The 144,179-nt window shown below is 45.9% G+C and overlaps 1 protein-coding gene across 2 annotated transcripts; it reads right to left on the minus strand.

Moving 5' to 3' along the window:
- Positions 1-3,623: 3,623 nt before the first annotated feature.
- Positions 3,624-79,470, minus strand: SPAST (spastin). 2 transcript variants are annotated; one of them, XM_073672790.1, is made up of 17 exons: positions 78,976-79,470; positions 70,028-70,111; positions 50,764-50,847; positions 42,375-42,470; positions 35,633-35,808; positions 35,218-35,354; positions 34,237-34,330; positions 30,294-30,368; positions 30,139-30,210; positions 29,440-29,515; positions 25,680-25,771; positions 21,345-21,424; positions 20,664-20,706; positions 10,565-10,644; positions 10,367-10,437; positions 8,212-8,252; positions 3,624-5,895 (listed from the first exon to the last, which is right to left on the minus strand). In XM_073672790.1, the coding sequence occupies exons 1-17, from the start codon at positions 79,355-79,357 to the stop codon at positions 5,773-5,775; spliced, it is 1,806 nt and encodes a 601-aa protein (XP_073528891.1). In that variant the 5' UTR covers positions 79,358-79,470; the 3' UTR covers positions 3,624-5,772. The 2 variants fall into 2 exon arrangements, with proteins under 2 accessions (XP_073528891.1, XP_073528892.1); XM_073672791.1 differs by lacking the exon at positions 42,375-42,470.
- Between the last annotated feature and the right edge of the window lie 64,709 nt (positions 79,471-144,179).

A 144,179-nucleotide genomic window follows, 5' to 3' on the forward strand; every position in this document is an offset into this window, starting at 1 on the left:
TGCCTCTGCCTCCTTTGGGGTAACTCCATCTACAAGATTTTCCCCTCCCTTTATAATCTGGTTTGCGGGAGGGACGGTCTCTACAAAAGGGCTGATATTTATGAGGCCTACCCTCCGGGACCCCCTTCTTTTTATCCGAAGCTTTTTCTAGAATATCATCTAACACAGGCCTGCACACTCTAGCTCCTGAGAAGAGAATGGAACAGAGCTTATTTTTTGATTATCTGTCCCCGGACCATGTCTTTAACCAGATAGCACGCCTAGTTGCATTAGACAGACCACTATTCCTGGCTGCGCATATGCCATGAATCCAGTCACCATTTTGAGAAGGGGAAGGGCCCTGAGAATAGAATAGATTCCCTAGGAGTCTTTGTTCTCAATTGTTCCTCGAGATCCTTGATCCATAAGTGCATTGACCTAGCGACCGAGCAATGTTAGTTGTAATAATGGCTGCTGACGTCTCCCAGGTTCTTTTTAGAAGGCCATAAGTCTTCCCATCCATGGGATCCTTTATGCTGGATGAATCCTCAAAAGGGATCAAAGTCTTCTTGACTACCTTTGCCACGGGGATATCAATCTTCGGAACCTCCTCCAAGGGTTTAATGTCCTCTGGTTCAAAGAGCAGACTGAGCCTAAATTTTCGTGGTATCACCAGCCTTTTCTCGGCCTCCTCCCACTCTTCAAGGATCATGGCTCGGATGTGGTGGTTTACAGGCAAAATTCTACACCTCAGATCTTAGGCTCCCGAACATCTCATCCAGTATGGAACGAGATTTCTGGGCCTCCTCCACCTGCATGGTGTTCCTGACTGATCTTAAGAGGTCATCTGTATCCGCTGATGAGAAGACATATCTTTTCCCTTCCTCTGGCAGATCCAAAAATACCTCTTCCTCATCTTCTTCAGATCTGAAGGACTGTAGCTTTTCCTCTGAAGACAGCTCCATTTCCCACCTTGGCCTCTTCGCCCAGGGCCCTGGCTGAGATGTCTGGGGGGAAATTAGACCAGAGATGGAAGCCTGGACTTCTTCCCTAATAATGGATCTCGTGTCCATGAGAATAGTAGGCTGCTCATTCCTGATTATTTTGGAAATACAGCCTTCGCACAACTGCTTCCCCCATGCTTTGGGTAGCTTGTTGTCGCATATGGGACATCTTTTCGTTTTTCCCGCAGCTTTCTTGTTATACTTTTTAATGACGGTTGGTGGGTTAGTGGGGCCCCTGTCCTATAAAACAACCCTCACCGGGGTGTACCATGGGTGACTCTGATGGGGTCTCTGCCTTCCCAGATTTCTCCATCCAAAGCAGTCTCCAGCACAGCAGGGGAATCAGACACAGGTAATGATTTTATACTTACCTGTCAGACACCTTCCTTGCTTCCTGCAATCCATCCTGGAACGCATCATGGACTGCCCCGTTAAGGTTTCAAATAGCGTGTGTGCTGAGCTGGGCTCCCTAATCCCCTGAGTCCGCCAACAGGTACGGATCCTTCTTTTCTGTTCCTATCCTCACAGACAGGAAAAACACTGAAGGGTTTTTAACACATCTGTTTTCCTGTCCCTGAAAGGATAAGGACATCCTCCATGGTGCTGTCAGGGAGACCTCCTTGAAAATTGCATTTTTTTTTATTTATTTATTTTTTTTACACGGTGATGGGTAGGAGCCCTAAAGAGTCCAATTCTCAAGAGTCCCTTAATGTGGCTTCTCAGCCACTCAATATTTTTCTTCACTCATTGTAAGACTTTGTTAAAGATCTACAGATCAGAGCATTTGTGCAGTAGGATCTCCTCATTGGATTTATTTTTTGTTACATGATCTGTTATGCTACTATAAAAGGACATAAGGTAAGTGATGGTTTAGGAAGCTAAATCTGTTTTCAGTTAGTCCCATCAGCAGCACAATGCTCCCTCCGTATCATATTCAGTCTGCTAATAAAAGCTTAAAGTGCACAAAGGGGCAGAGTTTGAGGAACGTTACACCAACACTATATTAAAATATCCACACATTAGATGACAGGGTAGAGATTCTCCATAGGTTGTGCTTCCGACAGCTATAGGAAAGCAGATTTACATTCTAAATAACATTTAAGAAAAAACAAAACAAAATCATTAAATGATGGTTACATCCTCTAACTATCCCAGAAGAAACAAAATGTATATGCAGTCATGGTTCTATTCAGCAATATTTGCTGCCTCTGTAATATATATATATGTAGATTGACTATAGAAACTAAAAAATATGAATAGGTGACCAGTGTGAACAGACCTTTCTATACAGGTTTAGTTCACACGCAACAGATATGTACTGCATTATATCTAAAGGAGACATGCAAAAATTCATGCTACAAAAATAACCTCATTCAGAACAGATTTCCAACTACAGCACTAATCAAGACCTTTCTTAGGATTATAATCTGCACTTTCCTTGACCGAAACGATGTTAACTGCAACTAACATGCACGTTCTGCAACTGAATTATCAGTTCAATTCATCCTTTGTGATTTTGCAGCTTGACATTTATTTCTTAAAACACCATTCAGATGACTGGTGTAGTAACACAAATTTTTTCTATCAAAAACAGATCTTTATTCTAAAGAGAAAGAAATATCTTCCAGATTGCAAATGAGAAGTCTGAATCAAAATCAGATTGACTCCTTGTATTTATGACCGATTCCCCATAATCTAGCACGTACAGAATGCTGTAGTATATATTTTAAAGCCGATCTGTCACCATATGTCACAATACAGACGGCATACATAGTTAAATAAATCTGATACTTTCTCTAAAAAATGGCTGTATAATACGGCCTCCAAATGTTCCAGCCTGATATTAAAATGTGCATCTATGAGTTCATACAATGCTCTATTAATTTGAGGATAATGCAGCCATGTTATATGAATGTACAGATTAAACACCAGCCTCATTAGCTCTAAGAAATCTTTCTGAGGTTTGGAGTCTACTTAGAGATCAGGCGACAGGTCCAGTTGAAACTCAATGATTAAACTATCAAATTTTTAGTGGGCTCCATGGCGTGAATTGCTCTTACAAGAAAACAACCTCTTCAATAATGGGGAATTTTCTTTACTTCGTTGCACTGGCTGCTACCTCAGTATAATATAAGGACTGATATAAAATGACCATTAAACAGATCTGGTTATCAAATGGAAGGATTTTAGTAAGTGCTTTACTTTAAATTCATGCATGCAATAGTGAACGGTTACCAAAAGTGCACAAGGGGTTTTCCCACTAGAACGCTGTTGGGGACCTATTAGAATAGGTCATGAATATCAGATAATTGGGAGTTGGTCACCCAGCACTCCCACTAAGCAGCTGTTACCAGCTCCAGCCGGATGTAAACAGTGAACAGAGTAGGACATCATTGTTCCATCCCCGTAGTGGTCGCTCTGGAGTGCTGCAGATCAGCTCCTAGTCAAATTAATATCTGTGGTGTTCCGCTACCCCACAAGGTTTACATCCAGCCATTTCCCGAGCCATTTTCAAGCTCATCAGTGGGGATGAAAAGTGTCATACACTCAACGTTCCGATATTGGTGACATATCCCAAGGATAGCTCATCAATATAATAGTGTACAATCCCTTAAATACAACAGAAATACTCTGTGAATGCACAGTTAATTAAACATTCTTTATTGCCAATTAAGAATTTGTATTTATACTAGGTTTGTGTCTCCAAGTAGGACGTTGCTTTTCTTATTGGGTATATAAACATGCAACATTTTGTTGAAAAAGTTGTTCAAAGTCATAGTAAAAATTGCTACTGAATGGCAAATAAAAAAACACAATTAAAAATATGCAGACTTGTGGCTTTTTGGGAGGCTGTTGGGGGGGGGGGGGGTGCACATTTCCTGTCTAAGCAGCTGCTCAGCATTTGAGGGAACACACTAGTAAAGATATTGGGGTACTTTCACATGTTTTGGGGGGCTGCCACAATAATTTAAAATGAGAAAGTATTCATGCTGCTCAAACTATGACTAGCATGAATTAGACAGTCTCCGCCATTTCAGCCAGGTATGTTTTATTCTGAAAAAACTCACATTAGCCAACCAAGAATCATGCCGCTCGAGTGACTCGTCCAAGAGACTAATTCCCACCGGCTTCTCCCCGCTCCGCACCCTTCCTAAACACACATGTAGGGAGACACCTTTCAGTGGGGAAGGGTAGGACGTCTGGAGAACAGCCTCTTTGATAAGTTACCCAAGCAGCATGATTGCCAACAATCTTTTAAATGTTTTTTCCAATTTATGCTGGCTGTGCATTTCCCTTTCATGTAGTTATCTGGTATTATTGATGCTCCAATACTGGTACAAATCAAGGTAATGTCAAGGTAGAGTTCCCAGAACCCTTTGCTGAAAAAAGGCGCTTTACATAACAACAGTGGCAAAAAAAAAATAGTGCAAGGGAAAAGGTTTGCGTACACTTCTGCAGTCTAGTGGAATACAGAAAACACAAAATTGGCCCATCTGTTTTATTGGGAATCCTCTAAATATAACATTCAAACTCCTGAGCAGATCACTGAGCACAATAGACAAACATTAGTTTTTACCATAGTTTCCATATATTAATTTAAACAGACAAGAAAAACCCTCAAGGCAAAAACAAAACAAAAAAAAGAACAAATAAAAATAATCTAAATGGATTCCAATGGCGCGAAAGGGAAGGGGGGGCCCATTGTGTTTGTCCTTCTTGAACATGGCTGGATGTCAATAGGGATATGAAAGAAAAATATTTCTAAGTACTTTTGCAATTCAATATACACAATCTGAAAACACAAAATCATTTGCATCAGCCATTATAAGCCAGCCGTTTAGAGCATTGCTTTCTAATACACATTTTAAGACTTAGACATTAAATAGAAGTATATTGCAAATGGAAAAAAATAGTCTTGGCATCCTCCTGCTGCTTAAAGTTAAAATTGTAGAAGATCCTGCAGGGTAGATACAAGGCTTCATGGGAAGCATTTGGGAACCAGAAGAAATAAAGGTTAAGAGAGAGGTTTGTGGAACTGATCTACCGCCATGTTTCAAATATTGGTGGAAACATTCTCAAAATAGGTTTTGGAGATGCTAGAGCAACTGCCGCACTTTACCAAATTATTTTTTTTAATACATTACAAAAGAGGACTACACCGCCTAGTGATGTTAAAGCAAGCCAGCTGCTTCAGATATTTTTTTTCATGTGCTTTTAATCATCTTTGTATGTTGTGTCACCAAAAATGTTCCTTTTGGCACATGAAAGAACCCAGTGCTACTGTTGTAATCCAAAGCTTGACCCAGTGTCTTTTCTGCCCCAACAGAATCTAATGTACATTTACAAAAAAAAGTCAGTTAGTAAACAACTAGGAGTGTATAAGGAGTCAGAATATTAAAAAGAAGGGCAGGCACAGAAGAACATGAACTCAAGGCACAGGTCTTCCTTGATGTAGCTCCTCTGCGCACAGAGGCTCATCATTTCACTGGAAGTTTGCCATTACCCAACTTAAATATCACTTTTGAGCACATGGAGATTTCTTCTTTCAGCTCAACTTGTCCAACAAGAAATACCAAAGAGTTAACTGCAATCTACAGGTAAAAATGTTTTGTTAAGATTCCCATTCACAAAGAGATCGGTTTCATCGTTAGACTTCTAGAGACTTAGTGCACGCGTTTCAGGGTTTACTTTTTTTAATTCTTCGCTTTAAGTTTCCTTTTGGAAATGTACAGACTTGTCATAGGCTTGCAGTCTGGAGCTTGACAAACCAGCACAGTAGTTCTGCCTTTCATACAGTGGTATCACCAAATTCTTTGTTCCATCGGATGTAAGACTCCAGTGTTGCAGCACTCACACTGCACTTTATCTTCTTTAAAGAATTCTGAAAGTCAGAAAATTTGATGTTCCGCATCTGGAAAATGCAAAAAGAAATATTTATTAGTATACTCCATGGCAAGACATGACAGGTAACTAGTGTTCAAGGGAATCTGTCACCAGGTTTTTGCTACGTAACCTTAAAGCACCATGAAGTAAGGGCAGAGATCCTGATTATAGCAATATGTCACTTAATGGGCTACATTTTGCCATTTCAATAAAAATCAATGTTTTATCAGAAGGAGATTATCACTGCAGGACAAGCTGCCTCGTGCCTGCTAGTCCAACAATGCCCCCAGCACGGATTAGCAGCTGTCACTATAGAATGTACACAGAAAGCTGTGGTGTGGACGGGGTTATACACCGCTCAACAACTGAGCTCTGATATCTGCAGCAGAGAAAACTGTGCCCATCCTAATTGCTGCACCCAGTAAAATAAGTGATACATCGTTGGAATCGGTCTCCATCCCTACCTCATTCGGCTATCAGATTGCATAGCAAAAAACCTGCTGACAGTTTCTCTTTAAAGGGAATATGTCAGCATGTTTTGCTACATCATTTGAGAGCAGCATAATGTAAGAAAAAGACCCCGATTCCAGCGATGTAGCGCTTCGTTTACTGGGTGCAGCAGTTGTGACACAATCAGAGCTCTTCGATGTAGACTGCAGCAGAGCTGAAAAAGCTAACCCAGTTCACTTCACAGCTCTGTGTACATGGTCTACTAACAGTAAGCTGCTTATCAGAGGAGGGATGTGGTCGGACTTGACATGAAGCAGCTAGACCCACCAATGATAATGTCCTAGTGATAAAACCTTCATTGTAAGTAAACAGCACACAGCCTAATAAGTGACATCATTTAATTCAGTGATTAAACCCCTATCTCATGCTGTCCTCAGATTACATAAAAACAGTCTGACTGATTCACTTTAAAACATCCTTGACTTGTTTTAAATTTTTAATCCAGGAATAACCAAGTTACATAGACTGTGTATTGCTCGCATTTAATGTCTATTATATGTCTTGTAGAGGACAATCAGAACTCTATTATGTACAAACTTTAGAGCTAATTTAATTATGTTTCACATAGATCAATTGGTAGAAAGAAACCCAAAAGTATTGGGACACACACGGGAGCTTTTAGGACATCCCACTCAATCCTAAATCAATAGACATCAACATGAAATTGGCCCCACTTTACAGCTTCCACTCTTCTGGGAATTCTTTCTACAAGATTTTGGAGTGCGTCTGTGGGAATTTTTTCCCATTAGTCCAGAAGAGCATTTGTGAGATGAGCCACTGATGTTAGACAAGAAAGCTTTATTCTAGCTTGGCCCAAAAGATACTCGATGGCTCGGCAGGCCAGTAAAGTTCTTCCACACCCAAGTCCTCCAAGCATGCCTTTATGGGCCTCACTTTGTAGGAACAGTTAAAAAGGCCTCTTATGTTCTAGGAGGACTGTGCCTTATTGCACAAAGTTCGAAGAAAACAATTGTCCAAAATGTCTGGGTATGCTGAAGCATTAAGATATCCCTTCACTGGTACTAAGGGGCCTAGGTCAACACCCGATAAACAACCCCATAGAAATATTTCAGGCCACCAAACTTTACAGTTGGCACAATGCAATCAGGCAGGTAACGCTTCCTGGCATTTGCCAAACACAGCCTCATTTATGAGACTGCCATATAGAGAAGCATGATCTGTCAGTTCTCAAAATACGTTTTCACTGCTTGAGAGTCCACCGGAGGCGTGCACCCAAGCCGGCACCACTCCGATGCTGCACATTTGCTTGGTGATTTAAGCTCAGCCAAGGAAACCTATGCTATGAAGCTGCAAGAGCACAGTTTTTACGCTTGCTTTTGATAGAGGAGGTTTGATACTCTGCAGTTATTGAGTAAGCAGAGCATTTACGACATGCACCAAGCACCTCAGTGACCTCAATCTTTATGTGGTCTAACACGTTGTAGCCGAGTAGCTATGGTGCTTAAACAATTCCACTTTTGAATAATCCTAGTCTGAGGTTTGCATAATTTTTTTTTAGAGAGTGCATGCGTGCGTGCATGTGTATGGTGGGGGTGATTGGGGGGAATGTGGGAGAAATTTCAGGAACTGAATAGTTTTAACAGTGGCATCCTATTAGAGTACCACATATGGATTCCATGAGCTCTTCAGAAAAAGCCATTCTTTTTGTCAGGGCAGACCTCAAGGGTAGGTGCTGGAATTTATACAACTTTGGTCTTCATTGAGCCCCGTTGTCATTATCAATGACTGAGATGTGTGAACCAATACTTTTGTCCACAAAAACGGTTGATAAATAGATCAGATAAAAGATCTGCTACACATAAGGTTGCCTTACCTCACTTGCTGACATATTTTTCACTTCCTCAGGTTTTAGCTCTATCATCAAAACAAAAAAAAAAAATTAGCCTGAAACTACTGCAGAAAACAAATGAATACGTTAACAAGTTCTCGCTCTACAATAAGAAATGACTCTTTGCACATATATCACTGATGCACAAAATCATAGTGCAAAATTCTTTTGTTATAGCTACAGTGTCCCCATAATTATGCAACATTAATAGTATAGGAGTTCCTTACACAAAATGCAAACATTGCAGTGTAAGTAGAGAAGTAACTGTGGGATATTTTCTTCTTTATGCTATAAAATTTGTTATTTCTAATACTCTACCAAAAGCTGCGGACCTACAGTACAGACCAAAAGTTTGGACATACCCTCTCATTTAAAGATTTTTCTGTATTTTCATGATTTTGAAAATTGTACATTCACACTGAAGGCATCAAAACTATGAATTAACACATGTGGAATTATATACTTAACAAAAAAGTGTGAAACAACTGAAAATATGTCTTATATTCTGGGTTCTTCAAAGTAGCCACCTTTTGCTTTGATGACTGCTTTGCACACTCTTGGCATTCTCTTGATGAGCTTCAAGAGGTAGTCACCGGAAATGGTTTTCACTTCACAGGTGTGCCCTGTCAGGTTTAATAAGTGGGATTTCTTGCCTTATAAATGGGGTTGGGACCATCAGTTGTGTTGTGCAGAAGTCTGGTGGATACACAGCTGATAGTCCTACTGAATAGACTGTTAGAATTTGTATTATGGCAAGAAAAAAGCAGTTAAGTAAAGAAAAACAAGTGGCCATCATTACTTTAAGAAATGAAGGTCAGTCAGTGCGAAAAATTGGGAAAACTTTGAATGTGTCCCCAAGTGTAGTTGCAAAAACCATCAAGCGCTACAAAAAAACTGGCTCACATGAGGACCGCCCCAGGAAAGGAAGACCAAGAGTCACCTCTGCTTCTGAGGATAAGTTTATCCGAGTCACCAGCCTCAGAAATCGCAGGCTAACAGCAGCTCAGATTAGAGACCAGGTCAATGCCACACAGAGTTCTAGCAGCAGACACATCTCTACAACAACTGTTAAGAGGAGACTTTGTGCAGCAGGCCTTCAGGGTAAGATAGCTGCTAGGAAACCACTGCTAAGGACAGGCAACAAACAGAAGAGACTTGTTTGGGCTAAAGAACACAAGGAATGGACATTAGACCAGTGGAAATCTGTGCTTTGGTCTGATGAGTCCAAATTTGAGATCTTTGGTTCCAAGCACCGTGTCTTTGTGCGACGAAGAAAAGGTGAACGGATGGACTCTACATGCCTGGTTCCCACCGTGAAGCATGGAGGAGGAGGTGTGATGGTGTGGGGGTGCTTTGCTGATGACACTGTTGGGGATTTATTCAAAATTGAAGGCATACTGAACCAGCACGGCTACCACAGCATCTTGCAGCGGCATGCTATTCCATCCGGTTTGCATTTAGTTGGACCATCATTTATTTTTCAACAGGACAATGACCCCAAACACACCTCCAGGCTGTGTAAGGGCTATTTGACCAAGAAGGAGAGTGATGGGGTGCTACGCCAGATGACCTGGTCTCCACAGTCACCAGACCTGAACCCAATCGAGATGGTTTGGGGTGAGCTGGACCACAGAGTGAAGGCAAAAGGGCCAACAAGTGCCAAGCATCTCTGGGAACTCCTTCAAGATTGTTGGAAGACCATTTCCGGTGACTACCTCTTGAAGCTCATCAAGAGAATGCCAAGAGTGTGCAAAGCAGTCATCAAAGCAAAAGGTGGCTACTTTGAAGAGCCTAGAATATAAGACATTTTCAGTTGTTTCACACTTTTTTGTTAAGTATATAATTCCACATGTGTTAATTCATAGTTTTGATGCCTTCAGTGTGAATGTACAATTTTCATAGTCATGAAAATACAGAAAAATCTTTAAATGAGAAGGTGTGTCCAAACTTTTGGTCTGTACTGTATATATACACCTTACATAGTCTATATACTAAGGGGCTGTGCACAGTACATCAGTGCCGCTAACAGGCAAAGTGGATACAAGCCAAGATAGAAATGAATCATCCCTTAATAAATGCAATATTTATAGGTCCAAAAGGCAAAACATATATTACACAAAGGGAACATATCCACAATTACCTCTTATTGGCCCAAGAGCTGCATCCTTGGCCAATGCAGTTATATCACTCCCAGAATATCCTTCGGTCAGCCTGTTGGAATAAGGAACCTTTTAACCCTGACATTTCATAGTCTCTCAAGGAGATCACAAATAATAACTAGTGCGAGAAGTTACAGGTATGAGGTGCAAAGAACTAGAAATTCTGGACTAGGACTTACCTTGCCAACTGTGTCAGTTCTTTCTGTGTCAGTGGGTTTCCTTGCTTACTTAAAAGATTTTGCAAAAGCAGTAATCTCGTCTGTGAAATAAAAATTATATCTTCACACAAAAATAAATAAAAAAAACAAACAAAACAAAACAAAAACACAGCAACACATATCCAAGACAATCTGCCACCACAGGCATATAACAACCGAAAGGCTGAAATCCGTGTTTTTATCACTACTTTATACTGCCCTGGGGGCAGATTCACTATAGGAAATAAAAACCACATCAAGGTCACATGAGCGTATGCCTTTTTATGCAGATCTGCACCATATTCATAAACAGTTTCCAGCCATGAAAGAGTGTGGTCTTTATGACCAACCATAAGTGTCCTAGTCATTTTTTGGTGGTACGTGGTCATATGAGAGCTTTTTTTTTTTCATCAGTATGCGTTGTCCATATGGTTTTGCAGTACTTATAACAAACTTATTAACCGTTTATTGGGAGGAATACAAACAAGATAGCAATTATGGCATTTTTAGTTTTAAATTTTAGTCAATTCAGTGTTGCACAAAAAGCGTTCATTTTAGGTTGTACGTCAGTAAGATAACGACAATACCAAATTTCTCTGGCTGCTTTCTCTACAATAGACACTTTGTATTGCTCTTCGAACACGGTGATCCAAAAACAAGCGCTTTTGTGCTCTTCAGTCTTCCGGCAGCAGAGCGGTATCAGCTTATTTCTGAATGACAAGCGGTTTTCGTTGGGGCCATTTTGTAGAACATGCAACCAACTTTTTATCACACACTTTGGGAGGCAGCATGAACCTAAAAACTAGATTCTAGATCTTTTTATATATACACACACATACATACATACATACATATATTTTTTTTTTATCATCATTCACCTTTATGTACAATTGCGGTGTTCTTTATTATGCAGGTCAATGTGATTCATTATATTGTATTCTTAAAGTTTTGCAGTAAAATAAAAAATTATTTTTGTTTACCATAGTGTGATAAACCACTCTTATTTTTCTGTAGATGGAGCAGTGTGGGGGCTCTGCTTTTTTCATAGGAAGCTGTAGTTTTTACGGATACCATTTTTTGGGGATACATATCTTTATGATCACTTTTTAAAGTAATTTCTTTTAGGAGGCATAATAAGAAAAATACATTTTTTTTCACTTTACTTCATATGGAGTAAATCGTGCCCAACAGTTGACATGTTCATTTTATTCTGCAGATTGATACGATTGGGTACTTCCGCAATTTATATTGTGCTTTATGTTTTTTTAATTTGCACAAGGAAATACCTTGGTTGGGTTGTAAAATTGTGAGAGCTTTAACATTTTAATTTTTCTGTTTGCAAAACTGTATGACGGCTATTTTGGGATACAGCGGCTTGCAAAAGTATTCACCCCATTTTGTTACATTACAACCTGTGTTTAAATGTTTTTGAAATCCGATTTGTGTGTGATGCATCAGCACTGAATAGTTTAAGTTGGTGAAGGGAAGTGAGAAAAATATAGGCACAAGTTAAATTTATGGGATCAAATCTAAAAATTGGCATGTACATATGTATTCACACCTTAAGCCCCCCAAAAATTCTGGTGCAATCAATTACCTTCATAAGTCACATGCTCAGTGAAAGTTAGTCCACCTGTGTGAAATCTAAGTGCCACATGGTCTGTCAGTATATACACACCTTTTCTGAAAGGCCACAGAGGCTGCAACAGCATTAAGTAAGAGGCACCACTAACCAAACAACACCATGAAGACCAAGGAGATCTCCAAACAAGTCAGGGACAAAGTTGTTGCGAAGTACAAGGCAGGGTTGGGTTATAAAAAAATTATCCCAATCTCTGATGATCCCCCCGGAGCACCATAAAATCCACCATAATCAAATGGAAAAAACATGGTACCACAACAAACCAGCCAAGAGTGTCGCCCACCAAAAAGCTCAGCCCAGACAAGGAGGACATTAATGAGAGAGGCAGCACAGAGACCAAAGGTAACCTTGAAGGAACTGCAGAATTCCCAAGCAGAGAGTGGAGTATCTGTCCATATGACCATACACTCCAGAGGTGACCTTTATGGAAGAGTGGGCAGAAAGCCTTAGTTACTTACCGGTAACGGGATTTTTCGGAGCCCATGACAGCACCACGTGAGAGAGAGGATCCGCTCATCAAGGACAGGAAACCTACAGGTTAAAAAGGGCGGCCCTCTCCTCCCACCTCAGTTTAGTTAACAGAGCATGAGAGTACCGCCAAGGTTAGTTATGACAAAACATAATCACATTAAATACATTACTTTTCATCAATTTCCCGCAAGGGTGCACAAAAAGAAATCAAATCTACGGGAGTGCACAACACCAGTGAAGGGAGGGAATATAAAGGTGCTGTCATGGGCTTCGAAAAATCCCGTTACCGGTAAGTAACTAAGGCTTTATTCGGTCGCCCATGACAGCACCACGTGAGAGAATTACAGAGACGAAGGAAATTAGGGAGGGACCACAGCTTGAAGCACCCTTCTCCCGAAAGTGAGATCTGCAGAGCCATCCAGATCCAATCTATAGTGCCTATAGAAAGTAGAGGGAGAAGACCAAGTGGCAGCCTTACAAATTTCCTCAATGGAAAGCCCTGTCTTCTCCGTCCAGGAGGTTGATACCGCTCTGGTAGAATGCGCCCTCAATCCCTCCGGTATCTCTTTATCCCCTGAGGAGTATGCGAGGGAAATGGCCTCCTTGATCCATCTAGCGATTGTAGCCTTTGAGGCCTTACAACCCTTTCTAGCCCCCTGATAGCATATAAATAGGGACTTATCTTTTCTAAAGCCACGTGATACTTCTAAGTACTTTAGTACACACCTCCTAACGTCTAAAGTGTGAAGTCTCTCCTCCTTTTAATTTTTGGGAGGAAAGCAAAAAGTCGGGAGAACCATTTCCTGGGTTCTATGGAATAGAGTGGCCACTTTAGGAAGAAAGGCTGGATCAGGTTTTAATATAATTCTATCGTCCAGAATTTGCGTAAAAGGAGGGCATATTGAAAGGGCCTGTAGGTCACTAACTCTCCTGGCTGAAGTTAGGGCTACTAACAGGACCGTCTTTAGGAAAATAATTTTGGGGGAGACTAAATCTAGTGGCTCAAAAGGAGGACTGGTCAAGGCATCTAAGACAAAATTCAAATCCCAGGGAGACATCTTTACTTTGGTAATGGGTCTACACCTAAAGGAAGTTTTTATAAAACGGGCTATTCAATAGTTATCTGCAATATTGGAAGAAAATAAAGCTCCCAACGCCGACACCTGTACTTTCAAGGTACTGGTAGTGAGACCCAATTCTAAGCCCCGCTGCAGAAATTCCAGAATTTTCCCAATAGGGGGCCCCTCCTCCACGTTAACTTCTGCAAAAGACAGAAACTTTCTCCAGGTCCTGGCATAAATACGAGTGGTAACAGGTTTTCTGCTAGCCAGGAGAGTATTCACTACATTTGCGGGGAATCCTTTGTTGGTCAATAACACCCTTTCAAATTCCACGCCGTCAAATGTAGACTCGGGGATGGAGGATGGGAAAGTGGCCCTTGAGTGAGGAGGTCCGGAATCTCCGGAAGAACCCAGGGATCTGATATGGACATCTTCCGGAGACAAGGGAACCACGGTCTTTTGGGCCAAAAGGGGCATATGAGTATCACTCTGGCCTGGTCTGCCCTGATCTTTCTTATCACCGCTGGGAGCAGGATCATGGGAGGGAAGGCATATGCCAGAGGAAATCTCCAGGGAACCATGAAGGCGTCCACTGCCAGGGGTCCTTCTCTGGGGTTTAAGGAACAAAAATTTCCCACTTTCCGATTGGCTCTTGTTGCGAATAAGTCCACAGTCGGAAGACCCCACATTTCTACGATTCTGGAGAATATTTGTGCATTTAGGGACCACTCTCCCTTTTACAGAAGTACGGCTGAGGAAATCCGCTGTGATGTTTTCCTTCCCTTTTAGATGAGTAGCCGAAAGAGAGAGACAGTGATCTTCGGCTTTCAGCAGAAGTGCGTTCGCTACCCTCATCAAGTTTCTTGAGCGGGTTCCCCCTTGGTGGTTTATGTAAGCTACCGTGACTTGATTGTCCGAGAGTACACGGACATGCTGGCCCTGTAAATATATAAGGAACTTGTTGAACGCATGCTGCACTGCCAGAAGCTCCTTAACATTTGATGACAGCTGTCGCTCACTGCTTGACCAGGTTCCCTGCACTAATTTCCATTCAAAGTGAGCTCCCCAACCTGTAGCACTTGCATCAGTGGACAAGACTGCAGTTGGACTACATTCCCAGGGAACCCCTTTAGCAAGATTGTCTTGTCGTAACCACCAAAGAAGGGACCATATGGCACGAGGACCTAGCGTAAACTTACGGTCTAGATGCCCCTCTAAAGCTGCGTTATTGTACAACACATCCCACTGAAAGGCTCTTGAATGCAATTGTGACCAACGAACCGCAGGAAAAGTGGAGGTGAAGGTTCCCAATAGTGACATGGCCTTACGAAGTGACATAGAAGGTTTACGTATACATTGTTCTACCAACTCCCGGATTCTATCAATTTTTTCTTCTGGAAGACAACATAGCTGTTTCCTGGAATCTAATATGACCCCCAGATATTGTTGTACCTTGAGTGGAGATAGTCTAGACTTTTCTAAATTTAGAAACCACCCCAAACTTTTTAAGACCGACATGGTCTCCTGCAGGTGGGTCTCGCACTGAACCAACGAATTCCCCACTATCAGGAGATCATCCAGGTAAGGGATAATTAGAATGTCCCTTTCTCTTATATGGGCCATAACTTCTGCCATGACTTTAGTAAAAACCCGTGGGGCTATAGCTAAACCGAAGAGGAGTGCAGTGTATTGGAAGTGTTTAACCACCCCGTCTATTTCAATGGCCAGCCTCAAGTATTTCTGGTAATCACTATGAATTGGGATATGGTAATACGCATCTTTGAGATCGAGCACTACCATATAGCAGTGGGGAAAAAGTAACTTTATTACAGATTTTAAAGACTCCATTTTAAAGGTGTGTATTTTAAGGAAATTATTCAGGGATTTCAGATTTATAATTGTCCTGAAACTTCCATCCGGTTTTGGAATCAAGAAGAGCGGGGAGTAGAAACCAAGACCCTTTTCAGCCTCCGGAACCTCAATTAGGACGTGCTTTCTTATTAGGGTTTGTACTTCCGAAACGAGGGCAGCCTGGCATTCTGGGGAAGAACTGGAGGGAACAATCATGAACCTTTTGTGAGGCAATTACTATGAGAAATCTGTTCCCAAGCTGGGACAAAAAATGACAATCTCCCTCCCACCTGGGCTGATTGTGTATCCCCTGGCTTCTGCTCTATTTTTGGAGACGGACCAAAGCGTAGACCTCTACCTTTTCGACCTCTTTCATCAGACTTGTCTTGCTCCCTGAAATATCTCCTCTTCCAGAACGATCTCTTAAAGGAGGGTAGAGGTACTGATGGAAACCCCTTCTTAGGGTCCCCCGCTTTCTCCAATAAGTCGTCCATGGTCTGACCAAAGAGGTATTCCCCTTCACACGGAATTGTACACAGTCTGGACTTAGTCTGTAAATCCCCTGGCCAGCTTTTAATCCACAAGGCTCGCCGAGCCGCATTTGATAGTGCTGCTGACTTTGCTGCCAACCTCACCAAGTCCACAGATGCATCAGCAAGAAAAGCTGCCACCCCTTAAACCAGTGGAAGGGAAGAAATAATGTCTTTCCTAGAAGTCCCATCCTTCAACTGACTGTCTAGCTGTTCAAGCCACACCATCAGGGCTCTGGACGTACAGGTAGCTGCTACTGTTGGTCTCAGTGCTCCTGCAGCTGTCTCCCATGCCCCTTTCAGGAAAGTATCAGCCCGTCTGTCTAGGGGATCTCTCAATGCACCCATATCATCGAACGGGAGGGAAGTTCTTTTCGCTGCTTTGGTAACAGCAACATCCAGCTTGGGTTTTTTTAACCAGGAGGAACACATAGCATCCTCAAACGGATATTTCCTTTTAAAGGATGGAGGAACACTACTCTTCTTGTCAGGCTTTCTCCACTCCTTATCAATGAGGTCTTTCACCTTTGAATTTACTGGAAAGATCCTTCTCTTCTTTAGCCCCAGACCACCAAACATAACATCCTCAGCTGACTTCTCTACCCTCGAGTCCACTATCCCAATTGTAGATCGGACGGCTTTTACTAGGGCATCGACCTCCTTCAGGGGGAAGCACTGTCTATCTGGCTCACTATCAGAGGAAGAGAAGGCGGAGGAGGAAGCGACCGATAGCTCAGAGTCTGAACCCAGCTGGGTTTCTTGAGGAATATGCCCAGACTCTGAACCTTGCAATGCTTTGCCTATTTCTTCCCTTATTAAAGTTCTTAGGCCTAGGGAAAAATCTGTGGTCTCCTCCGATATCATTTTGCTGATACAAAGCCGACATAACCTTTTGCTATATGAATCAGGGAGCGGACAGCTGCATAAGGCACACTCTCTGTGCTTGGACTTCGAGGAACATTTCTTGCTCTAAAAGAAAGTCATAGATAGAAAGAAGGAGGAAACATTAGTAGAACTTTCACGAAGATTCCACTCACCCCACAGAACCTTCGGTACCATAGAAGCAGAAGAATCCAGCATGCATGGCGAGGAATCACGCCGCACCGGACCGTCCTTCCTGCTCTTAGTGGTAGCTCTTCTAGCTGTACGACCAAACCCTAGCCGGGAATGGCGCTGCGCCACTAGTTGTGAGGGCTCCCCAGAGGGCTGCTCCTGCAGCAGATGTTGTTGACTAGGTGACAGCTCCTGTGAATCTTCCATAGCTTACAATGTAAGAATTGGCTGGGAAGCACCTCTGTATGTTACCAGACACTTTATATACTGGCCATACCGGTACCATGTGTGGGTGTGTGCTCCTCTCTTTTTTTTTTAACCCAGGAGGGCGTTACCTGCTCCTTGGTCTTCCTCCCCAGGTCCAGGTGGGATCCAGGTGGGCTCCTCGCCGCCAGGTCCTCAATCCCCCGGCGTTCAGCTGCTCGCGCCAAAAATTCAAACGAGCCCCGCCCCTTCCGGTGACGTCACAGGGCTTCCTGCCCGGCGCACCGGAAGTCACGTCAAAAGGTCGCGCCCGTCACGTGCGCCGCCAGCGCGACCTGGATCTCCTGCAAGCTGTAGCGGTGGGGGGGGGAGGAAGCCCGCTAGCGGCCCCACACCTGGCGGACATCTACCTCCCGTGAGGCGATGTCGCGCCTGCCGCAACGCTCACGGAGGCGCCCCCATGAGCCCTGCCGTGGCGTCTCCAGAGGACCGGGACGGGCCGGCTCCAACCACCTGCTGTGGCCCTCTCTGGGACAGGAGTCCATCTTCTGCAGGTAAGCCTGCAAGGTCCCCCATCATGGACAGGAAACCTAAACTGAGGCGGGAGGAGAGGGCCATCCTTTTTAACCTGTAGGTTTCCTGTCCTTGATGGGCGGATCCTCTCTCTCACGTGGTGCTGTCATGGGCGACCGAATAAAAAAAGGCTTTACTTACACACAAACCTTGTAAAGCTCATTTTGAGGTTGCGAAAAAGCATGTGGTAGACTCCCCAAATGTATGGAAGAAGGTGCTGTGGTCAGATGACACCAAAATTTAACTTTTTGGTCACCAAGGTAAACGCTATATCTGGCCCCAAACCAACCCACCTCATCACCCCAAAAATGTGATTCCCACAGTTAAACATGGTGGTGGCAGCATCGTGCTGTGGGGATGTTTTTCAGCAGCAGTTTGTTACACCAAAAATGTGACACCATGAGCGCAAGGTGCACAGTACATGGGGCATGGGTCGGATCCTTTCTTGCTGTCATGGAGTTTGGTGGCCGTGCCAAGCACTCTGGTGCACAGTGAACATGGGCACACGGCTGTGTGGGGAGAGGAGGGGGATAGATTTAAAACTGCTTTTATTGTTCCCTCTTCTTGTGGCAGTAATGGTGGTGTTCCCCATGATGTTGATATGGAGGGTGACAGGAGAGTCAGGAGACAGACAAACGTAAAACAGATGAAACTTTTACTTGTAACAGCCAAAAAGGATCACAGCTATAAATGGTACAACATAACGTGCACATGACAAAGTTCCTCAGACAGGCATTAAGCGACAGATATAGGAAATTGCATATATGAGGTGTGATAACCAGTAAGGATATGTGCACACGATCTGGAGACGCTGCGTGTTATGCAGCGTCAAACACTCAGGGGCCAGATGTTACAGCACAGTGGATGGGATTTGTAGAAATCCCATATCCACTATGCGTCTCCATGCACCTGTGGATCACCCGCGGTCATGCGACGCGTCTTTCCAGACCGCAGCATGTCAATTTCTCTTGCGGAGTCGCTAGTCTCCGCAAGAGAAATTAGATAACTACAATGTATTGAATACAGTGAATCCACATGGTTCAATGAACACATGCGGATCCATCTGCGTTCATATAACGCAGCATAAAGTATACTACGTCCAAAGCGCTGCCTGTCTGGATTGTGTGCATATACCCTTAGTGTAAACAAAGCCTATCCTGTTAGCCACGCTGACTAGAGTCTTCTATCCCACTTGGGTGACATAACCAAGCAGACCCCTATTTCCCGGCTTCCTCTGACCTTCATTATGTTGTAGGATTCCTGTTTTCCCATCTGCATTATGGGGGACAACCCTTCAGACCCATACTCCTCCTGAGTCCACAGCGCAGCACATTCTGGTAGGCTTAGGGTGCTGTGCAGACCAAGGAATGCCATCTGCCTCAAGGGTCCTAGTCTTCAGGTTTCTTCTGGTCAGTCCATCTCTTTTCGGCCCACTGGAAGGGGAAAAAATATTCCCCTCACATGTTTTCTGGCTGCTTCACTAGCTGGTCCCCAACTGTACTCCGAGGTGCTCACTGGAAATCTGACTGGAATAATTGTTACAGCTATTTTTTGTACACCCAGAGGCTCCACCCACCAAACCATTCACCTGCCTCAGTGAGGAGCCCAACTGCTTTCTACCTGGGATGCTGCAACAAGTGCTGACATCCAGTGACTAGAATACAACTTCCTACATGAAATAGCACTAAACTTCAATAATATAAATAATAGTACACAGTTATAGTAATACCTAATTCTGGGGTATTACAAAAGTTCAGAGACTTATCCAAAGCGACCTGCAGCTGTAATTGCCACAAAAGGGAGGCTCTACAAAGTAATGACTTTAGGGGGTGAATAGTTATGCACACTGAACTTTTCAGTTATTTTGTCCTATTTGTTGCGGCTTTACAATAAAAAGACCAAATGTTCACAGTTGTAGGCATGATCTTTGCATGAACTGATGCAAACCCTCAAAAAAAAAAAAAAAAAGTGAAACTCCAGGTTGTGAGGTACCAAAACATGAAAAATGCCAAGGGGGGGTTGAATACTTTAGCAAGCCACTGTACATAGGACATTTTGATTACATTTTATTTTGTTATACTTCTGGCATAGTTTCATATATTTTCCAACAACGTTCACCAAGAGGGATTAATATAATTTTATAGTACGGGTCCTTACGAACACGGAAATACCAAATGTATGTTGTAAAGCTGGGTTCTGGGTTTTTTAAATCCTAAAGACAAAATATAAAATGTTATTTTTTTTTCTTCAATGCTTATTAATCCCACAAGGAGACTTAAACATCTGATCCTTTGATCACATGGCTAATAAGCTGTACTACTTATGTATTGTTGTGAATTATCTAACCTGCTAGTGTTTGACAGAGATAGCCCATTGCACACTGCCTCTGGCTGAATCTGTGGTGTATGACCAACATGGAGGTTAGACTTCCTTATCAGCATGATCGCACTGAGGTGCCAATAGACTAACAGAGGGAACGATCTTGCTGTCACATTCCGGTAAACTACTTGCAATCTGTACATTGTTACATTCATAGACGGGAAGCGGTTAAGGATCACACTGCATCGATTTTTGCATACTCCGATTAGCATAACATTTTTCTGTCTGGCTCAGGGAATCGCACAGTTGCAGCGCATAAAGAATTGGGCACAAAGAAACTAATTCTGACAAGTAAATAGAAAAAGAAAAATTCATACCTCTTCATTTGGTAAGGAGACATAAACTCTTTTAGTAAATCTCCTGCAAACAGAATGATTTAGTAAGAAATATATGCATAGCAGAATAATTATTATAAAACTTATCTGCAGAAGACAAAAAGGAGAGGAAATCATTCATTGGCTGAAGGAGAAATCCCTCCAAGACTGAAGCCATGCACACACGAGCGCTAGTGAAGACTGCAGCATCTGGCCTACAAAACTCACATACAGCATTTATTACTGGAAATGACAACTGAAAGCAGATTGCAAACTTAAGGCCGAATTACAAATGCGGATCCTTGCCAAAAAAGTGTTAATGAGAACTTTAATTCCCAATCATGGGCATTCGCAAACATGCAGCCAATCTGACAAACGAGCAAAACGCTTGATTGGATTGCTGGATTATGGTCAGAAATTGGTTTGTCGGGTCTGAAAATGAATCAAGGCATGAAGATTGCAACCTGAAACTAACTTCACTGTTCACCATATGGGGGAATGTATACCTTCATATCAAGCTTAACAGAGCGACTTAAAAGGCAGCACATTTATGACTTTGTAACAGTAAATATGAGAGCCAGTCTAAACAATCCCTTCTTACCCATTATGACACCCCACTATAGCCACCATGCATATTATACATAGTAGTACTTCCCGTTACAAAAAAATGAGTTTGCATTATACCTGAGAACTGCCTCATCCAGCTCCTGAGGTCTGTTAGTTGCCCCCATAACAAGAACTCTGTCGTCACCTCCAGACTGTACCTGTTAAACAACCAGGACATGTCAGTAATAATAAAAAGTATTGATACTTATGGATTTAAAAGAAAAAAAACAAAAAAAAAAAAACACGCACTCTAAAAATATGGAGGAATTTAACCATTTACAGCAAATGGACACACATATACGTCCTGATGGGGAGTAAGTTTCTACCTCAGGATGTATGTATTCATCCCAGGGGTGGCGAAGACACAGCAGGCATCAACTGTAATATGCAGTAAAGCTCCCACTGCATTGGAATAGATTTTCTTATGCATTTTTTTAGGAATTGTGTATTCTATAATTGAATCTACTTGTACTCTAAAACTATCATTTTTTATTGCCTTTAAAAAAATCCAAGTTTTTTTATTTTTTTATTTAAAGTTTTGGTTTCACATGCAAAGGATGTATTTTAAAAAATAAATACACACACACACGTTTAGACTGGTCATAACCTCACTGGTACTCACAATAAGGTGAACAATGATTAAGTGAATAATAAATAAAAATCCTACCATGCTCATTCTGGTTCCCAAACAAGTGCAAAAACAAGGGATCTAAAAGTTGTATGCGCCACCAATGTAATGTACAGTTTGTCGTAAGAAGAAAAATAAGCATTCAAAGCTCTATAAAATGTATAGCGCCAAAACAACACTGATCCAAACAATAAAGTTTGGACTTTATTTGCAGAGTTTGTAAATAGAGTAAAATTTAAACAAAACAAAAAAACACACAACTTTATTAAAAGTTATAAAACTTAACCTTTAATACCAATTTTGACTATACAATATATACAGACAGTGCACTCACTATTCACACCCTGATGGTTTGTCTCTGTGACAAATAGACAAATGTAGACTTCACACCCATCTCTACATTACTTTAATTATACATTTGATCACAGAGCTCCTAACACCTCACTGAGGGATCACCCCTAGCTCCCAACTAACTAGTGTCCTGTACAAAGAATAAAGTGTTAAAGACAACTCTAGCTATAACAATAATGTGTCTTATACATAGAATGAAGTGTACCTTGGTATGGTGTATCATTGCATTCAATTGTGATATACTCCAGGCCATCCACTAGAATCTCTGTAAAGTGGCCTCATAATTTATACTGGTTTGGGACTATATACAATAAGAAAAATATGAATTTAGTGATATATATGAGAGACAGTTCTCTAATATCTAAAATGGGAATACGTGGAATTATAAAGGATAAGAATATAGGTGATTTTTATGAGAAAGAGGTGTCGAATGAACACATATGTGCAATAATATAATCCTGAGCTGTTGGGCAAGATGATATAAGGAGATCTTTATACAGGAATAAATCGGTTCAGTATTCTTGTGGAAGTATAGGAGTGTCATAGGCATCCTCAATCAACTAATTACACTATAAGAAATAGCTGTCTATGTGAATTGAAGAAGCTGCAATAAACAGTACAGCTAGCGAATACTATTAATTGAAAATCTGACGCGTAAAGATCTGTCCTTTGGACACGCTGTAGATCTTTACGTGGTTGCTCTAATGGTGTAACATACTGCTCAGTGCTAGTATGGGGAGATCGTAGACTTTGGGACATTCTCTAGGTGAGATTCCAAACCACAGTGCATTGTAACGTTAATTTTTATTGTTTTTAGGGGTTCACTGTCTAGTCTTGTTAAGTACAATATAGGTCTTAGTCTCCTGATGAGTCGTTATTTTTGTGGACAAAGAAACTGGAAGAGACAAAGGACTTATGATAATGAAGTGACACTTTGCAGCTCCTCCTATATGTAGGGGCGGGGGGGTTATGTTGGTCTATTTGTCACTCTCTAACTAACCATCAGCCTGTGAATACTGAGTGCACTGTCTGTATACATTTTATAGTCAAAGTTGGTATTAAAAGTCAAGTTTTATCCCTTTGTCAGTGAGCGATCTAATATTGGTAGTATGTGAATGATTTTTTCAGTGATTTGTTTATTAAAAGTTTAGATAGGCGTGTCCCAAAATGGTGCCACCGACAACCCGCAAAAAAAAAAAAAAAAAACCCTTCATACAGCTATGCTGACAAAAAAGCCAACAATAATGTAGCTCCTTGAATGCATAGGTCAAAATATGCCTGGTCTTAAAAAGTGTTAAAGTATTAAATAATTCATAATCGTCTACATTATAGAAAATGATTGTAGAAGAAATTCCAGTATTAAATATTTAGAAATATAATTAAATGGCTTAAATCACATGCATGTTAAAGCAACAGCTCCAAACCCCTACCCCAATTTTCACTTGCCCCAGTATATGTTAAGCAATTACATGCTAATCATCTATTTAGGACTGCTGGTTTAGTAATCTGTACTGTATAATCCATCTGCCCTATAGCAGAAGAATCTGCTCTCCATGCACTGACTTGCTATGCCGGTGATTGGCGGATGGAGAGAGCAATAGCCTGAGCCAAGGAGAAGACAAAAGGCCATGTCTCAGTTCATCATTAGATATTGATGGGGTATCCCAGAGGAAGCCACCTCCTGTGGCGATACATGCGAGGTCCTCATTTGCATATGAGCCAATTTACCTGGGTGACTAGGCACATGGCACTTTATTTGCAGTATTACTGATTACCTCTTTTATATTCTTTTGATATTGCATTATATATAAATTATTGGAGTGTCTTCACCAATAGAGCAATTTATATATAATGGATATCATGCCGGTCATATGGGTTGTATCCCAGTGTCAGATTATGGCCTAGGAAACAGGTTCTGGCACAGTGTGAACAATTTTTTTGTTTTTATTTGTGTTGCATAATAAAGATTTATATTGTACACATTTTGTAAATGCAATGATCTTTTGTACGTGTCTGTTTTTTTTGGAACATCAAAGGGATGGGCCATTAATATTATACACTTGAAAAACTGTAAATAAGTACAGGTGCATATCATAAAAATAAAATATCAAAAAGTTACTTTCAGTTCTTCAATATAAGAAGTAAAACTCATATTATATAGAGTCATTACAAACAGAGTGATCTATTTCAAGTGTTTATTTCTGTTAATGTTGATGATTATGGCTTACAGCCAATGAAAACACAAAAGTCATTATCTCAGTAAATTGAAATTAACAAAAAACACCTGCAAAGGCCTCCTAAGCATTTAAAAAGGTCCATTAGCCTGTTTCAGTAGGCTCCACAGTTATGGGGAAGACTGCTGACTTGACAGATGTCCAGAAGGCAGTCATTGACCCACTCCTCAAGGTCCAAGAGTTCCAATTTTCATTTGGAAATCAAGGTCCCAGAGTCTGGAGGAAGAGTGGAGAGGCCACAATCCAAGCTGCTTGAGGTCTAGTGTGAAGTTTCCACAATCAGTGATGGTTTGGGGAGCCATGTCATCTGGTGGTGTAGGTCCACTGTGTTTTATCAAGACCAAAGTCCGCGCAGCCACCTACCAGGAAATTTTACAGCCCTTCATACTTCCCTCTGCTGACAAGCTTTTTGGAGATGGAAATTTCATTCTCCAGCAGGACTTGGCCCCTGTCCACACTGCCAAAAGTACCAATACCTGGTTTAAAAACAACAGTATCACTGTGCTTGATTGGCAGCAAACTCACCTGACCTTAACCCCATAGAGAATCTATGGGGTATTGTCAAGAGGAAGATGAGAGACATCAGACCCAACAATGTAGACGAGCTGAAGGCTGCTATCAAAGCAACCTGGGCTTCCATAACACCTCAGCAGTGCCACAGGCTGATCGCCTCCATGCCACGCCACATTGATGCAGTAATTGATATCAAAAGGAGCCCCGACCAAGTATTGAGTGAATTTTCTGAACATACATTTCAGTAGGCCAACATTTTGGATTTTAAAAACATTTTTTTTTTCAAGCTGTTATAAAAGTATTCTAATTTACTGAGATAGTGACTTTTGTGTTTTCATTGGCTGTAAGCCATAATCATCAATATTAACAGAAATAAACACTTGAAATAGATTACTCTGTAATGACTCTATATAATATGAGTTTCACTTTTTGAATTGAAGAACTGAAATAAATTAACTTTTTGATGATATTCTAATTTTGTGAGATGCACCTGTATGTCACAGCAAGAGTTATCTTAGGGGTTAGAGTGTTAATGAGTAGAACCTTCTTATGAACGACTAGTGAGGACAATAACAGCTAAATTTTTTTTTTTTTTTTTTTTATATCTGAACAGTAACAATTTCTAGCTCAAATAAGCATATGAACACTTTACACTTCTATTGCCTTACTTCTGTAATCAGTACTTACACCATCAAACTCTATTAAAAATTCTGTTTTTAATCGTCTGCTTGCATCATGCTCTCCTTCTCGCCTTTCACATAGAAGGCTATCCACCTCATCTTTAAAGAAAGGAAAGACAGGCAGAATTGAATATGCACACAAACCGGAAAGTCAGATCTTTATTAACCCTTTCGTGGTCAAGATTTTTTGTTTTTACACTTTGAGTCAAGACAATTTTCAAACTTTTAACGTGTATAGTAGGATAAAGAATAATTATATTTTATGTTACATTTAGTTATATTTAGTTTATAGATAAATATACATCTATATAGATATAAATGACATATATAGCCCCATTCTTATGCATTTTCTGAAAGCAGTCACCTGGTACATAATCAAAATAAAATCAAGCAGCACTTTATACACGGAGGCATCTTCATGCAATCTTGCGTCAGTGAATTTTTTTTTTGTAAAATATATTGCACAAATAAATGGATGTTCTTTGCTAAATTGTGACCCAAAACAGAAAATTAGATCTACCATTCCGCCTTAAAATAAAGGTTTAGCACGAGTCCATACACATCACCTAGGCTTTATCCTTAACCTTATTTTTACATAAATCACCACAACTGAAGAGACCAAAAATCTGGTTTTAGGCTGAAAAATTCAAAGTCGGTACGTAGCACGGTACGTAGAAATTTTGGAATGCATGCAGGTAAACTAGTCATTCAGAATTTGTATTTTTTGCGACACATTTGGGCCTCATTTATGAAAACGGTCTAAAAGAAAAGCTAATCGTTCTAGCTCATAGCAAGTAGAGCTCAGCTTTAATTCTGTAAAGTGCTCTGCCTAAATGAAAGCCACGCTGGGCAAGAACAGACTTTTCATTAAGACCGTTTTAATAAATGAGGCCAGGGCAATATGTTCTGAATTTATTTAACAATTTACAGCCAGAGCCCAGACCTGGATCTAACTGAAAATCTGTAGGTGACCTGAAGAGGGCGCTGTACATAAGGGACTACTGCAAGGAAGAGTGGGCATAGATTGCCATTTCTAGATGTGCAATGCAGATAGACTCCTACCCAAAAAGACTGAATGCTGCCATAAATTCAAAGGCTAATTCAACAAATTATTAGTTTAAGCGTGTGCATATTTATGTAACCACATTATTTTAAATATTTTTTCTTTTTCCACCCAAAAAAGATTTCGGTTTAATTTTCAATAGAATTGCACAGATTATTGGAGACAAAGGTGAAAATACATCAGAAATAATTCTTATTGCTATGCTTTTAACATGACAAAAAGCTGGAATTTTAACAGGGGTGTGTAGGCTTTTTACACCCACTGTATGAGTTATTATACCGTTGTTATTGCACACAGCAGGGTTCAACAGGGAAGGAGCGCCATGTTACTGGATTAGTCTGAAAGAAAGATGCAGAAACTGCCCAGACACTTGAACCCATTTTGGAAACCACAGCACTCAGGGAATTTACCTAGAAGTGTAGCGAGCACTTTACTCTAACAGGTATTCATCGCTTTTAAGAATACAGGGGTGTGAAAATGAAAATATTTTACTTTAGTCATTTATTTAAAATTTTCTGAAGAGGTAATACAAGAAAAGTTACACTGCAATTTGTATGCAATTTCTCCCAAACATGGCAGCTCGTGCATCCTACTGTTTGGGTGCACAGCATGTCTTAGAAGGGAAGGAACACCATTTGGCTTTTAAGTGCAAATTTTGCTAGAATTGTTTTTGGTGGCCACATCGGCTTTGCAGAACCCCCGAGATACCAGTATGGTGGTAGCCAATAAGAAGTGACCAATTTAGTAAACACTCAAGGAATTCAACTGCAGATATAGTTAACATTGTTACCCCACAGGCAGTCACAGATTTATTTACGATTGGACTGTTAAAATTAAAAACTTATGCTGGTTACAGCATTATGTAGATTACATTTTTTTTTTTTTTTTTTTTACTATTTTTGCAAGAGGAATTTTGAAAAAAAAATGTACGCAACTTTTCGGAAGTACAGCAATACCCTCCATGTGGTTGTACACAACTGATTAGGCACATGGCAGGATTCGGAAGGAAAGGAGCTCAATTTGGGGTGCAAATTTTGCTGGAATGTTTTTGCCATACTTCATCTGCAGATCAGAGGTGTTACTACAGTAAAGCCTCCAGAAGTGATCCCATTTTGAAAACTCTTTCAGTCATTAAAGGATATAGAGACCATTTTTGACTCCAAGTGTCAAAGTTTTAAAGAATCACGTCAGCGTTCTGTACCGGTTTAATTTTTTCATCGATCGATCTGTACGGAGTTATTTTTTGGCACTGAACTGTATTTTCTATTGGTACCAATTTACGGTTCAGGAGGAGGACTGCTTTTTATTTATTTATTTTTTTTATAATAGTTTGAGTCATTAGAGGCACGCTGATGCCAAATGTTTATAATTTATTCATACTTTATTTTTTGCTGTCAATAACATATGGTTTAAAAAAAATAAGAATTCAAAAATTGGAGTCACCATATTCTAAGACCCATTACTTTATTTTTTTTAGTGACTGGGATGTATGAGGGATTGTTTTTTGCTTGACGAACTGGAGTTTCAGTTGGTAAGGTTTTGGAGCACTTTTTAGACATTTTTTTTTTAGAATAAGTGACTAAAAATAGTCTTTTTTTACGGCAATCACAAGGCCAGGACACTAGCTAGTTTTATAGTTCGGGTCATAACAGATAAGGCAATGCACAATATCAATCTCTTATGGGGGAGGAGTTGAGGTTCCCACACTAAAGGACTTAGCTGATTGCATGCACAGGATGAGGTTCTATCATACGTCCCCCTTGTGTCCCTGCTGCCTCTCAGTTTCCCCTCTTGTCCTTGGCTACCGAGTTGACACCCTGCAAGGACAAATGAGACATGTCCTTGGCAGGCAAAAGACAAATTATTACGAACTGAAGTATATCCAGCCTTCATCACAAGCTTAATCTTTTATACATATGTTTATCTCAGGCCATTTCCCCAATTTGTTTATCAGCCTAAAAATTATTATTCTATAGTGATAGATCAAGAAGGTTTTCCATGATTTTCAGGTGGGCAAACTAAAGAATGTTCTAAAAGAAACAAACAAGTGTTACTTACCACTTTAATAGCACTATGCCAAATTAGTCCCTACCAGTCCTGATGGACGGCTACCTGGCCAGCACTCATGTGATCGCAGCAGCATCCAGTGGGGAGGTTTGCATTACGGTGTGCTACCACAGAGGCTTCGTTATAGGGGGTAGGAGTGTACAGTTAATAATTCTTAGTTATTATCAGTATATAAAGTCACTTCTATTTGGCAACTTTAGAAAAATCTCTCCATACCCCCCAAAACAAATTACTTTAAAAACACACAATCTACTATGTTTTGCCTACATGAGTGCTGGGATGCCAACATAATACTGATTCCACCTCACTTATTCTTTCATGTCCCATGAATTTTTTTACTCCTCGCAACCTTAAATGTACTTTGCCCGTATTGCCATAATATCACAAATGTATTGCAGAGAATAAGATTTGGAAAGAACACGCTAACAAAATGCAACAGAAAATTGTAAGGTTTTTACAGCATGCGGTAGATTTGTTTTTTTTCCTTGTTTAAGCTGTAATATGTCCAATCATACACACAATTTCCTCAGTTTTATTTTTTTTTCTTACACCGACCATAAAAGTAAAAATGCAAAGAAATTCATGTTTGAAACAGCCATTTCACAGTTCCGAAAAAGAGCAGCCAAATTTTTCCTACCTATAAAAATAATAGATGGTTGTAGTTCTCTAGCCACAGAAAAGAGGGCGCGCACTAATTTTTCACCTTCTCCTACCTAGAAATTAAGGACAAAAAAAAATAAAGTAAAAAATATATGAAGTGTATAGGCAGCATTTGTACATGCGTATACAGCAACAACATAAAAACGCCACACAACACAGTGAGGAGCATATTTTACATCTGTGGATTTGTGTAATGAATTTGTTCTATGTAGGACACACACAGAATGAAGTAAAAAGAATATAGCAAGCGGCAATTTAACATATTTGTCCCTTGTGTGCAAAAGTTTTAGGCAGGTGTAAAAAAATGCAGCACGCTAAAAATGCTTTAGAAAATAGATGTGTTAATAGTTCCTTTTTATCAATGAAAAAAAATGCAAAGTGAATGAACAAAAGAGAAATATAAATCAAATCAATATTGGGTTTGACCACCCTTAGCCTTCGGCCACAGCCACTATCAGTATTTGGTCAGTATTTTTTCTCAGGAGTGGGAGCCAAAACCAGGAGTGGGTGATAAATGCAGAATTGGTGACTTGTTTCTATTATACCTTTTCTCTGATTGTTCTTCACCTGGTTTTGGCTCTCAACTCTTCTAGGTAGCATACTTTCTATACGTGCCTAAAACTTTTGCACAGTACTATACACATCTTCCTTCCATTAGCATGCATATGTGACTTACATATTTAGAGGTGAGACTGGCTGCACTTATATTAAAGAAGGTTGCATTGGATTCAGCTGCTACCGCTTTTGCCTGTGAGGTAAAATAATTGGACAAAACAAATAAGTGCAATCATCAAAATATACAGAAACTAACATTACTGCAGTGAATCTTACCAACATAGTTTTTCCATTTCCTGGAGGACCAAACAGTAGTAGCCCACGAGCAGGCGCTCGAAGCCCAGTGAACAACTGCAAGCAAATAAAGTGCAGCCATAAAGTAATGACATTTAGGACTAAGAACCTGCACGTAACGTATATGTCACACAATTGTTAAAATAGGGTTTTCCGGACCCATTTCTCTTTCCTCAATATTCCTTTAATGCTCCGTAATCTAGCAAGAGCAGCTCAAATCTAGGTCCGTCATCACTGCATTGGGTGGCTTTTCCTATATAAGGGCTCCGTTAATCTATAAAGTGATAAAAATAAATACATTGTTTTCTAGAGATCTCTTTTGATCTCAGGACGAGGAGGGAGATATATTTTGTAATAAAAAATACAGATAAAAAGAATTTAAAAACTATTAATGTAAAAAATATATATTTTTTAATAAAAAAACATGTTAATGTACACACAATGCATTAAGTAAAAATTCAAAGCATTGTTTTTTCTTTATTCTCATGAGCACCACTGTCCGCTGTACATAGTATACGCAGTGAGGGCACTTTAGAGGACAGAAACGTTGACATGAAGAGAGGTTTGGCTGGAGCCGCCTACGGGCGCTCACATACTGCATCGGATGCCGATAGACTAGGAGTGGATTGCCATGTGTAGTGTGATGCAATTTTACCCACAACTCCAAATGGATAAATGTTATTCCCAATGTTATTTTAACCAGGGCTGTGGAGTCGGAGTCGTGGAGTCGGAGTCGTGGAGTCGGAGCCCATTTTGGTGGAGTTGGAGTTGGTATAAAATGGACCAACTCAGACTCCTAAAATATATAATAAATTGGGTACAGTAATTCAATGCAGTTTGTGGGGAATATTTTTTCATAAGAATTTGGGAAAGTTATGAAATGTCCTATAAATGTCTGTCCTATTCCTGATCTAAGGGTCTAGACTTTTAGCTGAGATTAATCTGTGCTACAGTAAATTTATCACTTAAACATGAGCCATGTATGGTGGAGTCGGAGTCATGGAAATTGAAGAGTCGGAGGTTTGGCTTACCAACTCCACAGCCCTGATTTTAACTCATTTAAGTATATATCCAGATCTAAATATGATACTGAATATTGCATATAATTATTAGTCAAGCAACATTTTGGGTAGAAATACTCTCTCAGACTGTCTACAGGCAAAAAAAAAAAAAAAATACACAAGACTGAAAATATAAGTTTAGTATCAAAAGTAAATCTAAGAAATCATTAACATCCAAACACTAGTCAAAACAGGAATAGCGGTACATGAATCCAACATCAAGTGTTCCATGCCGTAAACCGTGCCAATGATTATGTCATTATGCTTCATAGTTTGGATAAAGCAGAGAGGTGTCCTGCAGTTTTAACTTTATTAGGCTGTGTTCCCACGGAGAGTTTTTGAAGTTGCGTACTTGTGTGTTTTTTGGGTTTTTTTAAGCAGCGTAAACTGACCTGCGGTGCACGTTTCTAATCCGCAACATATCAATTTCTCTTGTAACTACATTGACGTTAGTGCAGATTTTCCCCACAGAATTGCATTAGATGCGGAAAATCCAAAGGTAAAAACAAAGCAAGTAATCTGCACACGACTCAAAGTTTTGTCAAAAACAAAGCAGCTTTATTTAAAGCATAACCTACCAACAAGAGACAAACTGCAGTGTCAAAAACGCAGTACCACCACCTGGCACCCAAACAATCAGCTGATAACTGCTTTCACAACAGCCATAACGGAGCAATGTATGGGTGGAACACAGCAGGCCTGCAATGGTTAATGGCCACTGCCGAGTAATATGTTTCATCACCAAACTCATTTCAACCTGCGCAATCAGCAGACAGATCATCAATTAAGTTCTGGACAATTCCTTAAAGGAACTCGTCAGCACAGAATGACTGTTCAAACCAAGTCCAGGAACTTGGTTCATCATGGCAGGACCAATCAATTACATACACCTACCTTCCCGAATGCTTGTTTTCCATCTGTCTCTGCCCTTCTCTGGCCCTATGAAGCCAGAGCTGTCAAAGAAGAGGAGGGTGGAGACAGAGGGAAAGAGAGCAGGTGTGAAGGTGTATATAAATGATTGGCCCCGCCATGAAGCACTGAGCAGCGGGACTTCGCTTGAACAGTCATTCTGTGCTGACAGTCCTTTTAATGAAATAAGGTGTGAGAAATTTGGGTATTAATTTTCTTATGACAAATCTGTAAATAGAATGGATTCATTAACCCTCAATATCCCAGGCTCACAGAGAAAGTCACAAACTGGGAACACTGCTGAGTTGAGAAGAGATTAAGTGAAGCTCAAGACAGATGCAAGTTTGGAAGTAAAAAAAATGTAGTATTAGTACAATATATTTATATTATGAACAACTATAAAAAGATATTTTTTGGAAGTGGACAAATCCTTTAAAAAGGAGTTAATATTAACTTAGAACTGTATCAGGCTAAGTGCCCACGATGCAGAAATGCTCCGAATTTTTCCTGAGCGTTTCTGCATCTCCCTGGCAGAAAAAACGCATGCGGATTGTACATGCGGATTGTACATGCTTTTTTCCTGCCAGGGACATGCGGATGTGAAGCGTTCTTCACATGCATTTCCGCATGGGGGTTGTCAAGCGCTTTCCAAGCGATTTTAGCATCACTTGGAAAGTGCTTGACAACTTGGTCACACTATATGGCATGGATTTATATAGTGTGACCGTAAAAGAATGGTAAAAAATAAATATACTTACCTTCTGATGGCCCCCGGTGTCCTTATCGAATCCATCCGGTGTCCCCGGTCTCTCGCGGTGGTCTAAAAGGACCTGCCATGACGTTATTTAATCATGTGACAGGTCACGCGACCGCCGTCAGCGGTCGCGTGACCCGTCAAATGACGTCATGGCAGGTCCTTTTAGACTATTGCGAGCAAGCCAGGACGGATCGGATAAGGACACCAGGGTCCATCAGAAGGCAAGTATAATGTATATTTATTTATTTTATTCTTTTTTTCTTTTTTTTTACAGGTACCATGGTACCCGGGTCTGGAGGGGAGTCTCGTCTTCTCCAAACCCGGGTACCATCCGCACATTGAACCGCATGATATCCGCATGTGCATATTTAGTGATGCGGATGTCATGCGGTCCAAAGCAAGTCAATGGCGGCAAAAACGCTGCGATTCCGCAAAATAATTGGTAGTGCTGCGGATTTTTCTGCAATGATAATCCGCAGCATGTGCGCAGCACATGCAGATCATCATTGGGGAACATGGCAGAACTTCTACCAAGCGTTTAAGCATTTCTGCAGCAGAATTGCCGCTGCTGAAACGCCTAAAAAACGCATAGTGGGCACACAGCCTCAAAGTCAGTTTCCTCAAAAATATCAAAGGAATATAATACAAAAAAAAAAAAAAAAAACATGTAAAAATATACAAAATTACTCTTTCACAGGGTCTCAATACACTAGCTAATCTCAATAGCAATATTAAGTTTGGTGCTGGAATGCCATAGAGACCTTGCTGAAAACAAGACATGGTACCCCACTAGGTGGCATTAGGAGATTATTCTAGATAATCTTTCAAATTATTCTGCACTGTATCTGTTATTTCTCCTAAAAGTTTATAAAACTTGAGTTATGAATCCTCTTGTCAAAGAGACGCGTCTGTATACAGTCAGCACTGATTGGACAGAGTATGGAGGGACTCACCCCAACTAATAACAGGTGTCAATTTATTCATGAATTTGTGGGAAAAGTTAGGCTCCATTAACACCACAGCCCTATGTTGGCGGCATCAATCAGGAGGATCTTTGCGTCTTCTGTCAGAGCTATGTGTCCACAGTGTGAAACATCACTGACAGGCTAATCGTGTATTATAGACCAATAGGCGTTATCTGAACAGTTTTTTCTTTGATTTTTGATCAGGAATGGTTTATATACATATAAATAAATACCTCTGGACGAATAGAGGGTAGTATAACAATTTCCTGCAAGGCTTGTTTGGCGAGCCCTTGTCCCGCAATGTCAGCAAACTTGACAGATGGCCCACTAAATAAAAACAAAGTGCAATTCTTAGGTTATTATAGGTTACCAAAAAGCTAATTAATATATCTATGTGTAAGGGACAGACCACATACGTACACATTTTCAGTATAAGCAGGATATGGTGAACAGTCTACATTGACTCATAACACGTTCTCTTGTCTCGGACATGTAAAGTAGAATAGTCACTGGGTCACAGCAGTCATGCAGTCAGTTTCTCCCAGAGTCGCCAAAAGGGGGGGGGGCGGAGCTGGAACAGGACAGGGGCATGGTCGCCACCATTTGTCAAATTCATGACAAGCATCTGAGTTTGCTGAGTTTGAATCTTAACCCAGCGGGATCTGGAGTAGGATTTGTGGCAAGGCACACACGAGTACGCGCTTGTCCAACGCTTCTGATTCATGAGCCTGTGACTGTCTGAGCACTACAATGGGATTGATTTCTACCGCCTGCAAATTCCCACCCACTACAATTTCCTCCAACAGTGAGCAATAATGCAAAACAATACCTTCACATGGCAGCAGTCCAGATCTCACAATACTACCACAAGTATGCTTCCAGCTTGATACAGTAAATAGCTCCAAGGTGGGTAGGAGAAATTAAGGCCCCCCATACACATTAGATGGCTGTCAGCCAACAGCCATCTTGGCCATCTCTCCGATAAACTGGAGCACTCCAGTGTCATCTCTGCCGGTGGCTTATCAATGGAAGAACAAAGCAATCAGCATTCCTAAATTGGCTGTCTGAAATCAAACATGCCAGTTCGCAAGCTACCCCAACCCGTCGATATTGGTCGGTGTGGCCAACATTAGACTAATGTGTATAGAAGTGGGAGGCTGTACATGAAACTCGTTCATTCAGTCCACGCATAGTTATCAAAGCACATCACTTACCTGTCTACAACTTCATTCAAAATCAGGTTTGCAAGATTGCTGTCCACATTTTTTAAATTTTTCATATCCTTTTTCCTGAGACCTGTGGTTGGCGTTGTTGGCTTATTGTTCGGTCTAGTGGGTTTCACGCCAGCTCCCTTAAATTAGGGAAAAAAAAAAAAATTTGTATGTATATAAATGCAAGAGTTCAAGTTACAAGAGATTAAATGTGGCAGTTGTGCATTTCTAGACCAAACATCATTATGTGCTTGTCTTAGGTATTTAATATCATAAAATGAAACGACCAGCTACGATGGAAAGTGCTGTCAGATGAATACTATTTCAAAAAGTATTCAAAACTAAAATATACAAAAACATAATATTCACTGACAAATAACACAACATGATACGAGACACAGGCTGGCCTTTGGCATACCCTTGGAGCTGAAGGATTTAAACCAGTTTGTCTATTAAAAGATGAAGTGGTACAATTGGGTATCCTAGGTGCACTGGAAATACCAGGGGACATAGCTTTGGGAGTGACTTTAGCCCGTGGGACAGGGTTGCTGGTAACAGAGACAGGGTCTTTCTTTTTTGGAACCGCACCTTTTTCTGAAAGTAAAAGTTAAAACAAAAATAGTTAAATCTTACATCAGACAATTATCAGAGGAAAATACTGAGGGTACAAATGTGCATTACACAATGCAAATATCCAAGAGAAAGAGGACTAAAACACTAGTGCAATCTATTGGATGTAGCAATCCTAGAAATCAATATCAGCCCTTAAATATATCACTTAGGATAAACAAAAATCAAAACACTCCATTTGCAGACGTGTGTTTCGGTGTGTTGCGAGTGCTTTACACTGAGGGGGGCAAGTTTTTTATTTCAGAGGAGTATTGTATGGCCTATAAGTCTAGTTACACATGCTTTGCAGAAGGAGAAAATCTCCCTTAGGCCTCTAACCATGGATCTGCCACTTAGCCAACTCAAACAACCTGCTTTGCGATAAGGGGCAAACACCTCAAAATAAGTGACTTCAAATGGAGTTTCTGTGGTTTGGCTTTTTACACTATGTCATGTGGCAAGACATGTTAAGGGGCAATATTGACTTTTAGGATTGCTATCTTGATAGGTGGCACTTGAGTTCTAGTCCACCTATTCTCTGAAGAGGATATGTGCATGCATGTTTAATTTCCCAGAACAGTAATAGTTTATAAGACCCCTTACGCTCTCAACAAGGAGAAACCTCTTCCTTACCCTTCAGATCCCCGCTTTAAACAAGAAATTCTCAGTTTTATTTATTTATTTTAAATACACCATAGATAACTACAATACAAAATAGGTGACATTTGTTTATTCTGAAGTTACACATTCTATACAGAAAAATGGATGAAATGATACATAAAGTGAAATAGTGTGACTACTTACAAGTCAAACATAGTATACCCCCTAAGGCTGTGTGCCCACGATGCATTTTTTTAAGCTTTTCCGCAGTGGCAAAAACGCTGCAGAAACACTTAAAAAATGCATGGTAGAAGGCCTGCCATGTTCCCCAATGTTAATCCGCATGTGCTGTGCACATGCTGCGGAAATTTCCGCTGCGGATTATCATTGGGGAAAAAAACGCAGCACTACCAATTATTTTGCGGAAGCGCCGCGTTTTCGCCACCATTGACTTGCATTGGAACGCATGGATTCCGCATCACTGCATCTGTACATGCGGAATCCAAGCGTTTCTATGTGCGGATGGTACCCAGGTCTAGAGGACAGGAGACTCTCCTCCGGACCCGGGTACCATAGAAACTGTAAAAAAAAGAATAAAATAAAAAATAAATGTTATACTTGCCTTCTGATGGCCCCCGGTGTGCTCGTCTTCACTTGCCGGCATATCGCGGTGGACTGAAGGACCTGCGCTGAGGTCAATTAGTCATGTGAAGGGTCACGTGACCGCTGATGTTGGCAGGTCCTTCAGTGTACTGCGAGCTGCCGGCAAGCCAGGACGGAACGAATAAAGACTCCGGGGGCCATCAGAAGGTAAGTATAGATTTATTTATTTTTTTTACCATTCTTTACTGTCACACTATATAAATCCATGACGTTTGCAGGGATTTATATAGTGTGACCAAGTTGTTAAGCACTTTCCAAGTGATGCTAAAATCGCTTGGAAAGCGCTTGACAACCCGCATGCGGAAATGCAAGTGAAGAACGCTTCACATCCGCATGCACAATCCGCATGCACAATCCGCATGCGTTTTTTTCTGCCAGGGAGATGCAGAAACGCTCAGGAAAAAATCCGAAGCATTTCTGCATCGTGGGCACATAGCCTAAATGTTATTAGCCCAGTCTGTACTCTCATGAAGTCTTGTTAATGTACAGTGCACAATTCTGAGGTCAATATTGATTTGAGCAATAATACTTACCTATCAAATGACATATCAGTGACTGCAATCTAACTGCAGCTCCAATAATTAACAGACTTCATATCAAATAGAAACCTCATAACCAGACCTTAAAGAAGCACTCCCAACAAAATTTGTCCTATTGATATATTGCAATCATCATATTATATAGCACTGTGTACTTACAATTGCTCATTTTGTCTTTCTACCCAGCTAATTCTTCTCTTTTCCATTAGGTCTATGACATCACATGATTAAAAACTGACTAGTCGAATCCTTCTATGCTTTATGTAGAAACTGGAGGTCAATTTTCACTGTATGAGTCATAAGTCACAGAAAAAGCCCCTGGCGGGGGAAGACGAGGAGTTACTGGGTCAGGAGTTCAAGAAGGGTCTGATTTCTCCAGGGACAAGATACTTCCTGTTTCTACATAGACCAGAGAAAAGAGAAGAATTATCTGGGTAGAAGGGCAAAATGACCAATTGTAAGTACACCGTGCTATATAATGTGATGACTGCAATATATTAAGAGGGTAAAAACTTATGGGAGTGCGTCTTTAACAATTAAAGAAATTAGTTTTTCAGCTTCTAAGCCGATAAATTGGATTTGGCAGAGAAAAACGAAGCCAGAAAACTGCTTGATAAATCTACTGGAACTAATTTTTTGTGCAAATCCTAATTGTACAGTGTGACTTTTGGTGTTTTTACAAGAGGGTGCATGGCCGAGGGCAGCCAACAAATTCATTAAAAAAAAAAAAAGGTGGCATAAATGACAAAAATGTAATCCAGTCCCTCACCCGAGCACATTTCTTGTAGGGGTGCACAGTAGCTGAAAAATGCACCAAACTCATTAAGAGAAACATGCCTTTTAAAACATTTGGTGCATCTTGTGCTTCAAACATGCCAGTCTGGATGAATTGGGGCCAAAATACTCATTATTTATACAACTGATAAAGGACTACAAGGAGAAACCCCATATTTAAACCTGTGAGTAACAACCTACACCTCATATGTATTCTGTACATTCTTCCATTAAATTGGCCACTTTAGTTCCTATCTCAGCTCATTCCATTCTCTCAAGCCCAAACCAAAAGAAAATTAGCAAGTCCAGTACTAAACCAGCAGTGTACGTACAATAGCCATTCCAGCGCCATTCATAACCGATACATTTGAGAAGAGAGCCGCTCTGCTAATAGAACAGTGAAGTCCACATGAAAAAAATATGCAAAATGTAAAAGATATGGATATGTTCAGGGGCAAACCATTTTTCTCTTTATTAAAAGGTATGCATTTTTGGCTAAAAAAAAAAAAAAAAAAATTTTACACAATTAGGCTTTTACAGGCTTCTTGTCTCAATGCACATTGCTGGTTGATTAATGAGTTAACTGTCAATCTGATGGGAGAGTTTGTAACTATTATAGAAAGTTCCCAAGGTGAGTTTTTGACCTGCATATTTTAGCTGCACAAGAAAAAAACGCAGCCTTTACCGTTCCAGCAAAGTGAAATGGATTCATAGAAATCTCATGCCCACTGAGCATTTTTTTTTGCACAGTAAACTAACCTGAATGGTGTTATTGAAATCTGCAACATGTCAGTTTCTCATGCAGCTACGCTGAATTGCATTAAATGTGAAAAATCTGCAGGTAAAACGCATAGGCAATTTTGCTGCCGAAACACACATGACTATCAAGGTGTCAAAGCCAAATGCCAGTAGGCATCAATAGCAAAGCAGCTTAATTTAAAACATGTAATACTGATAAAGGAGGAACCGCAACATCAAAAATGTAATAAAAATACAAGTAAAAAACTCAAGTAACCCATTTTAGGGAACAGGAACAGAAATGCTTACAGAAAATCTGCAACATCAAACACTCACCAAATACTCATCCTGGGAACCTTTTTCTGAGCTCCTCTGTGCCGACTTATGGCCACAGACATGAAAGCTGAGCTAGACTTTATATTGGTCATAAATCAGCTGAGAGGAGCTCCAAAAAAAGAACAAAAACAGATAAGGGTTACTAACTCACATCAGAACGACCTCACTGTCTGATTCACAGGTAAAACAATGTGATAGTAGGGTTGGGCGATCAATCAAATTTATTTGCCATTGAAAATCAGCACAATTTTTAGTTTTAATAAAATCAAAAAGTTCAATTTTTGCTCCGCCCCCTCTTTTGTCATTGGTGGAGAGGGCACTGTAGGAGGGAGAGCAGAGCTGTTGAGCGCCATGATTAACCATAGAGCAGCAGGAGAGAAGTATCAGGAGGCGAGCAGTGCAGCGGCTGGGATCTGCTGTCCACATCAAACCTCCTCCACCCAACAGTAAGCACACAGCCCAGATGGCAGATTCAATACAGGAAGAAGAGAAAATCAGTATTCTCTGTGTCCATACAATCTTCTCTACAGCATCTCCTCTGCAGCTTAGTGCTACCAGAAACTTATTTTTCTGTGTCAACAGGTTAACCAATTGTGGCCTTCCTGCACAGGCCAGACAAGGGGAGAATGGGATGATCATGGGGGAGGTAAGGGCTAACCTCTGCTCTAAGACTGTTTCTGACCCTTGGCCTGTCACTATCCTGTTTGACCAATCCTATTAACACTTAAAAGTAGAATGATATTGTCAGCATGATCCTAAGCAAACGATTAATCTGATCCCATGTCCCCTGGCTATGAAAGAAATTCTGTCAGCAGGTTTTTGCTACCTCATCTAAGAGCAGCCTGATGTAGGAGAGGCAAAGAGAAGCTGAATCCAATGATGTATCACTTAGATTACTGGGTGCAGCCATTGTCACACAGTCTTTATTCTATTTAGCAATGCAGCAGAGCTGAGGAAGCTAACCAGGACCCCCACACCAGGCTCTGTATACACTGTACAATGTCCATACACAGTAAGCTGCTTATCACTACCAAGCATAGCTGCTGTGTCCCAGTAATGATAAGCTACTGGTGCTAAAACAATCATTGGAAGCAAACAAAACCTGGAGCTTGATAAAAGACATCAAATCTGTGTTTTAACCCCCTACCTCATGGTGTCTTCAGATTACATAGTAAAAACCTGCTGACAGAATAACTTTAAAAGTTGTCCAGTACTTTTTTCAATTGCCTCAATGTATTTGGCATGTGCCCATAAGTGTTTTTGTAATCACCTTTATTTGTATGTATTGCCTGTGAGCGGCACCATCACTGACAACTCACAGGCATCACGTGACCCCCGGCTGCAGCCGGCTCGGACATCCGCTGACGTCACCAGGGCGGTGGAGTCGGAATCGGTATAAAATGGACCGACTCCAACTCCTAAAATATACAATAAATTGGGTACAGAAGTTCAATGCAGTTTGTGGGGAATATTTTTTTCATAAGAATTTGGGAAAGTTATGAAATGTCCTAGAAATGTCTGTCCTATTCCTGATCTAAGGGTCTAGACTTTTAGCTGAGATGAATCTGTGCTACAGTAAATTTATCACTTAAACATGAGCCATGTATGGTGGATTCGGAGTCAGAGTTTGAGTCGGTGTCATGGAAATTGAGGAGTCGGAGGTTTGGCTTACCGACTCCACAGACCTGGATGTCACGTCAAGTTCCGGCTGCAGCCGGGAGTGACTTCTGCATTTCACCGCGAGTGATGGGTTGTGGGCGGGCTTAACTATACCATTTGTCGTTTTGTCATAGTTAATAAAAGTTAATAAACTAAGGGAACCTGTCTGCTGCACTAACCCCACTAAATCGCCATTACTTTATTGCACCCCATTTCTACATTCTAACAAGCCCCTTTTGTGACTTGGTGATTGGTGAATAACTATAAAACAACTTCACAACTGCGCCATCACTGTCTCTTCACAAATCTTGCGCAATGTTCTGTTGAATGAGAAGTAAGGCTTTGTGTACACTCACCGGCTTCACTGCGCATTCCCAGGAAGCCGGACCACCATGCGAGATTTGTAAAGAAACAGTGACAACACTGCTCTGGTTAATCAGGTCACTCATGCCCACAGGGGCACGATAACAGGAGTGGGAGGATTAGTCGGGGGAAATCAGCAGACTGACTAATCAACCACTACTTAGCATATTGCCAGAGCAGTTTTAAAGTTGATTTTATAGTTATTCACCAGTCACCAAGTCACAAAAAGGGACTTGTTAGAATGTAGGAATTGGGTACAATAGAGCCATAATGGTGGTTTATAGGGGCTAGCGTAGCCAAATGGTTCCCTTAAAAGGTGTTGTCCATTACTGATCAACCCCAGGTTAATCACTTCAGTGCCCTATATAAAATAAAAACATATCATGCAATTGCCTGTAAAAGCATGGCGTCAGATTAATAGCAGATTTGATCATGTCAGGTTCCTTTTAAACTGGAGTATATTTTTGCTATAATCTGCAACACTTTCTGGCATAGATTATAATAAATTTGATGGGGCTGGGGATGACCATGCCCCCTACACAAAATACAAAAAAAAAAAATACTATATTTTTGCCCAAATTGCCAGCCGTACTTGATTGCCAAATATAGAAAATGTAATACAGACTATAGAAGGCACATGGTGCAAAGTTTTTAAATAAAACCAATTGCAAAAATGATCTTTACCCAAAAATACATGCAAAAAAAATAAAAATTGTCCTGGCTTTGCTTCAAATAATGTCACCTGTGCCCTGGAATGGCCAACCAAATTAGTCACTTATTTTATCCACAATACTGAATTACTGAGTTGCAAAATTCTAAAAATAAATTATCTAAAGGGTATTTGCAAGCAAGACATGGCATCAGTAAAGCTAAACCCACCTGGCTTGAGATGTCCATTGCGGCAAGGTAGGTTAGTACTGTCACTATACACTTCCATTTGCTTGTCCTGACCTTGCATATCTGCTTGCAGCGTAGCTATGCAAACACAGGAAAAAGGTAGAAATAAAACAAAAAGATGAACAAAAACTACCGCCACTGTGATGTCACTACACACGCTACGGTCAAATATTGAGAACGTTGTGCCTTGAAGTTTTGTTTTCCTAATCAATTAAATAGGTGAAAATAGGTTGGGTTGGGTGTGGTGTGTATACATATTGTTCTCCACAAGATCAGCACAAAAATGCCAATAGACAAAAGTAAGCTGGCCACATAAATTACATTAAAGCACACCAGTCAGCAGGATTGTGCTCAGTAAACTACATACACTGTCAGGTGGGTGACATTACACTGATTAATATGATAGCTTTGATGATGAAATATGCCCTGTGGTTTTTGTGTAATGTTTACTATCAGTTTGGAGATGATGATATGCTCGTGCTCCGGGGCGGCCTGTATCTGGAGCTCTGCTTACATATTCATCTGTATGCTCTTATGACCGCTCACTGTACCGTCACTGACCTGCCACCTATTTTACATAATGCATATAGTAGTGCGGGGCTAGGTAGATGTCTAGATGTCGGAGGAGACAAAGGATAGGACAGTTGAACTGAAACATGTCCCATGCTTTTTCCTTAAAGGGATCATTCATCTTCTGAAATAGGTAAATTTGCAAAGTGCTTGTTAAACCAAGACATTTATCAATTTTCTACTCATTTAAAATCTTCTCCGTTTTCAGGAATAGAGAGATTTAAAAAAAAATTTTTTATATATAGTTTACTGCTCGCTACCTAGGTTGAAAGCCACTGGTGCAAAGTTGTGTCTGATTTCAGCACTTGAGACAGTCCAAGCCAGTGAGGGTAGGAAGCAGGAGAGTGGTGAACTCCTGAAGATAGATAAGGCAACTCCTTTAAAAAGAGTATTTTCAAGTGGTCTCTTGAGCCGCTCACAGCTCTGCAACCTCCTACTTAGTTGCTCGGGAGGAGAGTGATGCTCCTTGAGTTGTAACTCCTGACCAGAACTTTGTCCTGTTACTACACATTAATGGACTGTCAGTGCTTCATCTGACTCTACACTGTTATTACTATATTTACATAGAGATAACATTACCTTTGAACAAGCACATGGCTCGAGAAAGTGAGAGCCCTAATTAAGAGAACTGCTCTGAAAACTGCAGATGCTGGGAGCTGGTGGATTATTATGCAAGATTGCTAAGACCTCTGTCAGGAGAGAGCTGAGCAGCCAACTGCTGTATAAAAATGAAGGGGGTGTGGAGAGAGCTAACTGGACTGTTTGGAGTTAACTCAACTCCTGAAATGTAGCTACTATGCACACTCCACCTAAAACTGGTGGCCAAGTTCTGTGGAAAAAAGCTGCACATTATGTATTATGAGTTTCCCTTTTTAAGGGAGAGAAGCCGAAGCCAAAAAGGTGTTTAACAGACGCTTACTCAGTTTTCCAAATTGAGAACACGCGCATGAATGGGACAGGATGGGTGGGTGGCATGGGTGGTCAGGAAGAATAGCTGTTGGGCAAGCTACCTTAAAATTTTGTGTAAAATGTGTAACCGCATACATATGCAGAGTTATCACCACCACATGTTAACCTATGGGAGTTGAAACTATCTGTACATGCTGTTTTATACAGCATCTGTAATCATGCATAGGATATTTAAAGTATAGCTCACAATCGTTGCAGTAATTTCATTTTCCTGTTTATTAGCAGTTTGGGTTCCATGATAATTATCCATTAACAATCAGGGGGCTAGAGGGGGGGGGGTTTAAATGACCATTAAAACAAATATACTGACAATCAGAAAAGTTATGTCTGTAGCGAGCTTTACACAAGGCATTCAATGCATGATATGGTCAAATTATGAAGGTGGGAAATGGAGAAGAGAACATGAGGAAATAAATGAAAAGAAAATTCTGTAGCTTTACAATTCATATCGATCACACCAGGCTCAATTTCTTACAGACACAGATGCATTAAATATAGGAATAGAGACAACTGAATGTATGGTAATAAGAAAAATAAAAAAAACTGTACATACATTTTTAGATAAACATGTAATGCAAATGCAAGAAAATTAACAAACACAGAACATGCAAAGCTCAGAATGATGTGTTAGCAGCATAGAGAAAGTCTATGGGCAAGAGGTTGTTCACTACTTTATCATTTATGACCTATCCTTAGAAGAGCTGTTCTCGGCGTCTACAAGAAATGCTCAACTGCGGAGCTGCTCTGTCTACTGATCGAGGCTGATGCTGGGTACTCTACATATGCCTCCTATTCAAATCAATAGGAGGCAGATGTGCAGTACCCTGGCCTGGCCACTACCAGAAGACGGAGCAGCTCCACAATCGAGCATTTCCAGCCAGCGGCCGCAGTGCTAACCACTGAGCCACCGTGCTTTATATGATCTAAATGGACCAAATCAGAATATAAAAGGGTAACGTTTCTCTCAAAATGTAAATATATAATCAGATCAGCTAAACTGATTACTCCCTGGTCTATTGGCTCGCATATAAAGAGCCAGTATCCTACACTTCTGGTGAAGCATATACACAAAATCCTTATCTGTGAAACACAATGGTGATTATGTGCCTTCTCATAACATACTTGAATACTGATGGCAACTAAACGGGCCATCAGATCTGCTCAAGTCTTAAGCCTCCGTCTCACATAGCAAGATCGCTAGCTAGCGTCGCTAAGTGTGACGGGGCCTTTAGTGTGGGCATACACAACAGGCAAACGTTGGCCTCACCCACCAAGTTTGGTGGATCAGCTAACATTCTAATATGAATAGAGATGCCCAGAATTTCCCACAACAGCGTGGGAAAACATGTTAAATTCCAACTTGCCCGATTATTTTGGCAGTTTAGCCGCCAGTAGGTATCCGACAGTTTGCCCTCTTATTAAGAAAACACTGAGAGCATTGCTACTGATGAGGTGTAATTGAAACCTACTTCCCGCACAGATGTCTGACACAAAAATGCCTTGAAGTTAAAGAGGTTGTACCAAGTTCAGAAGTTATCCCCTATCTGCAGGATAGGGAATAACTTGCCGATCACTGGAGGTCAGACTGCTTGGACCCCCATTGATTCCGAGAACTGGGGCTCTTAGCAGCTGTGTGTGAATGGAGTAGTGGTCGGTCATGCACACCCCTGCACGATTCATTCATAATGGGACTGCCACAGTTCGCCAAATGCAGCATTCGGCTGGACTTTGGCACTCCCTTAAGAATAAATGAGCAGATGTGTGCATGATCGACCACCACTCCATTCATACAAAGCTCTTCAGAGCTCTGGTTCTCATGATTGGTGGATTGGGTATAACTTCCAAACTTGGTACAACTCCTTTATAGAGGGGAAAAAAAAAAGCAACAAATTAATAAAAAAATGAAAAAGCAATTGTGACCTTTGTAGTGTTCATTGAATTTTCACACTACATTTTTATAGAGAAGCGTGCCTGGTGTTGTCTCTAAGTACACATTCACACATAATTAAAGCAACCAGCAGTATTGATGCATTAATAATGATATACCAGGGCTCGAAAAACACTAACCTCAGCCACTACTGATTTCATCAGTGTTTCCTTTGGTAACAGTGCTGAACTTGGAGAAACACTGCAGTATAGAGCAGCCAGGTCCATAGGTTAGACTAATGTATATCGATCACTCCACTGAACAGTTAAAGGGAATCTGTCACCCCCCTGGGCGATATCAGACCTCTACTATGGCCATACAGGGTACAGAAAAGTAAATCTATACATACCTGTATGGCCCATAGTAGAGGTCTGATTGCAGAGAAAAGCACTTTAATCAATTTTCTTTTCCACAGGCTTTGTCGTCCGGGGGATGCCAAGCAATCCCCGCCTATGTGCTGATTATTCCCCTAAATCCCCACCTCTCTGCTTAATTATCATATCCCCCCTCCCCTGCACGACACAGGGCCCTGTGAAGTGCACTGTGCTCCCTGACTTGCTGGGCATGCGCAAAGCACCGCTCACATAGACCGCGCTTTGCTTCATCCTGGCCCCGTCTCTCCGTGCACTGCGCTACAGGGTTCTATTGCGCAGGCGCCGGGGGTGGGTCACTGTCACTTCCAGGCACCTGCGCAACACACACACACAAAAAAAACAAAAACCTTCATATCACCAGTTATGAATTTGTGAATAGGTTAAAAAAAAAAAAAAAGTGTCTACCAATAATGTAAGAGCGTTGAGCACTGACTACACAACTGAAGAGGGGCTGGATTTACCAAACCTCATACGCTTCAAAGACCAATTCATCACAAAACTAACTTTACAATTAAAAAGACACATCTCTGAAAACATTATTTCATAACAGATGGGAATGTAAGGTGGAGATATAATAAAAATGTCAAGGCAGCAGAACAACAAACACATCAAACTTCCATCATATCGTTCACAACTCAATATATTGTAATGGGGAAAATCCAGGTTGCAAATGGACAGCTCTCTCATATAAGTAACAATTCCTCCATGCCGCTGGAGTGATTGGGGTTCAGACTGCTCTTTATGAGTCTTGGAATGAACCAATACTTCCTGACAGTTCTGATGGAAAAATCCCTTTAACTTGCCACCCTCAGTAATCATAGTGAGAGGAGGTCCTTTGTGATCACACACACACACACACACACACACACACACACACACACACACACACACACACACACACACCCCCACCCACCCCAAGGCTGTGGAGTCAGTAAGCCAAACCACTGACTAAGATGCCTCAATTTCCCTGACTCCCGCTCCTCATTACTGAGCGTGTACATAAAGTGCAGCACAGATTCATCTCAACTGAAAGCAGAAATCCTTAGATCAGGAACAGAACGTTTCATAACTTTCCCAAATTCTTCTGAAAACATTTACAGTACATCTTGCATTGTACTACTGTACCCAATTTATTATATATTTTAGGAGTCGGACTATTTTATACCGACTCGACTGACCCCACAGCCCTGCTACACGCCAAGATGAAGCTCCACAGCCCATCAATTTATGCTGGGAAATTTTTACTGCAAATTTCACCCTTTGCAATGCAGACGGGTGAGGCTGTGTGCCTACGATGCAGAAATGCTCCGGATTTTTTCCGTTTCTGCATCATCCTGGCAGAAAAAACGCATGCGGATTGTACATGCGGATTGTACATGCGTTTTTCTGCCAGGGACATGCGGAAGTGAAACGTTTTTCACATGCGATTTTGCATGCGGGTCAAGCGCTTTTCCAAGCAATTTTAGCATCACTTGGAAAGTGCTTGACAACTTGGTCACACTATATAAATCCACATGGAACCGGCATGGATTTATATACTGTGACCAAGTTATAGTAAAAGAATAGTAAAAAATAAAAATTATCCTTACCTTCTGATGGCCCCTGGTCTCCTTCTCCGATGCGTCCGGCAGCTCGCAGTGGTCTAAAAGGATCTTCCATGACCTCATTTAGTCATGTGACAGGTCACGCGACCGCCGACATCATGACTAAATGACGTCATGGAAGGTGCTTTTAGACCATCGCAAGCCGCCGGGGAGCCAGGATGCCATCAGAAGGCAAGTATAATGTTTATTTTTTATTTACTTTTTTTTTTTTTTTTTTTTTTTTTACAGGTTCTATGGTACCCGGCACCGGAGGAGAGTCTCCTCTTCTCCAGACCCGGGTACCATCTGCACATTGAACCGCTTAATATGTGCACATGTAGTGATGCGGATATTATGCAATTCAATGCAAATCAATGGCGGCGAAAATGAAAACGCCGTGATTACGCAAAATTAATGGTAGTACTGAGGATTTTTTGCAATGATAATCCACAGTGGAAATTTCCGCAGTATGTGCGCAGCACATGCGGATTATCATTGGGGAACATTGCTGCCCTTCTACCAAGTGTTTAAGCCTTTCCGCGGCAGAATTGCCGCTGCAAAAACGCTTAAAAAAAACGCATCGTGGGCACACAGCCTGAAACTTGCAGTAATTCCAATCCACGCAACTCAAATATTCACAATCGAACCTTAATCCCCTCTCTCTCTGCACCCTGCAGTGGACACTGACAGGACGTGTGTCCATGTCACACGCACATATGAACAACACACAAACATACATGAACATTGGACACATACTCGCATTACACAAACACACTGCAGATATGAACACACCAGCACACTATGCCTTTATAGAAAACATTGAGATCTTGTCAGAAATAACATTGGAGCCCGTGGCTCACTGGTGGTATTTGTGCCTTCCATGCTTCAGGCCCTGGGTCTCCGTCCAAGAGCTGTCAAAATTAGGCTGGTAATTCTATTTATAGAGGCATCACTGACAGACAGAAGGATCTGGAATATATGTGGAGAGGACACAGCACTGTCCTGTATAAGACAGACCTGGCTCCCTGGGTAAACAACATGGCAATCTCTGCTAATCAGATCAGTTCACCCTATGAACATCTGAGGTGTGCAAGGGCTCACCCTGCCGTGCCAGTCACATATGACATGTGTGCCAGCTGTGGCCCAAGTGCCATTGTTCGCTGACACAGACTGTACATACGTTAGAGTTTTCTTCCTCAGCAAAAAGGGATTATGGAGAAAGAATGTTAGCAGCATGCGCTGTGATAGCGATGTCGACTGCTGCATGCAGCCAGAGAAAAGAAAATCTGTCATCAGGAATGCAAAAAACACATGTAAATATAAGTCTGATTCTCCTGATTAAGATTAGTCATTAAAGGGAGCATCAACCCCAAAACTAATATTTAACCATTTAGATCTTCATATAGGGGACTTAGCCATTCAAAAAACCATACAGGTTCTATAGGATTATAAGTAAATGGGGGCTTTGATGCACATTTTCTTCCATTTGTTTTGGAATGCTGTCTGACCTAATGCCTTAGCCATGCACACATTGTACGTAGGTGCCCAGCTGCTCCAGTGTCACTGTGTGCGGGGGTCAAGTTCTCATCCATGGCCTGGTGACACAGGATCACAAAGACAGCAGCGGTTGCTATATGCATTAGAGGGAGACAAGAACGCGAGTACACGGACATTGTGAGTGTTATCAACCAGCACTGCTTTGTGATCCTGCGAGTAGTGAACGGCTGCTAGACATAGGAGTGGAATGAGTGCTCTGCCCCTGCACACCGACACTGTCAGCAGTATATGCAGGGCCGAGGAGTTGGATCAGGCAGTGCTCCAAAGGGAGCGCCACCAGTTACCACAAGGGGAGGAGCAGAATTTGGTAATGGAAGGGGTCTTTTAATTATCATTTCCAGCCATGTAATCACAGATCAAAAAAGAGACAAATGGCAAAAACTAAAGAAGAAAAACATGACAGATTTTTTTTTCCACAAATGGCATGGCGTTAGTATTTGCGGAGCATTCATGCGGTATCAAAGCAGCACCCAGGAAGGAAGTGATCAGTAATAAAGAAGACGGCTTCATTTAGTACACCCTTAACATGGATTTAAAAACAAATTCAAGGCATTTATGCATAAAATCAGGAAAGCATCACATGTTGCATCACCTTAGCATTTACAGTACTTACCTTAATGGTAATGGCGTTCTGTGCAAAATGTACTGTACACGTTATACAAGCAGATTGTTTTCCATAGTGGTAACAAGTTTGATAAACAGTAATAGTATGGGGGGGGGGGGGGGTCTGGTTTTACTTAACTAAAGTTTGAGGGGTTTCCAGGACTTTATTACTGACTACCCATTCTTCGAATAGGTCATCCATATGGGTGGGGGGGGGGGGGTGAGCGACTAAAAATAATTAGCTGATTGAGTGGGTTGTGACAGCGGATACTCTGTGCATTGTGTAGTGGCCATGAGCGGTACTGCAAGGGCTGTGCCAATCACAGGTATGGGAGAAAGTAAAGCTACAAAATGCACAGAGCTGTGCCCCTTCAATCATATGATCGGTGAGGGTGCACCACCGATCTGATACTGAGGACTTATCCTAAAGTTTTGTGAATGATTCTAGAGTAAAATGTTGCCAAACTTTTTACAAGATGAATAGAGGGCTGGGGTCCCTTCTGATTTTTATTTTGACAGTGCCACTTATCTGTGGGCTGTCTATAGTATTGTGCAAGCATTTTCACCTACATATTTGTTTATATGAGCAAATACTGTCTTTCTAAAATGTTGGTTAAGTTTATTAGTTATTTTATTCTGTAAGACTATGGCTTTAGGTCATTGCGTCCTAACTGCTAAGGGTACTGAAAGCCTCGACAAATGTGATTGCAGTCAATAGTGTGGTATAGAACGCTACCTTATCGATTAGTAAAGTACTAGTATACAGGAATATCCCTCAACATGCATACCCAATAACTGCAGGCGATCCTTTGCCATTATTAAATTGGTCGTCATCTTTGCTTGTAGACGTCGTGCTCGGTCATACTGCTCCCCTGCAAAGACAACAGAACATATCTTGTCTGATTAATAAGTACAATGTCAAAAAGTAAGCTTATTTTCACATGATTTTTTCTCTGAAAAACAGCATTTTGCTATCCCAGCAGAGTGAATGAGATTTCTAAAGCCTCATGCACATGTTCCTTACTTTTTCCTTGCAAATCTGAAGCAGTTACAATTCTTTCAGTGTTTTTCACTCATTCTAAATGGGGAAAAATGGATGCAAAAAGCATGTTTTTCAGGCCAAGAGACAAGTTTTCAATGCAGAAATGCCTGTAAAAAATACTGAGTGTGTGCACATACTCTAATGCTTGCGAAGGTTACTTAATAGTGGATTTTTGCTTTTTCCAACATGGCCAATAATAGCATTTTCAGGGCCAGCAGCTTATTGCCTGCAACTTATTGTGTTAACAATAACAATTACTGTATAAATGACTGAAAAAATGGAATCACAGTGCCTAATGGCTGATGCCATTATATTCTGCTGCTTTTTAAGAACTCTTTTAGGACACATGATCACTGACTACAGCTAACGGCCTGCTCACATCTCATTTTACACTTAGCATTTACTTTGGGAAAGCTACCGTGTCCATGGCCAAAGTATGTCATACTACGACATCCAGGTAAGGCTGCAATGGTGACATCACATCTACAGCACATGACTGCTGCAGTCAATCACTGGACTCAGCAGTCTTGTGCTGTCTACACCTCAGCGTGACCATTCTGTCTAGAGACTGTGCTGGAGCTGTAGGCAAGTAATGGTCATTTATTTTTGAATGGATGGCATAATGAGGCCTTTGCCAATAGACTATAGAGGGCAGATGCCACAGTCACAGACCTCCGTTAGGTATGTATATCAGAAGCTACAGTGATGTCACACTATAGATGGAAAGTCATCACTGTAGCTTCCCTCAAGATGAAATAAGAAGCAGATAAATCAGGAACCCTCAAGGCTAGTGTTGAGCATTCCGATACTGAAATATCGGGTATCGGCCGATATTCACGGTATCGGAATTCCGATACTTAATTCCGATACTTTTACAATATCGAATACCGGAATCGGAAGTTCCCATAATGCATGTGCTCTGCAGTGTCTCTGAAGGATAACAAGCTGGATGGCAGCGCTCAGCTGCGATCCAGCCTATCATCAGAATGCCATCCCAGCGTGAGAGAATTCTCCTGATTGTTTAAAAGCCAGCGGGCGGTAAAAAGCCGCCGGATTTTAAACAATCACACAGCCCCATACTGGTTCCCCGCAGCCTCCCACCCCGATCCTCCGCTCCCCTCGCCACCTCCCATCCCGATCGTAAGTTAGGACCGGGCGGGGAGCACAGCACCAAGGAGCGGGGAGCGAAGGACCCGGGCGGGGAAGCCGGCAGTGAAAAGACTTCACCGCCAGCTTTCCCGTTCTGTGCTGCGCTTTCCCGCCGGTTATTTCAAATGAACAGCTGAGGTATCAGGTGATGCTGATCAGCTGTTCATTGGAAGTAGCCGCGGTGCCCTCAGAGGGTTCATGCGAGTTCATGCTTCACTGCATTGCATGAACTCACATGAACTTTCCCACGGCCGCACAGGTCAGCCTCACCTCCCAGACCATCAGACCGGTCATGATTGGTGTGCGCCAAGTGTCTGTGCGATGTCTGCGAGTGTGTGCGCGAAGTGTCTGTGCGATGTCTGCGAGTGTGTGCGCGAAGTGTCTGTGCGATGTCTGCGAGTGTGTGCGCGAAGTGTCTGTGCGATGTCTGCGAGTGTGTGCGCGAAGTGTCTGTGCGATGTCTGCGAGTGTGTGCGCGAAGTGTCTGTGCGATGTCTGCGAGTGTGTGCGCGAAGTGTCTGTGCGATGTCTGCGAGTGTGTGCGCGAAGTGTCTGTGCGATGTCTGCGAGTGTGTGCGCGAAGTGTCTGTGCGATGTCTGCGAGTGTGTGCGCGAAGTGTCTGTGCGATGTCTGCGAGTGTGTGCGCGAAGTGTCTGTGCGATGTCTGCGAGTGTGTGCGCGAAGTGTCTGTGCGATGTCTGCGAGTGTGTGCGCGAAGTGTCTGTGCGATGTCTGCGAGTGTGTGCGCGAAGTGTCTGTGCGATGTCTGCGAGTGTGTGCGCGAAGTGTCTGTGCGATGTCTGCGAGTGTGTGCGCGAAGTGTCTGTGCGATGTCTGCGAGTGTGTGCGCGAAGTGTCTGTGCGATGTCTGCGAGTGTGTGCGCGAAGTGTCTGTGCGATGTCTGCGAGTGTGTGCGCGAAGTGTCTGTGCGATGTCTGCGAGTGTGTGCGCGAAGTGTCTGTGCGATGTCTGCGAGTGTGTGCGCGAAGTGTCTGTGCGATGTCTGCGAGTGTGTGCGCGAAGTGTCTGTGCGATGTCTGCGAGTGTGTGCGCGAAGTGTCTGTGCGATGTCTGCGAGTGTGTGCGCGAAGTGTCTGTGCGATGTCTGCGAGTGTGTGCGCGAAGTGTCTGTGCGATGTCTGCGAGTGTGTGCGCGAAGTGTCTGTGCGATGTCTGCGAGTGTGTGCGCGAAGTGTCTGTGCGATGTCTGCGAGTGTGTGCGCGAAGTGTCTGTGCGATGTCTGCGAGTGTGCGCGCGAAGTGTCTGTGCGATGTCTGCGAGTGTGCGCGCGAAGTGTCTGTGCGATGTCTGCGAGTGTGCGCGCGAAGTGTCTGTGCGATGTCTGCGAGTGTGCGCGCGAAGTGTCTGTGCGATGTCTGCGAGTGTGCGCGCGAAGTGTCTGTGCGATGTCTGCGAGTGTGCGCGCGAAGTGTCTGTGCGATGTCTGCGAGTGTGCGCGCGAAGTGTCTGTGCGATGTCTGCGAGTGTGCGCGCGAAGTGTCTGTGCGATGTCTGCGAGTGTGCGCGCGAAGTGTCTGTGCGATGTCTGCGAGTGTGCGCGCGAAGTGTCTGTGCGATGTCTGCGAGTGTGCGCGCGAAGTGTCTGTGCGATGTCTGCGAGTGTGCGCGCGAAGTGTCTGTGCGATGTCTGCGAGTGTGCGCGCGAAGTGTCTGTGCGATGTCTGCGAGTGTGCGCGCGAAGTGTCTGTGCGATGTCTGCGAGTGTGCGCGCGAAGTGTCTGTGCGATGTCTGCGAGTGTGCGCGCGAAGTGTCTGTGCGATGTCTGCGAGTGTGCGCGCGAAGTGTCTGTGCGATGTCTGCGAGTGTGCGCGCGAAGTGTCTGTGCGATGTCTGCGAGTGTGCGCGCGAAGTGTCTGTGCGATGTCTGCGAGTGTGCGCGCGAAGTGTCTGTGCGATGTCTGCGAGTGTGCGCGCGAAGTGTCTGTGCGATGTCTGCGAGTGTGCGCGCGAAGTGTCTGTGCGATGTCTGCGAGTGTGCGCGCGAAGTGTCTGTGCGATGTCTGCGAGTGTGCGCGCGAAGTGTCTGTGCGATGTCTGCGAGTGTGCGCGCGAAGTGTCTGTGCGATGTCTGCGAGTGTGCGCGCGAAGTGTCTGTGCGATGTCTGCGAGTGTGCGCGCGAAGTGTCTGTGCGATGTCTGCGAGTGTGCGCGCGAAGTGTCTGTGCGATGTCTGCGAGTGTGCGCGCGAAGTGTCTGTGCGATGTCTGCGAGTGTGCGCGCGAAGTGTCTGTGCGATGTCTGCGAGTGTGCGCGCGAAGTGTCTGTGCGATGTCTGCGAGTGTGCGCGCGAAGTGTCTGTGCGATGTCTGCGAGTGTGCGCGCGAAGTGTCTGTGCGATGTCTGCGAGTGTGCGCGCGAAGTGTCTGTGCGATGTCTGCGAGTGTGCGCGCGAAGTGTCTGTGCGATGTCTGCGAGTGTGCGCGCGAAGTGTCTGTGCGATGTCTGCGAGTGTGCGCGCGAAGTGTCTGTGCGATGTCTGCGAGTGTGCGCGCGAAGTGTCTGTGCGATGTCTGCGAGTGTGCGCGCGAAGTGTCTGTGCGATGTCTGCGAGTGTGCGCGCGAAGTGTCTGTGCGATGTCTGCGAGTGTGCGCGCGAAGTGTCTGTGCGATGTCTGCGAGTGTGCGCGCGAAGTGTCTGTGCGATGTCTGCGAGTGTGCGCGCGAAGTGTCTGTGCGATGTCTGCGAGTGTGCGCGCGAAGTGTCTGTGCGATGTCTGCGAGTGTGCGCGCGAAGTGTCTGTGCGATGTCTGCGAGTGTGCGCGCGAAGTGTCTGTGCGATGTCTGCGAGTGTGCGCGCGAAGTGTCTGTGCGATGTCTGCGAGTGTGCGCGCGAAGTGTCTGTGCGATGTCTGCGAGTGTGCGCGCGAAGTGTCTGTGCGATGTCTGCGAGTGTGCGCGCGAAGTGTCTGTGCGATGTCTGCGAGTGTGCGCGCGAAGTGTCTGTGCGATGTCTGCGAGTGTGCGCGCGAAGTGTCTGTGCGATGTCTGCGAGTGTGCGCGCGAAGTGTCTGTGCGATGTCTGCGAGTGTGCGCGCGAAGTGTCTGTGCGATGTCTGCGAGTGTGCGCGCGAAGTGTCTGTGCGATGTCTGCGAGTGTGCGCGCGAAGTGTCTGTGCGATGTCTGCGAGTGTGCGCGCGAAGTGTCTGTGCGATGTCTGCGAGTGTGCGCGCGAAGTGTCTGTGCGATGTCTGCGAGTGTGCGCGCGAAGTGTCTGTGCGATGTCTGCGAGTGTGCGCGCGAAGTGTCTGTGCGATGTCTGCGAGTGTGCGCGCGAAGTGTCTGTGCGATGTCTGCGAGTGTGCGCGCGAAGTGTCTGTGCGATGTCTGCGAGTGTGCGCGCGAAGTGTCTGTGCGATGTCTGCGAGTGTGCGCGCGAAGTGTCTGTGCGATGTCTGCGAGTGTGCGCGCGAAGTGTCTGTGCGATGTCTGCGAGTGTGCGCGCGAAGTGTCTGTGCGATGTCTGCGAGTGTGCGCGCGAAGTGTCTGTGCGATGTCTGCGAGTGTGCGCGCGAAGTGTCTGTGCGATGTCTGCGAGTGTGCGCGCGAAGTGTCTGTGCGATGTCTGCGAGTGTGCGCGCGAAGTGTCTGTGCGATGTCTGCGAGTGTGCGCGCGAAGTGTCTGTGCGATGTCTGCGAGTGTGCGCGCGAAGTGTCTGTGCGATGTCTGCGAGTGTGCGCGCGAAGTGTCTGTGCGATGTCTGCGAGTGTGCGCGCGAAGTGTCTGTGCGATGTCTGCGAGTGTGCGCGCGAAGTGTCTGTGCGATGTCTGCGAGTGTGCGCGCGAAGTGTCTGTGCGATGTCTGCGAGTGTGCGCGCGAAGTGTCTGTGCGATGTCTGCGAGTGTGCGCGCGAAGTGTCTGTGCGATGTCTGCGAGTGTGCGCGCGAAGTGTCTGTGCGATGTCTGCGAGTGTGCGCGCGAAGTGTCTGTGCGATGTCTGCGAGTGTGCGCGCGAAGTGTCTGTGCGATGTCTGCGAGTGTGCGCGCGAAGTGTCTGTGCGATGTCTGCGAGTGTGCGCGCGAAGTGTCTGTGCGATGTCTGCGAGTGTGCGCGCGAAGTGTCTGTGCGATGTCTGCGAGTGTGCGCGCGAAGTGTCTGTGCGATGTCTGCGAGTGTGCGCGCGAAGTGTCTGTGCGATGTCTGCGAGTGTGCGCGCGAAGTGTCTGTGCGATGTCTGCGAGTGTGCGCGCGAAGTGTCTGTGCGATGTCTGCGAGTGTGCGCGCGAAGTGTCTGTGCGATGTCTGCGAGTGTGCGCGCGAAGTGTCTGTGCGATGTCTGCGAGTGTGCGCGCGAAGTGTCTGTGCGATGTCTGCGAGTGTGCGCGCGAAGTGTCTGTGCGATGTCTGCGAGTGTGCGCGCGAAGTGTCTGTGCGATGTCTGCGAGTGTGCGCGCGAAGTGTCTGTGCGATGTCTGCGAGTGTGCGCGCGAAGTGTCTGTGCGATGTCTGCGAGTGTGCGCGCGAAGTGTCTGTGCGATGTCTGCGAGTGTGCGCGCGAAGTGTCTGTGCGATGTCTGCGAGTGTGCGCGCGAAGTGTCTGTGCGATGTCTGCGAGTGTGCGCGCGAAGTGTCTGTGCGATGTCTGCGAGTGTGCGCGCGAAGTGTCTGTGCGATGTCTGCGAGTGTGCGCGCGAAGTGTCTGTGCGATGTCTGCGAGTGTGCGCGCGAAGTGTCTGTGCGATGTCTGCGAGTGTGCGCGCGAAGTGTCTGTGCGATGTCTGCGAGTGTGCGCGCGAAGTGTCTGTGCGATGTCTGCGAGTGTGCGCGCGAAGTGTCTGTGCGATGTCTGCGAGTGTGCGCGCGAAGTGTCTGTGCGATGTCTGCGAGTGTGTGCGCGAAGTGTCTGTGCGATGTCTGCGAGTGTGTGCGCGAAGTGTCTGTGCGATGTCTGCGAGTGTGTGCGCGAAGTGTCTGTGCGATGTCTGCGAGTGTGTGCGCGAAGTGTCTGTGCGATGTCTGCGAGTGTGTGCGCGAAGTGTCTGTGCGATGTCTGCGAGTGTGTGCGCGAAGTGTCTGTGCGATGTCTGCGAGTGTGTGCGCGAAGTGTCTGTGCGATGTCTGCGAGTGTGTGCGCGAAGTGTCTGTGCGATGTCTGCGAGTGTGTGCGCGAAGTGTCTGTGCGATGTCTGCGAGTGTGTGCGCGAAGTGTCTGTGCGATGTCTGCGAGTGTGTGCGCGAAGTGTCTGTGCGATGTCTGCGAGTGTGTGCGCGAAGTGTCTGTGCGATGTCTGCGAGTGTGTGCGCGAAGTGTCTGTGCGATGTCTGCGAGTGTGTGCGCGAAGTGTCTGTGCGATGTCTGCGAGTGTGTGCGCGAAGTGTCTGTGCGATGTCTGCGAGTGTGTGCGCGAAGTGTCTGTGCGATGTCTGCGAGTGTGTGCGCGAAGTGTCTGTGCGATGTCTGCGAGTGTGTGCGCGAAGTGTCTGTGCGATGTCTGCGAGTGTGTGCGCGAAGTGTCTGTGCGATGTCTGCGAGTGTGTGCGCGAAGTGTCTGTGCGATGTCTGCGAGTGTGTGCGCGAAGTGTCTGTGCGATGTCTGCGAGTGTGTGCGCGAAGTGTCTGTGCGATGTCTGCGAGTGTGTGCGCGAAGTGTCTGTGCGATGTCTGCGAGTGTGTGCGCGAAGTGTCTGTGCGATGTCTGCGAGTGTGTGCGCGAAGTGTCTGTGCGATGTCTGCGAGTGTGTGCGCGAAGTGTCTGTGCGATGTCTGCGAGTGTGTGCGCGAAGTGTCTGTGCGATGTCTGCGAGTGTGTGCGCGAAGTGTCTGTGCGATGTCTGCGAGTGTGTGCGCGAAGTGTCTGTGCGATGTCTGCGAGTGTGTGCGCGAAGTGTCTGTGCGATGTCTGCGCGAAGTGTCTGCGCGAAGTGTCTGCGCGAAGTGTCTGCGCGAAGTGTCTGCGCGAAGTGTCTGCGCGAAGTGTCTGCGCGAAGTGTCTGCGAGTGTGTGCGCGGTGTCTGTGCGATGTCTGCAAGTGTGTGCGCGGTGTCTGTGCGATGTCTGCAAGTGTGTGCGCGGTGTCTGTGCGATGTCTGCAAGTGTGTGCGCGGTGTCTGTGCGATGTCTGCGAGGTGTCTGTGCGATGTCTGCGAGTGTGCGCGGTGTCTGTGCGATGTCTGCGAGTGTGTGCGCGGTGTCTGTGCGATGTCTGCGAGTGTGAGCGCGGTGTCTGTGCGATGTCTGCGAGTGTGAGCGCGGTGTCTGTGCGATGTCTGCGAGTGTGAGCGCGGTGTCTGTGCGATGTCTGGGGGGTGTGTGCGTGCAGGCAGACATAGGCCGATGTGACACTACTACTCCCATCGGCCTATGTCTGTCCCCCGTCCACTCGTGCCAGCAGGATCAGCTCGATGGGAGCAGTAGTTCCCATCAGCCTGATCCTGCTATTTAAATTGCCCTACTGTGTCCCCAATAAATGTTAAATACATGTCATTGGTGGCCAGTGGTTACCTACAATAAATTAGTTCATACATTACCTGTCCCCGCCAATCGCCACCTAAAATAAAGTAAAAAATAAAAAAATACACCTATACTCACATAGACACCTAATTCCCCGAAGCCATCGATCTCCTGTAATAAAATCTAAAATAATAAACCACAACCTTATCCTTACCCCTCCGTAGTAGTCCACGAGTGTCCCACGATGATCTCCAGTTTAGAGCAGCCACATAGAATGTGACCGCTCTGAACCGCTGCCGCCGCTAGAATGATGGGGCCGTAAAGCAGCCCAGTCATTGCATAAGCGGGTTCGCCGGAGTTCAGGCAGCGCTGCTCCGGTTAGCCCCTTTACGGCCCTGCTGTATCGTGAGAAATTCCCACGGTACAGTAGTGCCGTAAAGGAGGTCTCCGGAGCTGCGCTGCCTGAATGCACTCCGGTGACCTCAGTCAGTGGCTCCCGCTGCCGGGAGCGGACGTGTTCCCGGCAGTGTGAGCTTACAGCAGCAATGACAGCTGTCACCATCTCCAGATGTGACAGCTGTGCATGGGAGATCAGCGCAGGAACGTGGACAGGTAACTATTTTTTTTTAGTAAACTAAGAATTAAATAAAATGGTGTGTTTTATTTCAAATAAATTATTTTTTTCTGGGTGTAGTGTGTTTTTTTCTTTTTAACACTTTGTAGATTAGTAATGGGGGTGTCTTATAGACGCCCATCATTACTAACCTGGGCTTCATGGCAGCTGGCACTGACATGAACCCCAACCCTATTACCCCCTGCCACCGCACCAGGGCAGCGTGGAAGAGCGAGGCTAAGTGCCAGAATTGGCACATCCTATGGATGCGCCATTTCTGGGGCGGCTGACGGCTGGTGTTTCTAGCCTGGGAGGGGGCCAATATTCATGGCACCCTTCCTGGGCTACTAATATCAGCCCCCAGCTGTCTGCCTAGCCTTTGCTAGCTATTAAAATAGGGGGGACCCCACGTCATTTTTTTGGGGGGGTCCCCCATTTTAATAGCTAGTAAAGGCTAGGCATTCAGCTGGGGGCTGATATTAGTAGCCTGGGGAGCTCCGTGGGTATTACCCCCTTCCCAGGCTTCAAACATCTGCCCCAGCCGTCGGCTTAACCTCCGCTAGAAACTAAAATTATGGGGGATCCCACGCCAATTTTTTTTTTAAATAAATCCTTTATTTTAACACTAAATGACATTTGAGGAGTTAATAAAGATGCAGTCCCTAAATTATTATTTATTTTTTAATTAATTTTTCCCAAAAATTTTGACGTGGGCTTTGCCATATTTTTGTATGCCAGCCAGGTACAGCATCCAGCTTCTATGAACGCGCCATTTTCCGGGGCAGCTGCGGACTGCAATTTGCAGCGGTGGGGGGGGGGGCCCAGAAAGCTTGGGCCACCCTGCGCTGCAGATTCCAGCCCCCAGCTGCCTAGTTGTACCTGGCTAGACACAAAAATAGGGAGAAGCCCCACGTATTTTTATTTTTTTTTTAATTATTTCATGAAATTCATGAAATAATAAAGAAAAAAAGGGCTTCCCTATATTATGGTGTCCAACCAGGTACAAATAGGCAACTGGTGGTTGGGGGCAGCCCGTTCCTGCCTGCTGTACCTGGCTGGACACAAATATAGTGCGAAGCCCCACGTCAATTTTTTTTTATTTATTATTTCAGGAAATTCATGAAATAATTTTTTAAAAAAATTGACGTGGGGCTTCGCACTATATTTGTGTCCAGCCAGGTACAGCAGGCAGGAACGGGCTGCCCCCAACCACCAGCTGCCTATTTGTACCTGGCCGGACACAACAATATAGGGAAGCCCTTTTTTTCTTTATTATTTCATGAATTTCATGAAATAATTTAAAAAAAAAAAATACGTAGAGCTTCGCCCTATTTTTGTGTCCAGCCAGGTACAACTAGGCAGCTGGGGGCTGGAATCTGCAGCGCAGGGTGGCCCAAGCTTTCTGGGCCCCCCCCCCCTGCTGCAAATTGCAGTCCGCAGCCACCCCGGAAAATGGCACGTTCATAGAAGCGCCATCTTCTGGCGCTGTACCCAACTCATCCAGGGCCCTGGTGCGGTGGCTCACTGGGTAATAAAGGGGTTAAGGCCAGCTTGGCATTATCAGCTGGCCCTAAGCCCGAAATTCATGGGGTCACGCCAATGTTAGACATGACCGCCATGAATTTCTAGTAAAGTATTTAAAAAAAAAACACAACACCCAGAATAAAGTCCTTTAATTGAAATAAACACACAATTCTTTATTGTTCTAAATTAAACCATACTTACCATCACGCCCATTCCAGCTGAAGCCAACGATCTCCTGCAATAAAAATAAAATAATAAAGCAACATCATCCTTACCTTTCCATGGTTCCCAGGACAGCTTCAGCTCTGCTACATCGAGATGACAGGCTGGACCTGCAGAACGCTGCCATCCAGCCTGTCATCCCGCGGCCACTGAGAAGCGCAGGCATGCTTGCGCTCCTCAGTGTCAGGCTGTGACGGCATCCAGATGAGCCGAGTCTCTCATGGTCACCGCATGCGCAGGAGAATTCTCCCACGCTGTCAGTGACGTGCATGAGGTGAGCTGAGTTCATTGTCGGCTCATCTGGATGCCGTCACAGAGAGACACTGAGGAGCGCAAGCATGCCTGCACTTCTCAGTGTCTGCGGGATGACAGGCTGGATGGCAGCTTTCTGCTGCGGTCCAGCCTGTCATCTCGATGTAGCAGAGCTGAAGCTGTCCTGGGAACCATGGAAAGGTAAGGATGATGTTGCTTTATTATTTTATTTTTATTGCAGGAGATCGTTGGCTTCAGCTGGAATGGGCGTGATGGCAAGTATGGTTTAATTTAGAACAATAAAGAATTGTGTCTTTATTTCAATTAAAGGACTTTATTCTGGGTGTTTGTGTTTTTTTGTAACTTTGACTATGGGGTTAGTAATGGGGGTGTCTTATAGACGCCTCTCCATTACTAACCTGGGCTTGATGTCAGCTGGCATTATAAGCTGACATCAACCCCAGCCCTATTACCCCACTGCCACCGCTACAGGGCAGTGGGAAGAGCGAGGCTAAGTGCCAGAATTGGCGCATCCTATGGATGCGCCATTTCTGGGGCGGCTGACGGCTGGTGTTTCTAGCCTGGGAGGGGGCCAATATTCATGGCACCCTTCCTGGGCTATTAATATCAGCCCCCAGCTGTCTGCCTAGCCTTTGCTAGCTATTAAAATAGGGGGGACCCCACGTCATTGTTTTGGGGGGTCCCCCATTTTAATAGCTAGTAAAGGCTAGGTATTCCGCTGGGGGCTGATATTAGTAGCCTGGGAAGCTCCGTGGGTATTACCCCCTTCCCAGGCTTCAAACATCTGCCCCAGCCGTCTGCTTAACCTCCGCTAGAGACTAAAATTAGAGGGAACCCCACACCAATTTTTTTTTTAATAAATCCTTTATTTTAACACTAAATGACAAGTACAGTAACCAACACTGTCACTGTACTTCTTATATATGTGACTGACATGTTTCTATCTATCTAATCTGTGTGTGATGCTCTATTCTTTCTGTTATAAATTATCGGGTGCTGCTGCTGAATTGCCGGCCGGCTTTTTTAAAGAGACGGTGCATGAAAACACTAATATTTTTTAATAAATCCTTTACACTAAATGACAAGTACAGTAACCAACACTGTCACTGTACTTCTTATATATGTGACTGACATGTTTCTATCTATCTAATCTATGTGTGAAGCTCTATTCTTTCTGTTATAAATTGTCGGGTACCGATGTATGCCGCTGCTGAATTGCCGGCTTTTCATGTTTCACTGTGAGCACTGTTCCCATCGATTTGGGCAACCACCTCCCCCAATACATTCTACATTATTGTTAGTTGTTTTCCTTCATGTAGAATTAACCTACAAGGAAAGAAAGGGTTTATTTTCATTCCGATATTTGTGTCCCATTGACTTGCATTGGTTTCCGGTATCGGAATCGGCGATATCCGATACCCAAAAAGTATCGGTCCGATCCAATCCGATACGATATTTCCTGATATCGGAAGGTATCGCTCAACACTACTCAAGGCGTTTACAGGTATCTCCAACCAAGACAAAATATATGATGCGAACAGACCAAGCTGCATTTGCAGTTCACATAAAAATCACTACTGGTCCTGTGGTTTAAGAAGATGCTCGATCTGTCCCTTATTCTTTACATTGCATCTTGTATAATGGGATAGCCCAATATGTATCATTTCAGTTAAGCTGCATGCAAATAACACATCGGGGATGAAAAAAAGAAGGCCGTCAGGTAACCGTCACATTAAAAGGGAATCGGTCCGCAGGTTTTTCCCCATATAACCTACAGCCACCACCTTTCAGTCCTGTGTAACAGCATTCTGGAATTCTGAAGTCTTCAAGTTGCCCTGCAAGGCAAAAAAAAAGACCTGTTATTATACTCCCCTAAGGGGCAGTTCAGTCCAATGAGCATCGCTGGTCTTGGTCTGGCGCCTCCTCTCCTTGTGAGGTCGTCCTCCTTCATGTAGATGATGCGTCCTACGTCATCTGCACAGTGTTCCAAATCGCACTCCCGCCCAGGTGCACTTCTCTCTACCCTGCCGAGGACAGAGCTAAGTACTGCAGCGCGCATACACGTAGAAAGGCCAAAGAGCCCCGGCGCATGGGCACTACAGTACTGCACTCTGCCCTAGGCAGGGCAGAGAGAAGTGCGCCTGTGCAGGGCAGAGAGAAGTGCGCCTGTGCAGGGCAGAGAGAAGTGCGCCTGTGCAGGGCAGAGAGAAGTGCGCCTGTGCAGGAGCGCGATTTGGAATACTGTGCAGATGAAGTAGGACGCATCATCCACATGAAGGAAGACGACATTGCAAGAAGAGAGGAGGTGCTGGATCAAGACCAGCGATGGTCATTGGACTGGACTGCTCCGTAGGGGAGTAAAATAAAAGGTCTTTTTTTCGCCTTGCAGGGCAACTTGAAGACTTGTATACAGCAATCCAGAATGCTACAACACAGGGCAGAAAGGTGGTGGCTGTAGGTTATATGCGGAAAAACCAGCTGACCGATTCCCTTTAATGTGACCGTTACCTGACGGCCTTTTTTTCATCCCCTATGTTATTTGCATGTAGCTTAACTGAAATTATACATATTGGGCTATAACACAGGGCTGAAAGGTGGTGGCTGTAGGTTATATGGGAAAAACATGGTGACAGGTTTCCTTCAAATGAAACCTGTCAGCAGAAGAACAAAAAACACTTAACCTGCAGATATGGGGTTAATCTGCAGGTTAATAGCGTTACCAACCTGCCCAGCGCCTGCACAAAGCCAAACGCTGCGAGGAGACATTGAACTTTGTCCCCAGCAGTGTTCCCATTTCAGTCATGGGGGCTGAGACGCCGCGGGTTCAGTCACCGCTCTGAGTTTAGAGAGGGGCGGCTGTCACCATGCCCTGACCCTGGCTGATACTGGCTCTGCATTGGGGCCTGCTGTCAGTCAGGGCCAGGAGTGCGGTTACAGCCGATGCTCAGAGCGGTGACTGAACCCGCGGCATCCCAGCCCCCATGACTGAAATGGCAATGCTGCTCTGCACAATAGAGTTCATTTTCTCCCTGCAGAGTTTAGCTACCTGAAGGCTAGTAACACTGTTAACCTGCAGATTAACCCCGTATCTGCAGGTTAATACTGTTTTTTTTTTCTGGTGACAGGTTCCCTTTTAAGAGAATATGTCCACAGGTTTTTGCTATGTAATCAGAGAGCGCCATAATCTAAGGGCAAAGGTCCCCATTACATTAATGTGTCACTCATTAGGCTGTCTTTTGCTACATCAATACAAGCAGTATTTTAAAATCAACAGAAGATCATCAGTACAGGACAACTTGGCACATGCAGAATAGTCCAACCAAGACCACAGCACTGATTAGCAGCTCTGTCACTATACAATGTACACAGAAAGCTGTGGTGTGGGCGAGGTTATACACAGCGCAACAATTGAGCTCTGCTAGATCTGTAGCAGAGAACTGACTCTAGCATAACAGCACCCAGTACACCAAGCTACACATCAATGGAATCAGGGTCTCAGCCCCTACCTAATGCTACTGTCAGATTACAAAGCAAAAACCTGCTGAAATATTCCCTTTAATTCAGCCACTAGCTTCAGTAAGGTGACTGGAGATCAGTTTATTCACAAATTCAGAGGATGAACACACACCCAGCCTAGCTCATTTAGTGTCAGGATTCCTGTTGTCCTTCTACACTTTGACCACTAGTGGCTGTTATTGTTCACCTTAATTGTGCTGCAATTCCACTCCTTACCACTGGAGGCTGCTGCTGTGTTCTGCCATCTTAGTAAAGGGCAAATGCAGATTCTGAACCTGTGGAATCCATCTGGTTTCATTTTGAGCCTACTTAAAGCCGCATGAATCTCACTCATTGCTTGAGTATTGTGTCTAGCTGTTTAGTTAAGACAGTCCAGGAGCTGGAGACTTTAAACAAGGCTGTTCTTATCCATCTACGGATTGTTTCCAATAACTCCTCTGCTAACTCCAAGAACATTTACTACCACTTTCTGTTCCTGTTTGTGCTACGCCAATATAGTAACATTTAGGAGCTATACCTACCCTGCAGAGCACCTATCATTTTCACCATTATTTTATTGCATCAATCCAAAAAACTGGGTCTCTGAATAATCCTGTGTGAATGGAGAAGAGGTCGATCACGCGCACTGATGCTCCCATTCATTCTTAATGCAATGAGGGAACGGGGAAAAGAAAATCAGCTCACAGAGTTCAGATGCACCTTGTTAGGATGAAATTCACAGCACGGAGCCACCCATGTCTGCGTTGTATAGGCAATGCAGAAAAAGAAAAATGTTCTCCAGCGATGACATGTGTAGGGTCGAATAAAATGTTCACATTTAAAAACAAAAATTACTGGCAAGCCGCAGGGGACCCACAGAAAACCAACGAGTTTTGGCTATCAGCCTTAGTCAGACCATGACTAAGGCTTGATAGCCAAAATGCGTTGGTTTTCTGTGGGTCCCCTGTGGTTTGCCAGTAATTTTGGCTTTTAAATGTACTAAAGGTGAGATGTCAAATAAAATTTCACATGTAATCGCTGGAGAACATTTCTCTTTTTTTGCATTCATTCTTAATGGGACAGCCGGACATAGCTAAGCACTGCGTTCAGCTGATCTTTGTAACTTCCGTAAGAATGAATGGGAGCAGCAGTGCACATGTATGGAAAATGATAGCACAACCACTGAAAATACAAAAAGCTGTGTTTCTTCTTTATTAGAAATCCATTAAAAGGGTATAAAAAAGAAAATGTAATCACCATTGGTTACAGGTGTACACAGCGCCCTTAGACAGTTTCCCATGATTCAATGTGTTAGACTATTTAAAACCAGACTTTTATGACTTGTGTTTATTTGTGGAAGGAAGGGGGGGGGGGTAACAACAGAATTTTGCCGAAAATTTGGAATTTTTTTTTTTCCTCTCTCCTCAAATTTTCAATCTTTAAATCTTTAAACCAGTTAGTCATGCTGTACAAAATAATTAATAAATAAATTTTCCCATATGTCTTTTACATCTGCACAATTTTTCAAACATCAATTTTAATTTTGTTAGGATGTTAGAGGGGTTAAAAGTTTAGTAGCAATTTCTCATTTTTTCAACAAACTTACAAAAAACTATTTCTTTAGGGACCTATTCAGATTTCAATGGACCTTGAGGGGCCTATATATTGGAAACTCCCCAAAAGTGATACCATTTTAAAAACCGCACCCCTCACATACTTCAAAACTGTTGCCAGGAAATTTTTTCGCCCGTCACGTGCTACACAGGAATTCAAAGTGGAATGAAAAATAAACAAACTTTAAAATGTTGCTTTAGCCCTAATTTTTTTTCACTTTTGCAAGAGGTGACACCAAAAAGTGAACCCCACAGTTTGTTAGTTACTTACATTCTTTCGAGCGCAGCAATACCCTACATGTAGTCAAAGTTCTGTTTGGAGAATCAGCAGGGCTCGGAATCGAAGGAACAACATTTGAATTTTAGTAAACAAATTGGCTGAAATAGATTGTGGGCGCCAAGTCACATTTGCAGGGCTTCTAAGGCGTCCAAACAGCAGAAACCCTCCACAACTCACCCCATTTTGGAAACTTCACCCCTCAAGGATTTTATCCAGGGGTATAGTAAGGATTTTGAACCCAAAAGGTAATACATAGAATTTGATAAAAAAAAAAAAAAAGCCTAACCCTAACCCCCCAACCACAAAAAAAAATAATAATCTGACTAAGGGAATGATTTTCTAATTATTGGGCTTTTGACCATTGTGAGACCCTACCACACTGATCAAAAGTCGGGAACCAATAAGAAAAATCTCTGCCGTTGCCGGCCGGCAGATCTCGGCAGGCACACTGTGCATGCACTCGCCATTTTTCTTCATGAAGAGGTGGCGGGGGGGGGGGGGGGGGTCATAGGATGAAGCTGGAGGGCCAGGTGATAGCGGAGGTACTCGGGGACATCATTTCTCTCTCCTATGACATGTTATATTATGTCAGAAGAGAAAGAGAGAGAGAAAGGATTTTAAATAGCGGATCACACTTTTTTTCACATGATCACTGAATAACGGTGATCACGTGATCGGAAAAACCGGCCCTGATAGTGCCCTTGGGGTAGCTGAGACCCTGGAGAACACTATCTACTTATTCCAGATCACTGTTTTAAATAAGAGTTGGGGGAACATTTAATTTTCCAAAAAGACACCGGCTATTCAGGGGTGACTGAACATTTTTTACAGATGCATGATGGGAACATAACAAATTTGAGATTTGTTGGAACGGAGAAGGTGGAACGTCCAGTGAGAGGAGCTGATTGGTGGAGACACCTGCTAATTAGGGAGGAGTCATGGATGTTGTATTTAAATTCTAGATTTCCGACTGGTATGCATTACAAGCATGATTTCGCCTTTATTTATAGTGTTGAGCCACCCCCGTAGTGTTCGGTTCGTCGAACACCGGGATGTTCGTGGAACTGTTCGTCGAACACCTTAGAACACTGTCGAACACCGTTAAAACCAATGGCAGGCAAACAAAAACACATAGAAACACAGAAGACACTCTCTTTAAAAAAGCCGGCCGGCAATTCAGCCTCGGTACCCAACAATTTAGAACAGAAAGAATAGAGCATCACACATAGATTAGATATATATGTGACTGACATGTTTCTATCTAATAAGTACAGTGATAGTGTTGATTACTGTATTTGTCATTTAGTGTTAAAATAAAGGATTTCTTAAAACAAAAATTGGCGTGGGGTTCCCCGTAATTTTGGTCTCTAGCGGAGGTTAAGCAGACGGCTGGGGCAGATGTTTGAAGCCTGGGAAGGGGGTAATACCCACGGAGCTTCCCAGGCTACTAATATCAGCCCCCAGCTGAATACCTAGCCTTTACTAGCTATTAAAATGGGGGACCCCCCCCAAAAACATGACGTGGGGTCCCCCCTATTTTAATAGCTAGCAAAGGCTAGGCAGACAGCTGGGGACTGATATTAATAGCCCAGGAAGGGAGCCATGAATATTGACCCCCTCCCAGGCTAGAAACACCAGCCGTCAGCCGCCCCAGAAATGGCGCATCCATAGGATGTGCCAACTCTGGCACTTAGCCTCGCTCTTCCCACTGCCCTGTAGCGGTGGCAGTGGGGTAATAGGGCTGGGGTTGATGTCAGCTTATAATGCCAGCTGACATCAAGCCCAGGTTAGTAATGGAGAGGCGTCTATAAGACACCCCCATTGCTAACCCCATAGTCAAAGTTAAAAAAAACACAAACACCCAGAATAAAGTCCTTTAATTGAAATAAACACACAATTCTTTATTGTTCTAAATTAAACCATACTTACCATCACGCCCATTCCAGCTGAAGCCAACGATCTCCGGCAATAAAAATAAAATAAACCAACCTCATCCTTACCTTTCCATGGTTCCCAGGACGGCTCCAGCTCTGCTACATTGACATGACAGGCTGGACCGCAGCAGAACGCAGCCATCCAGCTTGCCATGCCGCAGACACTGAGAAGCGCAGGCATGCTTGCGCTCCTCAGTGTCTGGCTGTGACGGCATCCAGATGAGCCGAGGTCATGTCCAATGAACTCCGCTCACCTCATGCACGTCACTGACGGCGTGGGAGAATTCTCCTGCAATTGCGGTGAGTGTGAGAGAATTCTCCTGTGCTCACTGCAAGAGCAGGACAATTTTCCCACTGATGAGACAATCACTCACAACCTACCATTTCATGGAGGGGGTGACTGCTTAGTATTTAAATTGCAGAAAAGGGGGTGCACTTGGATAGTACCGGGCAGCCCGCCTGGTCTAATAATATGGGCGTAACTAATAGGCTGTAAGCCGGATACTGTGCACTACCCTAGTGTGAACAGCACCCTATACAAGCCTTTTTTTGTGCAATTTAAATACTAAGCAGTCACCCCCATCATGAAATGGTAAGTTGTGAGTGATCGTCTCATAAGTAATTTGCACCTGTGTAGCCGCCATCTTTATGTGGGTCTGCTGCATCCTGGTAGTGCATTTGGCTTTGAAGATCTGAGCAGGTAAATACTGCTGCCCTTTTTTGCTGTTTTTTCTTGAATTTTTGGGGGAATTTTAATTCTTCTTAGTGTGGCTTTTGCTGTTAGTGCCAATACGAACTGAACAGCAGGGTTAATACCTTTGGTTGTATGTGAACTGAAAAAAACAAAAAACTATGCGCGTAAAATGAACCAATGGTCACTAGCTACGGGCAATCCCTGATGATGGAGGACGGTACATCAGAAAAGCATCAACTAATCAGCACTCTTTTTTTCACCTTGAAGAGAGCCCGTAGCTAGTGACGTCACCGGTACATTGGGCGGTAGCTTTCTTGTTCAAACAGGTATCTGAGCAAGCGTGACCGGCCAGAACGCTGCCGACACTGTTTGCTCAACACAGAACGGATCCCAAGTGAAAGATCCACCACACTCTCATCCAACATACTGCTATTCATCACCGAAGACTCCTAACACTATCCATATAGAGACAGGTAAGGCTCTTCAGCCTATTGATATTCACCATTCATAGGTGCATTTTAGCTCATATCAGTTTTCTTTTCAGTGAGCACAGTACATTACGCATATGGGCAAAGTAGTGCAACAGTATATGAAGCTTTAAGCATCGACGCTAAGTGGCAGCGCTGGTGCACACTTGTAATTTGTATGTGAAAACAAACATTCCAAGATTATGCCAAATGCTATAAAAAAGTAGATGTTATACTGGGCTCCCATATACATAGACAACTCTGGGATTACCTCTGCTAGCTCAATGTGTGGATACATTATGCTTAAACAATGGAATGGTACTTTTACCTTGTCCACTAACTTGTACTGCAATTCCTTTCTCTAGCTCTTGGATGCCTTTCTTGTAACATTCAATAGCTTGTTCCTTTTGATCTGGAAATAGAGAAAAAAAAAACATTTAAAAAAAATATCATTGAGATTCTGGTTTGACTTCCTCCCACAATCTAAAGACATACTGATGATTGTAAGCCCCAATGGAGACCGTAAGGATGATGATGATGGAGCTGTGGAAAAATAGTGGTGCTATAAAAAGTAAAACAAAATAACTAATCCTAAATCATGTGGCAAGACTAGTTAAAGGTTCAATATTGAACCTTTAAGATCGCTACTTCTAATAGGTGGCACTAGAATTCAAGTCCTCTTCCTCTCTGAAAAAGCAATTTGCCTGTAGGAGCACTACATGGCCTAAAAGTCTCTTTACACTTAAGTAAGGCTGTGTGCACACGATGTGTTTTTTAAGCGTTTCCGCAGCAGCAAAAACGTTGCAGAAACGCTTAAAAAACGCATGGTAAAAGGCCTGCCATGTTCCCCAATGATAATCCGCATGTGCTATGCACATGCTGCGGAAATATCCAAAGCGGATTATCATTGCGGAAAAAAACACAGCACTACCAATTATTTTGCGGAAGCGCTGCGTTTTTGCCGCCATTGACTTGCATTAGAAAGCATGGATTCCGCTTCACTAGATAAGCACATGCGGAATACATGCGTTCAATGTGCGGATGGTACCCAGGTCTAGAGGAGAGGAGACTCTCCTCCGGACCCGGGTACCATAGAAAACTGTAAAAAAAAAAAAGAAGAAAATAAAAAATAAATATTATATTTACCTTCTGATGGCCCCCGGTGCGCTTGTCCTCCCTTGCCGGCAGATCGCGATGGACTGGAGGACCTGCGCTGACGTCATAGTCATGTGACGGGTCACGAGACGCTGACGTCGGCAGGTCCTTCAGTGTACCGCGATCTGCCGGCAACCAGGACAGTGAAGCAAGACTCCAGGGGCCATCGGAAGGTAAGTATAGATTTTTTATTTTTATACATTCTTTCGGTCACAGTATATAAATCCATGCCGTTTGCATGGATTTATATAGTGTGACCAAGTTGACAAGCACTTTCCAAGTGATGCTAAAATCGCTTGGAAAGCGCTTGTCAACCCGCATGCGGAAATGCATGTGAAGAATGCTTCACATCCGCATGTCCCTGGCAGGAAAAACGCATGTACAATCCGCATGTACAATCCGCATGTGTTTTTTTCTGCCAGGGAGATGTAGAAACGCTCAGGAAAAATCCTCAGCATTTCTGCATCGTGGGCACATAACCTAAAGGCTCGGGCACCCCTGGTCCAAATTACTGTTATTATGAACAGTTAAGCAAGTTGAAGATGAAATGATCTCTAAAAGGCCTAAAGTTAAAGATGACAAATTTCCTTTGTATTTCAGTATATAGATATATATTTTTAAATTTTAAAAATTACAAAAAAGAAAGTATCACAGCTTGTAAACGCTTTTTGTAGCCAGCCAAGACTCTTTCAATTGTTGTTTGAGGGATTTTCATCCATTCTTCCTTGGAAAATGCTTTCAGTTCTGTGAGATTCCTGGGTCGTCTTGCATGCACTGCTATTTTGAGGTCTAGCCACAGATTTTCAATGATGTTAAGATCAGGGGACTGTGAGGTAGTCTAGTGTGGATTTCGATGTGTGTTTAGGATCATTAGCCATTTGTAGAAGCCATCCTCTTTTCAACTTCAGGTTTTTTTTTTGTTTTTACAGATGGTGTTTTGTTTGCATCAAGAATTTGTTGAAATTTCATTGAATCCATTCTTCCCTCTACCTGTGAAATGTTCCCCGTGCCACTGGCTGCAACAAAACCCCAAAGCATGATTGATCCACCATCATGCTTAATGGTTGGCGAGTTGTTTTTTTTCCTGAAATTCTGTGCTGTGTTTTCTTCACACATACCTATGAGCATTGTAGCCAAAGAGTTCTATTTTATCAACATAGGTTCCCAGGACTTGTTTACAAAATGCATCAGGCTTGTTTAGATGTTCTTTTGCATAATTCTGACGCTGAATTTTATGGTGAGGATGCAGGAGAGGTTTTCTTCTGATGACTCTTCCATGAAGGCCATATTTGTGCAGGTATCTCTGAGCAGTAGAACAATGTACCACAACACCAGAGTCTGCTAAGTTTTTCTGAAGGTCTTTTGCAGTCAAGCGCGGGTTGTGATTTGCCTCTCCAGCTAACAGGTCTGTGAGAACCAGAATTCTTGCTGGTTGGTAGGTGATCAAATATTTATTTTATGCAACAGAATGCAAATTAATTATGTAAAAAACAAAACAAAAACAAAAACAAAAAAAAAAAAAAAAAAAAACACATTGTAAGATTCTGTCTCTCACAGTTGAAGTGTACCTACGATAAAAATTTCAGACCTCTCCATTGTTTGTAGGTGGGAAAACTTGTAAAATCGGCAGTGTATCAAAACACACACACACACACACCAAAAAGTAGCACTGTTTCACACAGAATACCCATATCACATGCACTTCGCATGTTTGAAGGTTTTATGCAAGAGCCATGTATTTAGAATATGCACCACAAATCAGATTTACTGAGGATTTCGCCCTGCTATACTGCAAGAGGAGCAATATATAGTGATGATCCACAACAGACATGATGACCATTTAGAAATCCACACTGTAAGGGTACTTGCCCACGATCAGCAATATCAGCGTTTTGGAAGCAGCATATTTTCGCTGCGTCCAAATCACGGTGTTCTAGTCACACACTTAAATCCGCATGTGTTTAAGAAAATATGCGGATTTATGAATGGCTATTGTGGAAACCATTCAGCGGAAACTAGCGTTTCCGCAACAGAAATGGACATGCTGCGGCTCGTAAACGTGCACCGCAGGCGATTTTACGCAGCGTTAAATCCCATCCACTGTGCTTGTAATGTGGAATGCAGCGTTTTGGAAGCAGAGAAAATATGCTGCGTCCAAAACGCTGTTATTCCTGATCGTGGGTATGTACGCCAAGTCAATTTCCTTGTGGAAAAATGATACAATTTACTAACATTTCACTAACATGCCTGCTGCTATATTCTGCAGAAAACTCGCCATTTCCATCCTGTGTCACTGTAACCTTAGCATCAAATATACGATCAGATCCCCTCAAGAGATTGCAAAAAAATTTCAAACTGCACTTTTTGTTCAGAATAAAAAAAAAAATCTAAATGATGTTGTGCGCACATATCCTAAAACGTGAGAAACGGAGCTCAAAAAGCAGACGTAGAAACACTAAGAAACCTATATCAGAACATTACCAAATACAAGGATATTGGTTTATTATGGTTGCAAAAACCTAGGTTCAACTGCACCATAAGTGAAGTCAGAGATTTTTCAATGTTTGATACACTTTGATGCCTGTCCTTACAGATCAAAGTCCTAGTACAGATCCCTGCATAACAAAAAAGGATGGACAACCGTATCTTTACAGCAGTGGTGGGGAACCCCGTTTACGGCCCGGGGTGACCTTTCATCTGGCCCCCGGGTAGATACCAGGGGGGCCGCAGTGCTTGGCCAGCAGTTGTATATTGATGGCCGCCTGCCCAATACTTTCTTCTTGTACCTTGAGCAAATGCACGCAGTGCTCACTACTGAACGCTGAGGGGTGTGAAATTAAAGATTACATCCCGACACCAGTGCCAACATCAGGAGGTAGAGCGCAATTTGTACGGCCCCTGAAAGTTGGTATAAATAACCAAACGGCCCTTAGCAGAAAAACAGATCCCCACCCTTGCTATACATGAATGGAGACACCATTAAAAGTGACAAAAACATGAAAAAAAAAATTATGTAAAACAACAACCAGAAATGACACGTTACAACCTCAGGGTTTATATGAACTAAATAATCTACATTTGTCTTTTTACAGTCGGATTATCTTCTGCTCAGCAGATAAACTATAAATGACAATAAAACTGGTTCAGACACAAAGGATGAAGATGGGTGGAGGACATAAATGAGAGCAGGGTGCAGTAATCTGAGCACCACCACTGACAGGTGCCCAAACTGGGCCTCAAAAGTCAATTAATAGAGCTTTGTCAGTAAGAGCGGCCATCATCCTTTCATCTAGACTCAGAGCGGCATACATCAGCCGGCAGCGCAACCTACACAAAAACACGTCATTCAAGAACAGCCCATGTGCAAATCCTGTCAGCCATGGTAATATGTTCGAGCGGAAGGAGCAGACACCTGGAGGAATCGCTCATTAATGCGCTTGGTTGCTAAACCCCACTCAAGTCAATTATTAATGACCTCATTTATTATTGTTCCCATTTTACCTCATGCATTTTATTACATTTGTGCTCTGTGTAATAGAGAAAATCTTAGACAGGTCAATTGTATCGTAGGGAGACTTAATCCTTAGGAAAAGCCATTTGTCTAGTCTCATGAGTAATTCAGGACAACAGGCTTTCCACATTAGTGGGAACACAGCAGGGTATGAACTCTAGACAGGAGCCTGGGCCTACGTCCCTACATAAGTGACCTAATGAGGCAGAACTGTGCTTCCATCTGTGCGCCCTTAACCCCAGAACGCCTGGATCCACATAGCTTTTGGCTACTGCTACACTATATTTGGCTACACATCTGTACAAAGTTAATCAAAACAGATTCTTTTAACCAAAGCGATTGTTTTATCCAACCAACCACAGACTGCCATCATCAGGAAAGAAGGCAGCTGTAAATATATTGTCATAGTCCACAAAAAAGATCTCACCCTGAAATAACATTTCTAGTAAGAAAGTCTGTCCTGACTGCAAGGGCCAATGTGAAGCAGCATCCACATGTGAAACCATCATTTACCAGATCATCATTGGCAGACTGGTCGTTCCATCCTCATACATTATTTCTAATGTATGTGGCCTATTCTAGACATTTTGCAGCAGGATCCATTTTCTTAAAGGGAACCTGTCACGTCCTAGTTGCTATGTACACTGCCCCCATAGCGTTGTTAGTGATGCAATGTGCATCACTAACGAGCTGTTTTCATGGAAATCGGTGGTAGAATAATGATGTTATAACGTTTTATATACTTTGTCTTACCTGCTCGCATTCAGTCATAGGGGTGTGATTCTCAGACTCAGTTATGGCGGTCACCGTGTTCAGTTAGTGCGGGCGCAGACCATGACATTTGAATACTGCTCCTGGCAAGCCCGATGTTTGAGGCATTTGCACACGTCGGGCCACTGGTCCAGCGCGTGCTCACTAAGGCTGTGCGATTACCAACTTCAATGCACATGCGCTGCCACCTCTGGGTCCCGGAGCATGCGCGGACAATGTACCTTGCGGTCACCACATGTGCAGTGACCGCACGCCGGGAAGAGCTGAAACCGGCAGCTGGTATTATACTTCAGGCAGTGAACAGACATTAGTGATACCACTCCAGGGGTATAATGAACACAGGAGTGGTGCTGTAATAGAGTAAAGGCCAAATACACATTGGATGAAAGTCTGCTGAACCCACTGACTTTGGCCAATCTAATGTATATGACGGTCTCCCAACTCTCCACTAAGATGAGGTCAGGATAAGATAAGGATTGGGCAGGTTGAATTAACGTGCCAGACCATTTTGTTCTGCAGGCAGAGGTTGCGGATGGTGTGTGAACAGACTGCTAAGTATCGGCAGGTCTTCAGCATGCTCAGCAGGCAGCATGTTCCCATCCGAATAGTTAGAATAGCACACATTTCATCTGGCAGCAGACCAAAAGGAGAAGAAGGAAAATAAAAAAATACTATGAACTTCATTGCAGAAATGCTGCAGACACCGTTTGCTGCAGTTTTCGCCCTTTGCACTGCAAAGCATGAAATGGACAGTAAAAATCTGCTGCAGATCTCAAATCCACGGCATGGGTCAGTTGTTGCTCCAGATTTCTCTGCAGCACGTGGATAAGATTCCTTAAAATTACAGTGGATTTTTCCACAAGAATTGTGAGACAGAAAGCCCCAACCTACAGTATATGACATTGCTAGAGAGAAACTGCAGTGTTATCTGTCTATAAAACTGTATGGGGTAACTTTAAGGCTATGTGCCCACGATGCAGAAATGCTCAGGATTTTTCCTGAGCATTTCTGTATCTCCCTGGCAGAAAAAAACGCATGCAGATTGTACATGCGGATTGTACATGAGTTTTTCCTGCCAGGGACATGCGGATGTGAAGCGTTCTTCACATGCATTTCCGCATGCGGGTTGTCAAGCGCTTTCCAAGCGATTTTAGCATCAATTGGAAAGTGCTTGACAACTTGGTCACACTATATAAATCCATGCAAACGGCATGGATTTATATACTGTGACCGAAGGAACGGTAAAAAATAAAAAAAAAAAATCTATACTTACCTTCCGAAGGCCCCAGGAGTCTTGCTTCACTTTGTCCTGGCCAGCAGATCGCGGTACACTGCACTGAAGGACCTGCCGTCACATGACTATGACGTCAGCGCAGGTCCTTCAGTCCACCGCGATCTTCCGGCAAGGGAGGACGAGCGCAGCGGGGGTCATCAGAAGGTAAATATAACATTTATTTTTTTATTTTATTCTTTTTTTTACAGATACTATGGTACCAGGGTCTGGAGGGGAGTCTCCTCTCCTCCACACCCGGGTACCATCCGCACACTGAAACGTGTGGAATGCGCATCTACATATACAGTGATACGTAATCCATGCGTTTCAATGCAAGTCAATGGCGGCGAAAACGCAGCACTTAATAATTGGTAGGCTGTGTGCCCACGATGCGTTTTTTAAGCCTTTCCGCAGCGGCAAAAACACTGCAGAAACACTTAAAAAATGCTTGGTAGCAGGTCTGCCATGTTCCCCAATGATAATCCGCATGTGCTGTGCGCATGTGCTGTGCGCATGCTGTGGAAATTTCCGCTGCGGATTATCATTGCGGAAAAAAACGCAGCACTACCAATTATTTTGTGGAAGTGCTGCGTTTTCGCTGCCATTGACTTGCATTGAAACGCATCACTGCATATGTAGATGCGCATTCCACGCGTTTCAATGTGCGGATGGTACCCAGGTGTGGAGGAGATGAGACTTTCCTCCGGACCCAGGTACCATAGAACCCGTAAAAAAAAAAATAAAATAAAAAATAAATATGATGGCCCCCGCTGCGCTTGTCCTCCCTTGAAGGCAGATCGCGGTGGACTGAAGGACCTGCGCTGACGTCATAGTCATGTGACGGCAGGTCCTTCAGTGCAGTGTACCGCGATCTGCCGGCAGCCAGGACGGAGCGAAGCAAGACTGCGGGGGCCATCAGAAGGTAAGTATAGATTTATTTATTTTTTTACCATTCTTTAAGGTCACACTATATGAATCCATGCCGTTTGCATGGATTTATATAGTGTGACCAAGTTGACAAGCACTTTCCAAGTGATAATAAAATTGTTTGTAAAGTGCTTGACAACCCGCATGCGGAAATGCATGTGAAGAACGCTGCACATCCGCATGTCCCTGGCAGGAAAACGCATGTACAATCCGCATGTGTTTTTTCTGCCAGGGAGATGCAGAAACGCTCAGGAAAAATCCTGAGCATTTCTGCATCGTGGGCACATAGCCATAGTGCTGCGTTTTTTTCCGCAATAATCCGCAGTGGAAATTTCCGCAGCATGTGCACAGCACATGCGGATTATCATTGGGGGACATAGCAGGCCTTCTACCATGCGTTTTTTAAGCGTTTCTGCAGCGTTTTTGCCACTGCAGAAACGCTTAAAAAACGCATCGTGGGCACACAGCCTAAAGGGAATCCTATCATTGATACATGGTGCCCAAGCAACGTGAATCAGAGCTGGCTCGCACCACTACAGCCAGGTAAGTTTATTCTGTAAAATGCTCTGGTGTTTCAGAGAATTATAGTCGGAGTCTTTCCTGGAGCTGCTAGAGGTGACTGACTGGTCTCGCTCATGTATACAGACACCTGTCAGTCACGTCAGTCACCTGGGGGCATGCACCATCACCCCTCCCTCCCAGACACTGACAGTAACAGCTTGGCAGCTGATCTAGTAGCACCAGAAACTGCTGAGATGTGATTGGCCGATTCTGGGAGGAAGAGGAGAAAAGACTATAAGGAAATGTCCAGCTGGTCTGTGAAGCATGTCACCCAGTCTCCGGTCTGTACACACCAGTCATTTCTGCAGCCTGTGACTGGCTGTTCGGATACTTGTGGCCATTACAGTGTGCTGAGATGTGACCAGGCAGTAGACACTGGTGGGAACTAGCCGGGAGCTGCAGGGGAGGACTCTGGGGTGGCGAGTACATATTATAACGTACTCAGTATTGCTACCTGTATCCACTACTGTACCGGGACTAGATGTGGGGACAAAGAGCCGACCAGAATCAAAGGCCGATGACCGACGCTCACAGATGCAGCATGTTTAGGGGTCTTTTGTGTAAGAGCCAATAGATGTTTTGTTGCAATTTTTCAAAAATGTGGTGAATTTGCAGAGTTTTTATAGTGTTTTCAGAAAAAAAAAAATGAATACAAAAAAAGAATACTGCATCATGTGAACACAGCCCAAGTGCGGTGTGACTGTGCAGTATGTACTTGTACACATCGCAGCTTTATCTTCAGCAGAAAAAAATCTGCAATAAGCAATGTCACGTTATCCTGAAAGAAACCCTGTACCTGATGGTGCTGGGGAAGTGTCTGCTGTCACAATACACAACTCTGCAGAGGCACTAATGTATGGATCAGCTCACCCCGGACCTACACAGATAGATAAACGTGATCAGCCCCAGAGCCTAGAGGAGCAGGTGGGGGGCGCAGCAGGAGAGGGGCCACTGATAACAATGGGGCCATCACACCCCATTATAGGGCAGGTGTGGGGAAGACGAGGGTGAAGCGTTCCCCAGACTGACAGCTCCGGGGAGACGCAGCCGGTGACGTCCTCAGTGCAGCGGTTCTCACCTTTCTCCTGCTCGTCTATGCGGAGAGCCATGGAGATGTGGTGGAAGGCCTGCTGGTGATAGCCCCGCACCACCTCCGGCTCCTGCGGCCTGTCCTGGGGAGCGCAGCGATCACGGAGCTTCTTGTCCGCCATCACCCTGCGGGAAAGGCGGTCACAGCACCAGGCGAAAAGCAGGCCGAGCTGGAAAGCGATGAACCGGAGGAGCGAGAAGGCGGCCAGCAGGGGGTACGAGAAGACGAACAGGTTCCGCTTATGAGGAGAAGGCGGGGCGCCCTGCACCGGAGACTCCGAGCGAGAGGGCGGTGCTGGGGGCCCGGGACCTGGGCTTGCCGCTGGGGTCACCGGTTTCTTTTTGTGGCCTCTTCCACCCGGAGAATTCATTCACAGCGCCCGCAGCCGCCGCCATAACACCGGGCTCAGCGCCCGACAGCACCGCCCACTGCGCCTGACATGGCGGCACTCACTGACGTCTGACCCCGCCCACCCAGCGGCGTTTCTTTAGTAATCTCCGCCCAGGCCGCAAGCTTAGGTCAGCAGTTGGCTGATGCGGGCGCATTTCCTCACACTTGGACACGCCCTCATCGTACATGATTGGGTGCTGGTGCTCACGCCTCTTGTGTGATAGGTGCAGTGTTCTTTATGATACGCCCATACGTAGGTAAACACGCCCTCTGTGCAGGAAGCCACACCCCCAGTGTAGGACAGACGGTGACTTACTACGGCCGGTTGATTGTTTTCAGTAAGCCCCGCCCATTACAGGCGTGTCCTCTGCTGTCACATTGGCTCTGATGTCGCTGAGATGGTGGTGAGCGGTGGTCCTGAGTGTCTGGTGTGTGCCGCCAGCAGGGCCGGCTCCAGGTTTTCTTGGGCCCTGGGTGAAAGAGTCTCAGTGGGCCTCTTTAACACACACCACGATTCAAGATGCATTGATATGGCAGCGAAACATAGGTATATTTTACACGCACGCCGCTAGTTTCAGATAGGGCGAGACGGGTTTCATGAATTCTTTGGAATCCTGGGGGAACCGTTACTCAGGACGACCATAGGCTGCGGCTTCTCTCAGGCACACGATAGATTCAGTTGCTGACCAGACACATCTGACAAGAGTCTTTTTTAGCAGTTTAACAGTGGAATTTAATCTGAAGCATGGCCAGTGCAATTCAGGGATATTATAGCACAATTTTCATTACAGTACAGTCTGAGTTTCTTGAGCAACCGGCTCCTGTAACAATACAGTAGATTCTTCACAAGGCACAGTATTACAGTCTCCACAGTAGCATAATTCAGCATAGATTAGATCTCTTAGCAGTTCACTTCTATGCATACACAACCACAGGCTTTTCCTTCACAAGGAAACAATAGTACACATCATTCTGTATCCTGCATGGAGATGGAAGGGGAGGGTTTGATGAGGGAGATGATCCCTGTGACACAATTCCTTCCAGTCCTTATCTTCCTGCCCGATAATACTCTGCACTGTTAGTTCAGGGAGTTTATCTGACCTATGTTTAGTTTCTCTTCTGATCTGAATCCTGTTCAGTTGCCTTCTGTCAGATACAGATAACACACCACCTTTCTCTTCGGCTTCAGCCAGACTACAATAACAAGTTCCTCACAATCCCCCTGGGGCTCTGCTAAAACACTCCCTGTCTCCTGTGACTGTTAACCCCTCTAGTTGCTGGGTGCTTATGAAGCACAACACTTCCTGTCTCCTGTGCTTGTGTTATTTCTAATAGTTGCTGGATGCTTTTGAAGCAACAGCACTACTTCTGCATGCCACATATAGTACAATGCCAAAGACTTCACTTACTTCTTACATTACATGAGTGATATCCATTGTAAAATCTACAATAGCTCAGAAACCGGAGAATCCTGGCAGCGCACAGTGCAGACCGGACAATATAGTCCTCCATTCAGTATTATGGGCACCACTAAGTTCTCCATACACTATTGTGGGCCCCATATATTTCTCCATACAGAATAATGGACTCTATATAATGCTCCATACAGAATAATGGACTCCATATAATGCTCCATACAGAATACTGGCCCCCATATAACGCTCCATACAGAATACTGGCCCCATATAACGTTCCATACAGAATACTGGCCTCCATATAATGTGCCATGCAGGCTGTGCCCCCATATAATGCACCATGCAGGCTGTGCCCCCATATAATGCCCCATGCAGGTGCCCCATGTGTGGCGCCCCTGAAGATTCAGTCGCCAAAGAGGTACTGCACCTCACCCAGAGGTGTGGTGTCTCCTTGTCTCAGGTAAGGAGGGAGTGCTGCCCGGAACCCCAACACCCGCATTCAACACTACACTACTCCAGGCCGGCTGGAAGGTCAAGATGCACTGTGTTCCTGCTGAGCCCTGTCATTGGCTGGAGTGGGGGGAACCAAAGGTAGGGGGAACCAGTAGTGGGTGTGGGTGGAGGATGTAGAGTAGGGGAGCACCATTGTAGGAGGTATATACACTGTGTGCAGAATTATTAGTCAAGTTGTATTTTAGAGGATTATTTTTATTATTGATCAACAACTATGTTCTCAATCAACCGAAAAGACTCATAAATATCCAAGCTTAATATTTTTGGAAGTTGGAGTGTTTTTTTTTTAGATTTGGCTATCTTAGGAGGATATCTGTTTGTGCAGGTAACTATTACTGTGCAGAATTATTAGGCAACTTAATAAAAACCAAATATAATCCCATCTCACTTGTTTATTTTCACCAGGTAAACCAATATCAGTGCACAAAATTTAGAAATAAACATTTCTGACATGCAAAAACCAAAATCCAAAAAATCAGTGATCAATATAGCCACCTTTCTTTATGATGACACTCAACAGCCTTCCATCCATAGATTCTGTCAGTTGCTTGATCTGTTTTCGATCAACATTGCGTGCAGCAGCCACCACACACATTTTCTTTTCCCTTTAAAAAACAGTAATAGTGTCTCCCTGACTGTTCAGACACCAATATATCTGTTTAAAAGAGTCTCGTGTAGGCCAGATAACATATTGTCATCCTTAAAGGGTATTTTCCCCAGTACTTTAGATCAGTCAGGTTCTGTTAGTCAATACCCCAGGGCCCCGGAGGTGGCTGATGTTTGAAGACACCTCGATGAGGACTGAGATGAGATTGAGGGGGAGCAAGAATCAGTGATAATGCCAATCACTTCTGAGGTGAAAGGGGTGGGGGAGGCTTGTTATAAGGAAGCCATTACATGTGCAGTGTCTCCGCTAGGTTATCACTTAGTAATGTGGAATAAAGAAAAAATATGGCGTAATGAGTTCATAGATTTATTATCATTGTTGCCTGCATCAAAAGAATTCTTAGCTAGAATAGAAAAAAAAGAGGGTGACGATATTTGCAGGACTATACCTAGGTCATTTAATAACTGGTTGCAGGCCTTCTGCATTTATGCTAGTGTAATGGGGGAAAAGTTTCCCAAGAAATGTTCAGGTTTGTTCCAACACGTAGATATAGTTTTAGAGGCATATAAAAATGTAGTGGTCTTAGCTGGTATTTCTATGATGAAAATTTCAGACAGAAATTAGCAGTTTTACCTTTTTCTAAATGGGGGGTAAAAGATGTAGGACTGTGGCCTTATTTAATGTTGCCAGCAAGGTTAGGTAGGATGCAGAAGACTGCAACGCAGTCAGTTTTTAAGAAAAGTACCTGTTTTGCCATTAATGAAGTGCAATGTAAATGGCCGAACTCATGTAAATGTAAGCAAGAGTGTTCCTTTCGTGGAGGGGCACACCCAATGGGGAGATGCTTTAAAAAAGAGAACATGCCCGGTCAGCCTTCATAAAGGAATATTTTATAGTGTTGAGCAAGCATGCTCGACACTGCTCGGTACTCGCCCGAGCATCTCACTACTCGGGATGTTCAGCAAGCACCGATCATTTCCGGGTTACTTGGGCGGGAGCTCGGGTCTCCGCCCTGCAAGTTTGGCACTCTTTACAGAGCCAATGAACATGATGAACATGCAAGGATAGCCAGACAGTCACTGTAATGCAGCAGCCATGTTGTTTGTGGGCATTACAGTGATTGGCTGGCCGCACAGCGTCACCTCGAGTATTTAAAACCGGGCGCCGCCATCTTGGACACAGTCGCTCCGGATCAGACAGTGTAGGGAGAGTGCTGCTGAGTTAGGGAGAGATATATAGTGCGAAATAGTTAGTGTAGGGTCTCAAAAGCCTGCCAAATCAAACAAACAGTCCTTCTCAGGACTAATATCCATCCCAGATATCAGACAGGCAGGCAGGCTGTATAGGAGACGCAGTGGTTATACCAGCAAACGCTGCATCACAGTCCTGTGTGCTCCTGCTGGTCAAATTGCTAGACTTATCCCCCTGTCTCAGGGGCCAGGGAAAATACTTTTTTTTTTCATCTAAATCCTGTATTTTTTTTTTCCTCAGTCACACTGTACAAATACGCGTCTTATTAACGTTTTGGTATTTCCCCCCCCCCCAAAAAAAAAATTGAGTGTGTCTGTGAATGTTCAGACACCAATATATCTGTTTAAAAGAGTCTGGGGTAGGCCAGATAACTAGAAGTTTGGTTTTGCAGTTCCACAGTTCAAATCTGTATTATCCTGCTTTTGGCATTTTTCCGTAGAAAAAAACAGTAATAGTGTCTCCCTGACTGTTCAGACACCAATATATCTGTTTAAAAGAGTCTGGTGTAGGCCAGATAGCTAGAACTTTGGTTTTGCAGTTCCACGGTTTAAATCTCTGTATAATCCTACTTTTGGCATTTTTTCCGTAAAAAAAAAACTGTAATAGTGTCTCCCTGACTGTTCAGACACCAATAGATCTGTTTAAAAGAGTCTGGTGTAGGCCAGATAACTAGAACTGTGGTTTTGCAGTTTCACGGTTCAAATCTCTGTATTATCCAGCTTTTGGCATTTTTTCCGTGAAAAAAAAACAGTAATAGTGTCTCCTTGACTGTTCAGACACAAATATATCTGTTTACAAGAGTCTGGTGTAGGCCAGATAACTAGAACTGTGGTTTTGCAGTTCCACGGGTCAAATCTCTGTATTATCCTGCTTTTGGCATTTTTTCCGTAAAAAAAAACTGTAATAGTGTCTCCCTGACTGTTCAGACACCAATATATCTGTTTAAAAGAGTCTGGTGTAGGCCAGATAACTAGAACTGTGGTTTTGCAGTTCCACGGTTCAAATCTCTGTATTATCCTGCTTTTGGCATTTTTTCTGTAAAAAAAACTGTAATAGTGTCTCCCTGACTGTTCAGACACAAATATATCTGTTTAAAAGAGTCTAGTGTAGGGCAGATAACTAGAACTGTGGTTTTGCAGTTCCACTGGTCAAATCTCTGTATTATCCTGCTTTTGGCATTTTTTCCGTAAAAAAAACAGTAATAGTGTCTCCCTGACTGTTCAGACACCAATATAGTTATATGAAAAAGTTTGGGCACCTCTATTAATCTTAAGCCTCAATTTTTTGTAAAAATTGGTGTTTTTGCAACAGCTATTTCAGTTTGATATATGTAATAACTGTTGGACACAGTAATGTTTCTGCCTTGAAATGAGGTTTATTGTACTAACAGAAAATGTGCAATCTGCATTCAAACAAAATTTGACAGGTGCATAAGTATGGACACCCTTATCATTTTCTTGTTTTAAATACTCCTACCTACTTTTTACTGACTTACTAAAGCACTTTTTTTGGTTTTGTAACCTCATTGAGCTTTGAACTTCATAGCCAGGTGTATGCAATCATGAGAAAAGCTACTTAAAGTGGCCACTTGCAAGTTGTTCTCCTGTTTGAATCTCCTTTGAAGAGTGGCATCATGGGCTCCTCAAAACAACTGTCAAATGATCTGAAAACAAAGATTATTCAACATAGTTGTTCAGGGGAAGGATACAAAAAGCTGTCTCAGAGATTTAACCTGTCAGTTTCCACTGTGAGGAACATAGTAAGGAAATGGAAGAACACAGGGACAGTTCTTGTTAAGGCCAGAAGTGGCAGGCCAAGAAAAACATCAGAAAGGCAGAGAAGAAGAATGGTGAGATCAGTCAAGGACAATCCTCAGACCACCTCCAGAGAGCTGCAGCATCAACTTGCTGCAGATGGTGTCACTGTGCATCGGTCAACTATACAACGCACTTTGCACAAGGAGAAGCTGTATAGGAGAGTGATGCGAAAGAAGCCGTTTCTGCAAGCACGCCACAAACAGAGTCGGCTGAGGTATGCAAAAGCACATTTGGAGAAGCCAATTTCTTTTTGGAAGAAGGTCCTGTGGACTGATGAAACCAAGATTGAGTTGTTTGGTCATACAAAAAGGCGTTATGCATGGCGGCAAAAAAACACAGCATTCCAAGAAAAACACTTGCTACCCACAGTAAAATTTGGTGGAGGTTCCATCATGCTTTGGGGCTCTGTGGCCAATGCCGGCACCGGGAATCTTGTTAAAGTTGAGGGACGCATGGATTCCACTCAGTATCAGCAGATTCTTGACAATAATGTTCAAGAATCAGTGATAAACTTGAAGTTACGCAGGGGATGGATCTTTCAGCAAGACAATGATCCAAAACACCGCTCCAAATCTACTCAGGCATTCATGCAAAGGAACAATTACAATGTTCTGGAATGGCCATCCCAGTCCCCAGACCTGAATATCATTGAACATCTGTGGGATCATTTGAAGAGGGCTGTTCATACTCGGCGACCATCAAGCTTAACTGAACTGGAATTGTTTTGTAAAGAGGAATGGTCAAAAATACCTTCATCCAGGATCCAGGAAATCATTGAAAGCTACAGGAAGCGACTAGAGGCTGTTATTTTTGCAAAAGGAGGATCTACTAAATATTAATGTCACTTTTCTGGTGAGGTGCCCATACTTATGCACCTGTCAAATTTTGTTTGAATGCAGATTGCACATTTTCTGTTAGTACAATAAACCTCATTTAAAGGCAGAAACATTACTTTGTCCAACAGTTATTACATATATCAAACTGAAATAGCTGTTGCAAAAACACCAATTTTTTATAAAACATTAAGCTTAAGATTAATAGGGGTGCCCAAACTTTTTCATATAACTGTATATCTGTTTAAAAGAGTCTGGTGTAGGCCAGATAACTAGAACTTTGGTTTTGCAGTTCCATGGTTCAAATCTCTGTATTATCCTGCTTTTGGCATTTTTTCCGTAAAAAGAAAACAGTAATAGTGTCTCCTTGACTGTTCAGACACCAATATATCTGTTTAAAAGAGTCTGGTGTAGGCCAGATAACTAGAACTGAGGTTTTTCAGTTTCACGGTTCAAATCTCTGTATTATCCTGCTTTTGGCATTTTTTCAATAAAAAAACCTGTAATAGTGTTGTTAGAACTCTCCTGTTGGTTTTTTTCTAGTTTGCTGGTCACATGACCTTTTTTGCCTATTTAATCCGGCTCCGCCCTCCTGGCCTTGCTGGACTTCATTGTAATTACTACTCTTGAGCTAGCTTGGTGCTCTGTTACCTTTCTCTGTTAGTTTTGCTAGGTCTTCTGACCTCTATGTTCTATGTTGTGTGTTTGTCTTTTACTGCTACAATTTCTGCTAGGAGGTGTCCAACTTTATCCCAGTCCCTAGTTCTTGTAGGGATCCCTCCCTTGCATCTATAGGTCTTCGTACAGACTAGCTGAGGACTTTAGCGGGTCTGATCGCAGGATCAGGTTCCCCGTTACATCGAAGGGATCCAGTTTAGTTCTATTGTAGGGACAGATCTCCTGTCTTTCCTTGGTGCTTGTAGCAGATCATAACAGTAAGTCCAGCCCAAAAAAAAAAAAAAATTCCCTAAGGAAAGATCTCCAGTTTCCATCATGGTCTCGGTTCAAGATTTGGCTCAACGCTTGCAGGGACTCTCTCTGGAGGTGGCCGAGCTCCAACAACATGTGAGTAGCTGTTCTGGAGCACATTTTGTGGAGCCAAAGGTACGTCTGCCTGATCTATTTTTTGGTGAACAACAAGATTTTTTTTCTTTTAAAAATGCTTGTTTATTGTATTTTCGTTTAAGACCCAGATCCTCTGGTGATGAATCACAGCGCATAGGGTTCATAATGTCACTTTTGCGCAAAGATCCTCAGGGATGGGCCTTTTCTCTCCAACCTAGTGATCCGTGCTTTAGATCAGTGGATAGTTTTTTTTCTGCTTTGGGTTTGTTGTACGATGATCCTGATCGTGTCTCATCTGCTGAGTCTGAATTGAGACGTCTGAGGCAGGGATCAGGTAATGTGGAAAAATATTGTTCTCACTTCCGTCGGTGGTCTGCCCAGGTGGGGTGGAACGATTCAGCTTTGAAAAGTTTGTTTCTTGCAGGGCTAGGTGAAAGGGTTAAGGATTTGCTGATTGCTTATCACACACCTGGAAACTTGCAGGAGGCAATGCAATTAGCTATACGGGTGGACAGGAGACTGCGTGCAAGGGTTAATGAGAGTAAATCCTCTGCCATGTCAGCTCCGAGTTTTGAGAGGGTCTGTGCTGACAAAGGAGAGCCAATGGAGATTGGGGTGATGGCACCCCGCTCTCAGGAAAAAGACCGCAGGCTTTCTGGAGGTTTGTGCTTTTATTGCGGAAATTCTGGTCATTTTATTAAGAACTGTGTGCTTCGTATGAACAAAGAAAAAAAAAATGGTCAGTCATGCACGTATAGCCTGTTTAAACACTAAGGGAGTATTCCTATCTACTACTACCGCTGTTCAGGAAGAATTAATTGAATTTCGGGTATTTGTGGATTGTGGTTCTACTCTGAATGTGATTGATGGGGGATTCTTGGAAAAACTTAAATTAAAACCTAAACCTTTGTCATCCCCTATTGCTGTGGTTTCTGTTGATGGCTCTCCCTTGAAGAGTGTTACTCACAAGGTCTGTGAATTTCCCCTCACTATTAATGGTATTCATCAAGAGAATTTGGATTTGGTAGTATTAAATAATTTGCCTTCTCCAGTAATTTTGGGGTTGCCCTGGTTAAAATTGCACAATCCTGTACTGGATTGGTCTACCAATGAAATTAAGTCCTGGAGCCCTAAGTGTTATGACAAGTCTTGTAACGTATTGCTGCGGTGGAAAAAGGGGAATTACCTGTACCTATTCAGGATTTTTGGAGAGTTTTTTCTGAGGAGGAGTCACAAATTTTGCCTCCCCATAGAGACTATGATTGTACCATTGAATTTGTCCCTGGAGCGACTCTTCCTAAAAGTCGTTTATTTAATCTTACTATTCCTGAGAGAAAGGCTTTGGAGGAATACATACAGACAAGCTTGGCCGCCGGTCACATTAGGCCTTCCAAGTCTCCTGTGGCTGTTGGATTTTTTTTTGTAAAAAAAAAGATGGCGGTTTACGTCCTTGTCTGGACTTTCGTGAGATTAATAAAATTACTGTACGCAATCCTTACCCACTGCCATTGATTCCTGATTTGTTTAACCAGTTAGTGGGGGCCAAGTGGTTCTCTAAAATTGATCTCCGGGGGGCATACAATTTGTTGTGCATGAAGGAGAGTGATGAATGGAAGACTGCTTTTAACACTCCTGTGGGTCATTTTGAGAATCTGGTTATGCCTTTTGGTCTTACCAATGCTCCAGCATTTTTTCAGAATCTTATTAATGACATCCTGAGACCTTTGATCGGCAAAAATGTGGTTGTGTATTTGGATGACATTCTGATTTATTCGCCTGATCTGGAGTCTCATTGGCGGAGCGTACGTGAGGTTTTACAGTTATTAATGGAAAATTCACTTTTTGCTAAGCTAGAGAAATGTGAGTTCGCTGTACAGAGAATTAGTTTTTTGGGGTACATTATCTCCAGCGAGGGCTTTGAGATGGACCCGGTTAAAGTTCAAGCTGTGCAGGAATGGCCTAGGCCTATTGGTTTGAAATCGATACAGAGGTTTTTGGGTTTCGCCAATTATTACAGAAAATTCATAAAAAAAATTTCTATTATTGTCAAACCGCTGACCGATCTCACCAGGAAAGGTGCTAATGCGGTTCACTGGACTTCTGAGGCCATTGAAGTTTTGTGTTTCTAAAGGAGAGGTTCAGCTCTGCCCCCATCCTTATGCAGCCTGATGTGACTAAGCCGTTTTTGGTTGAGGTTGATGCTTCTTCGGTGGGGGTCGGGGCTGTTTTGTCTCAGGAAAGCAAGGATGGAGTGCATCCCTGTGCCTTTTTTTCAAAAAAAATTTCTGAGACTGAACTTAATTACGATATTGGTAATCGGGAATTGCTGGCGATTAAACTCGCATTTGAACACTGGCGTCATCTCTTGGAAGGTGCTGAATTTCCCATTCAGGTTTTCACTGATCTATTTTCATGCTGCCAAGCGCTTGAATGCCCGTCAGGCTAGGTGGGCACTTTTTTTCTCGCGGTTTAATTTTTCCGTTACTTACATCCCGGGTACCAAGAATGTTAAAGCGGATGCTTTATCTCACAGCTTTTCTCCCATGGTCGGTGCTGAGGAGGAGGAGGAGAGCATTTTACAAGAAGGTGTTGTGATTGCTGCTTTGGACTGTGTTTTGGAGGATGAGATTCTTAAAGCTCAGGAGAATGCCCCATCTAACACTCCCCATGGGAGGTTGTTTGTGCCTAGGACCTTTAGGAGAGATTTGTTTGTTGAGTGTCATGAGTCTCGGTTGGCAGGTCATCCAGGAATTTCTGAGACCAAGAGACTTGTGGGTCGCAGTTTTTGGTGGCCTGGATGGCAGAAGGAAGTCATTAAGTGGGTGCGTCAATGTACTGTGTGTGCTAGATCTAAGTCTTCACATACTCCTGCTGCGGGGTTGCTTTGCCCTCTGGAGGTTCCTAGTGCACCTTGGACACATCTGGCTATGGACTTTATTACTGACCTTCCCCCCTCTGAAGGTTTCACAGTCATCTGGGTGGTCGTGGACTGTTTTAGCAAGATGTGTCACTTGGTTCCCTTAATCAAACTGCCTTGTGCTAATTCACTCGCTAAGGCCTTTGTCAAGGAAATTGTCAGACTACATGGCGTTCCTACTGACATTGTTTCGGATAGGGGACCTCAGTTCGTGGCTCGTTTTTGGCTTGCCTTTTGTGACAGGTTGGGAGTTCATTTGTCGTTTTCATCCGGATATCATCCTGAGTCTAATGGCCAGACAGAAAGAAAGAACCAGGATGTTGAGCAGTTCTTGCGTTGCTTTGTGGCAGACAATCAAGAGGGGTGGTCTGAGTTTCTGCCACTTGCTGAATTTGCTCTTAACAACCATACATCCTCTTCTGCTGGGTGTTCGCCTTTTTTTTGTTGCTCTGGGAGACATCCGTCTTTTGGGTCATTCTCCAAATTGGTATTGGCTGTGCCTGAGGAGGAGAGTTTTTCCGGTGATTTGGAGAGAGTTTGTACGGATGTGCGTGATAATCTTCAGGAGGCTAACAAAAAATCTAAGAGGTACTTTGATAGGAAACGGCAAGAGGTTTCATTTGCTATTGGTGACATGGTTTGGTTGTCCTCTAAGAATCTACGATTGAGGATTCCTTCTAAAAAAATTGGGTCCCAAGTTTGTAGGGCCCTTTAAGGTGCTTCAGATAGTTATCCAATCTGCTGTTAGGTTGGAGGTTCCTACCTCCTGGAAGATTAATCCGGTGTTTCATGTTTCTCTGTTGAAAAGAGCTGATGTGTCAGTTGGTGACACCCCTGCCACTGTTCCTCCGGTGTTGGAGGACGGGGAATATGAAATTTCCCGCATCCTAAATTCTAGACGGTATAGAGGGAGTTTGCAGTATCTCGTCGCTTGGAAGGGTTTCGGACCCGAAGATAACTCATGGATGAGGGCGGATGATGTTTCTGCTTCCAGACTTGTCAGAGCGTTTCACAGGAGGTTTCCTGATAAGCCCGGGCCTAGGGGATCCGGAGGATCCTCTTAGAAGAGGGGGTACTGTTTGAACTCTCCTGTTGTTTTTTTTCTAGTTTGCTGGTCACATGACCTTTTTTGCCTATTTAATCCGGCTCCGCCCTCCTGGCTTTGCTGGACTTCATTGTAATTACTACTCTTGAGCTAGCTTGGTGCTCTGTTACCTTTCTCTGTTAGTTTTGCTAGGTCTTCTGACCTCTATGTTCTATGTTGTGTGTTTGTCTTTTACTGCTACAATTTCTGCTAGGAGGTGTCCAACTTTATCCCAGTCCCTAGTTCTTGTAGGGATCCCTCCCTTGCATCTATAGGTCTTCGTACAGACTAGCTGAAGACTTTAGCGGGTCTGATCGCAGGATCAGGTTCCCCATTACATCGAAGGGATCCAGTTTAGTTCTATTGTAGGGACAGATCTCCTGTCTTTCCTTGGTGCTTGTAGCAGATCATAACAAGTGTCTCCCTGACTGTTCAGACACCAATATATCTGTTTAAAAGAGTCCGGTGTAGGCCAGATAACTAGAACTGTGGTTTTGCAGTTCCACGGGTCAAATCTCTGTATTATCCTGCTTTGGGCATTTTTTCCGTAAAAAAAACAGTAATAGTGTCTCCCTGACTGTTGAGACACCAATATATCTGTTTAAAAGAGTCTGGTGTAGGTCAGATAACTAGAACTTTGGTTTTGCAGTTCCACGGTTCAAATCTCTGTATTATCCTGCTTTTGGCATTTTTTCCGTAAAAAAAAACAGTAATAGTGTATCCCTGACTTTTCAGACACCAATATATCTGTTTAAAAGAGTCTGGTGTAGGCCAGATAACTAGAACTGTGGTTTTGCAGTTCCACGGTTCAAATCTTTTATTATTCTGGTTTTGGCATTTTTTCCGTAAAAAAAAACAGTAATAGTGTCTCCCTGACTGTTCATGCACAAATATATCTGTTTAAAAGAGTCTGGTGTAGGCCAGATAACTAGAACTGTAGTTTTGCAGTTCCACGGGTCAAATCTCTGTATTATCCTGCTTTTGGCATTTATCCATAAAAAAAACTGTAATAGTGTCTCCCTGACTGTTCAGACACCAATATATCTTTTTAAAAGAGTCTGGTGTAGGCCAGATAACTAGAACTTTGGTTTTGCAGTTCCACGGTTCAAATCTCTGTATTATCCTGCTTTTGGCATTTTTTCTGTAAAAAAAACTGTAATAGTGTCTCCCTGACTGTTCAGACACCAATATATCTGTTTAAAAGAGTCTGGTGTAGGCCAGATAACTAGAACTGTAGTTTTGCAGTTCCACGGGTCAAATCTCTGTATTATCCTGCTTTTGGCATTTTTTCCGTAAAAAAACTGTAATAGTGTCTCCCTGACTGTTCAGACATCAATATATCTGTTTAAAAGAGTCTGGTGTAGGCCAGATAACTAGAACTGTGGTTTTGCAGTTCCACGGTTCAAATCTCTGTATTATCCTGCTTTTGGCATTTTTTCTGTAAAAAAAACTGTAATAGTGTCTCCCTGACTGTTCAGACACCAATATATCTGTTTAAAAGACTCTGGTGTAGGCCAGATAACTAGAACTGTAGTTTTGCAGTTCCACGGGTCAAATCTCTGTATTATCCTGCTTTTGGCATTTATCCATAAAAAAAAACTGTAATAGTGTCTCCCTGACTGTTCAGACACCAATATATCTGTTTAAAAGAGTCTGGTGTAGGCCAGATAACTAGAACTGTGGTTTTGCAGTTCCACGGTTCAAATCTCTGTATTATCCAGCTTTTGGCCCTTTTTCCGTAAAAGAAATCAGTAATAGTGTCTCCCTGACTGTTCAGACACCAATATATCTGTTTAAAAGAGTCTGGTGTAGGCCAGATAACTAGAACTTTGGTTTTGCAGTTCCACGGTTCAAATCTCTGTATTATCCTGCTTTTGGCATTTTTAAAAAAAAAAAAAAAAAACTATAATAGTGTCTCCCTGACTGTTCAGACACCAATATATCTGTTTAAAAGAGTCTGGTGTAGGCCAGATAACTAGAACATTGGTTTTGCAGTTCCACGGTTCAAATCTCTGTATTATCCTGCTTTTGGCATTTTTTCCGTAAAAAAAAAACTGTAATATTGTCTCCCTGACTGTTCAGACACCAATATATCTGTTTAAAAGAGTCTGGTGTAGGCCAGATAACTAGAACTGTGGTTTTGCAGTTCCACGGTTCAAATCTCTGTATTGTCCAGCTTTTAGCCCTTTTTCCGTAAAAAAAATCAGTAATAGTGTCTCCCTGACTGTACAGACACCAATATATCTGTTTAGAAGAGTCTGGTGTAGGCCAGATAACTAGAACTGTGGTTTTGCAGTACCACGGTTCAAATCTCTGTATTATCCTGCTTTTGGCATTTTTTCCGTAAAAAAAACAGTAATAGTGTCTCCCTGACTGTTCAGACACCAATATATCTGTTTAAAAGAGTCTGGTGTAGGCCAGATAACTAGAACTGTGGTTTTGCAGTTCCACGGTTCAAATCTCTGTATTATCCTGCGTTTGGCATTTTTTCCATAAAAAAAAACAGTAATAGTGTCTCCCTGACTGTTCAGACACAAATATATCTGTTTAAAAGAGTCTGGTGTAGGCCAGATAACTAGAACTTTGATTTTGCAGTACCACGATTCAAATCTCTGTATTATCCTGCTTTTGGCATTTTTTCTGTAAATAAAACAGTAATAGTGTCTCCCTGACTGTTCAGACACCAATATATCTGTTTAAAAGAGTCTGGTGTAGGCCAGATAACTAGAACTGTGGTTTTACAGTTCCACGGTTCAAATTTCTGTATTGTCCAGCTTTTAGCCCTTTTTCCGTAAAAAAAAATCAGTAATAGTGTCTCCCTGACTGTACAGACACCAATATATCTGTTTAGAAGAGTCTGGTGTAGGCCAGATAACTAGAACTGTGGTTTTGCAGTACCACGGTTCAAATCTCTGTATTATCCTGCTTTTGGCATTTTTTCCGTAAAAAAAACAGTAATAGTGTCTCCCTGACTGTTCAGACACCAATATATCTGTTTAAAAGAGTCTGGTGTAGGCCAGATAACTAGAACTGTGGTTTTGCAGTTCCACGGTTCAAATCTCTGTATTATCCTGCGTTTGGCATTTTTTCCATAAAAAAAAAACAGTAATAGTGTCTCCCTGACTATTCAGACACAAATATATCTGTTTAAAAGAGTCTGGTGTAGGCCAGATAACTAGAACTTTGATTTTGCAGTACCACGATTCAAATCTCTGTATTATCCTGCTTTTGGCATTTTTTCTGTAAATAAAACAGTAATACTGTCTCCCTGACTGTTCAGACACCAATATATCTGTTTAAAAGACTCTGGTGTAGGCCAGATAACTTGAACTGTAGTTTTGCAGTTCCACGTGTCAAATCTCTGTATTATCCACCTTTTTGCATTTTTTACATAAAAGATAAAAAAATTGAGTGTCTCGCTCAGTGTTCAGACACAAATATATCTGTTTAAAAGATTCTGGTGTAGGCCAGAGAAATAGAACTGTGGTTTTCCTCTTCCACTGTTCTAATCTCCTTTTTATTACCCTTTTTCCATTGATAGTGCAAGTGTAAGCTATTTTACTTCATTTACAATGGGCAAGGCTCGTGGCAAGGGATGTGGAACTGGACGTTCTGGTGATGGTGCGTGTAGAGGACGGGGCCGTGGCCAAGGTATAAATGTGCCACAACCAACAGCCACATCTTCTCGCTCCCACTTCTTAACCACATTACTAGGGTAGCACACTACAACACCAGTATTGTGAACTGATCAGTGTGAACAGGTTATTAATTGGATAGCAGATAATACTTCCAGTTACCTGGGCACCACCACCTCCAGTCTGTCTTCAACACGGTCAAGTTTTAGTAGCCGTGAGTCTCGACCGCATACTCCTCCTCACCCTGATGCTCCTTCCTCACACCATGCCGAGTGTCGTCAGACAGCAACTGATCCCACACTTGGACACTCTAAAGAGCTGTTCACTGGTCCATTTCCAGATTTGTGCCCCTCGCCTGCTCCGCTTGAAGTGGTGGAAGAGGAGATCCCATGTAGCAATGCCCAAATATTTGAACAGCCACGGCCAGAGGAAGTCGACGCTGGCAATTTGTCAAAAGAGGTGGACGATGACGAGACACAATTGCCACGAAGTGAGGAGGAGGATCGTGGTGCGCAAGAGGAAGAGGTGGTGGATGATCTAGTAACTGACCCAACGTGGCAGGAGGACACGCAGAGTGAGGCCAGCAGCACACAAGGGGAGGGAGGCAGAGTACCCCAATAGGCAGGAAGAAGCAGTGTGGTGGCCGCAAACAGAAGGCGGGCTACTGTTCCCCGTAACACCAACACGAGGGACGCTGCCAGTACAACCGATAGGTCTTCCAGTGTCTGGAATTTTTTTAAAGACTCTGCTGATAACCCCAAAAAGGCCATTTGTACCACCTGCCATGCCAGCACCAGCAGGGGTGACAAAACTACCAGCCTGACCACCACCAGCATGATCAGGCACATGTCAGCAAAGCACCCGACTTTGTGGGGCGAACCCCAGGGTCCACGACCAATGTCAGCGGGTGTCACCACTGCTTCTTCTGCTGTTGTGCGTGTAATAGAACCCCCTGTTGTGCGTGCAAGACAATCCCCTGTCCATACTGCATGCAAAGATGCCCCCTCCTCTCAGTCTTCACTTGTTATAGCAGTTTCTCAAGAAACACTATCAACGTCCATGTCCACGTCCCACCGCAGCGTTCAATTTTCCATATCCCAGACCTTTGATCGAATTCACAGCCAATGCCCCACAGGCCACAGTCCTAAATTCGCACATTTGACAACTGCTTGCGTTGGAAATGCTGCCTTTTAGGCTGGTGGATACAGATAGAATCGCTGCACAGCTGGATTCTGGTACTCGAGTAGGGGCTGAACCCATGTAATATATCAGAATAACCTCGGCACTCGGATTTAGATCAGTGAAGTGTATTTTTTAATGCAGTCCATTAATTTACAAACAAAAAACTTTTCTGTCAAGCAGACCTTCATCAGTAAACTGCAGAACATAAATGCAAAACGGTGTGAGTAAAACAACAAAATAATCAAAAAAGATAGTAACATAGAAAAACTTCAGTACAGACAAATTTCATATTGGCTTCACCATAGGGAAAAGGAATAGTGGGGGAGGGGGATCTGATCTTAAGGGGAATAGACCTTTCTAGGGATGCGGATGGCTTCACTCAATGCATTTTATTAGTTAAAGTAGTTAGTAGAGCACCTACCAGACTGACTGTAATTAGAGAGAGGCAAAATATGCTAGAGGCAGAGGTCAGAGTTCGTTGACCAACCAAGGCATAGAGGCGAGAGAGACGCAACTCCAATCCAGCTGAGGCAGGGGAACACTGTCAACGTTCTGCGACAGTTTTCTCAGACCCGCCCAGCTTACAGGCCCTGAGGCGCGGGGTACTCTCACAAGGAGTGGAAAGTTTCAAAAGATGGTGAGGGAGTACCTTGCCGACCGTACCAGCATCCTCCGTGATTCCTCTGTGCCTTTTAATTATTGGGTATCCAAGCTGGACACTTGGAATGAACTCGCTCTGTTTGCCTTGGAGGTCCTGGCCTGCCCTGCCGCTAGCGTGTTATCGGAGCGTGTTTTTAGGGCTGCTGGGGGAATTATAACTGATAAGCCCACTCACCTGTCAACTGACAATGCTGACAAGCTGACCCTTATCAAAATAAACAAAGGCTGGATTAGACCAGAGTTTTCATCACCTCCAAATGACAGCAGAGTAACATAAAGTCAAATCCACTCTGTTATTTCGGGAGGTGTATTCCCATGCACCGCTTCACACCCACACATGGGTATACGCTTCCTCATTTCGGCTGTTTTTTGCTCTTCTCCTTATCCTCAGCCTCCACCACCACTATACCACCAGGGTGACCGTGGTCCGTGTTGCCAGCATTGCAACTTCCTCCGTCCTAATTTTTGGCAGCTTTTGCATAAGCACAGGCAAAGACTATGTGAGACCCACTCCCCAATAATGGGAATAATCTTTTTAATATGCTGTACTGCATGGCTCTTGTAAGGGGCCTTAAAACCGTCTTGTTAAGCTACTGCGACCTCCACCACTCTTCCAAGGGGCATTAAAATCATCTTGTTAAACCACTCTGACCTCCATGTCTCTTCCAAGGGGCATTAAAACCGTCTTGTTAAGCTACTGCGACCTCCACCACTCTTCCAAGGGGCATTAAGACTATCTTGTTAAGCTACTGCGACCTCCACCACTCTTTCAAGGGGCATTAAAGCCGTCTTGTTAAACCACTCTGACCTTCACGTCTCTTCCAAGGGGCATTAAAACTGTCTTGTTAAGCTACTCTGACCTCCATGTCTCTTCCAAGGGGCATTAAAACAGTCTTGTTAAGCTACTGCGACCTCCACCACTCTTCCAAGGGGCATTAAAACCGTCTTGTTAAGCTACTGCGACCTCCACCACTCTTCCAAGGGGCATTAAAACCGTCTTGTTAAGCTACTGCGACCTCCACCACTCTTCCAAGGGGCATTAAAGCCATCTTGTTAAGCTACTCTGAACTCCACGTCTCTTCCAAGGGGCATCAAAACCGTCTTGTTAAACCACTCTGACCTCCACGTCTCTTCCAAGGGGCATTAAAACCATATTGTTAAGCTACTGTGACCTCCACGTCTCTTCCAAGGGGCATTAAAACCGTCTTGTTAAGCTACTGCGACCTCCACCACTTTTCCAAGGGGCATTAAAACCGTCTTGTTAAACCACTCTGACCTCCACGTCTCTTCCAAGGAGCATTAAAACTGTCTTGTTAAGCTACTGCGACCTCCACCACTCTTCCAAGGGGCATTAAAACCGTCTTGTTAAGCTACTCAGACCTCCACGTCTCTTCCAAGGGGCATTAAAACCTTTTTGTTGAGCTTCTCTGAACTCCACGTCTCTTCCAAGCGGCATTAAAACCGTCTTGTTAATCTACTGCGACCTCCATCACTCTTCCAAGGGGCATTGAAACCGTCTAGATAAGCTACTCTTAACTCCACGTCTCTTCCAAGGGGCATTAAAACGGTCTTGTTAAACCACTCTGACCTCCACGTCTCTTCCAAGGGGCATTAAAACCGTCTTGTTAAGCTACTGTGACCTCCACGTCTCTTCCAATGGGCATTAAAACCGTCTTGTTAAGCTACTGTGACCTCCACCACTCTTCCAAGGGGCATTAAAACCATATTGTTAAACCACTCTGACCTTCACATCTCTTCCAAGGGGTATTAAAACCATTAAAACCATCTTGTTAAGCTACTGCGACCTCCACCACTCTTCCAAGGGGCATTAAAACAGTCTTGTAAAGCTACTCTGACCTCCACGTCTCTTCCAAGGGGCATTAAAACCATCTTGTTAAGCTACTGCGACCTCCACCACTCTTCCAAGGGGCATTAAAACCGTCTTGTTAAGCTACTGCGACCTCCACCACTCTTCCAAGGGGCATTAAAGCCATCTTGTTAAGCTACTCTGAACTCCACGTCTCTTCCAAGGGGCATCAAAACCGTCTTGTTAAACCACTCTGACCTCCACGTCTCTTCCAAGGGGAATTAAAACCATATTGTTAAGCTACTGTGACCTCCACGTCTCTTCCAAGGGGCATTAAAACCGTCTTTTTAAGCTACTGCGACCTCCACCACTTTTCCAAGGGGCATTAAAACCGTCTTGTTAAACCACTCTGACCTCCACGTCTCTTCCAAGGAGCATTAAAACTGTCTTGTTAAGCTACTGCGACCTCCACCACTCTTCCAAGGGGCATTAAAACCGTCTTGTTAAGCTACTCAGACCTCCACGTCTCTTCCAAGGGGCATTAAACCTTTTTGTTAAGCTTCTCTGAACTCCACGTCTCTTCCAAGCGGCATTAAAACCGTCTTGTTAATCTACTGCGACCTCCATCACTCTTCCAAGGGGCATTGAAACCGTCTAGATAAGCTACTCTTAACTCCACGTCTCTTCCAAGGGGCATTAAAACCGTCTTGTTAAACCACTCTGACCTCCACGTCTCTTCCAAGGGGCATTAAAACCGTCTTTTTAAGATACTGTGACCTCCACGTCTCTTCCAATGGGCATTAGAACCGTCTTGTTAAGCTACTGTGACCTCCACCACTCTTCCAAGGGGCATTAAAACCATATTGTTAAACCACTCTGACCTTCACATCTCTTCCAAGGGGTATTAAAACCATTAAAACCATCTTGTTAAGCTACTGCGACCTCCACCACTCTTCCAAGGGGCATTAAAACAGTCTTGTAAAGCTACTCTGACCTCCACGTCTCTTCCAAGGGGCATTAAAACCATCTTGTTAAGCTACTGCGACCTCCACCACTCTTCCAAGGGGCATTATAACCGTCTTGTTAAGCTACTCTGAACTCCATGTCTCTTCCAAGGGACATTAAAACCGTCTTGTTAAGCTACTCTGAACTCCACGTCTCTTCCAAGGGGCATTAACACTGCCTTGTTAAGCTACTCTGACCTCCACGTCTCTTCCAAGGGACATTAAAAGCGTCTTGTTAAGCTACTGTGACCTCCACGTCTCTTCCAAGGTGCATTAAAACCGTCTTGTTAAGCTACTGCTACCTCCACCACTCCTCCAAGGGGCATTAAAACCGTCTTGTTAAGCTACTCTGAACTCCACGTCTCTTCCAAGGGACATTAAAACCGTCTTGTTAAGCTACTGCGACCTCGACCACTCTTCCAAGGGGCATTAAAACTGTCTTGTTAAGTTACTCTGAACTCCACATCTCTTCCAAGGGGCATTAAAACCGTCTTGTTAAGCTACTCTGAACTCCACGTCTCTTCCAAGGGGCATTAAAACCGTCTTATTAAGCTACTGTGACCTCCACCACTCTTCCAAGGGGCAATAAAACCGTCTTTTTAAGCTACTGTGACCTCCACCACTCTTCCAAGGGGCATTAAAACCATCTTGTTAAGCTACTCCGACCTTCATCACTTTTCCATGGGACATTAAAACCGTCTTGTTAAGCTACTCTGAACTCCACGCCTCTTCCAAGGGGCATTAAAACTGTCTTGTTAAGCTACTGTGACCTCCACCACTCTTCCAAGAGGCATTAAAACCGTCTTGTTAAGCTACTGTGACCTCCACCACTCTTCCAATGGGCATTAAAACCATCTTGTTAAGCTACTCCGACCTCCACCACTTTTCCAAGGGGCATTAAAACCGTCTTGTTAAGCTACTCTGAACTCCACGTCTCTTCCAAGGGGCATTAAAACCATCTTGTTAAGCTACTCTGAATTCACGTCTCTTCCAAGGGGCATTTAAACCGTCTTGTTAAGCTACTGTGACCTCCACCACTCTTCCAAGGGGCATTAAAACCGTCTCGTTAAGTTACTCTGACCTCCACGTCTCTTCCAAGGGGCATTAAAAGCGTCTTTTTAAGCTACTCTGAACTCCACCACTCTTCCAAAGGGCATTAAAACCGTCTTGTTAAGCTACTCTGACCTCCACGTCTCTTCCAAGGGGCATTAAAACCGTCTTGTTAAGCTACTGCGACCTCCTCCACTCTTCCAAGGGGCATTAAAACCATCTTGTTAAGCTACTCTGACCTCCACGTCTCTTCCAAGGGGCATTAAAAGCTTCTTGTTAAGCTACTCTGAACTCCACGTCTCTTCCAAGGGGCATTAAAACCGTCTTGTTAAGCTACTGTGAACTCCACATCTCTTCCAAGGGGCATTAAAACCGTCTTGTAAAGCTACTGTGACCTCCACGTCTCTTCCAAGTGGCATTAAAACCATCTTGTTAAGCTACTGTGACCGCCACCACTCTTTCAAGGGGCATTAAAACCGTCTTGTTAAGCTACTCTGACCTCCACGTCTCTTCCAAGGGGCATTAAAACTGTCTTGTTAAGTGACTGCGACCTCGACCACTCTTCCAAGGGGCATTAAAACCGTCTTGTTAAGCTACTCTGACCTCCACGTCGCTTCCAAGGGGCATTAAAACCGTCTTGTTAAGCTACTGTGACCTCCACCACTCTTCCAAGGGGCATTAAAACCATCTTGTTAAGCTACTCCGACCTCCACCACTCTTCCAAGGGGCATTAAAACCGTCTTGTTAAGCTACTCTGAACTCCACGCCTCTTCCAAGGGGCATTAAAACTGTCTTGTTAAGCTACTGCGACCTCGACCACTCTTCCAAGGGGCATTAAAACCGTCTTGTTAAGCTACTCTGAACTCCAAGTCTCTTCCAAGGGGCATTAAAACCGTCTTGTTAAGCTACTCTGAACTCCACTTCTCTTCCAAGGTGCATTAAAAGCGTCTTGTTAAGCTACTGTGACCTCCACCACTCTTCCAAGGGGCATTAAAACCGTCTTGTTAAGCTACTCTGAACTCCACATCTCTTCCAAGGGGCATTAAAACCGTCTTGTTAAGCTACTGTGACCTCCACGTCTCTTCCAAGGGGCATTAAAAGCGTCTTCTTAAGCTACTCTGAACTCCATGTCTCTTCCAAGGGGCATTAAAACCGTCTTGTTAAGCTACACTGACCTCCACGTCTCTTCCAAGGGGCATTAAAACCATCTTGTTAAGCTACTGCGACCTCCACCACTCTTCCAAGGGGCATTAAAAGCATCTTGTTAAGTTACTCTGAACTCCACGTCTCTTCCAAGGGGCATTAAAACCGTCTTGTTTAGCTACTGTGACCTCCACGTCTCTTCCAAGAGGCATTATAACCGTCTTGTTAAGCTACTGTGACCTCCACCACTCTACCAAGGGGCATTAAAACCGTCTTGTTAAGCTACTCTGACCTCCACGTCTCTTCCAAGGGGCATTAAAACCGTCTTGTTAAGCTACTGCGACCTCCATCACTCTTCCAAGGGGCATTAAAACCGTCTTGTTAAGCTACTCTGACCTCCACGTCTCTTCCAAGGGGCATTAAAACTGTCTTGTTAAGCTACTGTGACCTCCACGTCTCTTCCAAGGGGCATTAAAAGCGTCTTCTTAAGCTACTCTGAACTCCATGTCTCTTCCAAGGGGCATTAAAACCGTCTTGTTAAGCTACTCTGACCTCCACGTCTCTTCCAAGGGGCATTAAAACTGTCTTGTTAAGCTACTGTGACCTCCACCACTCTTCCAAGGGGCATTAAAACCATCTTGTTAAGCTACTCTTAACTCCACGTCTCTTCCAAGGGGCATTAAAACGGTCTTGTTAAGCTACTGTGACCTCCACCACTCTACCAAGGGGCATTAAAACCATCTTGTTAAGCTACTCTGACCTCCACGTCTCTTCCAAGGGGCATTAAACCCGTCTTGTTAAACCACTCTGAACTCCGCAGCTCTTCCAAGGGGCTTTGAAATGTTGTTTTTAATTAACTTTAACCTCCACGATTTTGCATTTCCTCCTAATTTTAGTCAGCTTTTGCTTTTCAATGCATAGGCGAACACTAAGGGAGACCCACTCCCCAATAATGGGTAGAAGGTTTTTAGTATGCTGTAATCCACGTCTGTTTCAAGGGGCATTGCAGTTCCTCATAATTTTTGGAAAGCCTTCTATTCACTGCTTAGGCCAACAGTGTACAGGAGACCCAGTTGCTATAAATGGAAAAAACGGTTTAGTTAAGGCCCTCTGACCTCCATGTCACTTCCAAGGGGCATTGGAGTGCCTCGAAATTTTTGATAGGCATTGCACTCACTGTATGCCCTATAACTGTGTAGCCGAACCGCTCCTTTTGGTACAGAAACATATCCTACAAGACGTGTGGTTGACTGGCCTGATATTGATGTGAATGGTCCCTGTTCCTCCTGCTCTTTCTCCTTTGCCACCATCTCATCCATCATTCATCACCTGAAGCTTTGTTTTAACGGGAGTCATAGAACTGGGATAGTAGCAGGAAAACATCCAGCAATCCTCGGAGGAGGTAGGATATGCGCCAAAACGCTGACCACCTCAGGCCTAGCCGCTACTGCATACATGCGCTTGCATTCCAAGGAGCAGAAAGCTAAGGAGGTGGATGGCCTCATGATCATGAATAATTTACTCATTGTGTAGGAGGCCGACCACTGCTGCTGTCTACCTTCTGAACTTAGTGTTGAAGCCTGATTGACCCAGGACCCGCAATCATCTATGTCTGGAGGACGTGTTGCATCCCAGTGTCCAACTGTGTCCCGGCTTCCACAATATTAACCCAGTGTGAAGGCGTCAGTCAGATGGACCATCCCTGGCCACAGGGGCGGCTGGGGACCGTTTATGGACACCCGGCCGCCCCCAGGCGGCTGGTGACCGTGTATGGACACCCGGCCGCCCCCTGGCAGCTGGGGACCAAGCGTGGAAACCCGGCCACCGGGCGGCTGGGGACTGAGTATGGATACCAGGCCGCCGATGCAGACATGACGTGGTGGCCAGATTCCGCCTCCACATGCCTAAAAGGCCCAATTTCAAGTGCAAGCAAGCAGTATGGTATTGCAGCCTGGGGGTGGGTGGGTGGCAGGCTGCATACTTGCGCTTGCATTGAAAGGAATGGGGGAGGTACAATTGAACCCTGCCTTGGGACAAGGACTTGCACGGGGATAGTTGCAAGTCTGCATCTTCTGATGCGGCAAGGATCACTTCTGATGGGCACACTTTTAGGCAGTGACCTGGGTGTCAGAGATGCTTCCAGTGGTCTTCCCCATGCTGTTGCCATGTCTTTTCAGCACTGTATGCATGTGTCACACAGCACATGGCCAGATAAGGTTGTAAAATGTTAAAATGACATTTCCCGGTGAATGCATTTGTCACGGTTGAAAGCAATACAAAAGTGTGAAAACACATAAAAAATGCTACTTGTGAACATAGCCCAAGGTGTGGAGGAGTATTTTTGGTTTTGGTTGTTTATTTTACCTTATACACAAGTCTTTACCCTGGAAAGGAACTTCCTTAACATATTTCACAGGAAAACAGTTTCAGTTTCGTTTTTGAACGTTTTATTGTGAGCCCGTAAAAGTGGCTTAATACCTCTGACCACGTTGTTGACAGCAGTGACCTGGTGGTCAGAAATGCTCCTGGGGCGATCCCCATGCTGTCCCCATGTCATTTGAGCACTGTCACTATCGTTTTGGGCACTATTTAGGCTTTCTACAGACTGCCGGGGGTGCCGCTGCAAAAATGCTCGGGTCTCCCATAGACTAACATTGGGCTCGTTGCTCGGGTCGAGCACCCGAGTATCACGGTGAGCTCGGCCCGAGCTTCGAGCACCCGAGCATTTTAGTGCTCGCTCAACACTAATATTTAAACTAAATCACCGACGCCAGTAAAATTGGAGAACATGCTAATGTGGCTATATCAGTACCCAAACTGTAGGATGTCCAAGTTATTAACGGAAGGTTTTGCAGAAGGTTTTGTTATTCCGTCATTTGCGGGTGTTGGTTGTTTATGGACAAATAATTTAAAATCAGTGAAACTACATATAGAGGTGTTGTTGGCTAAGTTAAGTAAAGAGATTAATGCAGGTAGAGTGGCTGGCCCGCTTTCAGATCAGCCATTTCCTCATTTCCATGTGTCATTTCTGAGGGTAGTCTCAAAAAAAGAGCCAGGCTCTTTAAGGTTAATTCATCACTTGTCATACCCATACAGTGCTTCATTGAATGATGGTATAGACAGTAAACCAGAGTCGGTGTGTTACACATCATTTGATCAAACAGCAGATATAGTTAAAAGGTTTGGGCCTGGGGCACTGATGGTTAAGGCTGATATTGAAGGGGCATTTAGATTACTGACTATTCCCTCAGGTGGTTTTAACTCTCTGGCTGTGTGCCCACGATGCGTTTTAGGTGCGGATTTGCAGCGCGGAAACGCTCCAGAAACGCACTGCATACCTTATCCTATGACATTCTGCAAGTTCTGTGCACATGGTCAGGATTTTTTCTGCGTGGATTTTATGACCAATTCTTGTGTGTTTCTTCATGCGTATTTACCTATACAATGCATTGGAAAAACGCATGGCAAATCCACATCCCAAAACACATCAAAAATGCGTCAAACACGCATGTAAAAACCGCATGCGTTTTTCTGCCAAGGAGATGCAGAAAAGCTTAGGAAAATTTCTGCTTCAATTCTGCATCGTGGGCGCTAAACATTTAGGTTTTCAGTTCAGAGGTTTCTTTTATGTATATAAATGTTTGCCTATGGGGTGTTCAATATCTTGTTTTTATTTTGAGGCTTTTTCCTCTTTCATGGGTTGTAGCAATGTGTTGCACATTATTTGGATGATTTTTTATTTGTAGGACCTAGAGAGACAGACGTGTGTAGCCAGTTATTGTGTTCTTTTCAGCAAATCTGCAGTGAATTTGGGATCCCATTAGCAAAGAATAAGACGGTTTTACCATCTACATGTACAGAGTATTTGGGGATCGTGACTGACATAGTTAAAGGGGGGTTGTCCATGCATATTGCAGGGATAAGAAACCCATCTTGTCATGTGCGTATTTCAAGGGAAATAAGAGAGGATCTTGAAGTGTGGTTGGAATTTCTGAAGTAGTTTAATGGCAAGACTCTTTGGAGAGAACCCTTTATGGCAGCAGAGGATATGAATTTATTTACTGATGCGTCTGGGTCTAAGGGTTTTGGCGTTTTCTGGAGTGGTAATTGGTCTGTGGATAGGTGGCATCGGGCCTGGGTAGAGAATGGGGTTACAAAGAATTTTGTTTTTCGAGAGATTTTCCCAGTGCTGGTAGCTTTAGTCTTTTGGGGCCCTCAGCTAGCTAACAAATGTTTTTTATTGTCAACAGATTACAAAGGTGTAGTGTTTACTATAAATTGCCTGTCGTCATGGTGTAGTTTAGTGGTAAAGTTGTTAAGACGTTTGGTTTTGATTTGTTTAAAGTGGAATATTTGGCTGAAAGCTGTGCATATTGAAGGTAAGAGTAACGTGGTAGCTGATGCACTTTCTCAATTCCAGTTCACAGAGTTCTTCACGCTGGTGCCAGAGGTCAAACGGTCAGGCAAAGATTGTCCGGAATATTTATAGGGATTAATTTGTTCCTAGTTATGGAACTCTTGCATCTGTCTGTGGCTGCATTGACGTGGAGTGGCTATTTAGCGGCATGAGAGCAATAGTATATTTTTTGTAGGTACAAGAATTGGGATTGATTGCAGAGCTCGGAGCAAGCTGCTTTGGCATTCTGTATTATGTTATTTGCATAGTCTACCGTGGTAAGAAAAATTGGTAAAAAAAAATATTTTCTTAAAATATTTGGAGGGCGGGCATTAGTTATTTCCTAGTAAAACAAATTTTAAAAGATTACACGAAGGATCATTATGTCTGTGATGGCAGGTGCCCTATTACTCCTACTGTTCTAAAGGAGTTGTGTTTAAAGGGGTTTTCCCCAAAACAAAAGTTGATTTTAATCAATAGATCTTGAAATAATGATCACACCACAGCTCCTGGGCAGGGGAGGAAGCAAAAGAATATACAGACATTACAGCATGAGATCACAGGTGATTTTTTTTGTGAGGTAAATCATTTCCATGCTTGTTTTTAAACAATGTTTTACTTCAAAGAATAATTTGTGATCCCGTGCTGAACTGTCTGTATACTTTTTGTGTCTCTCCCGTGCCCAGGAGATGTGGTATGTTTGTGGTATAATTTGCGGGTTTGTGGTATAATTTCTCATTCTTGTTGCTTTAATCCTTTTGAGTCTTTCCTGTTATTTTTTGGTGTGCTACGAATTGGAGAATTGTCCAGGATCATGCAATAAAGGGACGGGTTGGTTTTAAAATATGTATCAGTTAATTTGGGTTATATAGTAATTCACAAACCTACTTGTAGCTCTAAAACCTATCCTTCCGGAAGTCCTCATATGTCCAGTTTGTTAACAAAAGAATACTCAGGTATGCAGCCAGCAGGGGGCGAGCAGTTACTGCTTCACCAATCTGGCCTGCCTTTAACACAGTATCAATTTAGAAGTATTCTCAGGAAATGTCTGTTTCATTTGGGATCAGGGGATAAATATTTCTCGACCCACTCATTTCATATTGGGGCAGCAACGGAGGCCGCTAGATTGGGACGAAGTAAAAGGTAATAAAAAGGCTGGGGAGATAGGAGTCTAATTGTTATCAGCTGAATATTAGAAAGTAATTTGTGCTAATCTATTGTTTATATTGTTTTTACAGGTTATACGGTCTGGATTCTGGGTTAATCCACTGGCCGGAAAACAAGGCATTTGGTGCTACGGGCTGAACTTGTTGTCTCCTGATTGAGTAAAAGTATGTTGGCTAGGGATCAGAGGTCAATAATGGAATGGCCTGATCGATCAGGTGATGATTGTAGCATCGGCGTCTCGGCCTCCTGGGCAGAGACGCCGTTCCCCTCACCGCCGCGGTCCTGGTCCGGCGTCTTCCTGCTCCCCCGCTGCTGTAGCGCGCACCACGGTCAGCTTCCTGGACACTGTGCTTAGGGCGCACACGCGCTCCCTCCCTCTTAAAGGGGCTGCGCGCGCCGTCGTAAAGAGTCCCCGGCCAATGGCCGGAGGACTTCTCCTATATAAGGCACCTCCTCCAAACTGGAGGTGCCTGTGCAAGGTTGTTGTTCCGTGTGCTAACACTTGCTTCAGCCCTCAGGTCCTGCTGCCTGTCAGTCCTGCCCGCCAGTCTGTCTAACAGTGTAGCCCGCCAGGCTGTCTACAGTCCAGCCCGCCAGTCTGTCTATAGTTCTTCCCGCCAGCCTGCCAGTTACCTGCCGTGCCCGCCAGCCTGTCTACCTGGAGCACCTGTCTGGCTATCCGCCGTACCCGCCTGCTTGCCTACCCGGAGCACCTGTCTGACTATCTGCTGTACCTGCCTGCTGATCTACCTGGACCACCCTTCTGCCTTCCAGCCGTGCACATCCGCTGTACCGGTCAGTTTCTGTCATCTGACCCGTGGGAGTCACCTGCTCTCACACAAGGTCGGTCCCAGAGTGGCACCTGGTTCACCTGCCCGGTCCCTCCTTGGTTTACGGAGTCGACTAAGCGGCCGTGTGACCTGGGTCAGGCCGAGTAGGCACTTAATCACGCCGCTCTGGTCCCTCCTTGCACCGAAGCACAGAGGTTCCACCACCCGGACCCGTAACAATGATGATGAGCAACAGATTTCCAGCCCTTGATATCATTATTTTACACCTTGGAGGAAATTACTTTGGTAAAATGGGGACAGTGGAATTATTGTTTCAAATAAAAAAAGGGTTGTCAGAGATCCGAAGGTGGTTTCCAAGGTTATAAGATCATATTTTTAGAATTTATTCCTAGGTTACTCTTGGTTGTCAGTGGATCTTAGATATTGCGAAAAAATAAGGAAAAATTTGAATAGGTCAATTTATAAGTTCATGCCATTAATTGGAGGTTTTTCATTTCGTCACGTTGACTTGGAAGGTGGGTTATCCGGCCTGTAGATGACTTGGTACATTTATCGGATATTGGTAACAATATTTTAAATCTACACTTACAAGCAATGGTGGAAATAGCTCTTGGTGGGGTGGGGCCATGCTTGCCTGGTTAGGCAAAATGGCCTGGTGGAATTAGTCATTCAGGTATCTGAATGGACAGAAAGTTTTTTGGTTAACGAGCTTGAGCTTTTGCTAAGCTGAGGTTATTGGTGGTAAAGTGTTTGATATGGAAAGTTTAGAAAAGTTGTTGAATATAAATGTTGCGTTTGTATGATTTTCAATTATAATTAAAGGCCGTGGCCAATTTATCCACCCAAGTCAACGTGTCATAAGCGGCTTCTGCACATCTACTGTGTACACACCATATCTGGGATGTACAATTACGGTAGTTTGCATTAACAAGCTATCACCGTTCCACAGTTTAGGAAGGTGATAACTTATTGATTTGTGGAATCCAACCATTGGAAACCGCACCGATCAGAAGAATGGGGAACTTTTATCCCTGACAAGGCACTTTTATCCCCATTTTAAAATGGAGCAGCAGGTGGGAGGTCTGACTGTAGCTCCATTCATCCTCTTTGGGGCTTCCAGAAAAAGCCAAGTGCAGCCACTGAGGGAACAAATGGATCAGTGGTCAAGTCATACATGCCGCTCCATACTAATGGGGATAAAAGTTGCACATTCTGCAGATCGGTGCAGGTCCCAGCAGTTGTCCCCCACCAATCAATAACTCATCATTTATCCTCTGACTACGATCACACATTCAGTATTTTACATCAGTATTTGTAAGCCAAAACCAGGAGTGGAACAATCAGAGGAAAAGTATTGTATAATAAAAACACGTCACCACTTCTGCATTTTTCCATTCACCCCCCTCTCTGATTCTAACCAGATTATAGGCTCCCCTTAAACACTTTAGCTCCCACAACCTGGTTGAATAAATCTGGAATCAGAGGAAAAGGATAAGGATCTCGAACGGTAATTTGATTCAATTCCCAGAAATTTAAACTGGGACAGAGACCCCCATCTTTCTTCTTAACGAAGAAGAATCCAGCTGCAATGGGCGAAGATGAGGGTCTGATATGTCCCTTCTCCAGAATCTCAGCAATGAAATCCTTCATGGCTTGTCTATCAGGGCCAGAAAGATTATACAGTCTGGACTTGGGTACTTTAGCTCTGGGAATCAGGTTAATAGGAAAGTCATATGCATGATGAGGAAGCAAATCCTGACACCTCTTCTCAGAAAATACATCCTCAAAACCAGACAAAAATACAGGTAGAGACAGCAGAAAGGGAAATGTTTAAGCAGTTTTCAAGACAGTAATCTCCCTATTCCACAATTTCCCTGGATTGCCAATCCACTACAGAATTATGTTTCACCAACCAGGGTAGACCCAGTACAACTGGAGTGGGAAGGACCTCCAGGACATAACAAGGAGTTACTTCATAATAAACGGGCCCCACCTTCAGTCTTATATAATGTACAATCTGTGTCAGACACCTCTGTGAAAGTGGCGCTGAGTCGATGGCATAAATAGGGATGGGCTTAGTTAAGGTACAGCAAGTAAGTCCATGAGTTCTCACAAACTCAGCATTAACCATGCTGACTCCAGCTCCATTGTCCAAAAACACAGAATTTTTCTTAGCCCTCCTCTCTAGCACCACCTCTGCCATCAGGACAAACCAAGAACTGCATGTAGAAGACAAACACATCCCCTGATTATCCAACCCCACACTACCAAGGGTCAATCAAGTTCCAAATGTTCCTTTTTACTTAGGAATCGAGGGACAGACCCCAATAAAATGTCCCTATTTACCGCAAAAAAACATACCCCCTTTCTCTTGCGGATTTCAGGTGAAATACGCGATGCAGTAGCTCCCCCTAATTGCATGGGTTCCTCCAAATCCATAAGTATAGGTTCACCCCCAGAATGCTCCCTCGGCAATGGGGTGTTGCCCCGAAAAGGGGGCTCAGGAGAAGGTGGTCTCACTCACCTATCCCAAAGGCATCTATCTAAGCATATAGCTAATGACATGGAAGCCTCCAAGGACCCAGGGCTTTTGTAAACTACCAAGGTATCCTTCAACCTTTCTGAAAGACCCTGACAAAATTGGCTTCTAAGAGCTGGGTCATTCCACTTGGTATTGGTTGCCCATCTACGGAATTTGGAACTATAAGTCTCCAATGACCGATCCCCCTACTGAAAGCGACCTGAATTCAGCCAAGGAGATTCGGTCAGCATCATCATAGATGAGGGCCAGAGCCCCGAAAAATCTTTCAACCGATCACAGGCAAGCAGAGCCCTGTGGCAAAGAGAAAACCCAGAATTGAGGATCTCTTTGTAACAGTTAGATCACAATCCCCACTCGCTGCTGCTCATCTCCAGAGGAGTAGGGTCGAAGCTTAAAGTACAATTTACAAGCTTCTTTAAACACAAAAAAATTGTCTCTACATCCTGAAAACCTGTCCGGTGGGCAATTTTGGGCTGAAGCTGGACCGGCCTACCCGCAGAGTCCCCAACATTAGGAATCTGCGGCCGCTGCAGTTGCTGCTGAACAGCTGATTGAAGGTCAGTTACCTCCACTGATAAACTCCGAAGCTGCTCTGCCAGCACTGAAACGGGATCCATAACACAGAAAAAAAAAATGAAAGTCAGGTTGGGTTCACACTGGGTATGGGGAGAACCCAGCGTATAAAGACAGGAAAAGGGAAGGATGTCCTACAAGTAGGGAAAGTGGGAAACGACAAACCCTGACTCCCCTATGGACCCTATACAGGTTCTGAACCTATCGCCGAGCAGGAAACCTGGCCCTAGTTGACCCTAAAGCTAGGCCCTAGGTAGGGAGGGGGAGGGGTGAGCACTAGTCAGGCCCACTGAAAACTAAAGTACAAACCAGGGAAACAGACAAGGGAATACACTTAGCTTCAAGATGACACCGGAGAGAAAACGACAACAATCCACAAAGGAACTCCAAAAAAATTCTAGCCGACTCCTAGAATTCCAGGCCTGAATAGAATCAGAGGACTCTATCACCAGCAACTCTCTGGAGAAACTGAGTGTATTTAAGGATATAGCAAGGGCGTGCTAATTAGCAGCAGAAGGTGAGGATAACCGCTGGGTTCTAGAGGTATAATCCCCAAGCAAGGTGAGGATCACCGCTGGGTTCTAAAGCGAGAAGGATCATGAAAGGATCAGGAAGATGTTTGCAAGGCCAAACGCAGCGACTTTCTACAGCCGGAACCCCGTATGACTGTCTGTCAAACCTGACACACCCGTGACAATATCTATCTTCTCACATACCTATCTATCCTATCAAATAACTATCCATCGATGGGGCCCGGGATGGTTCTGCGCATGCAAGGTCACAGCGTGCACCATGATTTTATGACATCATGTGTCACGCAAGGTGTGGGAAAGACTAAGTGCAACACAAAGGGAAGAGGGGAAGGGAGCCCAAATATTAGGGAAAGGGGGAGTGGAGACCCCATAGGCAAATCTAATAACACCCTGCCTACCCTACAGTCCCTATATTGGTTCCACACAATTCGCCGAGCAGGAAATCTAAGCCTGTATATCCCTAGAGCTAGGCCCTAGATAGGGCGGGAGAGGGGTGAGCACTGGTCAGGGCCCACTACAAACTAAAGACGACAAGTTAGACTATCAAAGAGGATAACTTAGCTTGAGAAGACACCAGAGGAGAAACGCCAACTGTCCTTCAAGGGCACCAGAGAAGTAGCTAGCTGACTGCTAGTGCTCTAAACCAGAGCCAAGGAAAATAGAAATATAACCAGCGATTCTCTGCAGCAAACTGAGAGTTTTTAACTTTCCTGCAAGGGTGTGTAAATTGACAGCAGGAGAGAAGTCGCCCCTGGGTCTTAAAGTAAGAAAGATTAAGAAGGCGTCTGCAATGCCAAACGCAGTGACATTCTGCAGCCAGATCCAGAGCGACCGCCTATAACACCCGACACACCCGTGACATCGTGACCTTCTGTGATTGTACAGAATTGACCCATGCCCCATCAGGGAAATTCTGGCTTTGCATGAAGAAGCCAGGTGACTAAGCGCTTACGACAATGATCAAAAGATGTGAAAAAGAACTGACAGGTGACGGTGAGAAGCTGGGGGGCCAGAGTGTGCTCACCGAAAGGGTTAATGATTCATACGCACTCAACACTAGTAAGTGATAATCTGTATATTAGGATTTTCTTTTTATTTTCTACATTTTATGCTTTTTATGCTCTGGGGTCTAGATAGACGCCAGAGGATAATAAGGGACATTTAATTAGTGGAGAATAACTTCTTTGAGAATCGAATTTCCCACAAAAGTTTGCCCAAGCATGTAAATTTTAATTTAGCTTGATCGGCTCATTTATAGCAACCAGTTCTTGTTAATCTGTGCACTGGATGACAGTATATTTCCGGTGTAAGAGGGGAAAATATGTAAAAACAAGTGTCAGGGATTAATTAGTTTATATTTAGAATCAAACAGATGTATTTTTATGCACAAGGAAGATTCCTGAGTTTGAAACTGAAACATGTTGTAGTTTTATTCTAATAAAGCTTTAAGATCTATATATTCACCTTGCTCATGGTAATTTAATCCTCTGGACAAACACCACACTCGGATGCCTAATGCTATTGCATTCGCTTTTGATTGCATCTGCATGGAATAAAAAAGAAGCTCCACCAGAAACCTCTCTCCAATGTAATTACTTTGTGGCATAGATCCCAACTATCCTGGATCCAGCAGGACTGCCCCTATTTGAGGGAGCTGTCCCACAAGTTCAGAGCTCTGTTCTGAATTCCACTAAGGGTATGTACAGACTATCCGGAGCCGGCTGTGGCCCCGAGGGTGCGGAGAAGCCGCGTCCAGCTTCAGCTCATTATGCAACTCTGTAAGTCTTCTCTCCGGCCGGCTTCATTGCTCAGTAGCTTCTCCTCCTCTGGGGGCAAGGCCGGCACTCTCTGCTTTGCATATAGTTTCAGCTACAATTAAAGGGAATCGTCCACAAGGTTTTTGCTACCCAATCTATCCCATCTAAAACATTGGTTTTATCACAACTGCACTAAGCAGCCCAGTATGTGTCACATCTCAGGAATAAGGGTCTCTGCCACTACATAATGCTGCTCTTAGAACAGGTTGCAAAAAGCTGGTTACAGATTTTCTTTAAATAAATAATTCTTCATTTTTCATGTGATCTGGTCTCACCAGGACCCGAAACCCACAAACTGCATCATTGTAGGCAGTAGCAAAACCTGCAAGCCACTTCCTGAACTGTTTTAAAGTACTGGAGAATGTTCTATACTTGAATGTGCATCGTAGGCAGATTATACAGGTACATAGAGATACATAGTGTGATAGATTGACTCACTCAGCTGCTCAAAGAGGTAGTCACAGCAACACTTTCCGTTTAAGTTTCCAACTGTTTTTTTAAAAAAGTACTGCATAAACCAATCCAAAATTAGGTAAATAAACACAGCCCTTCTGGCATAACGGGAAAAAAATAGCATACAGTACAGCCTTTGTGGCTGCGGGGTTTACTCGCTCAGGGAGAAAATGTTAGAACCCTCCTGTTAGTTTTTTCTATCTTGTGTTTTGTGGTCACGTGACCATCTGCCTATATATTCCAGCTCCGCCCTTCTGGCTTTGCTGGACTTCAGTGTTGTTTGACTGTTTTGCTAGCATGGTGCTTCGGTGCCTATCTCTGTCAGTTTGCTTGGTCCTCTTGGACCTCTAGTACTTTTTGTCAGTTTGTCTTTTGTGTTCTACAACAATTTCTGTTTAGGAGGTGTCCCATTTTTGTCCCAGTCCTTAGTTCTTTTAGGGACCCCTCCCTTAATTCTATAGGTCTTCGTTCAGACTAGCCGAGGACGTAGGCGGGTCTGTTCACTAGGAACAGGCAGCCCGCTACATCGTAGGGATTCAGCTTAGTCTTACTGTAGGGACAGCTTTCCCCTATCTTTCCTCAGTTCTTGTTGCAGATCATAACAGTAAGTCCATCCCCAAAAAAAACTAAAAGGAAAGAAATTCGGGGATCAGTATGGTTTCCGTCCAGGAGTTGGCTCAACACCTGCAGGGATTGTCTCTGGAGGTGGCCGAGCTTCAGCAACACGTGAGTAGCTGTCCTGGAGCGCATTTTGTGGAACCGAAGGTAGGACTGCCTGATGTTTTTTATGGTAAACAGCAAGATTTTTTTTCCTTTAAAAATGCTTGTTTGTTATATTTTCGTTTGAGACCAAGATCCTCTGGTAATGAATCACAGCGCATTGGTTTTATTATGTCACTTTTGCGCAAAGAACCACAGGGTTGGGCCTTTTCTCTCCAGCCTAATGATCCGTGTTTAAGTTCTGTTGAAGAACTTTTTTCTGCTATGGGGCTATTATATGACGATCCTGATCGAATCTCATCTGCTGAATCAGAACTTAGACGTTTGAATCAGTGGTCTGATGATGTTGAAAATTATTGCACACACTTCAGGAGATGGGCTTCTGAAGTTAAGTGGAATGATTCGGCACTGAGATGTTTATTTCTTGCTGGTCTGAGTGAAAGGGTTAAGGATTTGCTAATTGCATTCCCTGCACCTGAGACTTTGCAGGAAGCTATGCAGTTAGCTGTTCGTATAGACAGGAGACTGAGGTGCAGGCTCAATGAGGTAAAGACTCCTGTAATGTCAGGTCCTAGTCCCTAGAAAATCTGCTCTGACGGTGGGGAACCGGTGGAGGTTGGGGGGATGTCACTCCGCTCTCAGGAAAAAGACCAGAGATTCGCCGAGGGATTGTGTCTTTATTGTGGTAAAGGTGACCATTTGATTAAGTATTGTGAGCGTCGTTTAAGTAAAGAAAAAAAAAAGGTCAGTTACGCCCGTATAGCTTTTTTACGCTCTGCAGGAGTATTTCTTTCTGGGAGTACTACTATGCAGGGAGATTTGATTGAATTTCAGGTATTTGTGGATTGTGGTTCATCGCTTAATGTGATTGATAAAGGGTTTTTGGAAAACCTTAAATTGAAATCCAAACCTTTGTCATCACCTATTTCTGTGGTTGCAATTGATAACACTCCTTTGAAATGTATTACTTACCAGACTGCTGCATTTCCTCTCACTATCAATGGAGTTCGCCAAGAAATTTTGGACTTGGTTGTTTTGGATAATTTACCCTCTACAGTTGTTCTAGGATTGCCTTGGTTAAAAACTGCACAATCCTTTATTGGACTGGTCTACTAATGTGATTAAGTCTTGGAGTCCGAAGTGCTATGATAAATGTTGTAATGGTCGCATTGCAGCTGTGGAAAAAGTGGAATTACCTGTACCTATTCAAGATTTTTGGAGGGTTTTTTCGGAGGAGGAGTCGCAAGTTTTACCTCCTCATATGGATTATGATTGCGCCATTCAGTTTGTTCCGGGTGCTTGTTTAATCTGACTATCCCTGAAAGAAAGGCCTTGGAGGAGTACATACAGACTAGCCTGGCTCCTGGTCACATTAGACCTTCTAAGTCGCCTGTGGCAGTTGTATTCTTCTTTGTTAAAACAAAGGACGGCGGTTTACATCCATGTCTGGATTTTCGTGAAATTAATAAGATTACCGTACGCAATTCCTACCCATTACCGTTAATTCCTGACTTGTTTAACCAGTTAGTGGGAGCCAAGTGGTTCTCCAAAAATTGATCTCCGGGGGGCATACAATTTGATACGTGTGAAGGAGGGTGATGAATGGAAAACTGCTTTTAACACTCCGGTAGGTCATTTTGAGAATCTGGTGATGCCTTTTGGTCTTACCAATGCACCTGCATTTTTTCAGAACCTTATTAATGACATCCTGAGACCTGTGATTGGTAAGAATGTGGTTGTGTATTTGGATGACATTTTGATTTATTCACCAGATCTGGAGTCCCATTGGCAGAGTGTACGTGAAGTTTTGCAGTTATTGAGTGATAATTCACTCTTTGCTAAGCTGGAGAAATGTGAGTTCGCTGTGCAGAAAATTAGTTTTTTGGGCTACATTGTCTCCAGCGAGGGCTTTGAGATGGACCCTGTGAAGGTTCAGGCTGTGCAGGAATGGCCTAGACCTATTGGTTTGAAATCTATACAGAGATTTTTGTGTTTTGTCAATTATTACAGGAAATTCATTAAGAATTTTTCTGTAATTGTTAAACCTCTAACCGATCTCACCAGGAAAGGTGCAAATACGGCCCAGTGGACTACTGAGGCCATTGAAGCGTTTGAGTATCTCAAAGAGAGGTTCAGTTCTGCCCCTATCCTTCTGCAGCCTGAGGAGACGAAGCCTTTTTTGGTCAAGGTCGATGCTTCATCGGTGGGGGTCGGAGCAGTTTTGTCTCAGGAGAACAAGGGTGGAGTACATCCTTGTGCCTTCTTTTCGAAAAAAAATTCGGAAACCGAACTGAATTATGATGTTGGAAATCGGGAGTTGCTGGCTATTAAACTCACGTTTGAACATTGGCATAATTTTTTGGAAGGCTCTAGATTTCCTATTCAGGTTTTCACAGATCATAAGAATTTGATCTATCTGGATGCTGCCAAGTGCTTGAATGCCCGTCAAGCTAGGTGGGCACTTTTTTTTTCTCGGTTTCATTTTTCTGTTACCTATATCGCTGGTACTTAGAATGTTAAAGCCGATGCTTTATCTCGCATCTTCTCTCCTACGGTTGGTGCCAAGGAGGAGGAGAGCATTTTACAAAGGAGTTGTGGTGGCGGCTTTGGACTCCGTTTCGGAGAATGGGATTCTGAAAGCTCAAGATGATGCTCCATCTAACACTCCCATGGGAGGTTGTTCGTGCCTAGAGCCTTTAGGAGAGATTTGTTTGTGGAGTGTCATGAGTCTTTGTTGGCAGGTCATCCAGGAATTTCGGAGACTAAGAGACTGATCAGTCGCAGTTTTTGGTGGCCTGGATGGCAGAAGGAAGTCATCAAGTGGGTGCGTCTGTGTACTGTGTGCGCTAGGCCAAAGGCTTCACATACTCCTGCTGCAGGGTTGCTTTGCCCTCTGGAGGTTCCTAGTGCGCCTTGGACGCATCTCACTATGGATTTTATTACTGATCTTCCTGTGTCCGAGGGTTTTACTGTCATCTGCGTGGTCGTGGACCATTTTAGTAAGATGTGTCATTTGGTTCCATTCATTAAGTTGCCCTGCGCCAAGACAGTCGATAAGGCGTTTGTTAAGGAGATTGTCAAGCTCCATGGTGTTCCCACGGATTTTGTTTCTGATAGAGAACCTCAGTTTGTGGCTCGCTTTTGGCGTGCTTTTTGTGACAGGTTGGGAGTCCATTTGTCATTTTCATCTGGTTATCATCCTGAGTCTAATGGACAGACTGAAAGAAAGAACCAGGATGTTGAGTAGTTTTTGCGTTGTTTTGTGGCGGACAATCAAGAGGTGTGGTTGGAGTTTCTGCCTCTCACAGAATTTGCTCTTAACAATCATACATCCTCCTCTGCTGGGTGTTCTCCTTTTTTTTGTTATACTGGGAGACATCCGTCTTTTGGTTCATTCTCCAAATTGGGTCGGCGGTGTCGGAGGAGGAGAATTTTTCCGGTGATTTGGGGAGAGTTTGGACTAATGTATGTTGTAACCTTCAAGAGGCTAACAAAAAGTCCAATAAGTATTTTGACAGGAAACATAAAGAGGTTTTGTTTACTGTGGGTGACATGGTTTGGTTGTCCTCGAAGAAACTGCGGTTGAGGATTCCATCTAAAAAACTGGGTCCTAAGTTTGTGGGTCCATTTAAAGTGCTTCAGGTTGTTAACCAGTCTGCTGTTAGGTTGGATATCCCTACTTCCTGGAAGATTAATCCTGTGTTTCATGTTTCCTTGTTGAAAAAGGCTGACGTATCTGATAGGGACGTCACTGTCACAGTTCCTCCTGTGGTGGAAGACTGCGAATATGAAATTTCGCGTATCTTGAATACTAGATAGCATAGAGGGAGATTACAGTATCTTGTCTCCTGGAAGGGTTTCGGTCCCGAAGACAACTCCTCGGTAAGGACAGATGATGTCTCTGCTCCTAGGCTTGTTAAAGCTTTCCACAGGAGGTTTCCGGATAGGCCTGGGCCTGGAGGTTCCGGAGGATCCTCATAAAAGAGGGGATACTGTTAGAACCCTCCTGTTAGTTTTTTCTATCTTGTGTTTTGCGGTCACGTGACCATCTGCCTATATATTCCAGCTCTGTCCTTCTGGCTTTGCTGGACTTCAGTATTGTTTGACTGTTTTGCTAGCCTGGTGCTTCGGTGCCTATCTCTGTCAGTTTGCTTGGTCCTCTTGGACCTCTAGTACTTTTTGTCAGTTTGTCTTTTGTGTTCTACAACAATTTCTGTTTAGGAGGTGTCCCATTTTTGTCCCAGTCCTTAGTTCTTTTAGGGACCCCTCCCTTAATTCTATAGGTCTTCGTTCAGACTAGCCAAGGTCGTAGGCGGGTCTGTTCACTAGGAACAGGCAGCCCGCTACATCGTAGGGATTCAGCTTAGTCTTACTGTAGGGACAGCTTTCCCCTATCTTTCCTTAGTTCTTGTTGCAGATCATAAGAGAAAATAGAAAGTTCAGCTCTCTTTAACATGAGCAAAACTTTGGAGATCTCATCTCCAGACACACCGAGCACTGAATGAGTCCAAAGGCTTCACATTTACCTTCTGGATCACACCTTGGAGTGGAGATATGTTGAACAGCCTCCCACGCACTCTTCAGCTGTTCACCAAAAACCCAACCTTATTATGGTTGATTAACCCCTTTAGCACATAACATGTGTCATGGTACTTTTGTCTGATACCCCGGGACCAGGGGCTCCTACTCTGTCCTTAATACTAGGGGCACCCTAGCTATTCCTGGTCCCCAGCTTACTTCTGATGGTGAAGATGCTGGGGCCATGGACCTTTCTATACTTCTGAATCAGCCCTTATCTGTCCCCTCTACCACCCATGGAAGTGGGGATGAATAGTGTATGTAAATACACAAGCAACACAAGCAAGGAATAAATGAAAATACCAAACATACAAAATATGCACTCACAGACAAAAGGGAAACACCGAAGGGATTAGTAGGTGTAAGGCAGCGCTAGTCATCATGCTGGGGGACACTCTCTTCACCGGGTCAATTAAAGCACACCAGCGACGTTTTCCAGTATTTCACAATTCAGCAGTTTATTACACTTCATAACTGCTTATAACCGAGTCCAACTCAGTGGCTCACCGACATATTACACATATAATGTCCAAGAACCTTTCCAGTGACAGATATGTCCACTTGGCTCCAGATACAGCCTTCAGCAAGGTAACAATATAAATGTCCATGTTACGCTCGCACCCGGACTGACTGGCGTGAGCGTGATTACTGACCCACTGTACCATGAACCGAGGAGTGCCTGGAGGGGCGTAACTAAGCGTCACGAAAACACACTTGGTCAGACCTTGCAGCCCTCTGGCGCCCCCTTATCCTGCTGGTCAAACACGGTATTGACCGAGGATAAGCACGGGCGCAGCTGGTCTAATTTATGTTGACTATTGTGGCACGTGATGTGACAGGACATATATATACCACCAGTTCCTTCCAGGGACGTATATATACCTCCGTCCAGCCACCCTCAAACCACAATATCACATAAATACTGGTATACTGCCACCACCGATCGCTTGACAGGTGGATCGGGTACCCGTTAGGTAACGTGAATTAGCGGGTGAGGAACGTGTTTGCTCGACATAGGACAAGAAGAACGAAGCTGGTAAATAATAATGATTTACTCCCGAAAGTGGGCAGTGTTTACGAAAGATATACAAGATATTATAAAAGAGACAATTTACATATATGCATAAAACAGTTATTAAAATAAAAGGGGTAAATAATAGAAAAACCTGTGCCACGAGGTGATGGTCTCAGATTCTGTGGGGGGGACGGCTCCCCGGAAATTAGATGTGATTCCTCCAAGCAGCGAGGAGTGCATGCGTCTGACGTCCCGGGATAAGAATGAAGAAAAATGGCCGTTCTGGTTTTTAGAAAGGGGCCAAAACACTAAGAGACACCCATGTTGTTTACCTCACATGGGGGCTCGGTTTTGTGAACCCACCCAGCTGCATAAGACATAAAAATCCTTCAGATTTCATATCTTGGTATGGGGGGGTCCCACATCCAAGATGGAGACATCATGTTTTCCGTCACCAATATTCATGAAGATGGATATCAAATATGATATCTCTATGGCGCTCAGAAGCTCAGAACCCATTTCCCTGGTTTTCGGTGGTTTTTCAGTTATGCAAGATATACTATTATAATCGGAAAAAGGTGAACATTCCAAAAATGTGGTCCCTGTGTTTGTGACAGTCATGGGCATTATTATAATCGACATTAAAAGTTTGTACAGTTAGACAATAGGATTGGAGGGAGTTCCACTTTATACCTGTATGCTTGCTGACGTTTTATGGTGGTAATAAAAATTCCTTGTTAGGGGGAAAGCAAAAGTGAGTTCTATGTAGCTTCTTCCAAATGAGCAGGGGGTGGAGATTTAGGACATCTCTGACTGTCCTTTTAGCATTTTTAAAACTAGGACAAAAATACATTTTGCCTGACACTAAGTATCTACCCTATCCGACCAAGGTCACACGGTGGCTTAGTCGACTCCGTGAACCAAGGAGGAACCGAGCAGAGAGACCAGGTGCTGCTCCAGGTCAGACCCCGGTCACAGCTGTTGACCCACACCGGGGAATGCAGGAACAGGCAGGTTAGACTGGCATACAGGCAGGTGGGTATTGGCAGGCACGGCTGGTATGCAGACTTGTGGATACTGGCAAACACTGCTGGTATGCAGACAGGTTGATACTGGCAAGCACAGCTGGTATGCAGACAGGTGGGCACTGGCAAGCATGGCTGGTATGCAGACAGGTGGGCACTGGCAAGCACGGCTGGAGTGCAGACAGGGAGGTACTAGCAGATTGGAGCACAGGCTGGATAGCGTCCAGTACAGACTGGGAGACAGGAACAGAGCCGCAGATGCAGTAGACAAGCAGAGTAAAGTGAAACCGCCGGAGCGGAGGACAAGGCAGAGCAGAGAAGAACCGCCGGTGCGGTGAGCAAGGCAGAGCGGAGCGAAAACCGCAGGTGCGGTGTGCAAGGCTGAGCAGAGCGGAACCGCCGGAGTGGTGGTCAAGGCAGAGCAGAGAGGAACCGCCGGAGCGGTGGACAATGCAGAGCAGAGCGAAACCGCAGGTGCGGTGGACAAGGCAGAGCAGAGCGGAACTGCAGGTGCGGTGGACAAGGTAGAGCAGAGCGGAACCGCAGGTGCGGTGGACAAGGCAGAGCAGAGCGAAACCGCAGGTGCAGTGGACAAGGCAGAGCAGAGCGGAACCGCCGAAACAGTGGGCAAGGCTGAGCATAGAGAAGCCACCGGAGCGGTGAGCAAGCAAAGCCGAACAGGGATGAAGGTGCAGGCAGAGAGGACAGGACTCTGTTCACATAGAACAGACTGGAAAATACAGGAAGATGGCTATAACACAGGAGGTAGATACGGAGAAAGGGAAAAGGGACAAGCAGAACCAGATACACCCAAGTACTTACTAACAGAAGTACAGAGACAACGAGTTGGAGTCAGGTGAAGGTTCAGACACTGCAAGAAAAGGGAAGGTATGGACATAGAGACAAACAGGTAACAGGCTAGGAGACAGTTCAGACAGGAACTGATACTGCAACGAGATACAAGAACGAGCCTGGGTATACAGCCCCCAGGGTGGCGGAAACAGACTAGAAGTCACAGGTAGCAGGCCTGGGTATACAGCCCCCAGAGTGGCGGAAACAGACTAGAAGTCAGAGATAACAGGTCTGGGTTTGCAGCCCCCAGAGTGGCGGAAACGGACTTGAAGTCAGAGATAACAGGTCTGGGTATGCAGCCCCCAGAGTGGTGGAAACTGACTAGAAGTCAGAGATAACAGGTCTGGGTATGCAGCCCCCAGAGTGGCGGAAACGAACTAGAAGTCAGAGATAACAGGCCTGGGTATGCAGCCCCCAGGGTGGCAGAAACAGACAAGATACAGGACAGGAACTGGCAATTCAGTTTCAAAGACAAACTGAGTGAAGGTGTTGCTCAGGCACCTCCTTCTGGGTGGAGGGGGTTTAAATATCCAGTGACTCACAGCAATAGGCTGGGGACGCATTAGGAGTCCACCCACAGCAGCTATAAGAGTCAGGAAGTAACCGGGCCGCCACCCTAAGCAATCAGACAAGAGATATGCTCACAGCATGAACTGGAGCAAGGTTTGCAGGCTGGACTGACAGGTAAGATTGCGGTCTTGCATAGTGGGAGGTGGTGCACTATGCAAGCATGCCGCCAGGGATGTTACAGTACCCCCCCTTTACGCCCCCTCTTCTTCAAGCCTGCAAGAGTCTTCTGCAGAGAATTTGGAGGCCAATCCTTCTCTTCATAAAGATTACCTCTTCTGTCCACTAGAGGGAACGAAACTGGTCTCACCATCTTGGTGACTAGGATGCTTCCTCAGCCATCCTCAGCGACAGATGAAGTGGGTGAAGTACCAGGAACAGCACACAGCAAAGTCTCTCTCCATTTGTTATCAGGTAGCACCCTGGTGGATTCAGGAGACTACTGGAGGTCCTCCGCCTGGTTGGAGGGGTGCAGAGACTCGGGGGTAACCACCGCCTTGACGTACACTTTGCCAAGCTTACTGGATGAAGTGGGAGGTGTACCAGGTACCGGGTGTAGGAAAGTCTCTCTCCGTTTATCAGGTAGCACCCCGGGGAAATTCAGAAGACAACTGGAGGTCCTCCGCCTGGTTGGAGGGGTGCAGAGACTCGGTGGTAATCACTGCTTCGAAGTTCACTTTGCCAAGCTTACTGGATGAAGTGGGCGAAGTACCAGGTACAGGGTATAGGAAAGTCTCTCTCCATTTGTTATCAGGTAGCACCGCGGAGGATTCAGGAGACAATTAGTGGTCCTCCGCCTGGTTGGAGGGGTGCAGAGACTCGGGGGTAACCACCGCCTTGAGGGACGTGAGACCAGATTTATTAGAGATGGAGGGTCCTTGCTTTGGGACCATCTTCAATCTGGTTTCAGAGATGACATGTCTGTAAGGCGGGACGGTACCTGAAGTCAGATCATTGGTACAATTGTCGAGACTGTGTGGGGACATCGCCTCCGCTTCTCTTCCTTCGGAGACTTCAGCGCACAGCGAGTCAGCGACTAGCAGATCTGGCGAAGAAGAAGAAGAAACTGCTGACTGTCCTGAAGATATGGGGACTGGGCACCCCTTGTACCTTAGTAGTCCCCCAGGATACACCATGCAGGATCTCCAAACCTGAGCGGGCACTAGATCTCTCGGCTCTGGACGACCTGTGGGTACGGCAGTCAGCACCTGGAATGTGAACTTCTTCATGTGTAATGCTCCAATCTGGAGCTTAATTTGTACAGACATATTTTGACTGTTTCTGAGTAGGGCTCGTCCTTCTGCTGACAATGCCCAAACTGGATTCTGGAGTTGTCGGACGGGAATCAGACACCGAGTCTTCAAGGCTTTAAGCCCAAAACTTCCGGTTAATCCGAGGCCTTCACTTGCCATGGAGACAGTCATGGTCATCTGTGGAGAGGAAACACTAACGCCAAGGGCAGCCTCTCCTACAGGCCTAATGTCTTGGGATTCTTCAACCTTCGCTGGACAAAGACCGTCAGGAGGTCCCAAACCACCGCAGCGGCTCCACAATCCGATTTTGTGACTGAGTTCTGGCTTCTGCTTTGCCTGACGAACATAGTCATCCTTCATGGATTCTGTGTGGAAAGCTGCCTCTACAGGCTGGGGAACAGGAGGTCTTTGGGAGGACAGAACCTGGCGTGATGGTTTACCTCTACGTCTTGCACGTCTGGACTGCCTCTTGAGGTTGGGAAGAGAAGTATTCTGTGGAGCATAGTCATCCTGTGTGGATTCTGGGTGGGCAGCAGTCTCTTCGGGCTGGAGGACTGGTAGGCTACCTACACACATTACCCATCAGGGCTGCTCCGGGATATTGGGAAGGGAAGCTTTAGCAGAGGCTTCAGGATTAGGGTCATCGAAGACCATTAGAAAGGCCACCAGGAAGACCTGCAGGTCAAAGACGATAGGATCCCATGCTTCCCATAGGGGGGTGATCCATTTCAAGGCGTCACCCGCTAGGTAGGACATCATAAATGCCACTTTAACCCGATCGTTAGGAAAATAGTGAGCATAGAACTTGAAATGCAGCATGCATTGCTCCACAAATGCACGGCTTCATTTTGGATCCCCATAGTTGCATGGTGGATCCGCAGGAATGAGTGCTGATAGATCCATTTGGGCTGCTGCGTAAATCGCCTGGGCCATAGCTTGAGAAAAAAATTTTTCTTGGTGCACGTATTCGCCAGACAAGGATTCAAAATGTCTCTGAGAGTGAAAGGCCGTGGAGCTCAACGGGAACCAGGGCCTGAGCAAACTGCTACGCTCGCGCCCGACTGACTGGCGTGAGCGTGATTAGTGATCCCACTGTACCATGAACCGAGGAGTGCCTGGATGGGCGTAACTAAATATCAACCCGATCCGACCAAGGTCGCATGGCGGCTCAGTCGACTCCGTGAACCAAGGAGGAACCGAGCAGAGGGACCAGGTGCTACTCCAGGTCAGACCCCGGTCACAGCTGTTGACCCACACCGGGGAATGCAGGAACAGGCAGGTTAAACTGGCATACTGGCAGGTGGGTATTGGCATGCACGGCTGATATGCAGAGAGGTGGATACTGGTAAGCACGGCTGGTATGCAGACAGGTGGGTACTGGCAAGCATGGCTGGTATGCAGACAGGTGGGCACTGGCAAGCACGGCTGGTATGCAGACAGGTGGACACTGGCAAGCACGGCTGGAGTGGAGACAGGGAGATACTGGTGAGCATGGCTGGAGTGCAGACAGGGAGGTACTAGCAGGTTGGAGCGCAGGCTGGATAGGGTCCAGTACAGACTGGGAGACAGGAACGGAGCCGCAGGTGCGGTAGACAAGCAGAGTAAAGCGAAACCACTGGAGCGGAGGACAAGGCAGAGCAGAGAGGAACCGCCGGTGCGGTGAGCAAGCAGAGCGGAGCGAAAGCCGCAGGTGCGGTGGGCAAGGCAGAGCAGAGCGGACCCGCCGGAGCCGTGGACAAGCCAGAGCAGAGAGGAACTGCCGGAGCGGTGGACAAGGCAGAGCAGAGCGAAACCGCAGGTGCGGTGGACAAGACAGAGCAGAGCGAAACCGCAGGTGTGGTGGACAAGGCAGAGCAGAGCGAAACCGCAGGTGCAGTGGACAAGGCAGAGCAGAGTGAAACCGCAGGTGCGGTGGACAAGGCAGAGCAGAGTGAAACCGCAGGTGAGGTGGACAAGGCAGAGCAGAGTGGAACTGCCGGAGCGGTGGGCAAGGCAGAGCAGAGAGAAGCCGCTGGAGCGGTGGGCAAGTCAGAGCAGAGGGAAATCGCTGGCGCGGTGAGCAAGCAGAGCCGAAAAGGGCTGAAGGTGCATGGAACAGACTGCAAAATACAGGAAGATGCCTAGAACACAGGAAGTAGATACGGAGTAAGGGAAAAGGGACAAGCAGAACCAGATACACACAAGGTACTTACTATGAAGTAGTGGACACAAAACTCACAAACAGAAGTACAGAGACAACGAGTTGGAGTTAGGTGCAGGTTCAGACACTGCAAGAAAAGGGAAGGTATGGACATAGAGACAAACAGGTAATAGGCTAGGAGACAGTTCAGACAGGAACTGATACTGCGACGAGATACAAGAACGAGCCTGGGTATACAGCCCCCAGGGTGGCAGAAACAGACTAGAAGTCACAGGTAGCAGGCCAGGGTATACAGCCCCCAGAGTGGCGGAAACAGACTAGAAGTCAGAGATAACAGGTCTGGGTATGCAGCCCCAAGAGTGGCGGAAGTGGACTTGAAGTCAGAGATGACAGGCCTGGGTATGTTACATGGGTCTCCCATAGTGTTGGCCTATGCAGTGAATGCAAGGGTTGCTTAAAATTGGGAGGCACTCCAATGCTCCTTCGAAGAGACGTGGAGGAAGGCCTCATAAAAAAATGTTCCCATTAGAAAGGGGCGGGCCTCCTATACTTGTAATGCCCATGCACTAAGGGTATGGGCTGACAAACATTTACCCCTGGGGGGTATACATGAACATACTGTACTGTATAAAACATTTTTTTACGGGCATCATAAACACCCTTTAAAAAAATTATGTGGGTGTTGCATCACGGACCACGGTCACCCTTGTGATATGGTGGTGGCGGATGAGGGTGAAGAGGAGGAGGATAAGAGCAATTAGCCAAAATCAGGAAGCGTATGTGAAAAGGTGCATGGGAATACACCTCCCAAAAAAAGACACTGGATTTGAGTTTACGTTAAGCTGCTATCATTCGCTGGTGTTGAGAAGTCTGGCCCAATCCAGCCCTTGTTAATTCTTATAGGAGTCAGCCTGTCAGCATTTTCAGTTGACAGGCGGATGCGCTTATCAGTTATAATTCCACCAGCGGCCCTAATAACCCCCTCTGATAAAACGCTAGCGGCAGGGCAGGCCAGGACCTCCAAGGCATAGAGAGCCAGTTCATTCCACATATACAGCTTGGATACCCAATAATTATAAGGCACAGAGGAATCATGGAGGACGTTGGTACGGTCGGCAAGGTACTCCCTCAGCATCTTTCCAAACTTTGCATTCCTTGTGAGAGTACAGCGCGCCTCAGGGCTTGTGCGATGGGAGGGGCTGAGAAAATTCTCCCAGAACTTTGACAGTGTTCCCCTGCCTCTGCTGGATTGGAGTTGTGTTTCTCTCGCCTGTAGTCCTTGGTTGTCCAATGAACTCTGACCTCTGCCGCCAGTGTTTTCAGATGGGAATTTTTTGAATAGTTCTGCAACAAGGGCTTTCTGGTACTGCCCCATTTTTGTAGACCTGTCTGTCTTAGGAATAAGAAATATAAAGTTCTCCTTGTAGCGTTGGTCTAGAAGTGTCACCAACCAGTAATGACTGTCACCCAAAATTTTGAGAACGCGAGGGTCATGGGAAAGGCAGCGTAACATAAACTCAGCCATGCGTGCCAGACTGCTAACAGGCAAGACTTCCGTGTCCTCACCAAGAAGATGACTGACCATGCTCTCCTCCTCCTCTCTGTCCTCAGGCCATCCACACGGAACAGATGGTATGACAGTTGTGCAGGTAGTACCGTCTATAGTGCATGAAACTAGCTCCTATTCTTCCTACTCCTCTTCCTCATTGTCACCCAATCCATGTTGGGATGAGAAGATGCTGGGCTGTGTGAAATCACCCTGTATGCTTCCTTGCTCCATCTCATCGTGCTCCACCTGCAATGCATCCTCTTTGATTGTGAGCAGAGACCGTTTCAGAAGACAGAGAAGTGGGATGGTGACGCTGTTAGAATCTATGTTGTTTTACTATTGGCCATCTTGTCGTGGTTTGCTGGCTTCTAGTCTTTTTCTCTGGTGCTGGGTGTCTTGGTCACGTGATCTCTGCACTCTTTGTTACTCAGCACCTGTCTCCTATTCCCCACTGGACATCAGTGTTGTTACGCTCGTGCTCTGGCTAAAGTGCCTTGTTAAGTTGTTTGTGCTTTGGACAATTGATTTCCTGGGACTTCTTGTTCCACCAGATTTGTTCCCTTTAATCTTTTTTTATGCAACTAACTTTTCTGTTAGGAGGTCTTCTGTTTTTGCTCCCAGTCCTTAGATCTTTTAGCGACCCCTTTCCCCTTCCAACAGGTCTTCGTTTGAGATCAGTGCAGGAGTTTCGGTGGGGCTATTCACAAGGAATAGGGCAGCCACCCCAGCGTAGGGTTAAGCTGAGTCTCAGTGCAGGGACAGCTTTTCCCTCCTATTCCTTAGTTCTAAGTTGCAGAACGTAATAGTATGTCCCGCCCCTTTAAAAAAAAAAAGTGTTTTTTTTTCCTCTCCTCTCCTCTTCCTGGATTTTCTTCAGTATGAGTACCATCCAGGAGCTTGCTCAACGCTTGCAAGGGTTGACTCTGGAGGTTGCCGGTCTTCAGCAGTATGTGAATAAATACCCTGCAGAATGCTATGAAGAACCTAAGGTTGGATTACCTGAGTGTTTCTCGGGGAAACTACAGGAATTTTTTTCATTTAAAAATGCTTGTTTGTTGTATTTTTGGCTCAGACCTAGATCTTCTGGGAGTGAACTACAGCATGTAGGGATTATTATGTCTCTATTGCGTAAGGAACCTCAAATCTGGACGTTTTCCTTGTCTCCTGATGATCATTGTTTGAGGTCTGTGGAGGCATTTTTTGATGCCATGGGTTTGCTATATGATGATCCTGATCAGGTTACATCAGCTGAGGCAGACCTCATACATCTCAAACAGGGTTCTCTTGATGCTGAGAGTTATTGCATCCTGTTCAGACGATGGTCTGAAGAGGTCAGGTGGAATGACCATGCACCCAAGTTTCAGTTTCTGGCAGGCTTGAATGAAAGGGTTAAAGATTTGCGCATTGCATTCCCTGCACCTGATACTCTGCAAGTTGCCATGCAGTTAGCTATCCGTGTGGATAGAAGGTTGAGGGCTAGACAGAATGAGGAGAAGTTTCCTGTATTGCTGGATTCTGTTTCTCAGATATTCCTGCCGACACTGGGAAACAGTGCAGGTCGGGGCAATGTCATCCCGTTCCAAGGAGAGGGACAGGAGGTTCTCTGAGACACTTTTCTTGTATTGCGGTAAGGACGATCATTTTTTAAAGCAATGTGAGGTTAGCTTAAGGAAAGAAAAAAAAAAAGGTCAGTAGAAATAACACTCCCGTTCGCATTGCGTTTTTACGTTCTGCTGGGGTGTTTTTTCCTGGTAATACCACCTGTCAGGGTCGTTCAATTGAGTTTCAGGTTATGGTGGATTGTGGTTCTGCACTTAATCAACAATTTCTTGAAAAGTATAAGTTTGATTCTGAACCTTTGTCTTCTCCTTTTCCTGTGGTGGCGATTGATAATACTCCCCTGGAGCATGGTAGCATTCTTCGAAAGGTCACTGGGTTTCCGCTTACTATGAATATGGAACATCAAGAGCAGATTGACTTCTTTGAACTTGCTAAGTTGCCTTCACCGGTCATCCTGGGGTTGCCCTGGTTAAAAGTGCATAATCCTTTGCTGGACTGGTCATCTGGGTCCATAAGATCCTGGGGTCAGGGGTGTTATAGTAAGTGTTGTAATGTTCACATTGTGGCTGTTGTGAAGGGGGAGTTACCTGAACCCATTCAGGATTTTTGGAGGGTTTTTTCGGAGGTGGAGTCGAAAGCTTTACCACCTCATAGAGATTACGATTGCACTATTGACTTCATCCCTGATGTTAAGCTCCCTAAGAGTCGGTTGTTTAATCTGACAATTCCCGAGAGGGAGGCTTTGAAGGAGTACCTTCAGACTAGTTTAGCTGTTGGTCACATAAGACCCTCTAAGTCTCCTGTGGCGGTTGGGTTATTTTTTGTCAAAAAGAAGGATGGGAGTCTTAGGCCATGTCTGGATTTTCGCTAGATTAATAAGATCACTGTGTGCAATTCTTACCCGTTACCACTTATTCCAGATTTTTTTAACCAATTGACCGGAGCTAAATGGTTTTCTAAGATTGACCTTCGTGGGGCATATAATTTTCTGCGGGTGAAGGACAGAGATGAATGGAAGACAGCTTTTAACACCTCGGAAGGTAATTTTGAGTGTTTGGTGATGCCTTTTGGGCTTACTAACGCCCCTGCATTTTTTCAATATTTCATCAATGACATTCAGAGACCCTTGATTGGTAGGAGTGTTATTGTTTATCTGGATGACATTTTGATTTATTCATCGGATCTTGATTCTCATTGGCAGAGAGTCCGCGAAGTTCTTCAGATACTGAGAGATAACACACTCTTTGCTAAATTGGAAAAGTGTCAGTTTGCTGTCCAGAAAATTCATTTTTTTTGGTTACTTTGTCTCTTGTGATGGTTTTGAGGTGGACCCGGTGAAAGATCAGGCTGTGCTGTAGTGGCCGAGGCCTGAGGGTTTGAAGTCCGTACAGAGGTTTTTGGGGTTTGCCAATTATTACAGGAGATTCATAAAGAATTTCTCTGTCATCGCTAAGCCCATTACTGATCTCACCAAGAAGGGTGCTAATACAGTCCAATGGTCCACTGAGGCTATTGAAGCTTTTGAGTATCTCAAGGAGAGGTTCAGCTCTGCTCCTGATCTTATCCAGACGGATGAGACAAAGCCATTTTTGGTTGAGGTGGATGCCTCATCTATAGGGGTAGGGGCAGTTCTGTCCCAGGAGGGTGAGGATGGGGTGCATCCCTGTGCTTTCTTTTCAAAAAAAATTTCTGAGACAGAGCTCAACTATGATGTTGGGAATCGTGAGTTGTTGGCTATTAAACTCGTGTTCGAGTATTGGCGATATTTTTTGGAGGGGGCTCGACATCCTATTCAGGTTTTTACTGATCATAAGAATTTGATTTATCTGGGCGCAGTAAACGTTTGAATGCCAGTCAGGCTAGGTGAGCACTATTTTGCCCGGTTCAATTTTTCTGTAACCTTTGTCCCGGGGACAAAGAATGTTAAGGCTGACGCTTTGTCTCGTAGTTTCTCTCCAGCGGTGAATGCTGAGATGGAGTAGTGTATTTTGCAGAGAGGGGTGATCGTGGCCACATTGGATTATGAGTTGGAGAATAGCATCCTAGAAGCTCAGAGTGCGGCACCAACTAACACTCTGTGTGGTAAATTGTTTGTGCCTAGAGCCTTGAGGAGAGCGTTGTTTATTGAATGTCATAAGTCTCGGTTGGCGGGTCACCAAGGGATTTCGGAAACTAGGAAGTCTATCGGTCGGAGTTTCTGGTGGCCAGGGTGGCAAAGGGAAGTCATCAAGTGGGTGCGTCAGTGTTCTGTGTGCGCTAGGTCGAAGGCCTCTCACGCTCCGGCTGCGGGGTTGCTGTGCCCCTTGGAAGTTCCTAGTCCACCATGGACGCACTTTGCAATGAATTTTATCACTGATCTGCCTTTATCGGAGGGTTTTTCTGTCATCTGGGCTGTTGGTGGACCGGTTTAGTAAAATGTGTCATCTGGTTCCATTCAACAAGTTACCTTGCGCCAAGACTCTTGCTAAGGCTTTTGCGAAGGAGATTGTCAGGCTCCATGGTGTTCCCACGGACATTGTTTCTGATAGAGGACCACAGTTTGTGGCTCGCTTTTTGCATGCTTTTTGTGACAGATTGAAAATTCATTTGTCATTCTTTTCGGGGTATCATCCAGAGTCCAATGGACAGACTGAAAGGAAGAACCAGGATTTCGAGCAGTTTTTGAGATGTTTTGTGGTAGACAATGAGGAATTGTGGTCAGAATTTCTACCACTTGCGGAGTTTGCCATTAATAATCATACTTCTTCCTCAGCTGGTTGTTCTCCTTTTTTTGTTGTACTGGCAGGTATCCATCCTTTGGTCCATTTTCCAAAGTTGGGGCTGCTGTACCAGAGGAGTACAATTTTTCTGGTGATTTGGAGAGGGTTTGGACCAGTGTACGCCTGAACCTTAAAGAGGCTAACAGGAGATCAAAAAGGTATTTTGACCAAAAAAGAAAGGAGTCCTTGTTTGCTGTTGGGGATATGGTTTGGTTGTCCTCTAGGAATCTTCATTTGAAAATTCCTTCTAAAAAACTGGGGCCTAAATTTGTGGGTCCTTTCAAAGTGGTTCAGATTGTAAACTCGGCAGCGGTGAGGTTGGGCATTCCCTCGTCTTGGAGGATTAATTCTGTGTTTCATGTGTCATTACTTAAGAAGGCGGACACACCTGATAAGCAGGCGAAGCCTACTGTTCCTCCTGTTGATGAGGATGGTGAATTTGAGATTTCTCGCATTTTGGATTGCAGGTGGCATAGAGGAAGATTACATTATATTGTGTCCTGGAGAGGTTTCGGCTCCGAGGATAATTCCTGGGTGAAGGCCGAGGGCGTCTCAGCCTCAAGGCTAATCAAGGCTTTTCACAGGAGATTTCCTGGTAAGGCTCGGCCTAGAGGATCCGGAGGATACCCGTAAAAGGGGAGGTACTGTTAGAATCTATGTTGTTTTACTATCGACCATCTTGTTGTGGTTTGCTGGCTTCTAGTATTTTCCTCTGGTGCTGGGTGTCTTGGTCACGTGATCTCTGCACTCTTTATTACTCAGCACCTGTCTCCCGTTCACCACTGGACATCAGTGTTGTAACGCTTGTGCTCTGGCTAAGTTGCCTTGTTAAGTTCTTTGTGCTTTGGACAATTGATTTCCTGGGACTTCTTGTTCCACCAGTTTTGTTCCCTTTAATCTTCGTTTATGCAGCTAACTTTTCTGTTAGGAGGTCTCCTGTTTTTGCTCCCAGTCATTAGATCCTTAGATCTTTTAGGGACCCCTTTCCCCTTCCTACAGGACTTTGTTTGAGTTCAGTGCAGGAGTTTCGGTGGGGCTATTCACAAGGAATAGGGCACCCACCCCAGCGTAGGGTTAAGCTGAGTCTCATTGCAGGGACAGATTTCCCCTCCTATTCCTTAGTTCTAAGTTGCAGAACATAACAGACGCTAATTATGACATCATCGCCACTCACCATCTTGGTGGAGTCCTCAAAATTTTGGAGAATGGTACATATGTCTGACATCCATGTCCAATCCTGAAGTCTTATGTGTGGAGTCTGAACTGAATGCCGACGGCCTTGTTGATGCTGGTACTCAACAACTGTCCTCTTCTGCTCACAAATCCTACCCAACATCTGCAGTGTAGAGTTCCAATGCGTCGGGACATCACACACCAGTCTGTGAGCCGGAAGCTGCAAATGCTGCTGAAACACGGCAAGGGCGGCAGAAGCTGTAGGTGACTTTCTAAAATGGGCACACAGGGGTAGTTTAACAAGCAAATCCGGCAGCTCTGCGTAGGATTTGAGAAACAGCTGAACCACGAGGTTAAGCACATGGGCCAGGCATGGTACGTGTGTGAGCTCGCCTCGCCTCAGAGCCACCACCAGGTTCCGGCCATTGTCACACACGACCATGCCTGGCTGTAGGTTCAGCGGTGTGAGCCACAGATCTACCTGCTCTTTCAGAGCTGTCCACAACTCTTAAGCATTGTGCAGTTTGTCACCTAAGCATATTAGCTTCAGCACAGCCTGTTGCCGCTTGGCCGAGGCAGTGCTGCAGTGCTTCCAGCTTGTGACTGACGTGGTCATTTCGGAGATGGAGGCTGAAGAGGAGGCTGAGGAAGATGAGGTGCAGGAGCTGTAGACTGTGGGGGCAACCCTGATTGACCTAGGGCCCGCAATCCTTGGCATCGGGAAGACGTGTTCCGTCCCAAGGTCTGACTGGGTCCCGGCTTCTACTATGTTAACCCAATGTGCCATCAGCGAGATGTACCGTCCCTGCCCACAAGTACTTGTCCACATGTCCGTGGTTAGATTGACTTTCCCAGTAACTGCATTGTTGAGGGTATGGCTAATGTTTTGGGATACATGCTTGTGTAATGCGGGGGCGGCACACCGGGAGTGTTACGCTCACGCCCGGATTGTTTGGCGTGAGCATGATTAGTGGTCCCACTGGGCCACAAACTGAGGAGTGCCTGGAGGGGCGTGACTAGGGACCTCGCCAGATCCGACCACGTACGCACAGCGGCTTAATCGACTACGTGGTCCGAGGAGGGACGTGGGAGGTGGCCCATGTGCTACTCCAGGTCAGACCCTGGTCACACAGTTGTTGACTCACACCAGGGAATGCAGGAACGGGCAGGTTTGGCTGGTATGCAGACAGGCGGGTAATGGCAGGTAGGTAAACAGGCTGGATAGGGATCCGTACAGACTGGGATACAGGAACAGAGCCGCAGGTGCGAAGGGGAAGTGGAGCAGGGCAGAGCAGGGCAGAGCCGCAAATGTGGAGGGGAAGCGGAGCAGGGCAGAGCAGAGCCGCAGGTGCTGAGGGGTAGCGGAGCAGGGCAGAGGAGAGCCTCAGGTGCAGAGGGGAAGCGAAGCAGGGCAGAGCAGAGTCGCAGGTGCGGAGGGGAAACGGAGCAGAGCCGCAGGTGCGGAGAGGAAGCGGAGCAGGGCCGAGCAGAGCCTCAGATGCGGAGGGGAAGTGGAGCAGGGCAGAGCAGAGCCGCAGGTGCGGAGGGGAAGCGGAGCAGGGCAGAGCAGAGCAGAGCCGCAGGTGCGGAGGGGAAGCGGAGCAGGGCAGAGCAGAGCCGCAGGTGCGGAGGGGAAGCGGAGCAGGGCCGAGCAGAGCAGAGCCGCAGGTGCGGAGGAGAAGTGGAGCAGGGCAGAGCAGAGCAGAGCTGCAAGTGTGGAGGGGAAACAGAGCAGAGCAGAGCCGCAGGTGCGGAGGGGAAGCGGAGCAGGGCAGAGCAGAGCCGCAGGTGCAGAGGGGAAGCAGGGCAGAGCAGAGTAGAGCCGCAGGTGTGGAGGGGAAGCGGAGCAGGGCAGAGCTGAACAAAGCCGCAGGTGCGGAGGGGAAGTGGAGCAGAGCAGGGCCGCAGGTGTGGAGGGGAAGCGGAGCACAGCAGAGCAGAGCCGCAGATGTGGAGGGGAAGCGGAGCAGGGCAGAGCAGAGCAGAGCCACAGGTGCAGAGGAGAAGTGGAGCAGGGCAGAGCAGAGCAGAGCCACAGGTGCAGAGGAGAAGCGGAGCAGGGAAGAGCAGAGCCGCAGGTGCGGAGGGGAAGTGGAGCAGGGAAAAGCAGAGCCGCAGGTGCGAAGGGGAAGCGGAGCAGGGAAGAGCAGAGCCGCAGGTGCGGAGGGGAAGCGGAGCAGGGCAGAGCAGAGCCGCAGGTGCGGAGGGGAAGCGGAGCAGGGCAGAGCAGAGCCGCAGGTGCGGAGGGGAAGCGGAGCAGGGCAGAGCAGAGCAGCAGGTGTGGAGAGGAAGCGGAGCAGGGCAGAGCAGAGCTGCAGGTGTGGAGGGGAAGCGGAGCAGGGCAGAGCCGCAGGTGCAGAGGGGAAGCGGAGCAGGGCCAAGCAGAGCAGAGCCGCAGGTGTGGAGGGGAAGCGGAGCAGGGCAGACCAGAGCCGCAGGTGCGGAATGGAAGCGGAGCAGGGCAGAGCAGAGCCGCAGGTGCAGAGGAGAAGCGGAGCAGGACAGAGCAGAGCCACAGGTGCGGAGGGGAAGCGGAGCAGAGCAGAGCCGCAGGTGCAGAGGGAAAGCGGAGCAGGGCAGAGCAGAGCCGCAGGTGCAGAGGGGAAGCGGAGCAGGGAAGAGCAGAGCCACAGGTGCGGAGGGAACGCGGAGCAGGGAAGAGCAGAGCCGCAGGTGTGGAGGGGAAGCGGAGCAGAGCTGCAGGTGTGGAGGGGAAGCAGAGCAGAGCAGAGCCGCAGCTGCAGAGGTGAAGCGGAGCACGGCCAAGCAAAGCAGAGCCGCAGGTGTGGAGGGGAAGCAGAGCAGAGCCACAGGTGCAAAGGGGAAGCGGAGCAGGGCAGAGCAGAGATGCAGGTGCAGAGGGGAAGTGGAGCAGGGCAGAGCAGAGCCGCAGGTGCGGAGGGGAAGCGGAGCTGGGCAGAGCAGAGCCACAGGTGTGGAGGGGAAGCGGAGCAGGGCAGAGCATAGCCGTACGTGCGGAGGGGAAGCGGAGCAGGGCAGAGCAGATCCGCAGGTGTGGAGGGGAAGCGGAGCAGGGCAGAGCAGAGCCGCAGGTGTGGAGTGGAAGCGGAGCAGAGCAGAGCCGCAGGTGCAGAGGGGAAGGGGAGCAGGGCCAAGCAGAGCAGAGCCGCAGGTGTGGAGGGGAAGCGGAGCAGGGCAGAGCAAAGCCGCAGGTGTGGAGGGGAAACGGAGCGGGGCAGAGCAGAGCCACAGGTGCGGAGGGGAAGCGGAGCAGGGCAGAGCAGAGCCGCAGGTGCAGAGGAGAAGAGGAGCAGGACAGACCAGAGCCACAGGTGCGGAGGGGAAGCGGAGCAGAGCTGAGCCGCAGGTGCAGAGGGAAAGCGGAGCAGGGCAGAGCAGAGCCAAAGGTGCGGAGGAGAAGCGGAGCAGGGCAGAGCAGAGCCGCAGGTGCAGAGGAGAAGAGGAGCAGGACAGACCAGAGCCACAGGTGCGGAGGGGAAGCGGAGCAGAGCTGAGCCGCAGGTGCAGAGGGAAAGCGGAGCAGGGAAGAGCAGAGCAGCAGGTGCGGAGGGAAAGTGGAGCAGGGAAGAACAGAGCCGCGGGTGTGGAGGGGCAGCGGAGCAGAGCTGCAGGTGTGGAGGGGAACCAGAGCAGAGCCTCAGGTGCGGAGGTGAAGCGGAGCAGGGAAGAGCAGAGCTGCAGGTGCGGAGGGGAAGCAGAGCACGGCCAACCAAAGCAGAGCCGCAGGTGTGGAGGGGAAGCGGAGCAGAGCCACAGGTGTGGAGGGGAAGTGGAGCAGGGCAGAGCAGAGCCGTACGTGCAGAGGGGAAGTGGAGCAGGGCAGAGCAGAGCCGCAGGTGTGGAGGGGAAGCGGAGCAGGGCAGAGCAAAGCCGCAGGTGTGGAGGGGAAGCGGAGCAGGGCAGAGCAGAGCCGCAGGTGCGAAGGGGAAGAGGAGCAGGGCAGAGCAGAGCCAAAGGTGTGGAGGGGAAGCTTAGCAGAGCAGAGCTGCAGGTGTGGAGGGGAAGCAGAGCAGGGCAGAGCAGGGCAGAGACGCAGGTGCAGAGGTGAAGCGGAGCAGGGAAGAGCAGAGCCGCCGGTGCGGAGGGGAAGCGGAGCACGGCCAAACAAAGCAGAGCCGCAGGTGTGGAGGAGAATCGGAGCAGAGCAGAGCCGCAGGTGCAGAGGGGTAGCGGAGCAGGGCAGAGCAGAGCCACAGTTGCGGAGGGGAAATGGAGCAGGGCAGAGCAGAGCCGCAGGTGCGGAGGGGAAGTGGAGCAGGGCAGAGCAGAGCCGCAGGTGCGGAGGGGAGGCGGAGCAGGGCAGAGCAGAGCAGAGCCGCAGGTGCGGAGGGGAAGCGGAGCAGGGTAGAGCAGAGCCACAGGTGCAGAGGGGAAGCAGAGCAGGGCTGAGCAGAGCAGAGCCGCAGATGCGGAGGAGAAGCGGAGCAGGGCAGAGCAGAACAGAGCCGCAAGTGTGGAGGGGAAACAGAGCAGAGCAGAGCCGCAGGTGCGGAGAGGAAGCAGAGCAGGGCAGAGCCGAGCAGAGCCACAGGTGCGGAGGGGAAGCGGAGCAGGGCCAAGCAGAGCCGCAGGTGCAGGGGGGAAGCAGAGCAGGGCAGAGCAGATCAGAGCCACAGGTGCGGAGGGGAAGCGGAGTAGGGCAGAGCAGAGCAGAGCCGCAGGTGTGAAGGGGAAGCGGAGCAGGGCTGAGCAGAGCAAAGCCGCAGGTGCGGAGGGGAAGTGGAGCAGGGCCAATCAGAGCAGAGCCACTGGTGTGGAGGGGAAGCAGAGCAGAGCAGAGACGCAGGTGCGGAGAGAAAGCGGAGCAAGGAAGAGCAGAGCCACAGTTGCGGAGGGGAAGCAGAGCAGAGCCGCAGGTACGGAGAGGAAGCGGAGCAGGGCAGAGCAGAGCCGCAGGTGCGGAGGGGAAGCGGAGCAGGGCCGAGCAGAGCAGAGCCGCAGGAGCGGCGGGGAAGCGGAGCAGGGCAGAGCAGAGCCACAGGTGTGGAGGGGAAGCGGAGCAGAGTCGCAGGTGTGGAGGGGAAGCAGAGTAGAGCCGCAGGTGCGAAGTGGAAGCGAAGCAGGACAGAGCAGAGCCGCAGGTGCAAAGGGGAAGCGGAGCAGGGCAGAGCAGAGACGCAGCTGTGGAGGGGAAGCGGAGCAGGGCAGAGCAGAGCCGCCGGTGCGGAGGGGAAGCGGAGCAGGGCAGAGCAGAGCTTCAGGTGTGGAGGGGAAGTGGGGCAGAGCAGAGCCGCAGGTGCGGAGGGTAAGTGGAGCAGGGCAAAGCAGAGCCACAGGTGCAGAGGAGAAGCGGAGCCGGGCAGAGCAGAGCCACAGTTGCGAATGGGAAATGGAGCACAGCAGAGCCGCAGGTGCAGAGGGGAAGCGGAGCAGGGCAGAGCAGAGCCACAGATATGGAGGGGAAGTCGAGCAGGGCAGAGCAGAGCTGCCGGTGCGGAGTAGGAAGCAGAGCCGCAGGTGCGGAGCAGGGCAGAGCAGAGCCGCAGGTGTGGAGGGGAAGTGGAGCAGGGCTGAGCAGAGCCGCAGGTGTGGAGGGGAAGCGGAGCAGGGTAGAGCAGAGCTGCAGGTGTGGAGGGGAAGTGGAGCATGACAGAGCAGAGCATATCCGCAGGTGCAGAGGGGAAGCGGCGCAAGGCCGAGCAGAGCAAAGCCGCAGTTGCGGAGTGGAAGCAGAGCGGAGCAGAGCAGAGCCGCAAGTGCAGAGGGGAAGCGGAGCAGGGAAAAGCAGAGCCACAGGTGCGGAGGGGAAGTCTAGCAGGGAAGAGCAGAGCCACAGGTGCGGAGGGGAAGCGGAACAGGGCCGAGCAAAGCAGAGCCGCAGGTGTGGAGGGGAAGCGAAGCAAAGCAGAGTTGCAGGAGCGGAGGGGTAGCGGAGCAGGGCAGAGCAGAGCAGAGCCGCAGGTGTGGAGGGGAAGCGGAGCAGGGAAGAGCAGAGCCGCAGGTGCGGAGGGGAATCGGAGCAGGACCGAGTAAAGCAGAGCCGCAGGTGTGGAGGGGTAGCAGAGCAGAGCAGAGCCGCAGGTGCAGAGTGGAAGTGTAGCTGGGCAGAGCAGAGCCGCAGGTGCGGACGGGAAGCGGAGCAGGGCAGAGCAGAGCCGCAGGTGTGGAGGGGAAGCAGAGCAGAGACGCAGGTACGGAGAGGAAGCGGAGCCGGGAAGAGCAGAGCCACAGGTGCGGAGGGGAAACAGAGCAGAGCCGCAGGTACGGAGAGGAAGCGGAGAAGGGCAGAGCAGAGCAGAGCCGCAGGTGCAGAGGGGAAGCGGAGCAGGGCCGAGCAGAGCATAGCTGCAGGAGGGGCGGGGAAGCGGAGCAGGGCACAGCAGAGCCACAGGTGTGGAGGGGAAGCGGAGCAGAGTCGCAGGTGTGGAGGGGAAGCAGAGTAGAGCCGCAGGTGCGAAGTGGAAGCGAAGCAGGACAGAGCAGAGCCGCAGGTGCAAAGGGGAAGCGGAGCAGGGCAGAGCAGAGATGCAGGTGTGGAGGGGAAGCGGAGCAGGGCAGAGCAGAGCCGCCGGTGCGGAGGGGAAGCGGAGCAGGGCAGAGCAGAGCTTCAGGTGTGGAGGGGAAGTGGAGCAGAGCAGAGCCGCAGATGTGGAGGGGAAGCGGAGCAGGGCAGAGCAGAGCCGCAGGTGCGGAGGGTAAGTGGAGCAGGGCAAAGCAGAGCCACAGGTGCAGAGGAGAAGCGGAGCAGGGCAGAGCAGAGCCACAGTTGCGAATGGGAAATGGAGCACAGCAGAGCCGCAGGTGCAGAGGGGAAGCGGAGCAGGGCAGAGCAGAGCCACAGATATGGAGGGGAAGTCGAGCAGGGCAGAGCAGAGCTGCAGGAGCGGAGGGGAAGGGGAGCAGAGCCGCAGGTGTGGAGGGGAAGCGAACTAGAGCAGAGCTGCAGGTGTGGAGTAGGAAGCAGAGCCGCAGGTGCAGAGCAGGGCAGAGCAGAGCCGCAGGTGTGGAGGGGAAGTGGAGCAGGGCTGAGCAGAGCCGCAGGTGTGGAGGGGAAGTGGAGCAGGACAGAGCAGAGCATATCCGCAGGTGCAGAGGGGAAGCGGCGCAAGGCCGAGCAGAGCAAAGCTGCAGTTGCGGAGTGGAAGCAGAGCGGAGCAGAGCAGAGCCGCAAGTGCAGAGGGGAAGCGGAGCAGGAAAAAGCAGAGCCACAGGTGCGGAGGGGAAGTCTAGCAGGGAAGAGCAGAGCCACAGGTGCAGAGGGGAAGCGGAACAGGGCCGAGCAAAGCAAAGCCGCAGGTGTGGAGGGGAAGCGAAGCAAAGCAGAGTTGCAGGAGCGGAGGGGTAGCGGAGCAGGGCAGAGCAGAGCAGAGCCGCAGGTGTGGAGGGGAAGCGGAGCAGGGAAGAGCAGAGCCGCAGGTGCGGAGGGGAAGCGGAGCAGGACCGAGTAAACCAGAGCTGCAGGTGTGGAGGGGAAGCAGAGCAGAGCCGCAGGTGCAGAGTGGAAGCGGAGCAGGGCAGAGCAGAGCCGCAAGTGCGGAGGGGAAGCGGAGCAGGGCTGAGCAGAGCAAAGCCGCAAGTGCGGAGGGGAAGTGGAGCAGGGCCAAGCAGAGCAGAGCCGCAGGTGTGGAGGGGAAGCGGATCAAAGCCGCAGGTGCGGAGGGGAAGTGGAGCAGGGCAGAGCAGAGCCGCAGGTGCGGACGGGAAGTGGAGCAGGGCAGAGCAGAGCAGAGCCGCAGATGTGGAGGGGAAGCAGAGCAGAGACGCAGGTACGGAGAGGAAGCGGAGCAGGGAAGAGGAGAGCCACAGGTGCGGAGGGGAAGCAGAGCAGAGCAGAGCCACAGGTACGGAGAGGAAGCTGAGCAGGGCAGAGCAGAGCCGCAGGTGCGGAGGGGAAGCGGAGCAGGGCTGAGCAGAGCTGCAGGAGGGGCGGGGAAGCGGAGCAGGGCAGAGCAGAGCCACAGGTGTGGAGGGGAAGCGGAGCAGAGCCGCAGGTGTGGAGGGGAAGCAGAGTAGAGCCGCAGGTGCGGAGGGGAAGCGGAGCAGGGCAGAGCAGAGCCGCAGGTGCAAAGGGGAAGCGGAGCAGGGCAGAGCAGAGACGCAGGTGTGGAGGGGAAGCGGAGCAGGGCAGAGCAGAGCCGTAGGTGCGGAGGGGAAGCGGAGCAGGGCAGAGCAGAGCTTCAGGTGTGGAGGGGAAGTGGAGCAGGACAGAGCAGAGCCGCAGGTGTGGAGGGGAAGCGGAGCAGGGCAGAGCAGAGCCACAGGTGCGGAGGGGAAGCGGAGCAGGGCAAAACAGAGCCACAGGTGCACAGGAGAAGCGGAGCAGTGCAGAGCAGAGCCACAGTTGCAAATGGGAAATGGAGCACAGCAGAGCCACAGGTGCAGAGGGGAAGCAGAGCAGGCAGAGCAGAGCCACAGGTGTGGAGGGCAAGCGGAGCAGGGCAGAGCAGAGCCGCAGGTGCCGAGGGGAAGTGGAGCAGGGCAAAGCAGAGCCACAGGTGCAGAGGAGAATCGGAGCAGGGCAGAGCAGAGCCACAGTTGCGAATGGGAAACGGAGCACAGCAGAGCCGCAGGTGCAGAGGGGAAGCGGAGCAGGGCAGAGCAGAGCCACAGGTATGGAGGGGAAGTGGAGCAGGGCAGAGCAGAGCCGCAAGTGCGGAGGGGAAGTGGAGCAGGGCAGAGCAGAGCCGCAGGTGCAGAGGGGAAAGGGAGCAGGGCAGAGCAGAGCCGCAGGTGTGGAGGGGAAGTGGAGCAGAGCAGAGCCGCAGGTGTGGAGGGGAAGCAGAGCAGAGCCGCAGGTGCGGAGCAGGGCAGAGCAGAGCCGCAGGTGTGGAGGGGAAGTGGAGCAGGGCTGAGCAGAGCCGCAGGTGTGGAGGGGAAGCGGAGCAGGGTAGAGCAGAGCTGCAGGTGCGGAGGGAAAGTGGAGCAGGACAGAGCAGAGCAAATCCGCAGGTGCAGAGGGGAAGCGGCGCAAGGCCGAGCAGAGCAAAGCCGCAGTTGCGGAGTGGAAGCGGAGCGGAGCAGAGCAGAGCCGCAAGTGCAGAGGGGAAGCGGAGCAGGGAAAAGCAGAGCCGCAGGTGCAGAGGGGAAGTCTAGCAGGGAAGAGCAGAGCCACAGGTGCGGAGGGGAAGCGGAGCAGGGCCGAGCAAAGCAGAGCCGCAGGTGTGGAGGGGAAGCGAAGCAAAGCAGAGTTGCAGGAGCGGAGGGGTAGCGGAGCAGGGCAGAGCAGAGCAGAGCCGCAGGTGCGGAGGAGAAGCGGAGCAGGGAAGAGCAGAGCCGCAGGTGCGGAGGGGAAGCGAAGCAGGACCGAGCAAAGCAGAACCGCAGGTGTGGAGGGGAAGCAGAGCAGAGCCGCAGGTGCAGAGTGGAAGCGGAGCAGGGCAGAGCAGAGCCGCAAGTGCGGAGGGGAAGCGGAGCAGGGCAGAGCAGAGCTTCAGGTGCGGAGGGGAAGCGGAGCAGGGCAGAGCAGAGCCGCAGGTGCGGAGGGGAAGCGGAGCAGGGCAGAGAAGAGCCACAAGTGCGAAGAGGAAGTGGAGCAGAGCAGAGCCGAAGGTGCAGAGGGGAAGCGGAGCAGGGCAGAGCAGAGCCGCAGGTGTGGAGGGGAATCGGAGCAGGGCAGAGCAGAGCTGCAGATGCGGAGGGGAAGCGGAGCAGGACCGAGCAAAGCAGAACCGCAGGTGTGGAGGGGAAGCGGAGCAAAGCATAGCCGCAGGTGCAGAGGGGAAGCGGAGCAGGGCAGAGCAGAGCCGCAGGTGTGGAGGGGAAGCGGAGCAGGGCAGAGCAGAGAGTCAGGTGCAGAGGGGAAGCGGAGCAGGGCAGAGCAGAGCCGCAAGTGCGGAGGGCAAGCGGAGCAGAGCAGAGTCACAGGTGCGGAGGGGAAGCAGAGCAGGGACGAGCAGAGCAGACCCACAGGTGCAAAGGGGAAGCAGAGCAGGGTCGAGCAGAGCAGAGCCGCAGATGTGGAGGGGAAGCGGAGCAGAGCAGAGCTGCAGGTGCGGAGGGGAAGTGGAGCAGGGAAGAGCAGAGCCGCAGATGTGGAGGGGAAGCGGAGCAGAGCAGAGCTGCAGGTGCAGAGGGGAAGCGGACCAGGGCAGAGGAGAGCCGCAGATGTGGAGGGGAAGCGGAGCAGAGCAGAGCCGCAGGTGTGGAGGGGAAGTGGAGCAGGGCAGAGCAGAGCCGCAGGTGTGGAGGGGAAGCGGAGCAGGGCAGAGCAGAGCCACAGGTGCGGAGGGGAAGCGGAGTAGGGCAGAGCACAGCCACCTGTGCAGAGGAGAAGCGGAGCAGGGCAGAGGAGAGCCACAGGTGCAAAGAGAAAGCGGAGCAGAGCAGAGCCGCAGGTGCAGAGGGGAAGCGGAGCAGGGCAGAGCAGAGCCGCACGTGTTGAGGGGAAGCGGAGCAGGGCAGAGCAGAGCCGCAGGTGCGGAGGGGAAGGGGAGCAGGGCAGAGCAGAGCAGTGCCGCAGGTGTGGAGGAGAAGCGGAGCAGAGCTGAGCCGCAGGTGTGGAGGGGAAGTGGAGCAGGGCAGAGCAGAGCCACAGGTGTGGAGGGGAAGTGGAGCAGGGCGGAGCAGAGCTGCAGGTGCGGAGGGGAAGTGGAGCAGGGCAGAGCAGAGCATATCTGTAGGTGCGTAGGAGAAGCGGCGCAGAGCCGAGCAGAGCAAAGCCACAGGTGCGGAGGGGAAGTGGCGCGGGGCAGAGCAGAGCCGCAGGTGTGTAGGGGAAGCAGAGCAGAGCCGCAGGTGCAGAGGGGAAGCGGAGCAGGGCAGAGCAGAGCCGCAGGTGTGGAGGGGAAGCGGAGCAGGGCAGAGCAGAGCCGCAGGTGTGGAGGGGAAGCGGAGCAGGGCCGAGCAGAGCAAAGCCGCAGGTGCGGAGGGAAAGCGGAGCAGGGCAGAGCAGAGCAGAGCCGCAGGTGCTGACAGATAGGACAGGGCTCTGTTCACATGGAACATACAGGGACAGGGAAACACAGGAAGATAGCTAGAACACAGGAGGTAAATATGGAGGCAGGGAAATGGGACAAGCAGAACCAGACACACAGAAGGTACTTGCTATGAAGTTGCGAGAGGACACACAAACAGAAGTACAGCAACAACGAGTAGGAATTAGGTACTGGTTCAGATACTGCAGGAAAAGGGAAGGATCGGACAAACAGGTAACGGGCTAGGATGCAGTTCAGACAGGAACGAGATACAGTAACGAGCCTGCAGATTCAGCCCCCCAGGTGGAGGAAATAGACTAGAAGTCACAGATACAGGTAATGGCCCAGGGTACTCGGCCCCCAGGGTGGCGGAAACAGACTAAAAGTCACAGATACAGGTAACGGGCCTGGGTACTCAGCCCCCAGGGTGGCGGAAACAGACAAGGTTCAGGACAGGACCTGGCAACTCACAGTTGGACAGAACACACTGTAAGAAAGTGTTGCTCAGGCCCCTCCCACTG

The sequence above is a fragment of the Phyllobates terribilis genome, unplaced genomic scaffold, assembly GCF_046119375.1.
Source record: "Phyllobates terribilis strain yellow unplaced genomic scaffold, ASM4611937v1 Scaffold_3__8_contigs__length_932513732, whole genome shotgun sequence".
Classification (NCBI taxonomy): Eukaryota; Metazoa; Chordata; class Amphibia; order Anura; family Dendrobatidae; genus Phyllobates; species Phyllobates terribilis.

What these genes read in the sequence shown, in the direction of transcription:
- SPAST (XM_073672790.1), bottom strand. Translation starts at nt 79,357, where the DNA reads ATGAATTCTCCGGGTGGAAGAGGCCACAAAAAGAAACCGGTGACCCCA. An exon ending in TAAATCCTTCAGCTCCAAGG is followed by an intron (nt 35,355 to 35,632) that starts GTATGCCAAAGG and finishes CCCTAATTTAAG; the next exon opens with GGAGCTGGCGTGAAACCCAC. An exon ending in TTTTAATAGAGTTTGATGGT is followed by an intron (nt 21,425 to 25,679) that starts GTAAGTACTGAT and finishes GTTGTTTAACAG; the next exon opens with GTACAGTCTGGAGGTGACGA.